Source organism: Oncorhynchus kisutch, linkage group LG20 (assembly GCF_002021735.2).
Source record: "Oncorhynchus kisutch isolate 150728-3 linkage group LG20, Okis_V2, whole genome shotgun sequence".
NCBI lineage: Eukaryota > Metazoa > Chordata > Actinopteri > Salmoniformes > Salmonidae > Oncorhynchus > Oncorhynchus kisutch.
Genome location: NC_034193.2, coordinates 15,832,934 through 15,954,738, shown reverse-complemented (window position 1 = coordinate 15,954,738; position 121,805 = coordinate 15,832,934). Strand labels below are relative to the sequence as shown.

The following is a 121,805-nucleotide window of genomic DNA, read 5'->3' as shown; positions in this document are numbered from 1 at the left end:
CCAGCAGAATTCAAACCTATTAAAGGCTCTTATATCCCCTCTAAATAAACTCTTTCACATAGCCTCCCAGTAAAAGAGGATGTCTGCAAGAGATCCAATCCTTTGATCCTTGGCCAGAGTACCCCAGTTATTTCCTGATCAACACTTTCCTGACAGATGAGGACATGCACTTTGATGGAAATATGTGCCATATATCCCTCTCTATTGTCACTAATTGGGGTGGAACCTGGGACTGGATGAATGCAAAAAAAGAAAACAACATCTGGTTTACCATTTTACATTTCACAGGGGAACTTCCTAGCCCTCAACTGGTCCTTAATGTGCAGCAAGTTGCTCTTGGATGGAGAGCATTTCCGCGTTTAGACAGTAGGGTCTTTGTGAAGATGTGAGTTTAAGAGAGTTTAACGATGTGAGCAAAATGCACACTCATGCTAAAACGGGCAGACAGTGTGACCTACAACCCTCTCGTACCCACTCACACTCACCGTAGGAGCTGTGCACTGCATTTCCACTACAGTGCATTTCTAGTCTCTCTAACCTAAAAATGGGATCACAGGTTCAAAAGAAGAGATCTGGATATACTGTAGATGAAATGTGTTTTTTGAGCCATCGCTTAAGCAGTCCATGACAGTCCCTTGTGATTTGAGGAAAAGACTGCAGACACCCGTTTTTCTATGGCAATTAGCTCACCGAAGGGGTCAGTAAATTATGCACAGCATCCATTCCTGACATGATGGGTGTTGCACAGTAGTTGAGAGTGAAAAATAAAATACTACAGTTTTCTATAAAATACTATAGTACGTACTATAGAATTCTATCAAATTCTGTAGTGAACCTTAGTATACTGTAAAAAGACTATACTTCACACTCTAGTATTCCTCAATCATGTGTGGTATTCACTATATCATTTTGTAGTACACTGTAGAATGCTATACTCCACACTGTAGTGTCCCTCAATCATGTGTAGTACTTACTACATAATTTTGTAGAATACTTTAGTAAATACTACAGTATTATCCACAAAAAGACTGTAGCAAATACTACAGAAATGTCTGCCAAAAACACTACAGTTTAATGCTACAGTATTTAATTTGCATATACCCCACCCATTCCCTTCCCCCATCCCCCAATTCCTGCCATCCATGAATGAGAAACATACATGCCAAGTATAGACAACACTGATGTTTTTTTTTTATCTTCCTAAAGATCATTGAAAGGACCAGAAGTGCTAAACTCTCTGTTTAGACTCCAGACCTACCTACTGGTTATGGACAATTTGATGTTGTTGTATTTGTCAGGTCGGTTTCCTCATGGACAAAGACACCATTTCCATATCAAAAATAATAAAACAAAAAAACTATAGTAAATACTACAGCATACTACAGTCATGTCTGCAAAAACACTACAGGGAACACTACAGTATATAGATATAGTAATACCACAGTATTTATACCATAGTAAACTATTGTATTTGTTCATGTGGAGTTGCTGGTTACCAGAGCCACAAAGTGGGTGGGGGAAATTTTGCACAGCCTTAGGCAGCATGGAGCAGCAGAGTAACCACTTCTGAATCTGCAATGGTCCAGTCTGAAACAACTACTCAGTGCTGGACCAGGGATGGGATGGTCCACGATAGGAGCTACTGGATTGAACTCTTGCTTCCTTCAGGGCAGTCTGCCCATGTGAAAAAACATCAACTACAGAGAAACCATGCTTTTCCCTTTTCCCCATCCAATTGGAGCACTCTTGAAAACAATATCCATGCATGGAACATACTGTATTTCCTGAGTTGGCGAGCTGAAGGGCCAGAGGTTCTGTACTCTATTTTGAGCAATAGAAAGTTTAGGTCAGTGGACAGCTTAACAATAAGTGTTTTATGAATGGTGCAATTTGCCATAAATGAATCAAACAAGCATTTGGAATTGAGATGTACGTGTCGCATTTTAGTTGAACTGGCATCACTCATACTAATACAGAAATGAGAGATTTGGAGTCTTGGCAGGCCCTGCTAAGGACCTGCTGACAGTGTAAAACTTTACATCTTACAAACAGCCAATCACAGCATGTGCTCCTGCCAGGTGTATAATACAGAACCAGTCAAAAGTTTGGACACACCTACTCAGGTTAAATACAAAAAAATAAAAAATGAACACTAGCGAAGACATAAAAACTATGAAATAACAGATGGAATCATGTAGTAACCAAAAAAGTGTTAAACAAATCCAAATATATTTTATATTTGAGATTCTTCAAAGTAGCCACCCTCTGCCTTTATGACAGCTTTGCACACTCTTGGCATTCTCTCAACCAGCTTCATAAAGAATGCCTTTCCAACAGTCTTGAAGGAGTTCCCACATATGCTGAGCACTTGTTGGCTGCTTTTCCTTCACTCTATGGTCCAACTCATTCCAAACCATCTTAATTGGGTTGAGATCGGGTGATTGTGGAGGCCAGGTCATCTGATGCAGCTCTCCATCACTCTCCTTCTTGGTCAAATAGCCCCTACACAGCCTGGAGGTGTGTTGAGTCATTGTCCAGTTGAAAAAAAAAATGATAGTCCCACTAAGCGCAAACCAGATGGGATGACGTGTCACGAATCCCGTTTCCTGAGTCTGATATTTGCCAGTGTTCTGTCCTGGAGTGTTTTTTTCCGGCGTCCTGGAACGCACCCTGTCTGGTTGCCGGGCAATGTAGCCAGTTGGGAGTTCTGATTACCCACACCTGTATCCCATCAGCTATCTGCACACCTGGTCCTGATCATCATCTCTCCTCTTCATAAGCCCGGACCTGACAACCATTCCCTGCCGGATCGTTAGCCATGAACAGTATGTTGTGCCATAGTATCAGCCTCAAGTTGGATAGAATTTGTTTTGTTGTTTTGTACGTCTTGCTTGCCTTAAACTTACCTCCGTTTGTTCTGTCTTCAGTTACTCACCCGGATCATTTACCCCATTCCCGCCTGGTCGTCGGAGGATTCCGCTTCCCCATTGGATCCACCTATTTACTCCCATCAACTCACCCCCGCTGCCCGCTACGCCACCTGGATATATCTACCCATTCACATTCACTTGTAAATAAATACTCACCTTCTTCCAACTCTCCTTGTCCTGGTCTGCTTCTGGGTTCAATTTTGAAGAAACGTGACAGAACGATCCGGCCAAGGATGAACCCAGCGGACCTGGACTCCGTTTGCCATGCCATTACCCAGCAGGAGAAGATGTTGGGACAACACAACACGGCGCTACACGAGATAGCAGGTTCAATCCGGAACTTATCGGATCGATTTAACGAGTATCCAGGATCAGCTCAGGTTGCCGGCGGATCATCCACCACCTGTTTCACCCATATCACCTGCCGATTCGGGAGCAGGTTCCTTCCGTGAGCCCAAGGTTCCGACACCGGAGAAGTACGAGGGAGATCTGGGAGGATGCCGTTCATTTCTTTTACAGTGTGGGTTAGTTTTTGATCTGCAGCCCTACTCTTACGCCACAGATAAGGCTAGGATAGCTTTTGTTATTGAGCTGCTGCGTGGTAGAGCTCTGGAATGGGCTTCAGCTGTTTGGGAACGACGAGACACATGCATTTTGTCATACCAGGGTTTCACGGCAGAGATGAGAAAGCTTTTTGACCATCCAGTCCGAGGTAAGGACGCAGCTAAACGTTTGTTCTCTCTTTGCCAAGGAGCTCGCAGTGTGGCAGACTTTGTGATAGAATTCAGGACATTGGCTGTGGAGAGTGGTTGGAATGAGGAATCACTACAAGCGTTTTTTTACCAGGGGTTGTCGGAGCAACTCAAGGACGAGCTGATCTCTTATCCAGAGCCTAGTGACCTAGACAGCTTGGTCACTTTATCTATTCGGGTAGATAATAGAGTCCGAGAGAGAAGGAGGCAGAAGCAGTGGGGCCCATCCAATCAATCAGCAACTCGGTTACCATTCGGTTCAGGAAGTGAACCAGAACGTATTGATCGTTATTCCCCACACGGGATTAGTGGAGGGGTCTTGCCACCAGATCCTGAACCAATGCAAGTGGGGAGACACAGGCTAACTAAGGAGGAGCGCCAACGTAGACGTGAGACCAACAGCTGTTTCTACTGTGGTAGCTCAGGACATTACATCTCCGCTTGTCCACAGCGCTCGTTAAACTGCCCGGCTCGCTAGTTTTGGGAGGAATTTTAGCGAGCCAGTTTCAACCTCTCAAGAATCCTGTCAGACCCCGTTTTCCTGCGACCCTTATGAATAAGGATCAGAGCTTAGAGATGAACGCTTTTATCGATTCAGGTGCCGATGGCAGCTTTATTGATGCCGACTTGGTGGAACAGCTGGGGCTTTCCAAGGAGCAATTGCCGGAAGCCATTGAAGCAACCACTCTGAACGGCAGTAGTCTGGCACGGATCACTATGAGGACTGAACCGGTTAAGATGTTGTTGTCGGGGAATCATTCAGAATTTATCTCCTTCTTCATTCTGTCCTCGCCCCATGTTCCTCTGGTTCTTGGTTACCCCTGGCTGAAGGAACACAATCCCTCGTTTGATTGGGTGACGGGGAAGATAACTAGTTGGAGCATTGATTGTCATGCTAACTGTCTTAGGACTGCCTGTTCTCCTGCCGTTTCCAGTCAGGTCAGTGCCTCTGCTCCTCCTGATTTGTCCCTGGTTCCAGAAACATATCACGAGTTGGGTGAAGTATTCAGTAAACAGAAGGCTCAGTCCCTTCCTCCCCACCGACCTTATGACTGTGCGATTAATCTGTTTCCTGGAGCCGCCTTTCCCAAGGGACGGTTATACAGTATCTCTCGACCTGAACGTGAGGCCTTGGAGACCTACATCAAGGAGTCTCTAGCTGCAAGTCTCATTCGGCCTTCGTCATCACCTCTGGGAGCAGGATTTTTTTTTTGTGAGCAAGAAGGACGGCTCTCTTCGACCGTGTATTGATTATCGGGGTTTGAATGATATTACGGTCAAGAACAAGTATCCCCTGCCCTTGATGACCTCGGCTTTCGATTCTTTACAGGGTGCTACGGTTTTTACGAAGCTTGATTTACGTAATGCTTATCATTTGGTTCGGATCAAGGAGGGGGACGAGTGGTTGACTGGGTTCAATACTCCGATGGGACATTTCGAGTACCAGGTGATGCCGTTTGGACTGACCAACGCTCCTGCTGTGTTCCAAAGTATGGTGAATGACGTTCTGAGAGATATGATTGGTATTTTTGTGTTCGTTTACCTGGATGATATCCTCATCTTCTCGAAGGAGCTTTCTAGCCACGTTCAGCATGTCAAGCAGGTCCTGCAGCGGTTATTGGAGAACCGTCTGTTCGTGAAGGCTGAGAAGTGCGATTTTTCACGCCCACACGACGTCCTTCCTCGGATACATCATCTCCAGGGGAGAGATCAAGATGGACCAAGAGAAGGTTCGGGCGGTTCGGGATTGGGTCCAGCCCGGTACGAGATTGCAGCTCCAGAGATTCCTGGGGTTTGCAAATTTTTATCGGAGGTTTATCCGTGATTACAGCCGGGTGGCCGCCCCTTTAACTGTACTGACGTCTTGCACCAGAAAGTTCTGTTGGTCTCCTGAGGCAGACCGAGCATTTCGAGATTTGAAGAGCCGATTCACCAACGCCCCGATTCTCTCTCAACCTGACACTTCCCGTCAGTTCGTTGTGGAGGTGGATGCGTCTGATGTGGGGGTGGGCGCCATCCTGTCCCAGCGTAGCTCCACTGACGGTAAACTCCATCCCTGCGCCTTCTACTCTTGTCGTCTTTCTCCAGCTGAAAGAAACTACGATGTGGGTAACCGGGAGCTTCTCGCTGTGAAGCTCGCCTTGGAGGAGTGGCGTCACTGGTTGGAGGGAGCGGAGCAACCGTTTGTGGTCTGGACTGACCACAAGAATCTGGCTTACGTGCAATCGGCTAAACGTCTCAACTCCCGTCAGGCCCGGTGGGCTTTGTTTTTTGGACGCTTCAATTTTTCCCTGACGTTCCGACCTGGGTCGAAGAACGGGAAGGCGGACGCCCTGTCCCGGATGTTCTCCAAGACGGAGGAGAGTGGGGCCAAGACTGAGACGATTCTTCCCCAGAATGTTGTCGTGGGAGCCGTTACATGGAGGATTGAGGAGGAGGTGATGGCGGCTCTTCGGACACAGCCCGGGCCCGATAACGGTCCACCCGGCCGGTTGTTCGTGCCTGAGTCGGTTCGTTCTGCTGTCCTTCAGTGGTCCCACGCCAGCAAGATAGCTTGTCACCCTGGTGTTGCTCGGACTATGGCGTTACTGCACAGACGATTTTGGTGGCCTGCCATGGGAGAAGATACCCGGAGGTTTGTTGCCGCAGAAGAAGAGTACCAATCGGGCCAGCTCTGGGCTTCTTCACCCCTTACCTATTCCCCGGCGACCTTGGTCGCATCTGGCCCTGGATTTTGTCACGGGGTTGCCCTCTTCTGTTGGTAACACGGTTATTCTGACCATTGTGGATAGATTCAGCAAGTTTGCCCACTTTGTTCCCCTCTCCAAGCTGCCTTCTGCCACTGAGACGTCCGAGATCCTGGTTAGGGAGGTGTTCAGGGTCCACGGGTTGCCCTGTGACATTGTTTCTGACCGTGGTCCTCAGTTTACCTCTGCTGTCTGGAAGTCCTTCTGTTTGGCCATTGGAGCTACAGTCAGTCTCACTTCTGGGTTTCACCCCCAATCTAATGGTCAGGCGGAGAGAGCCAACCAGAAGATGGAGTCCACGCTGCGCTGTCTTGTTTCCTCTGATCCCACCTCTTGGTCCTCTCAATTACCCTGGGTCGAGTATGCTCATAATACTCTCCCTTCATCTGCCACTGGGATGTCTCCCTTCCAGTGCCTGTACGGTTACCAACCTCCCTTGTTTCCTTCTCAGGAGCGGGATCTCTCGGTTCCTTCTGTCCAGATCCACATTCGTCGTTGCCACCGCACCTGGCATCGGGCCAGGAAGGCCCTCCTTAAGGTTTCTGACCGGTATCAGATCCAGGCGAATCGTCGCCGTATTCCTGCCCCCGCTTATACCATTGGAGATAAGGTTTGGTTGGCTACACGGGATCTTCCTCTACGGACTGAGTCGAGGAAACTGTCACCGAAGTTCATTGGTCTGTTTGTAGTGGAGAAGATCATTAATCCTGTTGTGGTCCGACTCAAGTTGCCTGCTACACTAAGAGTACATCCCACCTTTCATGTCTCCTGCCTCAAGCCGGTTCTCCTCAGTCCTCTGTTGCCCCCTCGTCCTCGTCCTCCTCGGATGATCGGAGGTGGTCCTGTCTACACGGTGCGCCGCATCATGGACTCCAGACGGCGGGGTCGAGGGTTCCAGTATTTAGTGGATTGGGAAGGATATGGTCCTGAGGAGTTGGATTCCTCGGCGTCAGATCCTTGACGATGACCTGCTTCGTGACTTTTACCGCCTCCACCCTGGCGCTCCGGGTAGTCCGCCCGGTGGCGTTCGTCGGAGGGGGGTTACTGTCACGAATCCCGTTTCCTGAGTCTGATATTTGCCAGTGTTCTGTCCTGGAGTGTTTTTTCCGGCGTCCTGGAACGCACCCTGTCTGGTTGCCGGGCAATGTAGCCAGTTGGGAGTTCTGATTACCCGCACCTGTATCCCATCAGCTATCTGCACACCTGGTCCTGATCATCATCTCTCCTCTTCATAAGCCCGGACCTGACAACCATTCCCTGCCGGATCGTTAGCCATGAACAGTATGTTGTGCCATAGTATCAGCCTCAAGTTGGATAGAATTTGTTTTGTTGTTTTGTACGTCTTGCTTGCCTTAAACTTACCTCCGTTTGTTCTGTCTTCAGTTACTCACCCGGATCATTTACCCCATTCCCGCCTGGTCGTCGGAGGATTCCGCTTCCCCATTGGATCCACCTATTTACTCCCATCAACTCACCACCGCTGCCCGCTACGCCACCTGGATATATCTACCCATTCACATTCACTTGTAAATAAATACTCACCTTCTTCCAACTCTCCTTGTCCTGGTCTGCTTCTGGGTTCAATTTTGAAGAAACGTGACATGACGTTTCACTGCAGAATGCTGTGGTAGCCATGCTGGTTAAGTGTGCCTTGAATTCTAAATAAATCACTGGCAGAGTCAATAGCAAAGCACCCCCACACCTCCTCTGCCATGTTTTACGGTGGGAACCACACATGCAGAGATCATCTGTTCACCTACTCTGCGTCTCATTAAGACACAGCGGTTAGAAGCAAAAATCTCAAATTTGGACTCATCGGACCAAAGGGCAGATTTCCACGGGTCTAACGTCCATTGCTCATGTTTCTTGGCCCAAGCAAGTCTCTTATTATTATTGGTGTCCTTTAGTAGTGGTTTCTTTGCAGCAATTTGACCATGAAGGCCTGATTCACGCAGTCTCCTCTGAACAGTTGATGTTGAGATGTGTCTGTTACTTGAACTCTGTGAAGCATTTATTTAGGCTGCAATTTCTTAGGTGCAGTTAACTCTAATGAACTTATCCTCTGCAGCAGAGGTAACTCTGGGTCTTCCTTTCCTGTGCGGTCCTCATGAGAGCCAGTTTCATCATAGCACTTGATGGTTTTTGCGTCTGCATTTGAAGAAACTTTCAAAGTTATTGAAATTGTCCGGATTGACTGACCTTCATGTCTTAAAGTAATGATGGACTGTCATTTATTTTTGTTTATTTGAGCTGTTCTTGCCACAATATAGACTTAGTATTTTAGCAAATAGGGCTATCGTCTGTATTCCACCCCTACCTTGTCACAATGCATTAAGGAAAGAAATTCCACAAATTAACTTTTAACAAGGCACACCTGTTAATTGAAATGCATTCCAGGTGATTACCTCATGAGGTTGGTTGAGAGAATGCCAAGAGTGTGCAAAGCTGTCATCAAGGCAAAGGGTGGATACTTTGAAGAATCACAAATATCAAATATATTTTGATTTGTTTCACACTTTTTTGGTTACTACATGATCCCATGTGTTATTTTATAGTTTTGATGTCTTCACTAGTATTCTACAATGTAGAAAATAGTAAAAAATAAAGAAAAGTCCTTGAATGAGTAGGTGTGTCCAAACCTTTGACTGGTACTGTAAATACAAACCATGTTTATCATTCACTAGAGTTCGCCAATAAACCTCTGCTTTCCTGGGCAACTCTACCTGTGTGTTTTCTCAGCTGTACATGACCCTACAGTACCTCCACTGTTCAGAATGTTGGCCACTGACAGTCAGCATTTTTCAGACACAGAGAGACTCATCACTCTGCTTCCTGGTTGAGTAGAGACCTGAACCACAAGGAGCAACAGTTATAAAGCCTCCAGACAACCTACTGGCCAACAACTTCCTTCAAAGAGCTCTCTTCCAGGGCAGGGTTTGCAACACCCCTTGTGGTTAGGATACATTACAGCTGGCACAGATTGCATCCCATGTGGCACCCTATTCCCTTTATGGTGCACTACTTTTGACCAGGACCCATAGGACCCAGGTCAAACTATATATGGAATAGGGTGCTATTTGCGACACAACCTCATACTGCCAAGTGATGTGAAAGTGCATGAATCATATGACTATAATTGTGTCCCTTGTACCTCGACAGACCATTATCTGTCTCAGTGGAAGAAGCAAGTGTCCAAGACTACTATTTTACCGGATTTGGTCAACGGGCAGAGCATTTAGCATGGTTTGGGTTAAAACAGGCTGCGTGCCTAACAGATCATCTCTGAAGTGGCTTTCTTCTTTGCTATCAAGGCTACCCCACGAAGACAAGTCCTCCTGGATACTTTTAATCAGACAGGAAGTATGATGTTTACATGTGATAACGAGCACCATGGTGACTGTCTGGCAGGGAATCAGACTGCAGCGAAGGCCAGGGCAAAGGTCACAAAGATGGGCAAGCTGAGGCCCCTCACTTTAAACACCTGCACACAGAGGGAAGAGGTACAGCAGTTCAGATAGTAGACCCCTCTAAATACAACAGAAATGCAATGCCCTGTTAGCTAGTATCCAAGTCAAACCTTGTGAAGTTTCTTTGCTACATTTTCCCCCCAGAAATAGCAATTTACTTGTATCCAATGAATGTGAAAAATCACAACATTGGAATTCTCATATCATTAAAGTACTAGACCCTATCTCCTGTCCTGGAATCACACAGCCACCGATTCCCTCCTCCCTGTTCCTGCATCAATCCGTCCTCAACCTTCCATACCTGGCTCTTGCAGGTGCGCTTGGTCAGGCCAAACTCCTGGTTGATGGGACCACTGTTGAACTCCTGCCACTGGCCGTGCACATGGGCCTGCACGTTGATCTGATAGGACAAGGCCCGCTCTGTCATCATACTGAAAGGATGCCTCTCACACGCCCGCACAGACATGGCAGGGTCCCAGTGTCTCAGTCTCTGCAGTGGATACACAGGTACACAGCCATTCACCCGTCAGTCTCTGCAGTGTTTTCTGGTGTAATGTATCTGCTGGTTATTACTTATAACCCTGCCAGAAGAGGCTGGTGGGATGAGCTATAGGAGGATGGGATCATTGTAATGGCTGGAATGGAATTAATGGAAAGGAGTCAAATGTGGTTTCCATTCCTTTTAATTTAATCCATTCCAGTCTTTACAATGAGCCCATCCTCCTATAGCTCCTCCCACCAGCCTCCTCTGAACCGTGCCATAGGCACTCAAGAGCAAATGTCCCGATTTGAGATGCAGCGTTGATGCACCCTGACCTGCAGAGAGAAGCCATGTGAATCCAGCTCTCCCATGCTGGCTGCTTTAAGCAGGAAGTAGAAGCCATACAGTCCAATGGTTCGTGTGCAGTATTGAGGCTCCTGTAGGATGACACCAGGACAATATCGCCAATGACTAACACAACTGATTCCTTTTCAACTTGCACCATTTTGCAGTTACAGAGTTAAGTGAGATGGCTTACCCTCTCAATGACCATGCCGAAGCGCACTGCTTGTTGGGAGAAATCTGTTACTTGCATGTCTCCTCCACTGTGGAGCTGGGATGGGGGTGAACGAGGGAGAAAAAGGGCTACGTCCAGGAGCAGATTGTCAAACAGTATGTTTGACCAATGATCCTCTTATATTCTTAGGTGTGCATGTCTACATGAACTCACAGTGTAGTAGTGCTTGGAGAAGATGAGGAGCAGCCAGGACTGAGGAAAGACATGGATCTGCTGCATCTCCTCTAGATGGGCTCCTGGAGGGGGTCAAAGGTTAGGGTTCGCCATCAAGCAAACACTCACTCACCAAAATATCACTCACATTTACCCTTTCACTCTAAAAACAAATGAATTCCTAACAATTCAAAAGTAACTACGTGAAAACAGTTAATACCTAAACATAATCATAACCCACCAATGATAATCTATTGCAACTCGTCTGAGATGCATTTAATTTTAACGAATTACAATCAGTTCCTCAAGTCAATAAAAACGGAAAAGACATCTGCAGTTTCAGAATGAATCAGAATCCATCTAAGCAAAGGATGAAAACGTGTTATTTGCCTGGGAACATGCCCACTTGGCCCAGGGTGTGTACTGTGTATGATTTGATCAGTTCTGCTTATCAGAATCACACTGGTTAGAGTCACGTTGCGTGGTTCTTTAATATCAAACAGTTTTTTAAACTGGCTGCTCTCCTATGGACCGCTGGTCTTCTGGCAACAGGCAGCAACACATTTTATGTGTCTCCAGCTGCATGATGGTTCGGACACGGGTGCCAGAGTGATGTAGTCACATACCGAGGCCACGGCCAACAGGTCTGGCTTTAGTTTAGAGTCCTTCCCCTTACACCATTGCAACATAGTAATGATGAACACATTGTACTATGAAAGGCCTTGTGTACATGAACTAATGCACAAACTTAACAAATAAATGTAACAATAGCAAAACAGACTTGATGTTTTCTAGGTTTTAGTGTTATGTCATCGAGCTTTGAAAGGTCGATGGATGGCAGGGTAGCATAGTGGTTAGAGTGTTGGACTAGTAACCGGGAAGGTTGCAAGTTCAAACCCCCGAGCTGACAAGGTACAAATCTTTCATTCTGCCCCTGAACAAGGCAGTTGACATGTTCCTAGGCCGTCATTGAAAATAAGAATTTGTTCTTAACTGACTTGCCTAGTTAAATAAAGGTAAAAAAAAAAAAAAAAAATTGCCGTTGTCACTCACGCTGAGTGATGCCATGTAAGCGAAGGGCCCGGAAGAGAACGGTGAACCTCTGTCCCACAGGCTGTTCCAAGAAGACGCCAGCCCTTGGCCAACTGGAGTAAGAGAGTGAGAGAGCGTGAGAGAGATAAATAACGAGAGATAAGCTTGTGGGGCAGTGTAGTTATATGTCTACCAGAGTCAATGTTCAAACAAACAGGCCTAACATGTTACTCACGGACAGTAGTCTACGAATTCCCTCCACTTGAACGACATACAATTTAACTTACGCCTGATGACTATGTGATCAGTACCTGGAGAAGAAGGTCATAATGAACCTATGAGAGGGAAGGATCTGAGCTGCAGGGTTGAACTGTAGGAATACCCAGTATAGCACTGTCTTCAGGAGCTGGTACTCACAGGCAGCAAAGACCCTGGAGAAGGCGATTAAAAACCAACATTGTGAGTTATGACTAGAATAGGGTGTTGTTTAAGTTGGACCTTACTCTAGCAGCTACCTGGGGGAACTTAGGGTCTTGTGGAGGAGTTCAAAGGGTAAGTCTCTCAGGTAGATGAAACATGTCAACTCAGTCACCAGGTAAAGCTCCAACCATCGCTCACACGCTCTCTGAAGACTGGTCTCCTTAAACTGAACCACACGGAAAAATAGGCAAACACACACACACACACAAAAACATATACCATCATGCATAACGTCACATAGACAACATAGACAAACGTGGATGGACATATTCAGACAGCAGTGCATTTATGTGTTTGAGGTGATTTGGCTCCCCCTAGTGTATATTTTTGAGCACTAACTTTTAGTACTACTTCACACACCTGTAGCTAGTGCAGCTTACCTTGCAGGACACGCGATGAAAGATACACACAGTGGAGGAGCTGATCTTATTTATCATCTCTGTTAGGCACCTGTCAATCACAGACATATTGTCTGTCACCTCATAATAAACTTCTGCTTTATTTACGATACACCCACATGAAAACATACTATAGTGTATACTATGGTAGCAATAATGTAGTGTTTTTGTGGACTTTACTGTAGTGTTTACAGTTATATGGTCTTTACTTGGCTTGTAGGTTTCTCACTTACGGGTGGCACAAATTGGGATATGAGGGAAGGGAATGGGTATATGCCAGTTAAATACTGTAGTATTTACTATAGTGGACTATAATATTTTTGCTGAAATTTCAGTGTTTTTTGTGGATAATACTGTAGTATTTACAATAGTATTCTACAGTATACAATAAAATTCAATAGTAAGTACTGAACAAGGGATACTACAGTGTGTAGTATAGTACTCTACAGTATACTACAGTTTACTACAGAATTCTATAGTAAGTAGTATAGTATTCTATTGTAAACTGTAGTGTTTTTTTTATGTGGGCACCCAGGGTGACCGGGTGCGACTCTTGTAAGGGTGTTGGTGATTTCAAGCTTACAGTACATTCAGGACAAGCTGAGGAAATAAGGTCAATGTCGACATGGATTCATCTCATTCAAACCCATCCCCACCCAGTTTCATGGACATGAATCAACCACTTCAACTGGGCCAAATTAGGTCCCACAAGAGATGGGCGTGTATTCTGGAGGCATCATAGTATCACAAGTTATCCAATGTGACATACATGTATACAAGCAGGGAAAAGTTCATTCCTGTTCCTCCTTGACCTTGTTTTTGTTGAAAAGAGGATGAACCCGTTTTGGCTGAGTGATGGCCCGTTGTTGAAGCGCCACAGCATTGTTTTACAACACAATGATCCTCCCAACGGTGTTGCTGGACAGTGTTGCGTAGCGACGTTCAAACATGGAACTTAGTGACCCACAGGGGTGCACGTACTTGTTCTAACCCAGCACTAGCATGTCAGATTCAACTACTCATCAAGCACTTGATTAGTTCAATCAGGTGTGTTAGTGTTACAAATATGCACTCCTATGGGTTCCCCAGGACTAGTAGTGTGGTGTGGTAGTCTGGCTCACCTCTGGAAAAGGTGTGGCAGACCCAGCAGGGCGGCGGTAGAGAGCACCCCCTCTCCCCAGTGTTCAGGACATGCCTCTGGGTTATAGAGGGTCCTGAGGGCAAAGGAGAGGGCTGGGGGAAACCACAGGGTTAACAGTCTGACCATTAATTTCATTCATCAGCCGTGAGTATACTGTATGAGCGATATGGGTACATTAACTGTCATTGAACCAAATGTACTGTTTGTCAATGGGAATTAGGATTTACTTATTGGTCCCCGAGGGGGAAATTTGTCTTGTATGTATGTCATGGGTGTATGATTCTTGTAGCTACCCTCTTTGGTGACGGTGGCTTCTTTCACAGAGAGTTGGAGGACCAGGGGGCCTGCGGGTTTTTTCCCATTCTGTTTGTCTCTGCTGGAGTTGCTGCTGCCAGGTCGGCTGTATGCCTTGTCTTTCCCATTCTTACCACTTCCTGGTCCATGCAAGAAGAGGCACATGCTACAACTACTGTACTTCTGAAGTAATCAGATTACATACAGTTGAAGTCGGAAGTTTACATACATCTTAGCCAAATACATTTAAACTCAGTTTTTCACAATTCCTGAAATGTAATCATTGTAAAAAGTCTTAGGTCAGTTAGGATCACCACTTTATTTTAAGAATGTGAAATATCAGAATAATAGTAGAGAGAATGATTTATTTCAGCTTCTATTTCTTTAATCAAATTCCGAGTGGGTCAAAATGTTTCAATTAGTATTTGGTAGCATTGCCTTTCAATTGTTTAACTTGGGTCAAACGTTTCGTGTAGCCTTCCACAAGCTTCCCACAATAAGTTAGGTGAATTTTGGCCCATTCCTCCTGACAGAGCTGGTGTAACTGAGTCAGGTTTGTATGCCTCCTTGCTCGGACACGCTTTTTCAGTTCTGCCCACAAATTTTCTATAGGATTGAGGTCTTGAGATGTTACTTTAATATATCCACATAATTTTCCTGCCTCATGATGCCATCTATATTGTGAAGTGCACCAGTCCCTCCTGCAGCTAAGCACCCCAAAAACATGATGCTGCTCCCGTGCTTCACAGTTGGGATGGTGTTCTTCAGCTTGCAAGCCTCCCCCTTTTTCCTCCAAACATAACGATGTTCATTATTCCTGAGAAGTATAACGGCTGCATGATCCCATGGTGTTTATACTTGCGTACTATTGTTTGTACAGATTAACATGGTACCTTTGTGTGTTTAGAAATTGCTCCCAAGGATGAACCAGACTTGTGGAGGTCTACAATTTTTTGCTGAGGTCTTGGCTGATTTCTTTTGATTTTCCCATCATGTCAAGCAAAGAGGCACTGAGTTTGAAGGTACGCCTTGAAATACATCCACAGGTACACCTCCAATTGACTCAAATTATGTCTATTAGCCTATCAGAAGCTTCTAAAGCCATAACATCGTTTTCTGGAATTTCCCAACCTTTTTTCAAAAGGCATGGTCAAGTTAGTGTAAACTTCTGACCCACTGGAATTGTGATACAGTGAGTTATAAGTGAAATAATCTGTCTGTAAACAATTGTTGGAAAAGTTACTTGTGTCATGCACAAAGTAGATGTCCTAACTGACATGAAATAACTATAGTTTGTTAACAAGAAATTTGTGGAGTGGTTGTAAAACAAGTTTTAATGACTCCAACCCAAGTGTACGTAAACTTCTGACTTCAACTGTAGATATTTACACAACTGTACACAAAGACACACTTAAAGATACACCTAAGATGCAAATATAGCAATGATAAGGCAGTGAAAAAAGAAAAACATCAAGAAAACATCAACTACACAACACTACACAACACAATTTATTGGTTTTATTTACTGAATGAGAAAAATGAGACCTATATGCTGGGGGAGAACACAATAATCTAATCACATACTGTATGTCTTTGCGGAAGGGACTAATGGAAACCATCTGTCTGAATTCTGGATTGTCTCTATAAAACATTATATAGAGGTGTTAGTTCCTCACAAATTTCCTAAAAATGGCGTCAGAGGACAAGCATTTGGCACTAACTTTTGTGAATAGGGCCAACCCAGCTAGCACATTTTGTTCTGAGAACCATATGTTTCTTAGAGCTTGGTGAGAGCGTGGTTGTCCTATGGTTATTTTGCATACAACCTTCCCACAACGTTCTAGGAATGGTGCAGGTTAGTTGCTTGGCTTTGGAACATTGTCAGCACATTTAAGGAACTTGACAAAAAATATGTTATTTTCTTGGTATTTCATTACTTAACAGACCGTTTACTAAACGTTCAAACATGGTGACATTTCATTTCAATTTTGGTAATGTTCTAGGAACGTTTGCCAACTGATTTGACATTGAGAATGTTCTCAAATAGTCCAGAGAACGTTAAAAAACAATGTTTCTAACATTTCCTACAAGTTTCCTCACAAGATCTAAGGGCCCAGGGCTGGGTTTCTACTAAGGTAACATATGGAATTGTTTTAAGAAGGTCATACCAACGATCATTTAGCTATTTGATTTGGGATTTATTGACCCCTGTAAGTATCAAAAATATATATATTTTTAAAAGTATTTGATAATCTCTTAAAAACCAATGGGAAGAGGACTTAGGTGAGCAACTTTCAGATGAAATTTGGCAGAATATGCTTCAGAGAATACAATTCAATTCTTCATCTATTTGTCTACCAGAGATTTTTTTTAATGATTAATTGGCTGCATTGGTCAAAGGCAAAATGATCCAAGATTAGATCAGAAATAGATCCCACGTGTGACCGACGTAAGCAGGCTCCTGCTACTTTATTGCACATGTTTTGGACAAAAGTGACGGATTTCTGGATATCCATTTTTTAGACGTTTTCTAATTCAGTGGAGAGGACTATAAACAATCTGCTTTTTTTTTCATTACTCGGAGTGGCACCACAGGAGGCCCCTCTAAACAGTTCTGTGGGCAACATACTGACATGTACTAACTACTCTTCTAGCTAGACTTCTTATACTATTTAAGTGAAAAGATAGGTTTCCTACTACTTTTAACCATTGGATAAAGGAAGTTATGCAACATCTCAAACTAGAGAAAATGCACTACTCCGTTAGGAGATCTGCAATTACATTTGATAATGTCTGGCAACCTTTCCTATCCTTTGTAGAAGACATGGACCCAGTTAGACATGGACGACATAAACCAACCCAAGTTAGAATTTGTATCACTATTTTTACTCTTCTTTAATTTTTGTTTGATTATATTTTAGTTTTTTATGTTATTTGATTATATTATAAAAATTATATTTAAATTCTTTAAGTCTGGTATTGGGGTGGGGCTCTGTTGGAGAATGGGGGGGGGGGGGGTTAGGGGGGGTTTGATCTGGTAGGGGATCTGTGTGTGTTCTGTTGGAGCAAGGGGGGTTAGGGTGGGTTTGATTTGGTAGGGGATCTGATCATAAAAAATGCCAAATAAAAATACCTTTGAGAAAAAGAAAAAAAAACACGAACTACTTATTGCTATTAGCCCAAAGAAATGCATTGAATAACATATTCATGAATATTACTTGATTTTCGTGTTGCACGGAAACCGACTCTAAGTGTTAAAGTCATGTTCTCAAATTGTTCTGAGAACTATAAGAAAACTTTCCATAAAAACCACAAGAAAACGTTAGTAACGTTCAGAGAACGTTCTAACACCATGCCCACAACGGGCGGGTGCGTGCGATCACATGCGCCATCGTGCACAAATTGATTTTGTCCCCCCACACCAAAAGCGATCACGACACGCAGATTGAAATATCAAAACAAACTCTGAACAAATTATATTAATTTGGGGACAGGTCGAAAAGCAATAAACATTTATGGCAATTTAGCTAGCTAGCTTGCAGTTGCTAGCTAATTTGTTCTATTTAGCTAGCTTGCTGTTGCTAGTCAATTTGTCCTAGGATATAAACATTGAGTTGTTATTTTACCTGAAATGCACAAGGTCCTCTACTCCGACAATTAATCCACACATAAAACGGTCAACTGAATAGTTTCTAGTCATCTCTCCTCCTTCCAGGCTTTTTCTTCTTTGGACTTTATACGGCGAATGGCATCTAACTTTCATAATGAGGTGATTTACCACAACTGACCAACCGACCTCAGTTCATCTTTCAGTTACCCATGTGGGTATAACCAATGAGGAGATGGCACGTGGGTAGATGCTTCTATAAACCAATGAGAAGATGGGAGAGGGACTTGCACCGCGTTCAGCGTCACAAATAGAACTGACTTCTATTTTAGTGCTTGGCAACACAGGCGCGCGCGAGCAGTGTGGGTGCAATGATTGAATAACATGTATGTGTACATTTATTCTGTAACGCACGCGACGCGGGCGGTGTGGTCAGAATCTAAGAATGTTATTTAAAAACATATACATTATGTTCTCAGCATCAACAAAACACTATCCTCTTTCTTTGTTTAGTGTGTTCAGCTCCATTTGGTGACACAGTGGACTCCATGGATAGAGGACAGTAGATTATAGGTTTGAATCTCACGGATGCCGTGTCACAATAAAAAAAATACACGTGTTTGTGTAATTAATGCCTAAAGAAAATGATTTCTACGTGTCATATCTGTACTTGGAGTTCAAAAAAGTTACCCCAAAATAAGCTAGCAGTGTTATTAAAAGTCTTATTCAAACATTCCACAAAAGTTTTAAGGAAGTTAAAACTACAAATAACCTATAAATTCCATTCTCAAAACATTAATAAAACCTCCCAGGAAAACTTTCAAAGGAACCAGAGTAAAATGTTCTCAGAACCTCCCTGCAACTTAAAATAAACATTCACAGAACAGACAACATTTTCACTTCAGTTCTCAGAAAGTTTTTTAAAAAACGGTCAGTTTTTCCGGTGAGGACACTTATGGATTCGTTCCTAGATCCAATGGGAAACGGAAAATGTACGTTTCCACAACTTCCAAGGAGCCAAATGTGCTAGCTGGGAAGTCCGTCTCCCACAACACATAAGACCAGAGAGAGGATGCAGAGACATTAGGGTTGTAATACTCTTATCTCCAGCACACAGCACAGATAACGCTAAAAAGTATAGCAAAGTCAGTAAGAGATGCAGAGATACTGTAATCAGATCAGAACTCTGGCCTCTGGGAGACACATTTAAGAAGCGCACCTGCTCTGTCCTGAAGGCTCCTTGCCCTCTGCTGTCTGGTTGACATGTAGAGGTTGCTTAGGGTGCCTGACTTGGTGAGATTAGGGCAGTGCAGCTCCCACTGGCTTCCCAGGCACTCCAGCACCACGTCTGACAACAAACAGACAACACACTGAGCCAGGCAAGTTTTTGCTTTTGTTGTTGTTGTTGACGTTACGTATGCTGACAGCTCCCACTGCTACGGTATCATGACCTTTCATGGCACATTTTTTAACTGGGGGTCGTCAACCTTTCAGTGACACAGCACCCTCCAAGCATTTTGTTACTTTACTTTAAAAATGGTACATTACATATTTCACCTTATTAAAAAGAGCAAGAGGGGAGAAAATAAATGGAAACAGCATTCATGGAGAGAGAGAGAAAGAGAGAGAGAGAAAGAGGGAGAGAGAGAAAGAGAGAGATGGAAAGAGAGAGAGACAGAGAAAGAGGGAGAGACGGAGAGAGAGAGACAGAGAAAGAGGGAGAGACGGAGAGAGAGAGACAGAGCTGCATTTTTTTTTTTATGTTTTAAATTGAGTGTCATTTCCCCCAATTTGAACCCCTTATTCAAGGTTTCAAAGAGCTCTCTGGTGAGAATAGGCTACCCGTCCAGTTGGGGGAGAACGCAGAGAGCTGTGGGTTGGTAGCGCACTACATTGCTGCCTGCCATGAGATGAGGGACAGTGTCTGACAGACCAACCAACCTGCACATGTCCTCTACGCTTATTGTTATTGTTCAATGTCTGGTTATTTTGACCCTTGACTATTGTTGTTACTGTTGTACCGTTGACAATATTGATTATTATTATTTTAATTATGTTAATATTGTAAATCTCCAAAGTAAGCTTTGACAATTAGTACATTGTTACATCATGCCAATAAAGCATATTTAATTGAAAATTGAGAGAGAGAGAGAGAGAGAGAGAGAGAGAGAGAGAGAGAGAGAGAGAGAGAATGAGAGAGAATGAGAGAATGAGAGTGAGAGACACAAAGAGAGAGAGAAACAGATGGACAGGCGTGAAGAAAAACCTGGTTGGTTGTAATGGACAACACTGCGGGACAGGAGGTAGAACAGGTCCTCTGGTGTAGCCTTGCTGGGATGACCTGGAACACTACATAACAAATACACACAAAAACACATCATCCTAAGCACACAAATCAAAAACTCAAATGGTAAACACCTAACTCATGGAAAATCATCTAACTCTTGTCAGCAACTTGAAAAGGCGAACTAACACAAGGTGAGCCCTTCAGAACGCAACCATTTTGTCCCAATCAGAAGTCACCCCTCCCGTCCAGCCCAAACGCTCCCAGCGTGACAATCTCACCAACTCTACAGGTGGGTCTGCCCCCTTTATGGTGGCCATTGTGCTCCACACAAAAGCAGACCAAATGAAAGATAATCATATTCCAATGTGGCATGCAGCCTGCTCCACACTGGTTGCATGCGGCTGGCAGCAGGCCCCAAATGTCCGATCAACTGTCCTCCCTCTGTCTCTCCTTCTCTATGGTTGTCAGTGTTTGCCCTTGCGGGCCTGGCAGCGTACCAGCGTCTGGGGCTTCTGGGCAGGCTGGTGCTCGCTGGGAGGGTAAGCCGTGGCAGGGGGGGCTCATCGTGAGTGCAGGGCTGTGGAGATTCAGCTGGAAAACAAACAGACGGGAGAGGGGTGAGGAGAGGGGTGATACACAAGGGGGGTTTGGACTCAACAGTAGACACATATGACTCTGTGACAGTAACAATGGCAGACTTTCACGTTAAGTTTGGAGGTGCAATGATGGATTGGCATTGAAATTGTTGTGATACTGTAAACGCCCCCCCCCCCCCCCCCCCCCCCCCCCAAATGATCCGTGTTGAATAAAAACCTCTCGTGTTCAACTTTACTCTGCATTTTGCATCCCAATGTAACCTTTACAAAGTATTCATAATAGTTTAGTTTATCAGCGATTGTTTTCCCCTGTGACTCTCCTCTGCTCTCACAGATGCACACAGCGTATCTGGAAGATGTCAAAGGCCTAATTGTCTCTGGGATGGCACTGCCAGTCTAGTTGGAAACCGGCTGCTGTCAGATCTCTCCAGGTGCCAATCTCCCCGTAACTTTGCCAGTTTCTCAACACCAGGTTGGCGTGGTTGGCATCAATCGGGTCTAGCACCCCTCCTGGTAGGCAGGGCTCTTGGTTGGGTCACACTGACATTGGCACTGTGGACACAGCATGCCACATACAGATTTCGGCTGGCTTAGAGCTCTGTGGTAACATTGGAGGAGTACCTCTTGAAGAACCAAGGCCCTCTGCCAACCTCAACTAATCTTAACACTGTTAATACTGTACCCTTCAAGACCTTTATCTTAGGATAATAAACTTCTGTCAAACTGTAGCACATAGGTCGCACACACACACACACACCTGTCCTTATGGTCCTGAGTGATGTGTTGAGGGCCACTCTCATGGTTCTCTCAGCTTGTGCTTGCCCCAGCAGATCACTGCCAAGGGGGTGGCGCAGCTGCCAGCGGTTGGTGTGGCCTGCTTGTGTCCTTTGACGGCCATGTGAGGAGGCAGACAGCTGGACACAAATAGTAACCAGTCAAAATAACAAGATAAGATAGAAAATATAACCATATGGTTAAGATAGAAATGTTTGGTACACATTCATGCTCATCTGATCCCTATAGTCCCTTCATGCACCAGCTCATGCAGCTCTCAGGTAAAGACTGATTACTATAAATCATTGGTTGCCTGTCAGGATTAGGACATTTACGATGTATCTCTAACCTACTCAATTTGACACAGCAATAATCGTGGTTCTGTTCTAGTCCTTCAACTACCCTGCTAGAAGTAAAATAAAAATGTCGAACTATCAGTACTGGGGAGTATAACTCCACATGTCTCTCTCACCATTCTCTCTAGGGACAAATGGCCTCGGAATGCCTTGACCGGAGCCTTCAACACTGATCTATGCACATCAAGATCGGGAATGTGCATTTAGCAAAGTGTCGTTAATAACGGTTAATCACAGAGTTAGGTATTTCTATGTCTTCTGACTTACACGGGCGCAAAGCCAGACGTCACACCCCTATGAAATAGAGGGTTTCCGAAGATTTTTCCAATAGAGTTGCCCGAGCTGCATCCACCTCCATTCATAGGCAATATATGTGTCATCGTCGCCACACGGGATCCCCTCTCACACCAAAGACAGAAAAGGGACCCTTTGCAAAAAACTGTCAAAATCTTTCATTCGAAATAGAATCAAGATGTTCTACAAGTGACAGGTGATTATTACGCACACACGGTCCGATTCCTTGACCATTGAAATTGATCTGCACTGCCACATTATCATAGGGACCACGTCTAGGCTAATATCCGTTACCCAGAAGTAAAATTATCGCGAAAATGGTCACTTCGCCGTTAAGTGAATCTGTACAGGAGATATTACGTCTATTCCTATACGTTAGGCCCCACATTAAAAAGCATTTCCCAGTAGATGTCAATGAATTAATTTGACTCTCAATTGAAAGTCACAATCTATGTGCCCAAAAACCCCAGTCAGTCCAGAAATTAATTGAGTGAGACATATTATGTCCAAGTCAATCACCGCTGTGTATCAATTAATTTGAAAATAACATAATTACCAACTAGCGGGATCTTCGTCAAGTCAAACAGAATAGAAGTGCACAAATACCCAAATTCACATTTCAAACCAAATTACATTTAACGTTACATGCATGATACACCCAGTGGGTGTGGATACAATACAACTCCACACATCAGATGTAGGCAATAATCTCATATGTAGGCTACATGTAGCCAGCCTCTTAGCTCCAGGTCTCCCACATCGAAGAGGCTACGGAATCACAGAATATCTTTACTGTATGACTCCCTGATCAAATAAAGGTTAACCAACATCTACTGTTATAAATCGGTCCGGGTGAAGGTTGCCGAGTGCTGATTAAAGTAAATTCCACGATGTACTTCACATCAACGGAAGCACATAGTGGAGTTCAGTTTAGTCAGCAAGGTGCATGGGACTCTACAACAGCAAATATTGTAAGTACAGTAAACATGTATTTCATGTACGAAGTACTGTAAGTACATCGTTAGAGTTGAGTTTAGTCAGCGCCTTCCATGGGGAACCTACAACAGTAAATATTTACGTTGAAAACGTACCCGCCCACATGACCACCAACCAGACATTCAAAAAATTACATTGACTTTTTGACTACATTTTTTTTTCTGATGAATGATGCTCCTATGAGGTATCTGGTGAGCGTGTTCTGATCGGAGGCATCATTTCATGCAACTGGTCCATCAAACTGTGCCTTCAAACTTTTGCTTATTTGATGGCGACCGAGACTTTTCTAGGACAGGTGAAGACATTTTCAACACGCCTACAGAATGGAAGGGGAGACCAGGGTTGGTTGTCACACGTTTTACTCTCATGTGTATTTCTCAGCACCAGTGTATATCTTACAGGACTCGTTTCAATATTAGGAGAAAGACCAAGGTATTGGGTTGAAATGGGGACCCTTTTTATCCTCTTGTCTTATCCCAACATAGAGTTATAAACCATCAAACACACTCTGTCCACCTGTGACAATCGGCCCCATTGTGGGGTTGGTTATCACAATGTTTGCCCCCCCCCCCCCTCCCCTTCCCCTCGGACATCGTTGCATGCACGATAGAAGAGCACATTGTGTTTCTACTATGCTGCTGGATGCTCCTCAGCTCGGCAACAAAAACAATAACAATGGTGGCGGGCGGCCAGTGGCACGGTTTCCTACTGCGGATTCCATCTTTATCAAAGAAAATACCAATCCCCTATGGGAAAAATTAATGATGGGAAAACGATTGGAACCATTTCCCTGTTTGACAACTAGGTTTTATGGGTATTGCTGTGGAAAATTCGATCCAAAGATTAAGACAGAGACAATTTAATGATATAATAGAAACATCCTTAATACAAGCAGCAGCAGGGGAGATCCACCTCTGATTTCACAGGGAAGAACTCCAAGAATAAAGGGATATATGTCCCTTATATAGTGGGAGGTAATAATACAATCACACTTTCAATAGAAGCAACCGTTCCGGAACACAATGGCCTTGTGTTAGGTGGCAGACATACCAGGAGTCTATGAAAGGCATAAGATCACAGTCCAACACAGAACATATTCCTTGAGAAGTTACAACAGCTCACCCCAAATTCTGCCTCCACAATTCCCACTTTGATGCCATGGAAACCGTAGGCATCATCATACATGACATACAGTATCTGAGCTGTCCGACAGAATTGAAAACCTTCTGGTTGATGGGAAATTGGCATTTTACACAGAAAGGGTGGTCTGAATGAAACTCCGAAAAGGTAATTTAATAATAACAATCCAGGGAAAAGGGAGGTTCGTAGGGATCGGGGTCATTTCGATGGCAGTAGGCACTATCATCTCCAATAGGGCAATTTGGATTCCCAATAAAGGGTGAATCAGTGGCGAGATCCGTCAGGTCATTCAAGTTGACTTCGGTGGTCATGACCATCTGGTTGGGAAGAGATTCTGCTGTTTCACACAATCTCCTCACCAAGGTCACCAGGCATGAGAACAGGCAGAGTGATAGCATAAGGACTCCAACCAGGCCTAGGAGACCTTGCAACACGAGAGTTCCAATGTGCCCCAGTCTAGTTCTCACCCATGCAAACAGATCCCAACCCCACTCAATATCTCACTTGTTTACAGTAGCTACCACCTGTCTGATAGTTGCCACAGACTTAGCAACCCCAATGGAGGAATCTGGGATGTAAATACAACACTCTGTCCCCACCACCGCACAAGCCTCCCCCTTATCCATTTGGAGAATATCCAAAGCCAATCTATTTTGTAAGACCATGGTATGTGTGGCAACAAGTTCAGCAGTTAATGCTTTCAATTCAGTGGCAATAACATTACCTAATCTTTCTACTTCATTGGCTAGTTCTCAAATGGAATCAAGCACAGTTGTCATGCCATAATTTGAAGTAATGCAGAGAAAACCTGTTTTGTGGGGCCAGCTACAAGGGTTCTCCTTCTACAAATGAGAAAAGGGTGATTTTGGGGACTGGGGTAGCACGCACAGCAAGAACAACATAGGCATCATAGCAGGATCCTGACCAATTCATAGGCAGATAATAGTATACTTTCCCCCAACTGGAGACCGGTTCCATTTGCTATATAACACAAATAACCTGGGGGAGATTAGGCCAGGGTGATGGGTTGCTTGCGCAGAGAGGTGGGACTATTAAAATCAAATATTCTCATATTAAACACCCTATCCTCCACCCAATCAAGCGCTCTGTTTGTAAGGTCAGCTGCTTTGGTCCACATCAATATTTCATAAGCACCTAGGGGTATCGCTAGTAAAGGCATAGTCTCAGCACTGTCTGGTAACAATCCACAACCCCAACAATCTGATCCATTCTGTAGTGCAGAGATATTACTAGCTAATTGTAAGAAAGTGTTTGACCCGGGGAAAACCCCATAACGTTCATGTCCTCTTTTTCTTCTCTTCTGGTCGGCGCGGTCATCGGGTCAAGGTTCAGGTCAGCGGGGTAGTCTACTTCTGGCCTTCCCCCTGTGGAAGCCGGGCCTCGTTGGAGCAGAGAGGATGGGGAGAGGCTACTAGCTCGGAATCTGCTACCATCCAGAAGATGGTCGCAACCACAATGGCTGCAAATCCCATGGTAAGCAGAGTTTCCCTACTTCCCTACTTCACCTTCCAACAGGACAATGACCCTAAGCACACAGCCAAGACAAGGCACGAGTGGCTTTGGGACAAGTCTCTGAATGTCTTATAGTGGCCCAGCCAGAGCATGGACTTGAACCAGCAACGCTCCCCATCCAACCTGACAGAGCTTGAAATTATCTGCAGAGAAGAATGGGAGAAACTCCCCAAATACAGGTATGCCAAGCTTGTAGCGTCATACCCAAGAAGACTCAAGGCTGTAATCGCTGACAAAGGTGCTTCAACAAAGTACTGAGTAAATGGTCTGAATACTTATGTAAATGTGATATGATTTTTTTATTTTTTTATAAATTAGCAAACATTTCTAAAAACCTATTTTTGGTTTGTTATTATGGGGTACTGTATTGATGAGAGAGAAAAAAAACGTAATACATTTTATAATAAGGCTGTAACGTAACAAAATGTGGAAAAAGTCACAGTCCAACACAGAACATATCCCTTGAGTAGTTACAACAGCTCACGTATGACTCATACTGTGATACTCTAATAATTGTATAACTATCCCAAGATATACCACAGCCTGTCCTTTCCATTTGGAGAAAATTATGCTTGGTGGGCAGAACAAGCAAGGAGGTGGGCAGAGCCAAGCACGAGCTAGCAAGATCGTATTGGTGCGTTCTAGCATGAATTTGCATATTTCCGTTAGGGAACACCTACTATGTGAAGTGCTCATGTGCAATTACCCAATTCGCCCTTGCACTCCTTCTAAACAAAAACCTTTTTAGATACTTTGGCAAATGGTCAAGTCTGCAAAATGTCATCCACTCTGTTCATAACAGATTATTGTTTTGGGCACAGAAAACTGTATTGAGATCAAATAATTAATTGATGAGAAAATATGCTGAATATCTGCCCAGTTCCGTCTCACTCCATACTCTCCCACTGCAGGTCGTATTTGGTGGTGAGTGGAATTCCAACCGGATGCTTCAGCTTTATACATCGTGTGAAATAATTTTCTCCTTGTTCTATCTGTGCTATTACCACAGAGTTTCTAAACCCAGAGGTGCAACATCGTCAGACTTCCAGGAACGCTTGCGAAATAGACCAAGCAGACCAGGCGTGGGTTTGGGGTTTAAGAAGTCAATGAGAGAAGTGAAAAATGATTCTTTAGTTGTTAATTTTCTCTAAATATAAGGCACAACCTAGATTTGAGCCATGTCTTAAGTAGTTGAACATGTTTTTACTCCAACCTCGTGAAAATATCAAACTGACACATTTTCATTTTCGTCAAAAACAACTTTACTCGATATCGAAGGTGTGCCTTTGATTTGAAGGCCTGCACATGTGCAGTTTGTTGCGAGACAACCATTAAACCCGATGACGTGTTTCTGCGCATGAGCTCAGCTAGTTAGCATCACCATGACATCACCTACAAGCATGATCTGGGATTTCTATTGGAGAAGCATTTTCTGCCTTCATACTGTACTGTCATTGGTATTTCCTCTAGGTGTGAACACAGTCAGCCCAGCTGGTAATATACTTGTGTCCCCTGGCAACAGATTCCTACATAAAGCATCCTCCATTCAGGCTGCAAAGGGAAATTGATTCCCTAGGGAAAACAAGAAGAAGATGGTTGTCAGGAGTAGTGCAGTATTATCATAAGGAGATGTATACTTGGAAAACGGAGGAGGAATGGAGGGAAAAGGAGAGGGAGAGGAGGTCTAAGAGAGAGACTGAGCTTGAAGAGGGTGAGCTTGAGTCGGGTAAAAATGGTGGGAAAAATGGAGATGGTTTGTTTAAGAAGAATGGTAGAAAGGGTAAGAAGAGGGAGCGGAAGACAGGAGGAGAAATGAAAGTGTGTAAGGGGTGCATAACTGGTGGCAGGGAAGTCAAATGCAGGAGAGCAGAACTTGGTGAATAGCTGGAGCAGTTTAATATATAAAACTAACGGCATACAAAACAACAAACACATGGGTGCAAAACCCATAGCGCACCAGTAACACATAGCACGAGTACTTACAAATAAACAATTCCCGACAAGGACATCGGGGGAAACAGAGGGGAAATATACAACATGTAATTAGGGAATTGAAACCAGGTGTGTGTGAAAACAAGACAAAACAAATGGAACATGAAAAATGGATCGGAGATGGCTAGAAGACCGGTGATCGACCTCCGAACATCGCCCGAACAAGGAGAGGAACCGACTTCGGCAGAAGTCGTGACAGTACCCCCTCTTGACGCGAGGCTCCAGCAGCACGCCGACACCGGTCTCGGTAACGACCCGGAGGGCGAGGTGCAGGGTGATCCGGAAGGAGACGCTGGAAATCCTGCAGCATAGAAGGGTTCAACACGTCCTCCTCCGGAACCCAGCATCTCTGTTCCGGACCGTACCCCTCCCAGTCCACGAGGTACCGAAGGCCCCTCGCCCGATGTCTCGAATCCAGGATGGATCGAACGGAGTACGTCGGGGCCCCCTCAATGTCCAGAGGGGGCGGAGGAACCTCTCGCACCTCAGATTCCTGGAGTGGGCCAGCCACCACCGGCCTGAGGAGAGACACATGGAACCAGGGGTTAATGCGGTAATCAAGGGGAAGCTGTAACCTATAACATACCTCGTTCACTCTCCTCGGGAATTTAAATGGCCCCACAAACCGTGGACCCAGCTTCCGGCAGGGCAGGCGGAGGGGCAGGTTTCGGGTCGAGAGCCAGACCCGGTCCCCCAGTGCGAACATCGGGGCCTTACTGCGGTGGGCAGATGGGCAAGGGTGGCATCCCATGTTTCCTCCACGCGCCGGAACCAGTCATCCATCGCAGGAGCCTCCGTCTGACTCTGATGCCAAGGAGCCAGAACCGGCTGATACCCCAATATACACAGGAAAGGAGAGAGGTTAGTGGAGGAGTGGCGGAGTGAGTTCTGGGCCATCTCTGACCGGGGCACGAACACTGCCCACTCCCCTGGCCGGTCCTGGCAGTAAAACCTCAGAAACCTACCCACATCCTGGTTAACTCTCTCCACCTGCCCGTTACTCTCAGGGTGAAAACCTGAGGTAAGGCTGACCGAGACCCCCAGATGTTCCATGAACGCCCTCCAGACCCTCGATGTGAACTGGGGAGCCCGATCAGACACTATATCCTCAGGAACCCCATAGTGCCAGAAGACGTGAGTAAACAGGGCCTCCGCAGTCTGTAGGGCCGTAGGGAGACCGGGCAAAGGGAGGAGACGACAGGACTTAGATAAACGATCCACAACGACCAGGATCGTGGTGTTACCCTGTGAAGGTGGAAGATCGGTTATGAAATCCACCGACAGGTGTGAACACTGCCGTTGTGGAATGGGTAAGGGTTGTAACTTACCTCTGGGAAGGTGCCCAGGAGCCTTACACTGGGTGCACACCGAGCAGAAGGAAACATAAACCCTCACATCCTGAGCCAAAGTGGGCCACCAGTACTTCCCACTAAGACAGCGCACCGTCCGACCGATCCCAGGATGACCAGAGGAGGGTGACATGTGGGCCCAATAGATCAGCCGGTCACGTACAGCAGACGGAACGTACAGATGCCCAGCTGGACACTGAGGGGGAGCGGGCTCTGCACGTGACGCCCGCTCAATGTCTGTGTCCAGCTCCCACACTACCGGCGCCACCAAGCAAGAGGCAGGGAGTATGGGAGTAGGATCCACGGGCCGCTCCTCTGTCATACTGCCGGGACAGTGTTTCTGCCTTAACGTTCTGGGAACCTGGTCTGTACGAAAGGGTAAAAACAAAACAGGTGAAAACATGGCCCACCTTGCCTGGCGAGGGTTCAGTCTCCTTGCTGCCCGGATGTACTCCAGATTGATGTGGTCAGTCCAGATGAGAAAAGGGTGTTTAGCCCCCTCTAGCCAATGTCTCCATGTCTTCAAGGCCTTGACGACAGCCAACAGCTCCCGGTCCCCCACATCATAGTTTTGCTTTGCCGGGCTGAGCTTCTTCAAGAAGAAGGCACAGGGGTGGAGATTCGGTGGCGTACCCGAGCGCTGAGAGAGCACCGCTCCTATCCCAGCCTCGGACACGTCTACCTATACTATGAACGCCAAAGAGGGATCAGGATGGGCCAGCACGGGTGCCGATGTAAACAGAGCCCTTAGTTGCCCAAAAGCCCTACCCGCCTCAACTGACCACTGCAGACGTACAGTACCCCCCTTCAGCAGTGAGGTAATGGGAGCAGCCACCTGACCAAAACACCAGATACATCTCCGGTAGTAATTGGCAAACCCTAAAAATCGCTGCACCTCCTTTACCGTGGTGGGAGTCGGCCAATTACGCACGGCTAAAATGTGTTCACTGTCCATCTCCACCCCTGATGTGGAAATGCGATACCCTAGGAAGGAGATGGACTGCTGAAAGAACAGGCATTTCTCAGCCTTGACGTACAGGTCATGCTCCAACAGTCATCCAAGTACCCTGCGCACCAAAGACACATGTACGGCGCGTGTAGCGGAGTATATCAGAATGTCATCAATATACACCACTACACCCTGCAGGTATCTGAAAATCTCATCTACAAAGGATTGGAAGTCTGATAGAGCATTCATCAACCCGTACGGCATGACGAGGTACTCATAATGCCCTGAGGTGGTACTAAACGTTGTCTCTCACTCGTCTCCCTCCCAGATACGCACCAGGTGGTATGCGCTCCTGAGATCCAGTTCTGTGAAGAAGCACGCCCCGCGCATTGACTCAATCGCCATGGTAGCGGGTAACTGTACCTCACTGTGATTTGATTGAGACCTCGATAATCAATGCACGGGCGCAGACCTCCATCCTTATTCACAAAAAAGAAACTTGAGGAGACAGGTGAAGTGGAGGACCAAATGTACCCCTGACGCAGGGATTCGGAGACATATGTCTCCAGAGCCACCGTCTCCTCCTGTGACAGAGGATACACGTAAACACTGCACTTCTCAGGAGTCACCAGGAGATTTATCGCACAAACCCCCCATCGATGGGGGGGTAATTGAGTCGCCTTCTTTTTACAGAAGGCAAGAGCCAAATCGGCATAGTCGGGGGTGATCGCACAGTGTAGACCTGGTCTAGCACCAACGGAAACCCCTACACACCTCCCAGAGCACTCTTGCGACCACCCTGCAAGAGCCCTATGTTGCCATGAAATGGTGGGGTCATGACGTGCCAACCAGGGAAGACCCAGTACCACGGGAAACGCAGGAGAGTCAATGAGAAAGAGACTGATTCTCTCCTCGTGACTCCCCTGCGTCACTATGGCCAGGGAGATAGTGGCTTCCCTGATTAGCCCGGTCCCCAATGGTCGACTATCCAGAGCGTGTACGGGGAACTGTCTAACCACAGGAATAATGGGGATCGCTAAACTAAGAGCGAGCGCTCTTAGAAAGGTCAACAGTCCACTAGCACAGGGAGTGTGAGTCAACATTGTACATAGCACTACCAAGCAAGTGGCACCATGGCGGACGTAAAGGTAATGGCGGACTGAACGATGTTACAGTGCCTTGCGAAAGTATTCGGCCCCCTTGAACTTTGCGACCTTTTGCCACATTTCAGGCTTCAAACATAAAGATATCAAACTGTATTTTTCTGTGAAGAATCAACAACAAGTGGGACACAATCATGAAGTGGAACGACATTTATTGGATATTTCAAACTTTTTTAACAAATCAAAAACTGAAAAATTGGGCGTGCAAAATTATTCAGCCCCTTTACTTTCAGTGCAGCAAACTCTCACCAGAAGTTCAGTGAGGATCTTTGAATGATCCAATGTTGACCTAAATGACTAATGATGATAAATACAATCCACCTGTGTGTAATCAAGTCTCCGTATAAATGCACCTGCACTGTGATAGTCTCAGAGGTCCGTTAAAAGCGCAGAGAGCATCATGAAGAATAAGGAACACACCAGGCAGGTCCGAGATACTGTTGTGAAGAAGTTTAAAGCCGGATTTGGATACAAAAAGATTTCCCAAGCTTTAAACATCCCAAGGAGCACTGTGCAAGCGATAATATTGAAATGGAAGGAGTGTCAGACCACTGCAAATCTACCAAGACCTGGCCGTCCCTCTAAACTTTCAGCTCATACAAGGAGAAGACTGATCAGAGATGCAGCCAAGAGGCCCATGATCACTCTGGATGAACTGCAGAGACCTACAGCTGAGGTGGGAGACTCTGTCCATAGGACAACAATCAGTCGTATATTGCACAAATCTCGCCTTTATGGAAGAGTGTCAAGAAGAAAGCCATTTCTTAAAGATATCCATAAAAAGTGTTGTTTAAAGTTTGCCACAAGCCACCTGGGAGACACACCAAACATGTGGAAGAAGGTGCTCTGGTCAGATGAAACCAAAATTGAACTTTTTGGCAACAATGCAAAACGTTATGTTTGGCGTAAAAGCAACACAGCTCATCACCCTGAACACACCATCCCCACTGTCAAACATGGTAGTGGCAGCATCATGGTTTGGGCCTGCTTTTCTTCAGCAGGGACAAGGAAGATGGTTAGAATTGATGGGAAGATGGATGGAGCCAAATACAGGACCATTCTGGAAGAAAACCTGATGGAGTCTGCAAAAGACCTGAGACTGGGACGGAGATTTGTCTTCCAACAAGACAACGATCCAAAACATAAAGCAAAATCTACAATGGAATGGTTCAAAAATAAACATATCCAGGTGTTAGAATGGCCAAGTCAAAGTCCAGACCTGAATCCAATCGAGAATCTGTGGAAAGAACTGAAAACTGCTGTTCACAAATGCTCTCCATCCAACCTCACTGAGCTTGAGCTGTTTTGCAAGGAGGAATGGGAAAACATTTCGGTCTCTCGATGTGCAAAACTGATAGAGAAATACCCCAAGCGACTTACAGCTGTAATCGCAGCAAAAGGTGGCACTACAAAGTATTAACTTAAGGGGGCTGAATAATTTTGCACGCCCAATTTTTCCGTTTTTGATTTGTTAAAAAAGTTTGAAATATCCAATAAATGTCGTTCCACTTCATGATTGTGTCCCACTTGTTGTTGATTCTTCACAAAAACATACAGTATTATATCTTTATGTTTGAAGCCTGAAATGTGGCAAAATGTCGCAAAGTTCAAGGGGGCCGAATACTTTCGCAAGGCACTGTATGTAGAGCACCTCAAGATAAAACGTAATATTCAATATTGGCAAGTTAGACTAAAATATTAGCACTACATAATCTGGTGGGTGATAACCTTAAATCTGGATAATAACACATAACAAATCTCAAGACTAGAGACATTTTTCGACAAATATTACGAAAACAAGCAACACCCAAACATGACGGAGAGTAAGACGGGGGAACGGATTTCAAAATGGAAACGTGACTCTTCTACAGACACAGACGATTTCATATTTTCACCACCGGGAATGGTAAAGGTCGAAACCGATCTGTTAAAATCAATAAATGACAAACTGGGTATACTTGAATTAGTTAGTAAGGATGTAAAAGAGTTTAAGGCAAGCCTCGAGATGAGTGATGAAAAAGCTGCAACATTGGAGAAGGAAACACACAAGCTGAAAGGGACAGTCAATAAGATTGAAACCGAAATGAATTAAATTAAAAAGGAGAACACCATTCTGAGGGAAGCCTTACTGGACATACAAACTAGATCAATGAGAGAGAATCTGGTACTTACAGGTATCCAGGAGAAAGAAGGAGAAAGTCCTGAATCTGTAGTTAGAGAGTTCCTCCTTACAGCGCTTCAGATCCCACGCCGAAGTTGTCGACAAAATCCATCTTGAACGTGTACACTGTGTACACTGCTTCGGACAGAGAGGCCAAAGGTATGAACGCCCAATCGCTGCCAAATTTGCTTAATTTAAAGATAAAATATTGGTTAAAAGCCTGGGTAAAAGACTTGCTAGGGCCAAAATTGTCATGAATGATCAGTTTCCGAAGGAAATTGCAGAACGGCGCAAAGTTCTGTATCCAATTTTCAAAGAAAATAGATTAAAAGCGAAACGAGTAGCTCTCGTCGTTGATAAACTATATATTGATAACCAGTTGTTCAGAGACACAAAGACTACTCCATGGTTATTTTAAAAATTACAAAGTTCTCATAGATGAGGAAAATAAACACAATTCTAGCCCGGTTATGGATTGTAACAATACAACAAAACAAATATAGCTTTTCTATATATACTGTATATTCACATATAACTAATTGAACACACAAGCACTAATTCAACATAGTGAAGATAAAAACTATGTAAACAGAAGGCACAGTATGTGTGGATGGTGTGGTGTGTGTTTATTTTGATTTGTTATGTTTGTAAGTTGAGTGAGTGAGTAATGAAATGGTTGACTATCCCAGAGCCAATGTATTGCTGTGGGCCGGGGTATGAGAGAGCTTTCAATGCTGTTCAGATGATGGATATACTTTTATAATGAATTATACGTCTTATTTATCTATTGTCCTATCATGGTGGAACAGTTTTAAAATAGATGATACATTTGATTTGTTATTGTCCTATCATAGGGAACTACATTTTAAAAATAAATTATATCTAATTATTTATTTATGATCCTATTTTAATGGTACGGTCCATAACCCTATACCCTAGACACCCACCTGAATGACCCAGATACTAAGCGGTCTGTATGCAGCCAAAATGATGGTCAGAGACCAAGAGCAGCACTGCCCCCTCAAGATTCTGAGCCTGCTTGGCAGGATTGGTCCTGCAAAGCCAAAGCCCCCTAAAGGGAGAGCATACTACACAAGGACATTCTCAAAGCTGCTAATGAGAACCTTGATGACCTTGTACCTAGCCGGTGGGGATTCTGGTGGGGTGACCCCACCCAGGCAGTGGCAGTGCTGGCAACACTAGCTGCAGTAACCCATGGGGAGGGGGGTCACACTCAGACATTCAGAGAGGGGGTATATTATTGTGACCCTAGTGGCACAGAATCAAAGTCGGACTGCATGGAGATGCTTGGGAATATGGTCAATACGGGTGACCGTATTGTGGGTGTTTCAGGGAAAGGTGTACATTTGACCTCCATCATCTAGGATGTGACAATGGTAAATAAAATCTCTCAATTTTTGCCTATTTTTTGTGCGGTCTTGCAGGCCTTCTCATGCAGCTGCAACTGCAAGTGCATTTGTAAATCAAGACCTATCTTGAGTTGGGCTCTGGGGTGGTGCAATTGTTGAGTAAGTAAGCTTATGGTTGTGTGGGGGGAAAGGGTTGAGTGTGTGTGGGTGTGTGTGTGTATCCCACAACTGTTGCGAAGGAGTAAAATATGTTAGGGACAATAGAGGATGATGCACAGCTATATATAATACAAATCGAGGTGAGGGCGATGGAAATGCATTTGGCAGTTAATCTACTTCAATTTGGTAAATGGCACTGTGTGATCCTTTCAAAGGATGGATCCCAGTCGGTTATGGGATACAGGGGGTCGAGGGTGGTCTGCTGGGCATTGGGATGACAACCCAACTCGGGATGAGGAGGGCTTTTAGCGGGTGGAATAGTAGGGACCAATTGGAGGTTTACTTAGTAGAAATGCAAAGATCATGGTACAGCTATATAGACACTCAATCATCATGTTACTTTTTAATGGTATGTTTACAAACATATATTTTGATAAAAAGAATTGAAAGTTGTGGTGAAACAAGTATAGCCAGTTACAATTGTAATGGCCTAGCAGATAATAAGAAAAGACAATCAGTATTTACCTGGCTAAAAGAGAAGGAATATAAAATCTATTGTTTACTGGAAACCCATTCAACAGTTGTAGATGAAGTTTTGTGGAAAATAACTGGGGGGACAAAATATACTTCCCATGGGCAAAGAAATTCAAAAGGTGTGATGGTTTTAATTAACAATACTTTTGATCCAAATGTGCAAATTGTCCAAACAGATCCTCAAGGTAGATGGATTATTTTAAATATGTTATTGGACAATAAACAGATGTGGCTTATTAACCTATACGGTCCGAATAATGATGATCCAAGCTTCTTTGAAAATATATATAAGAATTTATCAACTCTACAAGCAACACTAGACTCTATTATTATGGTGGGAGATTTTAATATGGTCTTAAATACCTCTATGGACCGGAAAGGAAATCACACTACAAACTATCACCCTCAGACACTTAAGGAAATCATGAATGTCATGGATATATTGGAATTAGTGGATATATGGAGACTTAAATACCCTGACCTAGTGAGATATACATGGCTAGTCGCCTTAACTACTTTCTTATATCATTCTCTCTGGCACCAAAAGTTTAAAAAGTGTTGATAGGGGACAGAATTGTGTCGGATCATCACATAATTGGCATATATATTACTCTAGAATTTCCACGTGGGCGAGGACATTGGAAATTTAATCAAAGCCTACTAGATTAAATTGTATAGAACTAGGACAGAATCATTTTTAACTGACTTTTTCAGACATAACATAGGTACAGCAGATCACCTTATTGTATGGGACACTTAAATGTGCCTTTAGAGGCAATGCAGTTCAGTACTCATCTATAAAACAAAAGAGTCCATATTAAGAAAGGAAATTGAAGGACTAACAGTACAGTTAGATAGCAATAAAAACGGTACCATAGAGGCACAGAATAAGTTAGAGGAAAAACACAAAGAAATGGAGGAACTTATTCAAGAAAGATCCAGTGTAATAGATTAGAATAATAAAGCGAACTTGATGGAATATGGGGGGAAAATTATTTTTCAATCTTCAATATAGAAATGCTACCAAAAAAAAAAGTATTAAAGCTTGTTACAAATGATGGAGTCACGCATGATTCACCAAATTATATTTTGAAAGAGGAAGTACTTTAAGAATATGTTTTAATTTCAGGCTCCTCCATCTCCACTAACTGAAACTAATTGTATGGATTTTCTTCCTAATAATAATGTAAAATTAATATCTGTACAGAAAGACTCATGTGAAGGCCAAATTACAGAGGAGGAACTGCTTGAGGCAATTGGGGCGTTTAAGGATAGGAAACCTCCAGGGCTGGATGGCATACCTGTGGAAGTATACAAAACATTTTTGATATACTCAAAGGACCATTATTGGCTTGTTTTAACCACTCCTATATAAATGGTAGATTGTCAGACACGCAACAAGAAGGTCTGATATCATTATTACTGAAACAGGACCCAAGTGGTATATATAAAGATCCAGTCCATTTAAAACAATTGGAGACCTCTTACACTTCAGTGTTGTGATGCAAAATTCCTAGCAAAATGCTTGGCACATAGAATTAAAAAATATTGTCAGATATTATTCATCCTAATCAGACAGGTTTTTTTACATGGATGATACATTGGAGATAATATAAGACAAGTACTGGAAACAATAGAACACTATGAAATATCGGGGACACCAGGCCTGGTTTTCATAGCTGATTTTGAAAAGGCTTTTGATAAAGTACGACTGGAGTTTATATATAAATGCCTAGAACATTTAAATTTTCGGGAATCTCTTATAAAATGGGTTACGGTTATGTATAGTAACCCTAGGTGTAAAATAGTAAATAATGGCTACATCTCAGAAAGCTTTAAACTATCTAGAGGAGTAAAACAAGGTTGTCCACTATCGGCATATCTATCAAATAAAATAAAATCTAATCTAATTTTATTTGTCACATACACATGGTTAGCAGATGTTAATGCGAGTGTAGCGAAATGCTTGTGCTTCTAGTTCCGACAATGCAGTAATAACGAACAAGTAATCTAACTAACAATTCCAAAAACTACTGTCTTATACACAATGTAAGGGGATAAAGAATATGTACATAAGGATATATGAATGAGTGATGGTACAGAGCAGCATAGGCAAGATACAGTAGATGATATCGAGTACAGTATATACATATGAGATGAGTATGTAAACCAAGTGGCATAGTTAAAGTGGCTAGTGATACATGTATTACATAAGGATGCAGTCGATGATATAGAGTACAGTATCTACGTATGCATATGAGATGAATAATGTAGGGTAAGTAACATTATATAAGGTAGCATTGTTTAAAGTGGCTAGTGATATATTTACATCATTTCCCATCAATTCCCATTATTAAAGTGGCTGGAGTAGAGTCAGTGTCATTGACAGTGTGTTGGCAGTAGCCACTCAATGTTAGTGGTGGCTGTTTAACAGTCTGATGGCCTTGAGATAGAAGCTGTTTTTCAGTCTCTCGGTCCCAGCTTTGATGCACCTGTACTGACCTCGCCTTCTGGATGACAGCGGGGTGAACAGGCAGTGGCTCGGGTGGTTGATGTCCTTGATGATCTTTATGGCCTTCCTGTAGCATCGGGTGGTGTAGGTGTCCTGGAGGGCAGGTAGTTTGCCCCCGGTGATGCGTTGTGCAGACCTCACTAACCTCTGGAGAGCCTTACGGTTGAGGGCGGTGCAGTTGCCATACCAGGCGGTGATACAGCCCGCCAGGATGCTCTCGATTGTGCATCTGTAGAAGTTTGTGAGTGCTTTTGGTGACAAGCCGAATTTCTTCAGCCTCCTGAGGTTGAAGAGGCGCTGCTGCGCCTTCCTCACGATGCTGTCTGTGTGAGTGGACCAATTCAGTTTGTCTGTGATGTGTATGCCGAGGAACTTAAAACTTGCTACCCTCTCCACTACTGTTCCATCGATGTGGATGGGGGGGTGTTCCCTCTGCTGTTTCCTGAAGTCCACAATCATCTCCTTAGTTTTGTTGACGTTGAGTGTGAGGTTATTTTCCTGACACCACACTCCGAGGTGTCATCGAAATGTTAGCTGCTAAGATTAGATCAAACAATAATATTCAGGGATTAGAAATCCGTGGCTTAAAAACGAAGGTGTCATTGTACGCTGATGATTCATGTTTTCTTTTAAAACTACAATTAGAGTCTCTCCACGGCCTCTTAGAGGATCTAGATACTTTTGCTATCCTCTCTGGATTAAAACCAAATTTTGATAAATGTACCATATTACGTATTGGATCACAAAAAAAAATGCACATTTTACATTACCATGTAGTTTACCAATTAAATGGTCTGATGGAGATGTGGATATACTCGGTATACAAATCCCAAAATAAAGAAATTCTCACTCCAATACATTTTTATAGAAAGTTAGCAAAAATCGATAAGATCTTGCTCCCATGGAAAGGGAAATATCTGTCTATTTGTGGAAAAATCACCCTGATTAACTCCTTAGTTATATCACAGTTGACCATTTGCTTATGGTTTTGCCTACACCTAGTGACCTGCTTTTTAAATTATATGAACAAAAAATATTCAATTTTATTTGGAACGGCAAGCCAGATAAAATTAAAAGGGCCAATTTATATAACGAATATGAATTCGGTGGGCAGAAATGATTAAACATTAAAGCATTAGACCTCTCACTAAAGGCATCAGTCATACAAAAGTTATACTTAAATCCAAACGGGTTCTCTAGTCAATTGGTACGAATGTCTCATCCTATGTTCAAGAAGGGCCTTTTCCCCTTTATTCAGATTACACCTGCTCACTTTCGGTTGTTTGAAAAGGAAATAATCTCCAAAATATCTTTATTTTTTAAACAAGCCTTAGAAAGTTGGTTGCAATTTCAGTTTAATCCACCTGAAAGGACGGAACAAATAGTACAACAAATATTGTGGTTAAATTCAAACATACTAATTGATTTTTTAAAAACGATTTATCGAATACATTTTTTAATAAATGTATAATTTTAGTGAATGATATCATAAATAGGACTGGTGGAGTTATGTCACACATGCAGCTAACACAGACATATGGACATGTCTGCTCTACCCAAAATTACAACCAATTAATTGCAGCATTACCACAAAAATGGAAGAGGCAAGTAGAAGGGGAAAAAGTAAGGAACTTTATTAAAGAACATAAATGGTTAAAGAAAAGTATGATAAATAAAAACATGTACCAATTTCATTTAAGGACCAAAAAACTGACAGCTGTGCCATATAAATTGCAAAATAGTTGGGAAGAGATTTGCGATGTACCCATTCCATGGCACATGGTTTATGAATTGATACTCACAACAACGCCGGATTCACAACTTCGAATTTTTCAATTTAAATTACTATACAAAATTCTTGCAACTAATAGAATATACAGTATATACAGTATGGGGGATACAATCTTCCCAGCTCTGCAGATTCTGCTGTGAGGAGGCAGAGTCATTAGATCATTTATTTTGGTATTGTCCATATGTAGCTTGTTTTTGGTCACAGGTCCAGGAATGGCTGAAGAATTGCAACATTTGCCTAGCACTAACGTTACAGATAGCAATACTGGGTGATTTGAAAAGTCATAATCAATCAATAATATAATCATTATTTTAGCAAAAATGTTTGTAAATTAAAAATAATCTGTAGAAGCTATGAGAATAGGAAATTTAAATAATTTTGTGAATCATCTCAGCACAGTTGAAAAATATATGGCAAATAGAAATCCGAAATGGATGATGTTGAGAGAGAGATGGGAGGGGTTGAATGGAGCTGAAGGGTGGGACTAATAACAAGATAAACAATGTAAAACATACGGGATCTGTAAAATGTCTATAGGTTCAGAACTTTTGTGAAATAGCACAGTTACAAATAGAAATCAAACTGGATGGACATCAGAAATAGAGGAAGGACTAAGAACAAACAAGAGAGAACTATTGTAAAGTAGACTGTGTCTGTAGAGTGTGTATAAGATGTATGGATTGAAGGTAAAAGCAGAAGTGTTTATTAGTTTACTCCAATTGGGGGATCGGCAGTAGGGTTTGCGAGAAATAATAATAAAGGTATACTCTTTTTTAAAAGTTTGTATGTCTATATAGGTATGTGTATGTACAGTATATACAGTGGGGAGAATAAGTATTTGATAACCTGCAAAATCAGCAGTGTTTCCTACTTACAATGCATGTAGAGATCTGTAATTTTTATCATAGGTACACTTCAACTGTGAGAGACGGAATCTAAAACAAAAATCCAGAAAATCACATTGTATGATTTTTATGAAATGAATTAGCATTTTATTGCATGACATAAGTATTTGTTACATCAGAAAAGCAGAACTTAATATTTGGTACAGAAACCTTGTTTGCAATTACAGAGATCATGTGTTTTGGGTCGTTGTCATGCTGGAAGACCCAGCCACGACCCATCTTCAATGCTCTTACTGAGGGAAGGAGGTTGTTGGCCAAGATCTCACAATACATGGCCCCATCCATCCTCCCTTCAATACGGTGCAGTCGTCCTGTCCCCTTTGCAGAAAAGCCTCCCCAAAGAATGATGTTTCCACCTCCATGCTTCACGGTTGGGATGGTGTTCTTGGGGTTGTACTCATCCTTCTTCTTTCTCCAGACACGGCGAGTGGAGTCTCATCAGACCACATGACCTTCTCCCATTCCTCCTCTGGATCATCCAGATGGTCATTGGCAAACTTCAGACGGGCCTGGACATGCGCTGGCTTGAGCAGGGGGACCTTGCGTGTGCTGCAGGATTTTAATCCATGACGGCATAGTGTGTTACTAATGGTTTTCTTTGAGACTGTGGTCCCAGCTCACTTCAGGTCATTGACCAGGTCCTGCCGTGTAGTTCTGGGCTGATCCCTCACCTTCCTCATGATCATTGATGCCCCACAAGGTAATATCTTGCATGGAGCCCCAGGCCGAGGGTGATTGACCGTCATCTTGAACTTCTTCCATTTTCTAATAATTGCGCCAACAGTTGTTGCCTTCTCACCAAGCTGCTTGCCTATTGTCCTGTAGCCCATCCCAGCCTTGTGCAGGTCTACAATTTTATCCCTGATGTCCTTACACAGCTCTCTGGTCTTGGCCATTGTGGAGAGGTTGGAGTCTATTTGATTGAGTGTGTGGACAGGTGTCTTTTATATAGGTAACGAGTTCAAACACGTGCAGTTAATACAGGTAATGAATGGAGAACAGGAGGACTTCTTAAAGAAAAACTAACAGGTCTGTGAGAGCCGGAATTCTTACTGGTTGGTAGGTGATCAAATACTTATGTCATGCAATAAAATGCAAATTAATGACTTAAAAATCATGCAATGTGATTTTCTGGAATTTTGTTTTAGATTCCGTCTCTCACAGTTGAAGTGTACCTATGCTGAAGTGTACTACATGCTTTGTAAGTAGGAAAACCTGCAAAATCGGCAGTGTATCAAATACTTGTTCTCCCCACTGTATATGTACATGTATGCGTGCGTGTATGGAAAAATATATTTCCCAAAAAATGGGGGATTGGAAATGATGCAGACAATTACATTGGAAGCAAAATGATTTCCACATATTAAGCTGATCCACCCCCTAAAAAAAAGGGGAAAAAAGAGTGAGCGCTCTGACAATAAAATTCCCAGTTGCGCCTGAATCGACGAGCGCCTTATGCTGGGAATCCGGGGAAAATAAATAAATAAATAAAAATCAGGAAAACAAACAGGTACAAACAGTTGGACAACAGAGGACTCTGGACAGGAGTGGTGCAGACTCACCTGGGGTAACGCCAGAGTGCCCTGCCTGCTGCCTCGACTCCCAGAGGGACCAACCTGGCACCGACCGGCAGTGTGCCCTCTGCAGCCACAGATGGTGCACGAACTGGAACCCCCTCCGGTCTCCCTACGCACCGCCCCTCCCAGCTCCATAGGTTCAGGAGAGGGGGTGCGAGTGGATGGAACCACCAGACCCCGATCTTAACGTCCGTAGGTAGCCAGCAGGTTGTCCAGCCGGATGGACAGGTCCACCAGCTGATCCAACGTGAGGGTGGTGTCTCTGCAGGCCATCTCCCGACGGACGTCCTCGTGCAGACTGCAATGGTAGTGGTCGATCAGGGCCCTGTCATCCATCCCGCATCTGCAGCCAGGGGTCCTATACTCCAGGGCAAACTCCTGGGCGCTCCTCGTCTCCTGCCTCAGCTGGAAGAGGCGCTCACCGCCTCTCTACCCTCGGGCGGGTGGTCGAAGACAGGTGAACTCTGTGAAGTCCTCCAACGCCACATCTCCTTCTCCCCCACACGGCTTTGGCCCACTCCAGAGCTCTCCCTGAGTGGCATGAGATGAGGGCCGTCACCCTCTCCCTTTCCAAGGGAGCCGGGTAAACGGTGCCCAGGTATAGGTCCAGCTGTAACAGGAAACCCTGGCACCGTGCTGCCGTCCCACCATACTCCCCGGGAAGGGCAAGACGTATCCCACTGGGACCGGTTGCAGGGGGAGTGAGTAGTGGAGGTTCGGGTTGCGTTGTTGAAGGCGCTGGAGGACCTCCCTGTCTCTCCCAACGGTCCAGGGTCTGGATTACTTGATCCATGATGGCGCCGAGATGGTGGATTACTTTCGCTTACTCCTGGATGCGCTCCTCGACCCCTATACCAGGGGCATCTGTTCCTGCTGACTCCATAAGTGGTCGGGAATTCTGTAAGGGGTGCGTAACTGGTGGCAGTGAAGTCAAACGCAGGAGAGCAGAACTTGGTGAACAGCATACAAAACAACAAACACATGGGTACAAAACCCGTAGCGCACAAGTACTTACAATAAACAATTCCTGACAAGGACATGGGGGAAACAGAGGGAAAATATACAACATGTAATTAGGGAATTGAAATCAGGTGTGTGTGAAAACAAGACAAAACAAATGGAACATGAAAAATGGATCGGTGATGCCTAGAAGACCGGATTACGTCAGATAACACCGCCTGAACAAGGAGAGGGACCAACTTCGGTAGAAGACGTGACAAAGTGAATGAGGGTGAAGTATCGGAAGTGGTAGGTGTGGTGAAGTTATCGGAGACTGAGGTATGCACAGAGTGTCAGGAAAAAGATGAGTCTGTGACAGTAGGAGTGAAGTTTATGGAAAAAGTGGACTCTTGCCTTTTGGCTGATCCATTTGTGGTTTCACGGTGGGTGAAAAAATAATTGGGTAATGTGGAATCGGTGAGGGTAACCAGAAGTGGTCTAGTGATAATTGTTTGTGTTTCTGTTGGTCAGAGGGAGAAGGCGCTCGAAGTAAAACAAACGGGGGCAAGAAAAGTTAATTGTTTTGCTCTCAAGAAAAGGGCACCAATGGAAGGAGTGATAACTGGGGTAGTAGTAAATGTAAAAGTTGACCAGCTGAGGGGAAAGATTCCCTGTGTATGTGGTGCTCGTCGTTTGATGTGAGGCAGACAGGGTGGCGAGAGTAGGGAAACAGAAGAGTCATTGTCTGTTCTTTTGAGTTTTGAAGAGTCTTTGCCCGACAAAGTGAAGTTTGGTTATATGTTATCCTGTACTAGCGAATGTGCTGAATACATGACAGGTGTCATGTAGGGGTCTAAGGTGTGAAAAGTGTGCAGAAGGGCATGAGACAAAGGAATGTGTAGTATTTGGGAAAGTAGTGGAATGTGTTAATTGTAGGGGTGCCCATGGAGGTGGGGATCAGAAATGTCCCGTGTGAGAGAGGCAGGTTGTGTAGTGCAGAAGTTGTCATATGCTGAGGCAGTGAGGAAAGTAGAGGACGATGGGTTAAGGGGGAAGAGTGGTGAGAGTAGTAGAGATATCCCAGTGTAGAGGGATAGGCCAAAAAGTTATATAAGTTTCAGTAAGATTGGATTTTTAGCATTTATAGCAATGGTTATCAACTGTACTGCAGGGATGGAACGAAAGTCCCAGAAAATTGAGGTTGTGGTGGAAGCTGCAGAGAGGCATTTGGGTGTGGGAGACTTGACATCAGAAGAGTTACAGGGTGTGTTAAGTGGTGATGCCCCATCCTTTCAGGATGATGGCATGAGGTAGGAATACATACATTTAATTAGTGGAGTAGTGTTCATTTGTTTTGTTAATTTCATTTTATATTCATTTTAAGTGTAGTGTTAGATGTTAGATGTCTTTTCAAGCAAAGTATAAGGGAGTTGTACTCCAGTCTTGTAGGTGGCGGTAATGCAACAAATTGGATGCTAACCTCCGTTAAACCTCATAGAAGAAGAATAAGGAAGGCTGCGAAGGCGTCGGTTTGTTAACTCGATTTAATGGCTTGTCAGTGGAAAATAAAAGTGGAAAATATGCGTACTGTCTTAATAAAACACTATTTTCCACCACCGTGCTAGGGGGGCTAATGCTACTTCCTGATGGTGGGGGGTAAACAACAGGGGGTAAACAACAGACTCATGCGGTGTGCAACATCTGTAAATTGTCAGAAAATCCCAAAATGGTGGTGGAAAATTGTGTTCTATTAAGACAGTATGCATATTTCCCCAATTTATTTTCCACCGACAAGCCATCGGATTGAAATTGTGTTAAGGAGGAAATCAGTGCCTTTGCAGCCTGAATGGAGGGCGCTTTTATGTATGAACTGGTCGCCGGGAGCGCATTAATCCCAGATGAATACCAGATGATAGTGAGGATCCATAGTGCACACTAGCAGATGCTCAGGCTAGGGGGGACCAGCTTGGTTGTCTTTAGGGTTGGTTGTCACAGTGCTAATTATTCCCAATCATAAGTGGTGCTGTGTAGAATTTCTAAGCTTTAACATTTGTGAATTATTTGAAAGAACTCATCCACCTAGTCAATTCATGTCAGCATGACAAAACGTTGAGGTAAGGGGAATTTATGTGTTTTGGAGGTGAAAGTAAAAATGGTTATCAACACATCACGCCAGGGTAAGCCTACAGAAACACAGCCCTTATTTTAAGTCTTTCATAAATCCCCTATAGGAAAAATGAACGGTGGAAAAACAATTGGAACTATTTCCCTGTTTGACTGCTAGGTTTTATGCGTATTATGACATCTCCACTGTGGGGCTGTATACCACATCAGGAAGAACGCCGCCCTCTAGGGGTCTTGGGCTATGGTCTTCCCTATTTTGAGCACATTCGTCCATATCACCTTATTCAAGATGGTCACCGCCTTTCAACGTTGCATTATGGGGATAAAAATTGTCTGACTCGCATGACGACTGCATGAACTTTACAGAAATGATGTGATCAAAGATCATCAAGTTTTGACTGCAGTCGACTCCAAGTTTCTGCAGTTGCTCTTCACCAACTTCCGCCTGCAGCCTTGCTTGCATTGTCGGAGGCTCTATTGTTAATCAGTTGTTAGGGAGTTTTTGTTTGACCCAATCGAATGTACACAAAGACATGACTGAAACAGGAACCTACGTAATTCATACAGTTAAAAGCCTATATACAAATGAATGTAATATTTGAGTCTCTCTCCCAGGAGTTGATTGTACAATGAACACACATATGATTTCAGTTCATGAGTGTGTGATATGCAGGTTAGAGACATTTTTAATTAGACATTATAAAGAACAGCTTGTAAGAACAATGGCAATATTGCCATGTTGACCAAAGCCTTGCTGTTGGAAAACGACATTAGTGTCCAACTTTCGCCTGTCGCAGATGCACCTCCCCCTACTTTCATCTACAGCCGTTTTCTTTCACCTTACCACTCAAACAATCCCAGTGCCTTTCATTTTACACTGAGCAAAAATACAAACGCAACATGTAAACGTGAGCTGAAATAAAAGATTCCAGACATTTTTAATTTGCACAAAAATATATTTTCTGTCAAATTTTGTGCACAAATGTACATTTACATCCCTGTTTGTGAGCTTTTGTCCTTTGCCAAGAGAATCCATCCACCTGACAGGTGTGACATATCAAGAAGCTGAATAAACAGCATGATCATTACATAGGTGCATCTTGTGCTGGGGCCAATAAAAGGCACTCGAAAATTAGCAGTTTTGTCACACAACACAATGCCACAGATTTATAAAGCCATTTTTACATCAGCCGATGTCACAAAGTGCTATACAGAAACCCAGCCTAAAACCCCAAACAGCAAGCAATGCAGATGTAGAAGCACACTGTCATTTCGTTCTGTGAGCTTGTGTGGCCTACCACTTCGCGGCTGAGCTGTTGTTGCTCCTAGACGTTTACACTTTACAATAACAGCACTTACAGATATCTCAACACCAGAGCTGTTGTCAGAGAATTGAATGTTAATTTCTCTACCATGTTGTATTAGAGAATTTGGCAGTATGTCCAAACCAGCCTCACAACTGCAGACCACATGTATGGCGTTGTGTGGGTGAGCAGTTTGCGGATGTCAACATTTTGAACAGAGTGCCCCATGATGGTGGTGGGGTTATGGTATGGGCAGGCATTAGCTATGGACAATGAACACAATTGCATTTTGTCGGTGGCAATTTGAATGCACAAAAATACCATGATGAGATTCTGAGGCCCATAGTGAGGCCATTTTTTTTAAGGTATCTGTGACCAACTGAGGTATATCTGTTTATTTTTTTACATTTTTTATTTCACCTTTACTTAACCAGGTAGGCTAGTTGAGAACAAGTTCTCATTTACAACTGCAACCTGGCCAAGATAAAGCATAGCAGTGTGAACAGACAGCAACACAGAGTTACACATGGAGTAAACAATAGGTCAATAACACAGATTTGTATTTATTTTTAAAGAGTCTATATACATTGTGTGCAAAAGGCATGAGGAGGTAGGCGAATAATTACAATTTAGCAGATTAACACTAAATAAATAAAAACAGTATGGGGATGAGGTAGGTAAATTGGGTGGGCTATTTACCGATGGACTATGTACAGCTGCAGCGATCTGTTAGCTGCTCAGATAGCAGATGTTTAAAGTTGGTGAGGGAGATAAAAGCCTCCAACTTCAACGATTTTCGCAATTCATTCCAGTCACAGGCAGCAGAGAACTGGAAGGAAAGGTGGCCAAAGGAGGTGTTGGCTTTAGGGATGATCAGTGAGATACACCTGCTGGAGCGCGTGCTATGGGTGGGTGTTGCCATCGTGACCAGTGAACTGAGATAAGGCGGAGCTTTACCTAGCATGGACTTGTAGATAACCTGGAGCCAGTGGGTCTGGCGACGAATATGTAGCGATGGCCAGCCGACTAAAGCATACAGGTCGCAGTGATGGGTGGTATAAGGTGCTTTAGTAAGAAAGCGGATGGCACTGTGATAAACTGCATCCAGACTGTATTCCCAGTCATGTGAAATCCATAGATTTGGGCCTAATTTATTTATTTCAATTTACTGATTTCCTCTAATGAACTTTAACTCGGTAGAATCAATGAAATTGTTGCATGTTGAGTTTGGGCCAATTTTGGCAATTGATAGGGTCTTCAACTTTTGTTTTTCTTGGCTAATTGTTCCTTTGGGATATTGGCCAGCACCTAGTCAAATGTACAATATAAAAGCAATTTTATTGATTGATTTATTATTCATTTAAGCACACAATTTGCCTTCAGTTTGCACATTTATTTACATTCCAGCAGCTTCAACCACTGAATGAGCGATATATGAACGGCTTCGACACCCCCCAAAGAGGACGCCTCTCACCAACAGTCCAATGAAATGCGAAGGTGTTTGGTCTTGTCGGCTTTTGAACCAATCACAACGAAGAATACTGCTTCGCAGCGCTAGTTCACTGTCACATCCAAATATGTAGCTTCCTGATTGGACCACAGTGTACTAGCGGCTAGGTGACAGTGGGGTTGGAAGCGAAAGGGAGGGGGAACCCGAATGCAAGCCATCGGTGTAACACAAGAGGAGACAATTGAGTTTGAGTTAGCTTCAAAAAGGGAATATATCAGACGTAAAACCAACATTATCAAAATAACTTTGTTACACAAAAAACACAGGACTTTGTGTAGTTGTTGACTGTCCTCTAGCTTTCATTACTACAGGCAATTTAGCCTTGTTTATATTGTAAAGGAGGCCCAATCTGCTGCGGGAAGCGGACGCCTTCGGAGTGTTGTTGAGTGGTTCGGTCTTTTCGCGCACCTAGTAAGTGAGGCTGTTGTATGGTTGTATTCACTTACGTTTTATGAAATATACAGGGATTTTCAAACTACTTTAAACCTTCAAATCAATGTGAAAAGTGGATGTTCGTCAATCATGTTTCGTCTGTTGATACTAACCTGATAGCTAACTAGCCAAGTAGCTATTTCGTTACTATACTTAGCTAGCTAAATTGTTTTTTTTCCTCACTTTCTAGCCACAACGATAATGTGATGACTAAATTATTATTATATTAATGAACAACGCACAGGACGTTTAACTTTTTGCAGATGGCGTTATTTAGCTAACGGTAGCTAGCCAGCGCACTATCACACGACGTTAATGGCTAAGTTGGTTAACTAGCTAACGTCGCAACTAGCTAGCTCGCCATATGGGTCTGTTTTGGTATCAAAACTAAATTAATACTACAACTCCCTAGGTCAATATCATGATATTATCGAGGCTAGTTAGATAACGTTAACTTGGCTTCTATGTACTGCTGCTAGACACCCTATATTTTCTTCAATAACGTTAGCTGATTGATTTAGCTAGCTAACTGTATAGTGGCTAAGCTAATTGTGGTGTATTGTTGCTAACGTTAGCTAGTTGTACACACATTGCGTTAGCCACATCCAGAGCAGTTGATGCTGCATTAAAGTGCTAATCGGAACGAGGAAACTGCGACTTGTTAACTGGTTGTAGTCATACACGTGCTGCGTTCAACGATTCAGAAAGTCGGACATTTCCGAGTTTTCTAGTTCCGGTTAGTATGCTAACGCGGCAGTAGTCTGTTTACTCAAGCTGATAATAAAGATCCCACTAACGCAAGGGTTCCCTAACCTTTACTGCACAACTACATATTTAAACTAAAAAATGCAGCATGCCTCACTTGGAAACATTTGATTCCCTAGTTAAAGCTGTGTGTTATTATTCACACAATTGTTGGTCCCGCAGGCTGTCTCAACACAAGGACATGAAGTGTAAGGGGTCCTTAGTTGACACAAAGGTTGTATTCTATGCCCATTTGAAGATGAATGAGACAATTGGAAGCTGGGGATGATTAGGTGGACAGATTGGGAATTTAGCCAGGACACTGGTGTTAACACCCCTACTCTTACCATAAGTGCCATGGGCACTTTAGTGACCACAGGCAGGACACCTGTTTAACGTCCCGTCTGAAAGAGGACACCCTACACAGGGCAATGTCCCCAATCACTGCCTTGGAGCACGAGGATATTTGTTTTAGACAAGAGGAAAGAGTGCTCCCTTCTAGCCCTCCATTACAGTAAAAGTACATTTCAACCACAATATTGTTATTGCGTTGATGAGAAATGGCCTATGATGACGGCAACTAATGCATTTTATATTTTGTGTCCGTCCCAGAGAATATGAAACAGATGCCACAATGACATCGAGATTTGGTAAAACCTACAGCCGTAAGGGCGGCGATGGATCATCATCATCCAAGTTTGATGAGGTCCTGTCCAACAAGAGAGCAACGCTCAGCACCAAATGGGGCGAGACGACATACAAGGCCAAGGTGAGCTCCAAGCGCCCGGGCCATTGGAGTGAGGTGGCAGAGCAGCCCAAGAGGCCCAAACTCTCAGATGAGATCTCTGAGGACCCCTTTGGCTTTGACAGCGATGATGAGTCCAAGACGGTCACCTCTCGCTTCCCACACGCCAAGGCCTCCCCAGCCAAGCCGGCATCAGCAGAGCCGCCTCAGGCAGGGAGGCCAGGCTTTTGCCTGGAGTCCAGGAGCAGCCAGCAGAGCAGCCTTGTTCCCAGTAAAGCTACCTCTAGCATGGGTAGTGACAGAAGCCAATTGAGGGTCACAGAGGACACAGCCAGGTTCTTCAACACCACCACCACAACAGGTAGGAGGAGCCTCGTGTTGCAAAGTAGGACTACTAATCCAATGTAGAATCAAATCTTGGGCCAGAAGACCTTTGCTTCCAGGGGGTGTAAGCGATAAATTGCTTGCGATGTGGCGGATCCATTTGTTAAGATCAAATGTTGTGTGCCGTGTCAGCCAACTTCGGTTATAATTATTGAAACGGTTATTTCCTGTCATTGATTTCAAGCACATTTATTTTTAAGGTAGTTATAGGACTGAGTACCAAATATTTTGATGGTCTTTAGTGATCCAATATTAGTAATCCAATATAGTAAAATATTTGTAAAGAATAAATTAGTTGTGCTAGTGAGTCTACAAAAGGAAAATGCTAAATTAAGTTAGGATGCACTTGCAATTCGTCTTGTTAATTTCGGACCATATGAAGTCATCCAGCCATTTGATTTAGACAGCAGATTGGTAGCTGACCTTAGGATTCAGACAAGTACTCATTTAAATTGAACAGCAATTTAACTCTTTACAATCATCGTTGTAAGCTTTTGACTTTGGGAAAACTTTGATAGCCCAAATCTTGGAACAGAAAAACATCTAATCTGGCAGTGTGTTTTTGGAGCAGGCTTCAACAGGCTGCCAGGAGTGAGTTTAGCTTACCCTCTGGACTGGAATAATGGGCACCAACTGTCAGCCTAGCAGGTGGCTCTTGTGGATTACACCCAAAGCACTCGCTGGGGAGAAGCAAACCCATCAAAATTTACAGTCTGCATTATGTTGATGCTCTTCTCTAATACGAAACCGGTCCACTTGACGGGTACAGCCTCGTTTTAGGAGGCCATCTCCTCTATGGCAGGTGGTTCTGATTGTATTCCGCATTGCTAAGCAGACACGCTGAATGTTATTTACTGCCAGAGGCAGCAACTTATTGCTCTAGTTACGGTCCCGTTTCAATGCAATGCTGCCTGCTGTTGTGTGCCCTTGTCCACTGCAAAAACACTATCACATCATTTGTCACTCCTCCATATGGCTGTATGCCCTCTGTGACTCTGTCATTCAAATCAGTGGCCCTGGAAGTTGTCTAGGCTTTGAGTCACTTAGAGAATGGGCTTGTTTGACACATTTCTGTAGGCATTGAAGTTGCAGGCTCAGGTATGGAACAATAGCCACAAGCATATCCTTTGTCATGCAAGTTAGCGCTAGTCACATGATGAGTAAAAGTTCTGTCAGTCTGAAAACTGAACTGAAAGTATTACTCATTGGCACATTTAGCAACAGCACTGCCACATTCCTACACAAACCCAGGATATCCTCCAAGGCCCAGTGTTCACTTGTCCACCCATAGAAACTCTCTACTTGTTTGTCTTGCGGAGAAATCAATATGAGCAGAGGGGTTAAAGGAAACTTTTCACAGCTGGGACTTGCGGTCAGACTGATGTTAATACTTATTGAACCTCGTTTAAGGATTCATCAAGCAAAGCATTCCGGCCCTTTTTTTACGTGGCTAATTATTGAAAAGCTTAGTTGGATCTAGAAAACTTTTTAACTCCGAGGTGCTCAGTCTTTCGCGACAATGGCGTGATTGTCTTTGCATTCAGAGTGTGTCCAGACAGCGATCCCTCAAGTACCAACTGCATAATAAACCAGGCCTGTTACGGCTCTGATTGAAATCTAATCAGGCATTTTCACAGTCCGATTATTTTTTTTTGTGCAAAAGATTCTAAAAATAAAACATTCCCATTAAAAAAATATTTAGAAGGGTAATTCAAAACAACCTGTTCATCAAATGTCTTGGCATGCTCAGCAAAAACCACACCACCCTGAATTAATGACAAAACCCAAGTTATTTTGAAGTAAAATGTAGATGTAGGATGTCTACTTACTATCTTTCTTGTGATAGGATATTTCTCATTGATATGCCAAGCTCAGTTAAAGGGGTACTTGGGATTTTGGCAATGCCATTTATCTACTTCCCCAGAGTCAGATTAACTCGTGGATAATTGCGCTAGGACTAAGAAGTTGCTAACTAGCGCAATTGCTAACTAGCATTAGCGCAATGGCTGGAATTAATTGTATTAACACTAGTTAGCATTGGCTCGTGAAACTACCTCTAACTTTCTTCATATTGGACACTGTGGTATCCACATTTTCATCTGAATCTGGGGAAGTAGATATATGGCCTCATTGCCAAAGTATCTCTTTTGTTAGACAGCTTTTCAATTTTGTTTGCGTGTGGTGCACATATGTAATGTCGTACGCAATTTTTGAGGACTACCTTTGCCTCGTGGGTGCTACTTTCAGAACTACTGGCTAAAAAGTATACAGAAGTGCAGGAGAATGAATCTCTTCAATTCCCTTGGTTGAAGAACTTTGAATTCTATGGACATTTTGGACTGAGGTGTCAGCTCTTGTCAGTGATGAACCGTCTATCTTCTGTGACTGATTTTGGGATTCCGAGCCTTGGAAGGATTAGTTTGGAACTTGTCAAAAATGATCCTAGGGAGGAGACTAAGGCAAGGATCATCAGCCAGATTCAGCCGCGGGCCGCCAGTTGGGGAACCTAGTCCTAAGGTATATTCTGTGCACTATTACCCTAGTCATATAGCCTAGCGAGCCTAAACATTCCTTAGGGAGGGGTATATACCAGAATCTGAATGCAAGTGGTATGTAGCAACCTATTGGAACTCAACTGCCAGTATAGTTGTTTAGCAAGCTATTATTGTCCCACCCAGTAGGTTTTAAAATGCACGTAAATAATTACAAGAGCCAGTGTAGTCCATGTCCACACTGTCATCACGTGTAGGCTAACCCAGTCTCCTGATGTTGTGGTGACTTAGACCAACAGAGTTGGAGACATTTTCTGACTCAGCATTTTTTCAGCGCCAAAAGCTTTACCGGGGTGTGCTGGTCCTCTCACAGCCCTAGCACTTAGTTAACACTCTCTCATACATGGTTGAAACCACCTTCCAATGTAATAATGGCACCCATGTCGAAGTGTGGCAGGCGTCAAGATGGCTTGAATTTATCTGCTGTATGCTACAACCGTCAGAGACATTAACTGCTTAATGCTTGAAACAGCAATATGTAACTTTTGGGCAACTTGACCAAATTCACATAAAAAAAATGTGAGTTTTCGATCGGTCATTCTCATTGGTAGCAAGTTTAAAAAGCAGTAGATCTGTTCTACAGTGCATTAGGAAAGTATTCTCATTTTGTTACAGCCGTATTCTCAAATGGATGAAATAATTTTCTTATCAATCTACACACAATAACCCATAATGATTACGCAAAAACAGGTTTTTAGACCTTTTTCTGAATGTATAAAAAAAACATACCTTATTTACATAACTATTCAGAGACTCGTAATTGAGCTCAGTTGCATCCTGTTTCCATTGATCATCCTTGATGTTTCTACAACTTGATTGAAGTTCACCTGTGGTAAATTCAATAGATTGGACATGCTTTGGAAAGGCACGCCTGGTTATATAAGGTCCCACAGTTGACAGTGCATGTCAGAGCAAAAACCAAGTCATGAGGTCGAAGGAATTGTGTGTAGAGCTCCGAGACAGGATTGTGTCAAGGCACTGATCTGAGGAGGGTACCAAAACCTTTCTGCAGCATTGAAGGTCCCCAAATACACAGTGGCCTCCATTTTTTAAATGGAAGAAGTTTTGAACCACCAAGACTTTACCTTAAGCTGGCTGCCTGGCCAAACTGAGCAATCGGTGGAGAAGGGAAGGGCCTTGGTCGGGGAGGTGACCAAGAACCCGATGGTCACTCTGACAGAGCTCCAGAGTTTCTCTGTGGAGATGCAAGGACCTTCCAGAAGGACAACCATCTGTGCAGCATTCCACCAACCAGGCCTTTATGGTAGAGTGGCCAGACAGAAGCCACTCCTTAGTAAAAGGCACATGACAGCCCTGCTTGGAGTTTGCCAAAAGGCACCCACATCCAATAAAATCACATTCTATTGGTCACATGCACATGGTTAGCAGATGTTATTGTGAGTTTAGCAAAATGCTTGTGCTTCTAGTTCCGACAGTGTAGTAATATTTAACTTCTTGCGTCGAGCAATCCCGTATCCGGGAGCGTAATCATAGCCTCAAGCTCATTACCATAACGCAACGTTAACTATTCATGAAAATCGCAAATGAAATGAAAGAAATATATTCACTCACAAGCTTAGCCTTTTGTTAACAACACTGTCATCCCAGATTTTCAAAATATGCTTTTCAACCATAGCTACACAAGCATTTGTGTAAGAGTATTGATAGCTAGCATAGCATTAAGCCTAGCATTCAGCAGGCAACGTTTTCACAAAAACAAGAAAAGCATTCAAATAAAATCATTTACCTTTGAAGAACTTCGGATGTTTTCAATGAGGAGACTCTGTTAGATAGCAAATGTTCAGTTTTTCCAAAAAGATTATTTGTGTAGGAGAAATCGCTCCGTTTTGTTCATCACGTTTGGCTAAGAAAAAAACGAAAATTCAGTCATTACAATGCCAAACTTTTTTCCAAATTAACTCCATAATATCGACAAACATGGCAAATGTTGTTTAGAATCAACCCTCAAGGTGTTTTTCACATATCTATTCGTGGCAGTTGGGTTTCTCCTCTGAAGCAAATGGAAAAATGCACGCAGCTGGAGATTACGCAATAATTTCGACGGAGGACACCAAGCGGGCACCTGGTAAATGTAGTCTCTTATGGTCAATCTTCCAATGATATGCCTACAAATACGTCACAATGCTGCAGACACCTTGGGGAAACGACAGAAAGTGTAGGCTCATTCCTGGCGCATTCACAGCCATATAAGGAGACATTGGAACACAGAGCTTTCAAAATCTGGGGCATTTCCTGTTTGAAATTTCATCTTGTTTTCGCCTGTAGCATCAGTTCTGTGGCACTCACAGATAATACGTCGAGTGTTTTCTTTCCAAAGCTGTCAATTATATGCATAGTCGAGCATCTTTTCGTGACAAAATATCTTGTTTAAATCGGGAACGTTTTTTTATCCAAAAATTAAAAGAGCGCCTCCTATATCGAAGAAGTTAACAAGTAATCTAACAATTCCACAACAACTACCTAATACACACAAATCTAAGTAAAGGGGTGGAGTAAGTATGTGTACATATATAAATTCCCAATCTGGCCCTCAAACCATCAGTCACCTAATAATCCCCAGTTTACAGTTGGCTCATTCATCCCCCTCCTCTCCCCTGTAACTATTCCCCAGGTCGTTGCTGCAAATGAGAACGTATTCTCAGTCAACTTACCTGGTAAAATAACGGATAAATAAAAATATGTAAATAAATGGATGAGCGATGACCGAGCAACATAGGCAAGATGTATTAGATGGTACAAAGTACAATATATACATATGAGTAATGTAGGATATGTAAACATTATTAAAGTGGCATTATGAAAGTGACAAGTGATCCATTTTTTAAAGTGGCCAATGATTTCAAGTCTGTATGAAGACAGCAGCCGCTCTGTGTTAGTGGCTGTGTAACAGTCAGATGGCCTTGAGATAGACGCTGTTTTTCAGTCTCCGTGTCCCAACTTTGATGCACATGTACAGACTTCTCCTTCTGGTGGGGTGAACAGATGGTGGCTTGGGTGGTTATTTTCCCTGATGATCTTTTTGGCCTTCCTGTGACATCGGGTGCTGTCGGTGTCATGGAGGGCAGGTAGTTTTCCCCAAATGATGCTTTGTGCACACCGCACCACACTCTGGAGAGCTTTGCGGTTGTGGGCGGTGCAGTTGCCGTACAAGGCGGTGATACAGATCAACAGGATGCTCTCAGTTGTGCATCTGTAGAAGTTTGTGAGGGTTTTAGGTGACAAGCCAAATTTCTTCAGCCTCCTGAGGTTGAAGAGGTGATGTTGCGCCTTCACCACACTACCTGTGTGGGTGGACCATTTCAGTTTGTCCGTGATGTGTACACCAAGGAACTTAACTTTCCACCTTCTCCTGTGCTGTCGATGTGGATAGGGGGGTGCTGCCTCTGCGGTTTCCTGAAGTCTAAGATCATCTAATTTGTTTTGTTGATGTTGAGTGAGAGGTTGTTTTCCTGACATCACACTCCGAGTGCCCTCACCTCCTCCCTGTAGTCTGTCTCGTTGTTGATAATCAAGCCCACTACTGTTGTCGTCTGCAAACATGATGATTGAGTTGGAGGCGTTCATGACCACACAGTCATGGGTGAACAGGGAGTACTTGTCGGGCCCCAGTATTGAGGATCGGCGAAGTGGAGATGTTGTTTTCTGCCTTCACCACCTGGGGGTGGCCCATCAGGAAGTCCAGGACCCAATTGCGCAGGGCGGGGTTGAGACCCAGGGCCTCAAGCTTAGTGATGAGCTTGGATGGTACTATGACGTTGATTGCTGAGCTGTTGTCAATGAACAGTATTATTAGATAGGTATTCCTCTTGTCCAGATGAGATAGGGCAGTGTGATGGTGATTGCATCATCTGTGGACCTATTGGGGCGATATGCAAATTGACGTGGGTCTAGGGTGGCAGGTAAGGTGGAGGTGATATGATCCTTAGTCTCACAAAACACTTCGTGACATAAGTGGGTGCTACGGGGCGATGGTCATTTAGTTCAGTTACCTTTGCCTTCATGGGTACAGGAACAATGGTGGCCATCTTGAAGCATGTGGGGACAGCAGACTGGGATAGCGATGCTCCCCATCCAACCTGACAGAGCTTTAGAGGATCTGACGAAAAGAATGGGTGAAATTCCCGCTTGTAGCGTCGTACCCAAGACTCGGCTGTAATCGCTGCCACATGTGCTTCAACAAATTACAGAGGGTCAACAAAGGGTCCAAAATGTGGAAAAAGTCTAGGGGTCTGAATACTTTCTGAATGCACTGTATGTGTGCTATTTTTATTCTTCTCTTATGTTTAGTTTTTGCTTCATTTACTTTCGTTTTTGTACGGCACCTTCAAACATCTGAATTATATTTATTTTTAAATAATACAAATATATATTTCACAGCGTTTTAGATGGTACAATGGTTCTAAACACTTGTTTTGTGTCACAAACTGAAATTAGTCTTATTATTAGAATTTTAGTAACCAGGAAATGCCGGAGCGATTTCGGCATATTGCACTTTTAAAATGTGGTGCTAATACACTGTGTTAATAGATTGCCTTTCCCCCCCAGCCAAGCCAAGCCAACCCTGCTGGTCCAGCGAGGGTGCTACTGTGGAAAAACACAGCTATTCATGGTACTGCAACGCCTCGGAAAGTGACAAGAAGCCTATTGCGCAGACCACCACCCTAAAGAGCGAGGCCAAGGACTCTTACGACAACTGGGACGCAGTGATGGGTCTGAGGCCCACCTCCCCCACCCCAGAGCCCCCCAGAAGCCCCCCTTCGTCAATGTGGAGTGGTGAGTGGGGCTATGGTCTCAGTCTGGCCAGGCAGGACAAGACCTCCACAGAGCCCACTCCCAGTGACGTTGTGGGCCTGGGGGACTTCGAGATCCCGATCGAGCCCTCTGAGTCCCAGGACTACTCCCAGTCTCTGCTCAGGGTCAGCACCCACTGCCGGACATACCGCCGGCCCAACAAAGGCAAGCAGGCCGGGGACTCTGACAGTACCAGTAGTACTAGCACCAGTACAGCCTTCAGTAGTGGGCCCGGATCTGGCCCTCTCGAGACCAACAATACAGAGAACAGCAGCAAGCCGGCGGGCCGTGGGCGGACGAGAGATTTCACAGTGCTTCACCCGTCCTGCTTGTCGGTGTTTAACGTCACCATTCAGGACAGGGTCATGGAGGAATACACCCCCGCTGCCGCCGTGGCTGCCCCCCTGACAGACCAGGGAGAGACTGGCCGCCTGAGGAAGAAGACCGAACCAGCACCAGCTAAACCCACCAGGTGACCTACTGCTACCTACCTACTTACCGCTAGACTGGGATAATCACTGTTGTTGTTAGATTGTGATGTTTGGGCTATTTCTGCTCCCTTTGAGTCATAACAATGAGGTATGTTTCTCTCCCCCTGTGGGAATAATCTGCACACTGCAGTATAGGCTATGCTCTCAAATGTGTGTTTGGATTTTTCTATTTTCCTGATAAACATGCATCCTTCAATATCTCGCACCTGCTCAGACATTGGATATGTGTAGGTTGTTCTAACTTCTTTCTCTGCTTCTCTCTACCAGGTTCAGACCCACACAGAGCAAGACCAAGAAAGACACCAAGTTGGACTTCTTTGGCTTTGAGGAAAACGAAGCGGGCCGTGGTGCCACCCAGGAGGAAGCCAGTGCCGACCCTGTGGCATCCGGCAGCTCCAACTACAAGATCAAGTATTTTGGCTTTGACGATATGAGCGGTAGCGACAGCGACGAAGACGAGTGCTCCCAGGCCAAAGAGAGGAGGAAGGCTAAGAGGGCTGCCGCGGCTGCAGCCACAGCTTATGCTGCCTCCGCTGCTGCCATGGAGATGAGGGTGGACAGCCCCCTGTCCACCAGCGAGGAGCTGGACAGTCGGACCAGCAGCCACTCAGGTCAGGCACAGGGCCTCAGGCGAGGCCAGTAGTAACACACACACACACACACACACTCAGACCAGCATCGGTACAGGGCAGACTCAGTCAAGGTCAATTTCAAGAACATTGATTTCTCTACACACACACTTCTAAAGCCTGGTGGACACTACACAACTTTCAAAATCCTAACGTCGCTGAGCTTCTCGCGTTAAACAACCTTCTTTACTGTAGTTGTCTTGCCAACGTAGTGGTGCGCACTAAACGATGTGGCACAGACGGATCACTGCACGATTCTTCACTTGGTTGTGAGGATTCAAGATACCAAGTTGTCTCACAAAAACAAGGATGTGCTTAGATTTAACGTAGCTACTAGCTGTGCAGTAAAGTAGCATAAGCATTCTCAGACATTCACGCTTGCCATACGGAGTTGAAATATCTAGCAAACATTTTGAATTGAATAACATTGCTTGTACATTTCAGAACTGTAAAGATTTTACCCTTTGGCTTTGGTTAAAGGCAAGTACAAACGCATACTTGTACTAGTCATCGCTCCAGCTCGAGTCTACACATTCTGGGTGATGCGAAACAATGTCATCTCACTGGCTTTTTTTGGCGAGCCCTCATTGGCTATTGCTGATCACCGTTCTCAAAACTTGTTGTTGCTCATTTCACACTACAGGAGCATTGCAGATTTTGTGCTGATAAAATCAAATGTTTGAAAATATCGGGACGTCTGGAACTGCTCGAAAACGAGATTGGTATCCCTTGCGTCTCTGAACCGCTCCCATTAAACGAGCATCCCACTTGTCTGGGACAGCTACACTGAACAAAAATATCAACGCACCAAGTGTTGGTCCCATGTTTCATGAGCTGGAATTTAAAAATCCCTGAAAGGTTCCTGTAAGCACAAAAAGCTTTCGCTCTGATTTTGTGCACAAATGTGTTTACATCCCTGTTAGTGAGCATTTCTTATTTGCCAAGATAATCCATTCACCTGACAGGTGTTGCAAAGCAAGAAGCTGATTAAACAGCATGCTCATTACACAGGTGCACCTTGTGCTGGGGACAAGACTACTAAAATGTGCAGTTTTGTCACAACACAATGCCACAGATGTCTCATGTTTTGAGGGAGTGTGCAATTGGCATGCTGACTGCAGGAATGTCCTCCAGAGCTGCTGCCAGATAATTTAATGTTTATTTATTTACCATAAGCCACCTCCAACCTTGTTTTAGATAATTTAGCAGTATGTCCAACCCACCTCACAACCGCACACCATGTTTATAGCGTTATGTGCATCAGCGGTTTGCTGATGTCAACGTGTCCCATGGTGGTGTGGTGTTACGGGCAGGCATAAGCTACAGACAATGAACACAATTGCATTTTATCAATGGCAATTTAAATGCACAAAGATGCCTTGACGAGGTCCTGAGGCCCATTGTCGTATCATTCATCTGCCGCCATCACGTTATGTTCAGCATGATAATGCACAGCCCCATGTTGCTGTACACAATTCCTGGAAGCTGAAGATGTCTCAGTTCCATTTCCTGCATACTCACCAGACATGTCACCCATTGATCATGTTTGGAATGATCTGGATTGACGTGTTCAGCGTGTTCCAGTTCCCTCTAATGTCCAGCACCTTGGCACAGCCATTGAAGAGGGAGTGGGACAACATTCCACAGGCCACAATCAACAGCCTGAATAACTCTATGTGAAGGAGATGTCGCGCTTATGAGGCAAATGGTGGTCACACCAGATAGTGTTTTTCTGATCCACTCCCCTACCTTTAAGGTATTTGTGACCAATCGATCCATATCTGTATTACCAGTTGTGAAATGCAATGATTAGGTCCTAATGAATTTATTTCAATTGACTGATTTCCGTATGAACTCTTAATTTTGTTGCGTTTTAATATTTTGTTCAGTATAAATTGTGGCCAAAATCGTGTAGTGTACACCTTGCTAAAGCTAACATATGGGTTTCTACTAAGCCAACAAGGAATTGTTACCAACGATCATTTAGTGATTTGATTTGGAATTTTAGGGCTGCTGTAAGTATACAAAATTGTCCAAATATTTTGAACCCTTGAATTTGGCTTTACTGCTATTAGCCCATAGATATGCATTGAATAACAGCTTTGTACATGGATAAACGGTCACAAAAAAAGCTAAAGGAAGTTCGTCCCGGAGTGTTTGTTTTATACCTGAGGGAAATACTTCATTTATTTATTTGTTTATTACATGTATTGACCCCTTAGTTTAGTGCCTAAAGCATCTCCATATTTACTTCCATTCATTTTTTAAAACTGATACCTGGCTACCTTTTAGACTTGTCTTCAGAGGCTTGTGGGCATCCTAGAGCAAAACAACCGACATGTTCGTGAGAGACTCACCTTTCCATAGAGGGATTAGTGTGTAGCCCAAACAGTTCGGGCGCTACAGACAGAAGTTGGCAAATCATCTGTACCGAGTGCAGTGGATTGAGACACAGCCCATGTTAAAAAAATAAAACACACGTCTAGCTTAACCTGACGGATTTTGATGCGGATTTTTTTAATGGCGCTAATTAGATTTCCGCGGGGCACCAACATCGACTCTTGAGAGTTAACCCTAATTGCTCATGTAAGTCGCTCTGGATAAGAGCATCTGCTAAATGACTAAAATGTCAATCTACTATACTCAAACGATTTAGGCTAGTAATGTCTTCGTCACAGATCTTATAATTCACGATAGGATTCTGTTTATGTAGTTCTATGGACTTGGTAATGAACTGTGATGTTCCCGTCCTATTCTAACACACCTTTTGGCATGTCCCCTGTAGATGTGATGGACTTCCCAGAGGACAATTCTGCCTCTGTGGGCCTAGAGATGCCCAGGAGACCTCAGGCAAAACAGGTGGAGAAATCCAAGGAGACCAATAGGAAGATCTTCAGTGGCCCCAAAAAGGTAAGAAGTGTTCTATGGCAACTCTCCCTGCACTCAAGTCCAGGATCGTGTTCATCAGGCCACAGCGACACATCTCAGTGAAATGTTTTCCAACGGAAAACAAAAAAGCTATTTTTTATTGGACATGGTCAGGTAGTTCTCTCCCTGTTTCAGTCTGTTTGGTGCCCAATGAACTAGACCCAGAACGTTCATCAGAGAATGAGTAGACTACACTCTGTATGCGCTGCTGAGATGCCAGGCCAAAACATCTTGTTGGATTATTTGTATGTGGATGAATGGAGCGATGAGAGCTGTCACTGAAGGTCTCTGGTCCTAGGTACTAATAGGTGTGAATCGCCCCCACCTATGGGACTCCACTCATTTAGCTGGAGTTGCATACCTAGCAATGGTCATTTATTTTATTTTTTATTCATCCAGAGAACCAGTAATGCCCGTTCTCCAATCTTGCTTAGATGGACATCATCTGTAAGTGCTCCACTATTGATCTTTAAGAGCAAGGCCATGTTTAGAATGGAATGTGAAATCATTTTATGTGTTGAGGTTGTTAAGTACAGGTTATAGGTCATACAATTGTTCATATAGTCATTATTTGTGAAGGCAACTTGCACATTTTAGGTGTATTCTCATAAATCTGTTTTTGCATTCAGGCTACTACAAACCTGTGGAGTGCCACGGTGCCTTCCAAGTCTTTGGAGGTGTTTTCTGCTCAGAGATTCCTCATACATAGCCCTGTAATGTACTCCATGCAAGTAAAATAATAAAAGCGCTGAACTCATTTGAAAAACAATAGCCCTCCAAAAGGACCTGGCTATTCATGAGTCATCAAAAGGCAGCGTTTTCTATTGCGACTGGCCCAACTGCAGGGGTAGTGAAGTGGCACTCTGGCGCATGCAGTTTACATGGACATGTCCTGAATTGCGCACGCTTCCCCATATAGTGCACTATTTTAGAGCAGGGCCCCGTTGTGCACTATGTAGGTAATAGGGTGCCATTTGGGCATAGCCTGTAACTAAAGAACCCTTACAAAAAAACGATTTGAATTGGATGCATAACAATCTATCTTCTTCTCATGCGGTTTGCTTACAAATGACAGAAGAAATGCTGCTGTTTTGCATAATAATCCAACAATTCCCTCTCATTCTGCATAACCAGTTGTGCTTGATGCATTATTTGTGTGTGTACATTTTGGGCCTCTGTATTTGTCTCTTTAAAAATGTATGCCAAACAACAACCAATGATTGTAAAGTTTAACATGCTATGCACAAGGACGATTTATAACAATTTCCACTGAATTTGAAAATAAACACATTTACTTGAAGAACAGTGCAGATGCAAAGTTTGGTAACAGAATGACGGTTTTCTCTGTTTGTGCCTTCATTCTGTTACCAAGCTTTTCATCTGCACTGTGCTTAAAGTAAATGTGTTTTTGTCGAATTTTCGGTGTGCCTTGTGCATGGAGTTGGTTTGACGTACGTTTTAAAGCGAAACATCGGCCTTTCCGCATCATTCTGTTACCGTAGAGTTGCCCGTATGCCAATCTGTTGATGTCGGCTGTCAGATATTCGAGGTTGATTTAATGGCCACCATCATTATCATGTGGTCTCTGACTAATTCATGTCAGTTCTGTATATGGGCACCTAGCACTGCTCCAGTCTGGATGAGTGGATGTGGCTGAACAGCGAGTGTGTTGTGTTTATTGAGTAGCTCTCTGTCAGGCTGGTTAGGGCTCTGTCTGCTGCCTATGGACCTTCCAAGGCTGCCCTTCCCTCCCCTCTGTTCACAGCACACTTCTAGACTCTGAGCCAGGTTGGCTCTCCTACATTAATCATGGATATGATACATCTACCGACTCTCTCATTTTGCCCACACTCTTTTCAACTCTCTTTGTCTGTCCATCTTCCTCATTCTGTCCTCTAGTTAACTTGGCTGTTTTTTTCTCCATCTCCCTGGTGGTTGTCCCCAGGCAGTGATTTGGCCCATATCTCTCCTAAAAGTCTTGCTATTATTGCTTTATAGATTTTTCTAGGATTCCTCTTCCTGTTTTCAATCTGTTATTGTGTCGGGTTCTGCTGAACCAACCTCTCTTCCTGTTTGTGTGCCTGTTGCCTAAGGAGAGGCTTATGGCTCCTGCCTTCTCTTGGATTGGCTTTGAGCTCCAATGTTTGTGCACAAGATGGATGTTGGGCATTTTTATACATGCAACAGTTGAACCCGAGCGCTTGTGTGCTCTCATTGCGCCGTGAAAATGATTTCTGCAGGCCAGGCGTCGGTAACAGGATGCATGTTGGTTGGGTGGGTGGTGCTGGCCTGATTAAAACAGCAGCATTGGATTGCAGGAAGACTCAGAACATGTTTAACCTACGTTGAGCGCTATTCTCCTCACGGGGTTTAACGTTGTGGGTGTTAATGATGGTTGGTAGTGACTCATTTCAGACGGTTAAAAGTAATTCAATTAGAATCAGGGTTCTCCCCAAATAATATATATATATTTTTTGTATTTTTAAGGCCTTTTTTGCTCTATATTGCAGGATGTGGCAGTTACGCCGTTCTCTGCATATCACCATGTTAAAATATCCTGCAGAGAACCCTAAGAATGCGCCACAGGTTATTTATAGTGTCAAGCCCAATTCTCTCCTCGGTAGAGATGCACAGGTGTTTAAAGTCCCAGCATTCCCCCACTCCTCATCATAATCATTCTCACTCTGGCTTAATGACTTCAGTGGCTCACCGACAGCATGGCGTAGAAGACTGGGCTGAATACAGTAGAGAACGAGGCAATAATCTCATCAGATACCTTGCTGGTGGTAGTGCACATTCCAAATGTTACCCTATTCCTTTATATATGAAGTACATTAGGGGCCGTGGTCACAAGTATTGCGCTATGTGTGGTGTAGGTTGTCATGTTGGATTCATACATAGTAATGCCCTCTGTCTGTTTCCACACGTTCTGTGATTGTCTTTAACAAAACGAACTGGTTTCCAGGGTTGGGTTGGCTGATGGCTGGCGGGAACATTAAGTGGATTTTTTTGTATTTTCTTTCACAGCTTTGTTTTGGTGTTTTAACGACAGCTTTTAAATCGAAGGCTCATTTGAGTTTTAACGGCATTCGCGTGTGTGTGAGAAGGTGTGGTCATGAGTCATACAAGTATGTTTGCCTGTGGTGTGTTCCACGGTACCGGAATCAGTAAGCCGGGATTCCGATTTTTCACTTCAATGTATGCCAAACAAAAACGATTGATTTCAGTTTAACAAAGCATACAACTACATGCACAAAGACTACTTTGGACAATTGACAAACTTTGTATCTGCACAGTTCTTCCTGTAAATGTTTTTGTAAAATATTCAGTGGTGGAAGTTGTTAAAAGTAGTTCTTGTTCTTTGGTTTAAATGTTTTTTGATTGGTATACATTATTTTAAGTGACAAATCGGAGTCTCAGCGTTTTTCCGTTATCATGGAATTGCCCATCTCTCATAAGACCAGAGCAGGGCTGCTGTTACTGTCTTGAGTGGTCCTGGAGCACAACAGCTGATGGCTGGTTGAATGGTTTAATTGAACCCCACCTACAGCTGTAAATGACAGCTCCTCAGTCTTCTGCTAAGTGTATGTGTTTACTTGCACTAGTCTCAGAGGGCCTTGGTCAAACATGACTTAATTTGGCAGTGTTGGGGAGGGCTCAAGTGTTCATTTCCTTGTGTCTGACCTTCTCGTGTTTGTTTGTGTGTGTGCGCGCGTGACCGATAAGTGTCCATGTTTACAGAAAATGCCTTTTGTCATGAGCTCACACTCCCATGGGGGTGGGGTGCGGGGTGGGCGTTGAATCTTCCTGCCTGTGTCCTCTTGATTAGGATCATTGTTAAGAGTAGAGTAACTAAATGAATGTCTCCGTTCATTGTTTCCTGCAGTGCTCCGTCCTCAGACAACAATGTCTGTTCTATTTCTCTTTCTTTGATTCATTATTAATATCCCAGCAACAGGCTGAGCCAATAGGCTCCCTTTAAGCAGAGAGGAGGTTTGTGTGACTGTGTGCATGCCTGTGTGTGTATGCACACAGCGCTGGCTGGTGTCTCCAGTCAGTCCTGCTGTTTGAGCAGTCCTGACTGCCTCTGGTGGTTTAATAGGCATTCATTTAGTTTCTCTCTCTCTCTATCCCTGGGGCTTCTTTGTTATAGGAACCAACAAAGGCTGATGTCTTGTATCCAATCCGCTCTCTGTATATTCTCTCTCCATCGTCTCTCTCTAAATGGGGGTGCGAGGGAAAAGTTGTCCTTGGTTCATAGAACCGGGGTTACATCAGCCACCTCCGGTAGCCGCTAGATGCGGTTATAGTGAACAGCGGTTTCTGTTTTCTTCCTACAAATATGGCTCTCTCTTGAACGGTTTATGCTACAAAATATTTTGAAAGATAAAACTCTAATGAACACGTACATACTTTCTTATCCGTATTTATTTTTTTTAAACTGCACTGTTGGTTAATGGCTCGTAAGTAAGCATTTCAATGTAAGGTCTACACCTGTTGTATTTGGCACATGTGACTAATTTTAATCTGATTTAATGCGTAATGTTTCCCTCTACAATGCCCACAAGCCGTTAGAATTGAGTGGACAAGACCAGGTGCTAAATCAGACCGGGGGAAAAATAACATAATCAATGATGTTGTTGTTTTCTACATAGAAAATCATACAACATCATTGCCTGATGATCTTCTGAACTTCCCAATACCTTTCTGATGCATTTCAGTCCCTTCAAACCATATTTCTTTCAGATGAAAATAGTGTCAGAAGTACCATCAGACTGATTTGTAATAGACTGGCATAGTCCCAATTAAAAAATTACATCACTTCTTTTGACATGGTGGGGTCACAAAGAAATGTTTATCAAAATGGGGACACGGGCCACCACCGTTTGGGAACCCCTGCTCTACTTTGACGAGTGAATTGAGGTGCTATGTTCCAAGACATTGAGATCAGAGATCACCTCGAATTAGGAGATATTGACTATACTTTGAATCAGCTTAGTTGTTTTTAAACACAGCATATTGTTGCAGTTGGGTTGCAGTGTGTGGTGATCAATGATTCTCATTTGATGTATTCTAAGTAACACTGTTCTAGCAGGGAGGGGCTGAACTGTGATGTAATGTGAAGTAACCTGATGGACTTACCTCATGTTTTTCTGTTTCACCTGTAGTCTCCCACTAAAGCTGTGTACAATGCCAGACACTGGAACAGAGAGCCAGAGGAGCTGCCCCCGCCACCTTTACTCCGTTCAACCACTGCACCCGTGAGTAACCCCCCCCCCCCTAATCACCACCCTAGTTACGGGTGTCACCCACCAACCCCTCGCCAAATACTAGACCTGGCACTCCCATCAGCCTGCCTATCCAGCTAGCTAGAGGTATGAGATTTCTGCAGTTGGTGAACACTGCACCACAAACTCTCATTTTCTGTCTCATTCTCTCTTGCTCTCTCTGTTCAAGTACCAGCAACATGGTGAACACTAATGCAATTTTCCATGCCCTCTACCTATAACTTCCATGCGACACTCCCTTTCCATCCTCACTCTCACCCTCCCTCCACCACAAACGATGCTCCAGTTGGCCTCTTCACTGTGGTTTACCACCTTAAGGCCACTCTACTTCACGTTGTGTCCCAATTGGCACCCTATTCCCTTTTTATAGTGCACTCGGGTGCTATTTTAGGATGCACTCTGCGTCTGATTCATTTTCCATATGTCATTAGATGCATGTGTGGCACCGTGCCATTTCCTGGAATTCATTATCCTTTTAAAAATGCATCACGGCTCTGAACGCTCTTTACCGATAATGTTAGGACGGCTCTGAACGCTCCTCCGTCTTACCAATGATGTTAGTACCGCTCTGAACGCTCCTCCTTATCCGTAATGTTAGCCATATATTACAGGTCCTTTTAACTCCCTCATCCCTTGCCTTCCCTCAAACTGCTAGAAGAGACTCGGAGCCTGTGTGTGGTGTGAAACTGAGTCTTTTTACTGGGCCTTATCTGGCCTTATGTAAGGGGCAGGAGGCTGTTGGCTGGTGTTCAACAGCATGAATCAGCAGTAGCGCCGTGTACTGAGCTGAGAGCAGGTGGCTGTGTGGTTCTGCTTGTCTCCCTCTGACCCACTCTCTACTTCTGCCCTTCTCACACACACACACACACACACACACACACACACACACACACACACACACACACACACACCTTCCTTATCCTCTCTTGTTTCTCTCTCTCTCTCGTTTCTTTCTCGTTCTATCTACCAGGCTAGCCAGTCAAGCGGGGGCAGCAAGGACTCTACCAACTCTCACAAAGACGATGGCCTGTTCAAGGCGCCGCCATGCCCGCCTCCCAAAGTCATTAAGTCTGTGTCGTTCCCCACTGAGCCCTACCAGGACATCGTCACTGCACTGAAATGTAGGAAAGAGCACAAGGAGGTGAGCTTCTGTTCTACCTGGCAACCCATCACTGTAGCTGTGTTTGAGTACTCATACTAACCGTACTATTTGAGGTAAATTTAGTATATAGTATGCTTATTGGTCATAGAATGGATATAGTTAGAATGCCAAAAGTTCCGTGATGTCGTATTAAATGAGCCAAAATAGGAAGTATACTAACAGTGGACACTATTTCCGTGTTTTTAGGGCCTGTAATGTAATTCTTCAGAAAACGGCGTAAAATATGCAGCTGAAGTCCAACGAGAGCCGATACAAATTCTTTGCTGTAAATAATTGACAAATAAAATAATGACTTTTCAAGTAAATTACCTTACATGTTATGTTTGCTAACAATCTGTTAGCTAGGCTATTGTTACTAGCCACATAGCATATCATTACAGCAGTATATACCGGTATTTTAGCTAGCTACCTAACGTTAGTTTGCTACTAATGCATTTAACTTGCCAGTATATTAACTATATGCTATCTAACTAACTACCCTACGTTTATTGATTATTCCAGTCATTCTTAAGTGGTATAGTTGTGTGTTCTCAATGGACATTTGGGTGCTTTCGTAAATTCGCTCTGGCTAGCTACTCCGATTTCAAAGCACTCTCGTCACTCTCGAGTGTACCAGAGCTCAGAATAACTGATGAATTTACTAATACCCAGAGCGCACTCTGGCACTCCAGATTGAATTGAAGAATGCACCCGAAGTTGTAAAATGTCTAGCTAGTAATTTGTTATGCTAACAAGAGGTTGCATAGCGACGGCATCAACTTCTGGGAGACAGGTGTAGCGCTAGTACACTCAACTGAAAGGATACCGTTTACAGTATACTAAAATGAACTAATTCATACGTAGTGTATGTATGTGTGTGTGTGTATACTCATTAAGTATGTCAGTATGGGTATTCGAACACAGGTTGTGTCTGGAACTCAGTATCTATGAAGTACAGCCTATGAGAACACAAGCGATTGTCCTGGGGCTGTATGTAGCAATCATCTTGGATTAAACATGCTGATCTATCAGTTTTGCCTTCCAGATCATAATGAATAAGTTTTATTTGGACAGGGAGACCTGATCCTTGATCACCTAATGAATATGGGACCTGGTTTACAATGTTGAAAATGTAGTTAAACAAAAACACCAATTCAACTGAAAGGATAATGATCAGACATATCTTGTTTGGTCAGGTGTAATTCATCTTATTTAGAAATAGCCTCTTGAAACGAATCAGTGAATTCTGAGGCTGTGTATCGATTACTCCATACCTCCTATAAGACAGTACTGCAGGATCCCTGAATCGCTAAACAGTGGTTAATGTAACCATCTGTAGTTATTTATCTTATTACAGCGGTGTCTTGCATGCTAAGCAGTGTGAGCCCCTCTAGGAACTGCAGTGTGGGCAGTTCCATAGGCAGGAGCAGTGTAATGGGCATCTCACATCTTTAAATTCCATCTGCAGTTTCATTTGGTGTCTTGTGTTTGTGGTCTTGGCTCCTGACCAACAAGGCAGGCGGTTGGTGGGTGCATAGCTCTGATGCTGGGAATAGCAGGACTGGGCTCTAAGCTCGATCTAGTACCTACGTTATGTGATTTGATGAACCCAACAACTCTTTGTCCCAGCTATACACGGTAGTCCAGCATGTCAAGCACTTCAACGACGTGGTGGAGTTTGGAGAGAACCAGGAGTTCACCGACGACTTCGAGTACCTGGCCACCGGCCTGAAGAGTGGCCAGCCCCTCAACACACGCTGCCTTAGGTAAGACTAGTTTCCACTAACTGCTGATACAGGGTCACGTTCTTTGGCATCTTCATTATGGTTAAGGTAATGATTCATGGCAGTAAAGAGCTTGATGATCTTGCAGAGGCAGTGACCCTCCCCTCTCTGTTCAATTCAGTAAAACAGTATTTATCTGTCCTCTCCTGCAGTGTCATTAGCCTGGCCACCAGGTGTGCCATGCCTAGCTTCAGGATGCATCTGAGGGCCAGGGGGAAGGTGGCCCAGGTCTTCAAGACACTCAACGACGCCCCACAGCACCCGGTAAGTAAAGCCCCCTGCCTCTTCAGAGATGGTGGCTGACTTGACTTGGTTTCTGTCAGATCAGTGGACACCACTTTAAAAAGTCAGGATATCAGGTTCACATATCCTTTCTCTGTCCTCCCCCCTCTAGAACCTGTCCCTGTGCACAGCTAGTTTGATGTACATACTGAGCCGAGACAGACTCAACATGGACCTGGACCGGGCCAGTCTAGACCTGATGATCCGCCTGCTGGAGCTGGATGGGGACCACTCAGTGGCCAAGGACGACCAGCTCACCACCAAGGAGATGTCAAAGGTCAAGGAGAAGATCCGCAAGCTGTGCGACACGGTGCACAACAAGCACCTGGACCTGGAGAACATCACGGTACGGGTCTCCCGTAGAGATACTCCTCCTTGGGTCATATTCATAGGCAACTACAAATGTTATGTAATGGAAATCACACTTTTTTTTGTTTCCTATTAGACAAGTTCAGGTGGTCCTTCTTTGTCTGTTCTTTTTCCATTTGGTTCCCTAATGAATACGACCCTGGTTTTTGCTTAGAAGATGGAGGCTAGCTGCAACCCTCTGTCCTCCTGTTTTTTATTTCACCTTTATTTAACTAAGCAAGTCAGTTAAGAACAAATTCTTATTTACAATGACCGCCTAGGAACAGTGGGTTAACTGCCTTGTTCAGGGGTAGAACGACAGATTTTTAACTTGTCAGCTCGGGGATTTGATCTAGCAACCCCTTTCGGTTACTGGCCCAACACTCTAACCACTAGGCTACCTGCCGCCCTGTCTCTTTTGCGTTGTTGGGGGGGAAACCCTCAGTCAGAGTTATCTGTAACCGTTAACAAAAAAACATGACTTATAATAACATTTTTATATAGATAGTACCCGTCAAATGTTTGGACACCTACTCATTCAAGGGTTTTTATTTTTACTACTTTCTACATTGTAGAATAATAGCGAAGACATCAAAACTACGAAGAAACATTTATTAAATCATGTTGTAACCAAAAAAGTGTTAAACAAATCAAAATATATTTGTAGTAGCCACCCTTTGCCTTGATGACAGCTTTGCACACTCTTGGCATTCTCTCAACCAGCTTAGTCACCTGGAATGCTTTTCAATTAACAGGTATACTTTGTTAATTTGTGGAATTTCTTTCCTTAATGCGTTTCAGCCAATCAGTTGTGTTGTGACAAAGTAGGGTTGGGCTCACTTAGAAATGTCCTTGTTTTTGAAAGGAAAGCTGATTTAAAAATATTTTATTTTTTGTCCATTAAAATGACATCAAATTGATCAGAAATACAGTGTAGACATTGTTAATATTGTAAATGACTATTGTAGCTGGAAACAAAGGATTTTTAATGGATTATTCACATAGGTGTGAAGAGCCGACTCCGGGATGCTGGCCTTCTAGGCAGAGTTGCAAAGAAAATGCCATATCTCAGACTGGTCAATAAAAGATTAAGATGGGCAAAATAACAGATACTGGACAGAGGTACTCTGCCTAGAAGGCCAGCATCCCGGAGTCGCTTCTTCAGAGTTGACTTTGAGACTGGTGTTTTGCGGGTACTGTTTAACGGAGCGGTCAGTTGAGGACTTGTGAGGTGTCTGTTTCTCGAACTAGACACTCTAATGTACTTGTCCTCTTGCTCAGTTGTGCACCTCTTTCTATTCTGGTTAGCGCCAGTATGCTCTGTTTTGTGAAGAGAGTAGTACACAGCGTTGTACGAGATCTTCAGTTTCTTGGCAATTTCTCGCATGGAATAGCCTTCATTTCTCTGAACAAGAATAGACTGACGAGTTTCAGAAGAAAGTTATTTGTTTCTGGCCATTTTGAACCTGTAATCGAACCCACAAATGCTGATGCTCCAGATATTCAACTAGTCTAAAGAAGGCCCGTTTTATTGCTTCTTTTATCAAAACAACTGTTTTCAGCTGTGGTAATTGTAAAAGGGTTTTATAATGATCAATTAGCCTTTTTAAAATGCTCAACTTCGATTAGCTAATACAATGTGTTATTTGAACATAGGACTGATAATCGGCCTCTGTACGCCTATGTAGATATTCGGTTACAAATCAACCTACAATAGTCATTATTTACAACATTAACAATGTCTACGCTGTATTTCTGATCAATTTGATGCTATTTTAATGGACCAAAAATGAGCTTTTTTCAAAAACAAGGACATTTCTAAGTGACCCCAAACTTTTGAACGGTAGTGTATTTGGTGAAAGACCAAGTCCATATTATGCCAAGAACAGCTCAAATAAGCAAAGAGAAATGTCAATCCATCATTACGTTAAGACATGAAGGTCAGTCAATCCGGAACATTTCAAGTTTCTTCAAGTGCAGTCGCAAACACCATCAATCGCTATGATGAAACATGCTCTTATGAGGACTGCTACAGGAAAGGAAGACCCAGAGTTTCTTCTGCTGCAGAGGATACGTTCATTGGAGTTACCAGCCTCAGAAATTGCAGCCCAAATAGTTCAACTAACAGACACATCTCAACATCAAGTGTTCAGAGGAGACTCAATCAGGCCGAATTGTTCAGAGGAGACTGCATAAATCAGGCCTTCATGGTTGAATTGCTCTTAAGAAACCACTACTAAAGGACACCAATAAGAAGAAGAGACTTGATTAGGCCAAGAAACACAAGCAATGGACATTGGACCGGTGGAAATCTGTCCTTTGTTCTGATGAGTCCAAATTTGAGTTTTTGGGTTCCAACCACCGTGTCTTTGAGATGCAGAGTAGGTGAACGGATGATCTCCGCATGTGGTTCTCACCGTCAAGCATGGAGGTGGTGTGATGGTATGGGGGTGCTTTGCTGGTGACACTGTCTGTGACTTATGTATATGTATAATTCCAGACCCACTTAACCAGACCCACTTAACCAGCATGCCTACCACAGCATTCTGCAGCGACACACCAGTCCCACTAAGCGCAAACCAGATTGGATGTAATTTGTTTTTCAACAGGACAATGACCCAAAGCACACCTCCAGGCTGTGTAAGGGATATTTGACCAAGATTGAGAGTGATGGAGTGCTGCATCAGATGACCTAGCCTCCACAACCACCCAAACTCAACCCAATTGAGATGAGTTGGATCGCAGAGTGAAGGAAAAGCCGCCAACAAGTGCTCAGCATATGTGGGAACTCCATCAAGACTGTTGGAAAAGTATTCCAGGTGAAGATGGTTGAGAGAATGCCAAGAGTGCAAAGCTGTCGTCAAGGCAAAGTGTGGCTACTTTGAACAATCTAAAATATATTTTGATTTGACACTTTTTTGGTTACTACATTATTCCATATGTGTTATTTCATAGTTTTGATGGCTTCACTATTATTCTACAATATAGAAAATGGTTTAAAAAAAATAACTATTGAATGAGTTGAGTAGGTGTCCAAACCTTTGACTGATACTGTATGTATACATTTTTTTTTAAATGGTGACCTATCCCCTTGTAGAAATGGATGAACAGTCGACTCTGACACTATGGCTTTGCACGGTAGAGCCAATGGAAATCATGTATTTGAATTGGGTCTGGCAAGCTGCAGAGTTTAAACAGTTTGATCTGATTAATTTGGACGTCTGATGACGTAATGACAGGGCCTTTTGATGTTTGTCTTTTTTCACTCCCATCCTCTATAAATATCCTCTCTGCTGATGTTGTAGTCGGTGTCCTACATGGCAACCTAATCCCTATCCCATAGGGCTCCGGTCAAAAGTAGGCTGCCATTTGGGATGCAGCCCCTATTCTTCAGAGAGCAGACTGACCATTCACCTCAATGCCTCCAACTTATTTTCATTCGTTTAAGCACTCTTTATATTTCTGACTGTTAGCTTCCATGTTGAATTAATCATTAGATTCTCTTATCGTTTGAGCTCAACAGTTTGCTTTAAAATATTTAATAGTGTTAGAAAGCTTATTTTTATCGACAATGTAATTAGAGACTGCAGTATTGTTTTTGTTGGATTCAAACGCCGCCTGCATGCAAACTAGCTTCTCCTGGCACCCTCCTTCACTGGAAGGAAGGAAGTCATATTTTTGTTCCTGTTTCTCCTCCTGTTATTGTCTGTCATAGTTGGCCTCTTTGAATCACAGTGCACGGTCAGTAATGTCCATTTTATACCCTGTATGTGTGATGTAAATGTGTTTTCATTACTCCCTGTGTATGTGTTTGCGCACGCAGACGGGGCATTTAGCCATGGAGACCTTATTATCGCTGACCTCCAAGCGGGCCGGGGACTGGTTTAAAGAGGAGCTAAGGCTTCTGGGAGGCCTGGACCACATAGTGGATAAAGGTGAGCTAGACCTACACCACGTTACCCTGAAACTGTGTGTTCTGTGTCTAGGCTAAACACCCCGAAGGGTTGTTCCCCTGATCATAGGAGCTGACAATTAAATTAAATTCAAAATGCATTGTTGGTATGACAAAAAATGCATTCGTATTGAATGTTATTAGTATTTTATGTGTGTTACTTTTTCATTGTGTTTGTCTGGATACAGACAGCCCTGTTGAAGCTCACTCATGACTACCTGTGGGGAAATCAAGGAGATCCCAAATGGTGGAATCACTGTGGCAGTATACTAATGTTCAATATTGCATTGAAGCTGTTGAAGCTCAATGTTAAATTCAAATCTCCCTACCATCATATCTAAGCCAATATGACACAATGTTGAATATTTGCAAATCAATTGAATTGGAGTGACGCTCTCCAATTCAGTAGAGCAGTCTGGCTGTTCCCAACAACCACACACCAGACTTTGAGCAATTTAGTATTTTCTGCGCTTGTTTAGCTCAAATTCTAGACTTTGAATTAAAACGAGAATGTAGCGTACATAAAGTTACCATTGGATTTCATTTTTTTAGATTGACTAAGTTTGTAGGTGTAACAGTTTTTATTAAATGTATAATTTATCCCTTAGGTGCTCATTTCTGTCTTTAAGAACCAACGAGGTGCTACCTTTGTTTAGCATTTCTGACAATGCTAAGGCATTTCTGACAATGCTAAGGCATTTCTGACAATGCTAAGGCATTTTCAGCCGAAACTGAGTTCGAAAACCGGACGAAAGCAGTTGGGTTACGCAGCAACAGTGCTATTAGCTAGCTAACACCAGTTGGATGAGAGGCAAGCTACAAGCAAAGGAAGCTAGCTTTATTTTGCTATGGAAGGTTTTTCACATGGCTGATGTCACCTGTTTAAACTGTTGGCCTTGACACTTGCATGTAATCAAAGCACGAACACAAATAAGAGCAGCCAAGGATATTCGCTATATTGCCAGTAAGGTAGCCAACTAACATTAGCCAGGAACGTTAGCTAGCTAGAAACCAACAAGGCTCTAACGTGTGCTGTATTTTGACATTCTTCCACAAAGCCCAGCTAGCTAAAGTATGTAAAGTTCATAGTCAACACCAAACTTTGGGAAACTGCCACGCTGCTAATGTATAAAACACGCAATGGGTGTTGTTCATCTTACGTTAGCTAACGTTACTCCATACACTGGTCAATTTCGCTTGCTTAGCCATGTAGCTAGCTAATGTTATACAGCCCTTACCTAATGCATTGATTCAGTACACTCCCTCTGTCAATGCAATTTTCTTAATGTCATTGTAATCCATGTGTTGCGCTGACTATCAGTGTCAAGTTACTTTTCAATGTGTTCTCTAAAACCTGAAGTTGCCATCTAAGTGGAAAGTATCCTTGGGGTGGGAGTGCACCCAGGTCACCGAGATCTGAAGGTCCTGGGTTTGCCTCTCGGAGGAGACATTTTGACCATTCACTTTAGTGTATAGTTTTGACACCCTGCTCCCAGCCCCAGCACACACGGTCTGTGCTTATTTTCACTTATTCCATTGCTCTTAAAAGAGCTTTGTTGAGTGGCTATAGACGGGGAGTGTGGTGTGTACGAGTGCGCACGTCTTGCTTCTACGGAGAAGAGAACGGTGGAGACTTGAGAGACCAATGGTTTGAGACTGTTTATCATACGCAACCTGCCTACACATTGTTTGAAGTACAATAGACTAACATAGCTACTGTAGTGGGTCAAAGCTGTGTGCTGGGAAACCTTGGTAGAGCATGGGTGGAGTAGACATTGTGGTGCTCATGTGAATTTCCTTCATTTTCCGGCATCAGAGCAATGCATGACTGAACATCGAATGAAATGGCCACCAAACAAACCCACAGCTTGGACACTTAGTCACGATCACCCTAATTGGCAGCACCTAAAGTGCTTATCAACCAGGCTCAACGTCTGGACATGGTTGCTGCTGCCACCAGGGGGAATGGAGTGTGGAAGTGGTAGTAAGCTGTAGTCTGCCATCTACCTAACCTATTCCATAACACAATGAAACAATGTTCTTAAAAGGAGTTGTAGCTGGGTTGACATTTTGGCTCAGCGATACCAGAATGGATGGGGATAAGAGATCAATGGAACACAGACTGTTGGGGGATAGAACACGGACGCAGTGATTGGTGCCTATTCAAAACAAAGCTGGTCAAATTAGGTGGATATTAATCAAATCTGTCACTACAGTGCTTTGCAAAAGTATTCACCCCCCTTGGCGTTTTTCCTATTTATTGACTAACAATCTGTAATTTAAATAGATTTTTATTTGGATTTCATGTAATGGACATACACAAAATAGTCAATTGGCGAAGTGAAATGAAAAAGTAACTTGTTTTAAAATTTAAATTTAAAAACGGAAAAGTGGTGCATGCATATATGTATTCACCCCTTTGCTATGAAGCCCCTAAATTAGATCTGGTGCAACCAATTACCTTCAGAAGTCACATAATTAGTTAAATAAAGTCCACCTGTGTGCAATCTGTCACATGATCTCAGTATATATACACCTGTTCTGAAAAGCCCCAGGGTCTGCAACACCACTACGCAAGTGGTACCACCAAGCAAGCGGCACCATGAAGACCAAGGAGCTCTCCAAACAGGTCATGGACAAAGTTGTGGAGAAGTACAGTGCCTTGCGAAAGTATTCGGCCCCCTTGAACTTTGCGACCTTTTGCCACATTTCAGGCTTCAAACATAAAGATATAAAACTGTATTTTTTTGTGAAGAATCAACAACAAGTGGGACACAATCATGAAGTGGAACGACATTTATTGGATATTTCAAACTTTTTTAACAAATCAAAAACTGAAGAAAAATAAATATTCAGCCCCCTTAAGTTAATACTTTGTAGCGCCACCTTTTGCTGCGATTACAGCTATAAGTCACTTGGGGTATGTCTCTGTCAGTTTTGCACATCGAGAGACTGACATTTTTTCCCATTCCTCCTTGCAAAACAGGTCGAGCTCAGTGAGGTTGGATGGAGAGCATTTGTGAACAGCAGTTTTCAGTTCTTTCCACAGATTCTCGATTGGATTCAGGTCTGGACTTTGACTTGGCCATTCTAACACCTGGATATGTTTATTTTTGAACCATTCCATTGTAGATTTTGCTTTATGTTTTGGATCATTGTCTTGTTTGGAAGACAAATCTCCGTCCCAGTCTCAGGTCTTTTGCAGACTCCATCAGGTTTTCTTCCAGAATCGTCCTGTATTTGGCTCCATCCATCTTCCCATCAATTTTAACCATCTTCCCTGTCCCTGCTGAAGAATAGCAGGCCCAAACCATGATGCTGCCACCACCATGTTTGACAGTGGGGATGGTGTGTTCAGGGTGATGAGCTGTGTTGCTTTTACGCCAAACATAACGTTTTGCATTGTTGCCAAAAAGTTCAATTTTGGTTTCATCTGACCAGAGCACCTTCTTCCACATGTTTGGTGTGTCTCCCAGGTGGCTTGTGGCAAACCTTAAACAACACTTTTTATGGATATCTTTAAGAAATTGCTTTCTTCTTGCCACTCTTCCATAAAGGCCAGATTTGTGCAATATACGACTGATTGTTGTCCTATGGACAGAGTCTCCCACCTCAGCTGTAGATCTCTGCAGTTCATCTAGAGTGATCATGGGCCTCTTGGCTGCATCTCTGATCAGTCTTCTCCTTGTATTAGCTGAAAGTTTAGAGGGACGGCCAGGTCTTGGTATATTTGCAGTGGTCTGATACTCCTTCCATTTCAATATTATCGCTTGCACAGTGCTCCTTGGGATGTTTAAAGCTTGGGAAATCTTTTTGTATCCAAATCCAGCTTTAAACTTCTTCACAACAGTATCTCGGACCTGCCTGGTGTGTTCCTTGTTCTTCATGATGCTCTCTGCGCTTTTAACGGACCTCTGAGACTATCACAGTGCAGGTGCATTTATACGGAGACTTGATTACACACAGGTGCATTGTATTTATCATCATTAGTCATTTAGGTCAACATTGGATCATTCAAAGATCCTCACTGAACTTCTGGAGAGAGTTTGCTGCACTGAAAGTAAAGTGGCTGAATAATTTTGCACGCCCAATTTTTCAGTTTTTGATTTGTTAAAAACGTTTGAAATATCCAATAAATGTCGTTCCACTTCATGATTGTGTCCCACTTGTTTTTGATTCTTCACAAAAAAATACAGTTTTATATCTTTATGTGGCAAATGTGGCAAAAGGTCGCAAAGTTCAAGGGGGCCGAATACTTTCGCAAGGCACTGTACATATCAGGGTTGGGTTATAAAAATAAATATCTGAATCTTTGAATGTCCCACGGAGCACCATTAAATACGTTATAAAAAAATGGAAAGAATATGGCACCACAACAAACCTGCCAAGAGGGCCGCCCACAAAAACTAATTTACCGGGCAAGGAGGGCATTATTCAGAGAGGCAACAGACCAAAGATAACACTGAAGGAGCTGCAAAGCTCCACAGCGGAGATTGGAGTAGCTGTCCATAAGACTACTTTGAGCTGTACACTCCAGAGTGTCCAGAAAAAAAGCCATTGCTTAAAGGAAGAAAATAAGCAAACACATTTGGTGTTCGACAAAAAGCATGTTGGAGACTCCCCAAACACATGGAAAAGGTACTCTGGTCAGATGAGACTAAAATTGAGCTTTGTGGCCATCATGGAAAACGCTATGTCTGGCGCAAACCCAACACCTCATCACCCCAAGAATAGCATCCCCACAGTGAAGCATGGTCGTGTAAGCATCATGCGGTGGGGATGTTTTTAATTGGTTGGGACTGGGAAACTGGTCAGAATTTAAGCAATGATGGATGGCGCTTTATACATGGAATTTCTTGAGGTAAACCTGATTCATTCTTCCAGAGAATTGAGACTGGGACGAACGTTCACCTTCCAGCAGGCCAATGCCCTAAGCATACCTCTCAAGCATCACTCAAGTGGTTTAAGGGTCAACATTGAAATGTCTTGGAATGGCCTAGTCAAAGCCCAGACCTCAATCCAATTGAGAATCTGTGGTATGACTTAAATATTGCTGTAACCAGCGGAACCCATCCAACTTGAAGGGGCTGGCGCAGTTTTGCCATGAAGAATGGTCAAAAGTCCCAGTGGCTCGATGTGCCAAGCTTAGAGACATACCCCAAGAGATTTTCAGCTGCAAAAGGTGGCTCTACAGTATTGACTTTGTGGGTGTGAGTAGCTATGCACGCTCAAGTTCTGTTTTGGTGTCTTATTTCTTGTTTGTTTCACAATAAAAAAATGTTTAGTCTTCAAAGTAGTAGGCATGTTGTGTAACTCAAATGATACAAACCCCAAAAAATCTATTTTAATTCCAGGTTGTAAAGGCAACAAAATCTGAAAAATGGCAAAGGGGTGAATACATTCGCACGCCACTGTATTTGTGTTAGAGGCCCACAGTCTGGTTAAAATCCAATTTGGCTGTTTTCACTCCATAATATTTCTAAGTTGTAATTTTCAGATTTAGCATTTTTAGCTAAATGCCAACTCCTCTTCGGATAAGTTGGTGGCATAGCTATGATATAGACATCGGCAGTGGTGGAAAAAGTACCCAATTGTCATACTTAAAGTAAAGATACCTTTTATTAGAAAATGACTATTACTAGCGTGAAATGATTTGGGTTTAAATATTCTTAAGTATCAAATAAAATTGTAAATCATTGAAAATTTCTTACATTAAGCTATTTTCTTTTTTTGGATAGCCAGGGGCGCACTCCAAAAACTTAAACCAAAGCATGTGTGTTTAGTGTGTCTGCCAGATTAGAGGCAGAAGGGATGACCAGGGATGTTCTCTTGATAAATGCGTGGATTGAACCATTTTCCTGTCCTGCTAAGCATTCATAATGTAACATACTTTTTGGTGTCAGGGAAAATGTATGGAGTAAAAGGTATATTATTTTCTTTAGGAATTCGGTGAAGTAAAAGTTGTCAAATATAAAGTACAGGTACCCCAAAAAACAACTTAAGTAGTATTTTTTTTACTTAAGTACTTTACACCACTGGAAATCGTTGGTGGTATTTGAAGTCATTCTTAGGTGTAATGCAGTTGATTGGTGGTGATGACATGAACGTATTGGGGTTGACATTAGAGCTCTGCTCCCCGAGCCCAACGGACCCCGACATTATACAGCAGGTTAGGGCCGGGTAGGGTCTGTTTAAGTTGCTCTGGTTAAGTCATGTCTCATTAAGATCAGAACATGATGCAAGAAGTGCTTCAACCTTGTGAAATATAGAGGGAGATTATTTCTCCGAAAATGTTCCTTGAGTTTTGTCAGAGTTTTGAGTGACAATTCGTTAACTGCTCTCTTATGTGTCTCTTCATTGAGCAGAGCAGCCCAAGCGGAGCTGTTGCTATGGAGACTGAGCCATCCATACCAGCATTATAGTCAGATTTTTACCCCAACGTATTGTGAAATACACATATAAACAATGGAGTCGGGAGTTGCCAGGGACTTCACAATATATTATTACCATACTTCGATGCCGATATGTATTGAGATTCACACGATTCTATATGTGTTGCGATTCGATACTGCGATTTGATGTTCCAAACATATTGCTCACTATTTATGCTGCAGAGATGAGAGGGCAGGAGAAATTTCATTTTGTTCAGTCATGGAAATAAAAGTGCTGAAAACATGTTGGCTCACTATTTAAAAAGATGGAGAACAAGCTATAGGATGATAAATACCGGTGCAGGCACAACCGACTAGCACTGGGTAACGCTACCTAGCAATTTGTTTTTTACATTGAGTTACAGTATTGCTATGATATCGTCCAAAATAATATTGTTATTGTTATGTTTTTTTTTTTAATCACTAATAAAGAATAGCCTAAATGTAGACAAATTTTGATGGCAGGCAATGAGATGTTGGATCTATTCTCCAAGGGCGGACGTGGCCATGACGTGGCGTTTCCATTGTTTTGGTCGAACTCTTACCTGATTTAGGTGGTTGTGGTTGAACCGACTTTCCTTGTTTCTGCAGTAAAAGAATGTGTGGAGAACCTGCGCCACGAGGATGATGAGGAGAAGCTGATGGCGTCACTGTGGGGAGCTGAGAGGTGTCTACGGGTGTTGGAGAGCGTGAGTACACATACTAATGTCTTGGACAACACTTCTGGCCACCAGAAGGTTGGATTCCTAATCGGGGCCCCGTTCATAGCGCTTCATAGATCTTATTTAATGTCATTTATAAAGTATCCATGGAAAATATTGATCTTAGTAACAGCTGTTCATGCCTCCTAAGCCTACCGTTGTGCTCGGTTTCAATCTCAGCCCGAGTACAAAGTGAAGGTTTAGATTGCAGGTCTGCTGAGGCTAGATTAGTGTGTGTGTGTGTGTGTGTGTGTGTGTGTGTGCAAACCTGGCACTAAGCCTGCGCTTATTGATCAACTCAGTCAGTGAATCCAGTGGGAGTCTTCTAGAAGGGGCTCTGTGTGCAGTAATGCGTTCACTTGATTTGAGATAAAGTGTTGTATTTCCTCTAACTCTGTTGTTGCTCTGTGCAGGTAACTGTTCACAACCCAGAGAACCAGGGCTACCTGATCGCTTATAAGGACTCCCAGCTTATCTGCTCTTCAGCCAAGTAAGTGGTCTGTATGGATGCACGCACACACACATTGTGTGTTGTGCATTAAGCTCCAGACTGTGTATTGCATTTATCACCTGTATCGCCAGACAGCATCTCATTGAGGTTGAGGGGTCATCCTGTTCCCTACATAGGGGCCCTGGTCATGAGGGGCGGCAGGGTAGCATAGTGGTTAGAGCGTTGGACTAGTAACCGGAAGGTTGCAAGTTTAAACCCCCGAGCTGACAAGGTACAAATCTGTCGTTCTGCCCCTGAACAAGGCAGTTAACCCACTGTTCCTAGGCCGTCATTGAAAATAAGAATTTGTTCTTAACTGACTTGCCTAGTTAAATAAAGGTAAAATAAAAAATAAATAAATGATGTTGAGGGGTCATCCTGTTCCCTACATAGGGGCCCTGGTCAAAAGTTGTGCGCTTTATAACAATACGGTGCCATTTTGGATGCATGCCATATAGTGGGCCACTAACACCCACACCACAGTCTTCTTTGGCTACAGAAATGCACCGGACTCCTCACCGACACTACATTGTGTTACAAGAGTAATTAATGTACAAAAGTGTCTGTATGCAGCTGTATTGGGAAATGTCCGTTTTCATTATGCTGTGTGTTGGGTTGACATTGTCAATCACGGCATTCCCCCCTCGTCCTGCTCCTATGCCGGTCTGTAAAGCTAACTCCGCCCCGTATCCGTTTGCCTTGCCTACCATCTCCCTTTCAATATCCCCCCTTTCCACTCGTATGGTTCAGCCACCCCCCAATCGTTCCAGTGCCCCAACCCCTCCACCCCTCGTCCCACCACAGCCACTGTTCTCCGTCTTTATAACTGAATTAGCCCTGTCCCAGGCAGGGTTCGTTGCCTGCAGCCAGGGCCTTGGTCGCTCTGCTCAGGTTGCTAACCCCTGCGTCACCCCTGGTGAAATATCCTTGCACCCCCAGCCAGGAGGCCTCTCCGACTGGGTCAACAAAGAGCCGCTCTGACATCGCACACAGCAGCTTCATTAGCTCCATTCAGCCGGCCGCGCTAATTCGATTACGGGGGGAGAAATCGGAGGGGTCGAGCCACACAGCAGTACACAGCAGCGCAGAGGCCCTCATTAATAGCCCCCCCAAAATAATATATTAACTCTGCCTCTGCTCTTCTCTCTGCCTTAACGGATGATCCCCCATTATTTCAAATCTCATTATTGTTTTTATTTAGCATGAAGCTGTTTTGCTGCTGGTTAGCCATGCTGCAGTCATGCACGTCTGTTGCTAACCTTTTGTTATGGTTAAATTCACCCTTCGTTCTCTCCCGCTTCGCACTGCCTTTTTTAAATGTATTGTCGGGGATGCTGTCTTCCTAATGGTGTAGGCGTATGTCTAAAGTGGAGTCCGAAATTGGCACCCTTAATAAAGATGAGCAATAATGACTGTATTTAAAATAAATATATACCCCCAAATATACTGAGCTATATTGTATGCTCCCAAAAATTGGGAAGTATATTATTTAAGACTAATACAATTGCTCAGATTTTAAGTTCTCAAACATTCTTTGTATTTGATGCCATATTCCTAGCATGCATTTCATACATCAATCTTGTGACTCTACAAACTTGTTGGATGCATTTGCAGTAAAAAAAAAAATATACATTTTGTGCTCTGTCAAAATGAATGGTAAATCATGTATTGTTATTTTGTAGTCACTTTTATTGTAAATAAGAATGGAATGTTTCTAAACTCTTCTACATTTAATGTGAATGCTACCATTACGGATAATCCTGAATGAATCGTGAAGAATTATGCATGAGGAAATTAAAGGGTCAAAGATGATACCACCAAGACATGCTAACACTCCCGTTATTGGTAATGGTGAGAGGTTAGCGTTTCTGGCGGGTAATGGTCTTTGACCCTCTTAACTTGCTCACTCATCATTATTCACCAATCGTTCAGGATTATCTGTAATCATGGTAGCAGCCACATGAATGTAGAATTTAGAAACATTCTATTCGTATTTACAATAAGGTACTCAAAATTGACAAATTTACCATTTCTATTTGGCACCAAATAATCTGAAACAAAACCAAAACTAACTGCAAATGCATCCAACAAGTTTGTGGAGTCACAAGCTGGTTGCTAGGAAAATGACATCAAATACAAAACATTTGACTAGTTGATGAGAATCTGTAGGGGTGTCTAATTTTGACCCAATACCTAATTTTTTTTTTTTTTTAATTAACTTCTCTCAAATCTCTATCTAGGCAATTGTATTAGTATACAACATCATTTCCTCCTTTTTTGCATGTAATATAGCTCAGTATTTGAATTGTGTATTTTACACAGTCATTATGGCTCATCGTAATCAAGGGAGTCTATCATTTCGGACCCCACTGTATATGTAAAGAGACACAATGTAAACGTGTGTTACTGCATTCAAATAAATTCATACCAGTTATTCATTGGTTTACAAGCACTAGCTTTTCCCGCGTTGTCTGAATAATACAAAAACCCAAGAATTGTTGCCCTGCAGAAATCTTTGAAGCTTATTTGCCAGACACACACTGCCGTTGTGATAGTGTTTAATTCAGTATCAAGTCCCTCCAGAGCTGTCTTCCAGACCCTTTCAATCCTCCCATCAAATATTAAGGCTATCTCCCAGCACAACATCAGAAGGCTAAAAGTTCAATGCTGAAATATGAGAATCTTCAAATTTGAGTGGACGTAAGGGGCCGTAAATGGAAGTGCGCTATATAGCTGACTACCTCTGGTTCAATACTGTTGTGCTTCCTTGGTCCTTGGTACATAAACTAATGAATAATCCATTTTCCCTGTGTGGGGGTATTGACAGGGCTCTGTGGCACTGTGAGGAGATGATCCAGCGCTATAGCCGGGAGATGGGAGTGAACAGCGCCTTGTGTTTGGCGGGCACCGCCCTGCCCTACGCCAGCCACAGCAATGTGGGCAAAGCCGTGGAGGACTGCATGAGGGCCATCATCGGCGTGTTGCTAAACCTCACCCACGACAATGGTGAGGCATGCGCACACACACACTTGAATATAGAGAGACACACACTCCATGGCTCACAAAGTATCATCTGGACACAGAATGAGCAGACGGTGCCAATGCCACTGTGGTGGTCGTATATGATAATGGTTATTGAGGACATAAGCATACCTACATACCTATCTTGGGCACTGGGCAGCACTCACCTCTCATTCACAGAAGTGCGTTAATGCTTTTTTAATTTGACCCCTAAAGAAATTTGGCTTCCAAAATGTGTTATGCACATAACTGTTGATGAGTCCCCATAGTGACTGTGTTCTACCCCGTGTGTGTAGAATGGGGAAGCACGAAGACAGGCGAGCAGGAGGACATGATGATGACATCGTTGAACTGTGTGCTCCGGGTCCCACAGTACCTTCCTCAGGAGAGGAGGTTCGACATTCGAGTACTGGTGAGGGGGGTGTAGTGTGGGTTTGTAGGGGTTTGTATAGTTCGTTTTGCGTGCGGGGGGGGGGGGGGTGTTTGTATAGGTGTATAGTTCGGTGTGGGGTTAGGTAGGTAGGTGTTTGGGGGTGTTTGTGTATTTCTTCAGTTTGACGTGTGATGATTCTCCAGGGGCTGGGCCTGCTGATCAACCTGGTGGAGTACAGTGCCAGGAACCGCTACTGCCTGGTGGAGATGGCGATGGATGGAGGAGCTCCCTTCAACTCTGTCCTGGTGGCTGACAAAGAGGAGCTCAAGACAGAAGGATCGCTCACTGCCATCGCTGCCCTGGTGCAGGTGGGTTAGAGAACTGAAGGGTGTGTGTGTTTGTGGGCTCATAGGTCGTATTGAGATCTCATACACTTCAATGAGCAATAATGCAATCTCATAGGCATAGATATAGAATAATATATTTTTAGTGGAGTTATATATTCAGTACCAGTCAAAAGTTTGGACACCTACTCATTCAAGGGTTTTTCTTTATTTGTACTGTTTTCTACATTGTAGAATAATAGTGAAGACATGACAACTATGAAATAACACATTTGGAATTATGTAGTAACCAAAAATGTGTTAAACAAGTAAAAATATATTTTATATTTGAGATTCTTCAAAGTAGCCACCCTTGGCCTTGATGTAGCCACCCAAGTAGCCACCCTTGGCTTGATGTGCATTCTAGAGTGTGCATTATTTCCCTATAACACATGGTTTATTTGCACGGTAGAATTCAATGGCTATGCTCTGTTTGAGCTGCTTTTGAAAAGCAAAAGTCAAATTGAAAACATTGTTGAATTAGATTTTCATAATAGCTAGTGCTGGTTTTGGTTGTCTAGGCAACTACTGTCGCTATCTAGTAAACTTGCTAGCTACTTCAGTGGATGTTGAACACGTCTACCTGCAAAATAAACACATTAACAGCAGTAAATGTGTTAAATTATAGCCATGGTATAAAAGGGATAATCAGCTTGGGGCTCTGCGTTGTCTGGAAAATAATGCATCTCTGTGGGAGGTCAGTTCCACTCCACTAGCTCGTCGTGGAACACACCTTCCACGCCGTTCATTATTTTCCAGAGAACGCAGAGCCCCTCGTTGATTATCCCTTACATAGACTATTTGCTTTGACCCCCTTGTTATCTTTCTTGCAATGGCTCTATGCACACTCACTGAACTCTACCCACGCTCAGATACTACACTGACACCAACACACACAGCCTGGTCTAGAGGAGATCTGCATGGAGAAATGGGCCAAAATACCAGCAACAGTGTGTGAAAACCTTATGAAGGCTTACAGAAAACGTTTGACCTCTGTCATTGCCAACAAAGGGTATATAACATAGTATTGAGATTAAGTATTTGGTCAAAAACAAAAGTTTTTTCCCACCATAATTTGCAAATAAATTCATTAAAAATCCTACAATGGGATTTTTCTCATTTTGTCTGTCATAGTTGAAGTTTACCTATGATGAAAATTACAGGCTTCTCATCTTTTTAAGTGGGAGAACTTGCACAATTGGTGGCTGACTAAATACTTTTTTGCCCCACCGTATATTTTAACTCTGCATTGTTGGGAAAGTGCTCGTAAGTAAGTATTTTGTGGTGAAGTCTACACCTGTTGTATTTGGTGCATGTGACAAATAACATTTGATTGGATTTTTTTTTATGGGTGGGTTGATTACTGATTTACATGTACGTGCAACCTTTTCTGACCCGATTTGTGTTTGTGCCCTCAGCTCTTCCTCCAGCGGGAGCAAGCGGCCATAGCGGCCGAGGCGGAGACGGATGACTTCATCAATGATGTGCCCAAGCCCAAGCTGGACCAGAGCGGCGAGTGGCAGGAGTCTGGTGGCGAGATCCAATGGGTGGCCTCAGAGAACAACAACGCCAATGCCGTCAGCGAGAAAGAGAAGGCCAAGAAAGAGGAAGAGAACGAGGAGATAGACCTTACCAAAGGTAATGACCTACTTGGTTAAATAAACGCAAAATAAATCTATAAAATATAACTGAGTGTAATGTAATAGATGCATAATGGCATCTAGGTAACTCTGAAAAGAGATTCAGAGGAACCCATGTTTGGATTATAGGTTAGGAGCTGTATTAGTTATTCTATGAATATTTTGGTGACTGACACTTTCTCCCTTCTCCCTCCATCCCTTCCTGCTACAGCTCTTCAGCATGCTGGGAAGCACATGGAGGACAGCATAGTGGCCTCCTACACAGCACTGCTACTGGGCTGTCTCTGTCAGGGGAGTCCGGTAAGGACACTCTCCTTGCACTCCTGACACTCACACTGCCAGCTCTGAGTGGCATGGCTGCTCTACATAATCAAATAAACTGCTATTTAAATTGGGGTTCAAATCGGGAACACACTTTACAGAAATTAATTTAAATGATAAAAACACAAGCAATAGGCGAGATGAATAAAGATACATAACGAATGTCGATAATAACAGTGAAATCATTGATCCGTTCTCGACACAACTGTCTAACCCTGAACCGATGCAGCAACTTCATGTTGAAGCAATGAGACAAGGTCACATCACATCACATAATGGGTTGTATAGACCTAGTTTGGCCTTGTTCATTAAACATGCGGACTTTAGGCTACAGTTTACAGTGCATTCGGGAAGTATTCAGACCCCTTCCCCTTTTGCACATTTTAAGTTTAGAGCCGTATTCTAAAATGGATAAAATGATTTGTTTTCCTCATCAATCTACACACAATACCCCATAATGACATTGAATACAGGTTTGTATAAATTTTTATACATTTATAAAAAAAATCAAAACAAAACTTAATTACATAAGTATTCAGACCCTTTGCTATGAGTGAGCATCCTGTTTCCGGTGAGCATCCTTCTGATGTTTCTACAACTTGATTGGAGTCCACCAGTGATAAATTCTATTGATTGGACATGATTTGGAAAGACACACCTGTCTATATATGTCATGTCAGAGCAAAAACCAAGCCATGAGGTTGAAGGAATTGTCCGTAGAGCTCCCAGACAGGATTGTGTCGAGGCACAGATCTGGGGAAGGGTACCAAGACATGTCTGCAGCATTGAAGGTCCCCAAGAACATAGTGGTCTCTATCATTCTTAAATGGAAGAAGTTTGGAACCACAAAGACTATTCTTAGAGCTGGCCACCCGGCTAAACTGAGCAATCGGGGGAGAAGGGCCTTGGTCAGGGAGGTGACCAAGATCCCGGTGGTCACTCTGACAGAGCTCCAGAGTTCCTTTGTGGAGATGGGAGAACCTTCCAGAAGGACAACCATCTCTGCAGCACTCCACCAACCAGGCCTTTATGGTAGAGTGACCAGATGGAAGCCACTCCTCAGTAAAAAGCACATGACAGCCCGCTTGGAGTTTTCCAAAAGGCACCTGAAGGACTCAGACCATAAGAAACAAGATTCTCTGGTCTAAAGAAACCAAGATTGAACTCTTTGGCCTGAATGCCAAGAGTCATGTCTGGAGGAAACCTGTCACCATCCCTAAAGTGAAGCATGGTGGTGGCGGCATCATGCTGTGGGGATATTTTTTAGTGGCAGGGACTGGGAGACTTGTCAGGATTGAGGGAAAGATGAACGGAGCAAAGTACAGATATCCTTGATGAAAACCTGCTTGAGACTGCTCAGGACCTCAGACTAAGGCGAAGGTTCACCTTCCAACAGGACAACGACCCTGAGCACACAGCTAAGACAACGCAGGAGTGGCTTCAGGACGAGTCTCAAGGTCCTAGTGTGTCCTGGACTTGAACCCTATTGAACATCTCTGGAGAGACCTGAAAATGGCTGTGCAGCGATGCTCCCCATCCAACCTGACAGAGCCTGAGAGGATTTGCAGAGAAGAATGGGACCAACTCCCCAAATACAGGTGTGCCAAGCTTGTAGCGTCATACCCAAGAAGACTTGCTACAGTGCTATAATCGCTGCCAAAGGTGCTTAAACAAAGTACTGAGTAAAGGGTCTTCTAATACATTAGCAAAAATTTCTAAAACCGGTTTTTGTTTTGTCATTATGGGGTATTGTGTAGGTTAAGGGTGGAAATAATCCATTTTAGAATAATGCTGTAATGTCACGAAATGTGGAAAAGAAAAAGTCATTTTGGCCATTTATCTCATTGTGTACAGCATAGCTAGTGCCGATGTCACCCCATTATGCATGTTAAACTAGACTGTCGTTTCCTCATGTAACTAACGTTCACTTCAAATACCCACATCACCATTTAGACAAGTTGACTCGTCTGCGATGGCTCGTTTCGAACGTCTGCAATAAACATCCGTCATCTGTGTCATTTTAAAGCCTCTCTCAGGGACCATCAATGGTTTCCTTCAAAATTGCCATCTTAAAAGTTTCACGGCCCGACTGTGGAAAATAAAAGCTGTGATAATGTTATTCTGGCTTTAATGGCTATTTCTCTTTTGAAGATGTTATTAGCGATCCAATGATGCCTTGAGAGCTCAGTACATCTGCAGTAATGGACTCTCTCTCGCTGAGTCTCCCATAGGGCAGTTAGGTTGTGATTGATGTGCCATGGACGTTATCCCTCTCTGATAAACCTGTACCAGTCCCAGGCTGTAGCTTTTATCTGGACAGGGCTCTGTGTTCTATCTTGTAGAGGTCACGCCTCAGACTTTAAACAAGACTTTTGTCTTAAAATAAAATGGCTGTGGCCTGGCTGGTCTAGCGGTCCATGGCACTGCCTGTAGAATACATACTGCTGCCAGAATGGGTCCAAACCCAGCTCATTGTTCTTTCAGCGCTCTCCAACTTTTACTCGCTACCTCTGTCATCTGTAATAAAACAAAAACATACATCAAACAAAATAACTAGTTGGGTACACTAGAAGGACTGGATAAGTTCCAATAACTGAATTCCTAAGTTTTAGCCTAAACTAACTGAATACGGCTTTTAATGGAGGAACCGCATCAGAGAGATGGATGGCTGAGTGGACCGGCCATTCTCTGACCACAGAACATCGGCCATCATTTTCTTTTCTCGCCGATTCTACATGTTGTATCACCACTGTTCGTTGACACTCAGCATGTAATCCACTGCGCACGACTATCCTTGGTTATGGTGACTATGGTTCTGGTGCGTCTTCCCTCGAAGAGATGATTTGGACATGGAGATTAGTTTATCACTAGAATTACTGTTCGCTGACATTCTATATCTGCCTGTTGTGACTGAATATCATCAGAGATTGGACATGAGTAGAACTAACAAAGGTTTCAATGCTGATTCATAGTCTTATCTTTCAGATGAATGTGACTACTGTGAGGGAAAGCCTGCCCAAAGGAGATTTCTCAATAATGACAGAAATGCTCAAGAAGTTCCTCAATTTCATGAATCTTACAGTAAGTTCTCTCACATAAAAAAAATGTCAGTTTTTATAACTTTTTTAAACTCCTTTTTCTCCCCAATTTCGTGATATCCAATTTGTAGTTAGTCTTGTCCCATTGCTGCAACTCCCCTACAAACTCGGGAGATGCGAAGATCGAGAGCCATGCGTCCTCCGAAACACGACCCTGCCAAGCCACACTGCTTCTTGACACACTGCTAGTTTCACCCGGAAGCCAGCCGCACCAATGTGTCGGAGGAAACGCCATCCAGCTGGCGACCGAAGTCGACTTGCAGGTGCCCGGCTTGCCACAAGGAGCCGCTAGAGTGCGATGGGACAAGGAAATCTCGGCCAGCCAAATCCTCCCCTAACCCGGACGTAACGGGTCTGTAGTGGTGCCTCAAGCACTGCGATGCAGTGCCTTAAACCACTGTGCCACTCGGGAGGCAAAATGTCTGTTTTTAAATGTCTTTATTGTGGCTTCTTCATTGTGTCATTGAACTTGTACAGGCTCATGAGTAGTATCCCTCTCTGGTTCATATAGCCTTATGTTTAAATAGGGATGTTGTGTGGAGAGTGCTTCAGTGTGTGGTAACTGACTTCTGCTCTCTCCCCCTCACTCACCCACTTACCCTCTCTCTTTCACCCTCTTGCCCCCCTCTCTACATAGTGTGATGTGGGCACCGCAGGGCAGAAGTCCATCTCTCGGGTCATTGACTATCTAGAGCACTGTTAGAGAGGCCTGGCTCTGCAGAAAGGGCCCACACTGGGGACTTACTGCTCGCCTCACACAGAGACCAGGACAGTTGGGTGGACCCTACCCCAGAGACCACCCACACAGCCTGCTAATAACGACCACCCATCATCATCATTGTCATCCCCACGTTCACTATACAAACTGTGATGGTCTCCCCTCACACACGTGAGGCCTGAAGCACTGTTTCAGCATTCCACCTCTCCTATTATTATGACGTCTGCTTGGAATAACCAGAGAAGTAAATAAATAAAAACTCCCGTTAAATTCTTGACTTTGTTCTCAACGTTGGGTTTTTATGTTCCCTCGTGAAAATATAATTTATGATTGACTCATTGATATTCATTCAATATGATTTTTTTTCTTTAATTGATTTCCCCACTTGTGCTATTCAGGTTGTACATTTATATAAAAACTCCTTGTATTCCAAATCAATATTTCCCCTCCTTGTTTCAGCTATCTGCCTGGACATGTTTTTGTGGAAGGGCCAGACTGTGACATAATTTCCTCCTTTGTTTTGGGTTTTGTTTTCTGTCTGCTGTAAAAGATGGCTCTTTCCCTGCCTTCTTCCTCTGTTAACTTTCAATTGTCATCGAAGTGCCTGAATTCCCCCCTCTGAATCCATAGAAAGAGTTGGGCAGTGACCCACAGAACTGGAATAGGAGCCAGAGCTCTCAGCCTTCTTTGAAATGCTGAAAGCCTCCAGAGCCCCATTGACCCGCTGCACTGATGCCATTGTATTGCTTTCACGACTGTTCTGCTTTTTTGTGTTCTAAAAACCTCTTTGTAGTTGAGTGGGGCGGTGTCGAACCCACCAGGCACAGACGTTAACAGATATCTGTTACATTTGGTTGAGTTATCAACTAATGTGAAATCAAAAAGATTTCACTAGGTCATTAGATTTAGGTTCAAAGTTGGGTGAACAATAGATTAAATACGTTAATGAGTTTTTGCAAATCCAATCAGTTTTCCACGTTGATTCATCATCATCACATAAATTTTGTTGTTGTTGAAATGATGTGGCAACGACATTTATTCAACCAGTGTTTTGTCCAGTTCGAATAGATTTGAGTTCTCTTTCAAAGTGCACAAAGAGGTGAGGGTGAGACAGAATTGTTAGTTTGGTCAGTCCCTCACCTCTCGGTCTGTCCAAGTCAATATTATCAGAGATTCTAGCTCTTCAAGGACAGACCTGAAATGGTCCCCATCTGTAGTGTTCACTAACGTACGAGAACTACATAATTTAGCTTATTCTTACCCCCATCATTATTAGTTATGGCCAACAGGAAAGTATGGATTTTTGTGCCTTTGAATTTGGACGGGAGAGCCTCTGTTAGTCTGAATGACCACAGTGCTTCACCTACCAATTGAAGGCTGTAGAACACTTCACAAATTGTTGGTTTCCAATCTCGCCAGCAACACTTCTGTCTTTGAATAAATAAAAAACCAGTCCCCTTTTCTCTGCAATGTTTCAATTGCTTTATTGAGGTTTTCTCAGTTAATTTCAACATAATAAATCAACGGGACTGGAAGCCTACCATATTTGTTGCATTTCAAACTTTTTAAATTAAGCACTAGAACTGATAAGATAACTATTCATGAACCGAGCCTCTAGTGGTTGCTGTACCCATACTCCATCTAAGTTTCATAACCGGTGCTCTCAGTTTTGTTAATTTCAGGCTAGATTAGTACTGCTATTGGCTTTAGAACAGTGTCAGCTACTGCATTGGTCATATGCTGTTTCCCATAGATTTCTCCCATAAAACTAATATCATTTTATCCTACCTTGGATGTTGTGGTTGTTGAGGCTAAGATTTACATTTTCTAAAATTGCATTTATTCTCATTTGGTGTGTATTTCAGTGTCGTTTTGTTTCTCATGGCTGTGCTAAGACACACACCCTCATCAGTACTTTCTAAGCTATTTCAACACTTCTAAAGTTTACAAGAGCTTTATTCACAAATCTGGAAATGAATGGAATAATGTAAATACATTTGTAAATATTGCCTATTGGAAATTAGAAACTGTAGACTACTTTTCTGAATCCAATCCTATTTTTATTTTATACAGCATTTCTCAGTTATTTGAAAGTCAGATTAAAAAGGTATACAAAGCCAAATGCAGGAACATGATCTTTGTACCAATTTCAAGAATGTCTTTGGTTACCTGTATATAATTTTAACTAGAATAAAAATTGCTACTTTCAGTATACCGTGTCTGATATTTTTTGTATTTTTGTACACTTCTGTACGTTTGTATCATGTTTTGGAATAATCTATTGCCCGTTTTTACAGAGCATAAACTACCCCTATAACTTTCAGACATGCGAAAGAAGCCGAAGCCTTTAGATAAAGCTCATATTGATGCGTAAATATGTTTTTACTTCAGCCAGATCATCTACATAAGGTTTCAAACAATCAACATGTTTTGTATGAAGAAAAAAAATACATTAGTAAACACAAACAAATACAGTTATTTTGTGCCACTAGTTCTCTCCCACAGGTTCATAAACCCTCGCAACTCTGTCTTCTGTTCTTCGAAAGGCGCGCGCATCACGTTTCCACTGTCTCTACATATATTGTATGTACCTGGCCCAGGTAGCTTTACAGTTGCGTCTTCTGTGGAGTTCATTGTTGGCCTTCCCGTTGGGGCCGTGTCCACCTTCGCCGTGCTCTCAAGTTCAGTGGTGCTGAATTCCGCTACGGAGGGCCTGTCCTGCAACAAGTCGCTGAGCGTCGATATGTATATCTGCGCCATCTGAAGAGTCTCTGATTTGGACAGCTTCTTGTCGCTCTCCAGGTTAGGGATAACGCTCCTGAGCCGGTCGAAGGCAACATTGAGGCCGAGCATCCTCCTCCTCTCCCGGGCGTTTGCAGCCATGCGCCGCCGCCTTTGCGCTATGACGATGGTGCTCTTGTCCTGTTCGATGTATCCGAGCCCTGGCAACCTGAGTTCCCCAATAGCGCACGTGTCACATTCGCTCCTGCGCTCTACTCTCTCCTCTATCCAACTGGTCTGCACAAGAGCTCCATGTGGCAGGTCTGCAGGATGCACTTTCAAATCCGCAACAGTGTCTGCGTTTCTGGAGATGTATGGCGCAAATAGACTTTTGCGGCGTTGCATTGTCCTGACTAGGGTATAGATTCAACAGTGCAGACGTAACTGAACTTCTAGACCCGTGGCTTAAAAAAAGTTTCTGGTGCGGGGGGAGAATTTATTGACAAACGCCAGAGCTTGTGAGGATGCTATGGGCGTGGCAAGGGTCGTGTGCGCGTAATGAATAGAGTTAGATCCCTTTGATAATGTCAGCAGGAAGTCTTATTAACCAAGTTCATCAAAAGTGGATTAGGTCCATCTGAGTGATCGCTGTGAGCATGGGGCTTGGCCTGGCTCTGGGCAGAAGAGCGATCAGGCCACTTTTTTAGAGCTCGTTGTCTAGTAGTTTTATTAAGATTTATCCTACATGCTAATATCTTCTCCCCCCCCCCCCCCCCCCCCCCCCCACACACACAAATGCCAAAAACAACGTTTTCATAATTGCAACCATGGGAAAATATAGATTTTATGAAATAGTAGACTTTTAGGAGAAATCATAGGCCTTAATTTACATAGTCACAAATTGATTTGTAGGCTGGATCATTTAATTCAAGGGTGTAGCCTTATGCTCACAAAAGAGAGAGAGGAAAACCTTGGGTCACATGTATTTGTACTTATTTATGTAAAAAAGCTAAATGAACAGTAGGATAACGGACAGGCAGGCCACAAACGCAATGTGTATAATCTCATCCGATGTTGCGCTGTCCACTAAAGCGATGTGGGCCCTATTTTCTCTGCGCACATCAGCACTGCGGTAACCCACGCCTTCCTTACTCTGGCAACTGCCTCTTCAAAAATCTGTAAATGAATAATACACACATATTGTAGAGTGGTCTCAGAGTTGGATAGTTGGCGAGCTCCAGCAACACGTGGTAGGAGGTCCTGACAGTTGTTGGCACACTCCTCATATTAAATTTAATGAAGCGTCTCATTGAACGGAGGAGGCAGGCCTGCGATCAAACCCCGCCGGACGAGTAGATTAGAGCCCCCCCCCCCCCATGACGAGGGTAAATTGGAGTGTATACATGCCTGTCAGAGCAAGACAAGAAGAAATGAGACCAAATTTCACTGACGGGATTAACGATGGAGGGTAAAAGGGTAAAAGCTTCTTCTTTTCAGTGTTTGCCATCACCAACAAAAGACGCAAACCGAACGCACGAGCCAAGTGTTGGAGAGAGGCACACACTTGTCAGAAGTCATTAAATTCGGCTGCGCATCGAGTAAAGTAATGAAACCAGCGCATTCTAATGAAAAGGGATTTACCTGGAAATTATGATCAAACTATTCGAGTTATTCCTAATATGCGGATTTTAATAGGGCTAAAACAATTTACTTGATGAAATTAGTAGGCCTATCTGATTTAAGACGGAAAATAATTGCGGCATGTTTATTTGATTAATCATGGTAGATTGCTAATAAACCATTGCTTTTAGCGAAGAAGTAAAACATCACTATATCGGTTATTTTCACAAATTAGCCTAATCTTAAACCTAATTAGCATTTTACTGGGAGAAGAAAAAGAGGGCATTCATCTAGGCCTATTGGAAATACACTTAGTTCATAACAGCAGAGGAAACAGAACTCATGGTCATCATCAGTGATGTAAAGTACTTAAGTAAAAAATACTTTCAAGTACTACTTAAGGACTTTTTTTGGGTATCTGTACTTTACTATTTTTATTCCATGACAACTTACTTTACTACATTCCCAAAGAAAATAATGTACATTTTTCATACATTTCCCCTGACACCTTAAAGTACCCCTTACATTTTGAATGCTTAGAAGGACAGGAAAATTGTCAAATTCAAGCACATGTAAAGAGTACATCCCTGCCTCGTATCTGGCGGACTCACTAAACACAAATGCTTTGTTTGTAAATTATGTCTGACTGTTGGAGTGTGCCCCTGGTTATCCATACATTTAAAAAACAAGAAATGGTGCCGTCTGGTTTGCTTAATATAAGTAATTTGAAATTATTTATACTTTTACTTTTGATACTTAAGTACATTTGATCAATTCCATTTCCATTTGATACTTAAGTATATTTAAAACCAAATACTTTAAAACTTTTACTTCAAGTAGTATTTTACTGGGTAACTCACTTTTACTAATTTTCTATTAACGTATCTATACTTTTACTCAAGTATGACAATTGGGTACTTCTTCCACCACTGGTCATTATATAGTATATTCCTAAAATATTGTCTAGCCAGGCTATTGCTTGATAATTTTGTATAAAATAGTGTAAAAATATTGTAAACTACATTCCGTCTATAATCCGGCGCCGAGTTGATTTCTAACCTTGCACCTGTTTGAGGCTACCGTGCTGGCTGCGGTAGCAAGCCCTCGCCATCATCTAGGGTCTCGTCTCTTTCACATTAGCAACAACCCTTCTAGACGTCACCTATCATTTTAGCAAACCTTAACCCTTGTCCTAACCTTAACCTAATTATTCTAACCTGCTACGTTAATTCTCTAACCTACTGCGTAAATTATCCAAACATGCTAGGAAAAGTCACTTGTGACATAAGCAGCATCCCATCTAGTCAAAACCATCATCTAGGCACAGACAGATGTGCACCACCATAAAAGGCTCTGCGTGGTCAATCCGACGTCTGCATTGGCCGTGCGGCATTTACGGTGATATGGCCTCTGCAGCGGTCAGGGCAATCACTCATACTTGCGTTTAGTTGTGCAGAGCTGTTGTCAAGGAAGTGAATTTGTGTTTATACAGGACCTCCCGCCCCCACCTACCGTCAACCAGTCATGTCAATACAAGCTATATGGAGCCCTCCACATTGTTACACAATTTAAGAGAAGCACAGTGATGGTACTGAGCTCAATTGAGCCTTCGCGTGCCTCCAGAGGCTACACAATATTCCGTCACACTATCCGTACCGCGCCTATACCACATTTTTGGATCAAGCATAAATTGGCTCTTATCCATAAAGCTCAATCACCCTGGTAAATATTGACATAAAGAAAAACCCTTGAATGAGTAGGTGTGTCCAAACTTTGCATTTTTATTTTATTTATTAAATCGACAACAATACAATAAAAAATTGTTTTACCTTCCTAAAAACGTTATCAAATTAGTCTACAGTCACTGAGGGAGAGATGGTGCATAGGCTATGTGGGTACCAATAATGTCTGGCTATCATAAAACGTTTACCTTTCCAATCCTTCTAATTTTATCCTAATCATGGACTGTGGACATTCTGTCTCATTTTCAAATTACATGGAAATTAAAGGAGTTAATTAACATGATTTTTCCACTTAGTGCATAACCACTTTAGGGTGCTATTTGAATTGCTTTACAGTTTCTCACTTCTGTCACTTGTAACTATTTGATTAACTTTTCCATAAGAACATACAATTGCTGTGTGTTACGTTGTAAGTGGTTCTCCTTTCTATTGAATTTAAGGTTAGGGCTAGGAGATAGTTTGTTTGAATGTTATTTTTTTGTGTGGGACTTTTTACCTCTTTTTCTCCTCAATTGGTAGTTACAGTTTTGTCCCATCGCTGCAACCCCTGTACGGACTCGGGAGAAGCGAAGGTCGAGAGCAATGCGTCCTCCAAAACACGACCCTGCCAAGATGCACTGCTACTTGGCACACTGCTCGCTTAACCTGGAAGCCAGCTGCACCAATGTGTCAGCGGAAACACAGTACAGCTGGTGATCGAAGTCAGCTTGCATGTGCCCAGCTGCCACAAGGAGTCGCTAGAGCGCAATGGGACAAGGACATCCCAGCCGGCCAAAACCTCCCCTAACCTGGACGATGCTGGGCCAATTGTGCGTAGCCTCATGGGTATCCCGATTGCGAACCCGGATCTGTAGTAATGCGTCTAGGACTGCTATGCAGTGCTTTAGACCACTGCGCCACTCGGGAGGCCCTCGTTTAAATGTTACTGATAGTCTGTAAAGGTTCTACAGATGGACTATCCAAATAAAGTGTTACCAAAATCACTATTAACATCTTGTTCCACTACTGCGTGTACTACTAGACTAGTGAACATGTTATTTCCTCAAGTTTCTAACTGTAGTTATACATTCAATACAGCCTTGTACACCCTTGCCTGCATTTAGCTAATCTATGGTTTAATCATTAGTCCAACAGCTGTAAACAAGAGTTTCTATTGGACATATTCAGATATGGTTCTCCCCCTTTCGTTCTGTTTGCTTCCGTTTAAGAAATGTTTTTCAACAGAATCGGCAGAATGAATATACCTCTGATCACACGCAAACACACTTTCATAGCAGCCACATACAAACACCTCTGATCACTTTGGTCATTGTATAATTCCTTCTCGCATCTACACGCTCTCCTCCTCTCACCATTTCCCTTCTCTTGTGGAAAACACATCAGCTGTCTGGGACCAGGTGAAAAAACCTTTCCAAGTCAAACCTTCATATCAGAACTGCTAACCACTACACACAGCCTACACCGTTGTCACCATATTAGCTAACGTCATAGTCAACATACAGTAGCTAATAGAACTAACGTGTTAGTAAACCTGCTATAATCATGCAGTACATTGTACAGTCAGCAAGCAGTTTAGCACTCACACTTGACTTGAAAGAGTTCCAATGTTGGGTAGCCATAGCCAGCTAGCTAACATAGCATCCCTCTCTGTTTGAGCCATGTGTTTCAGTAACATCATTTTTTAAATGTTTCACTATCCCCCCCCCCCCCCCCTAAATTCACTGAGGAGGATGGTCCTTTCCTTCCTCCTCTGAGGAGCCTCCACAGATCTTCAGATCCTCTTTTTTTGTTGCAGCCACATTTCTCCACCACGTAAACATTTAGAAAATAAAGACAAGCACAAGAGAAAATCCATTAAAAGCCATTATCAATCTTCTACTAACAGAGGTGACATAAGACAACACAGAAAAAACATTTGATAAACAATGTTAATCTTTCCAACAATGGCCTCCAGTTTTCAGTCTTAAGTCGAGGGAGTCCTTGGCAACAGGTCAAAAGAGGTAAGTAGGATGGGTAAGTATACCATTATGAACATCCTACAAGCACATATAACTGTTAGCTAACATTACCAAAACAGAAGCTTTATAGCTACATTTCAATGGGGATAGTAAACAGCTAAGCATCAAAGTAGTTATAAAACATAAAGGAAAGTTAAACAGATAATGCCAGTATAAGGGCTATGAAAGACGGGATGACAAAGGATGTAAGATGTTACAACATAGTAGCTAGCTAACAACAACCAACTACTTCCTGTTTTTTATTGTTCTGCGGTTGCGTAAAGACGGTGTAGTTTGGCTGTAGTGTTCCCAGCAAACAGGAAAACCTTGTGTTTCGGCATGACGTTATCCCACTGATGTTCTGGGAATGTTCTAAGAACGTTGCGTGATGGCCCCAAGGGAACGTTCTCTGGGGGACCTTTGTGTCGTTCCCTGTATTCGCAGGATGTCACTGAGGACTGTGTCAGGACCTTTTTTAGGACGTTCTCAGGACTTTCATTCTACTACTCCTTAGGACGTTGCGTGATGGTCCCAAGGGAACATTCTCTGGGGGACCTTTGTGTAGTTCCCTGTAAGTAATCAGGACATCACTGAGGACCATGTCAGGACATTTTTAGGATGTTCTCAGGACTTTTTATAGGTCCCGGTTTGTCCCGTGGATGTACTTGGAACGTTTTGTCATGGTCCCCTGAACATTGTTAGGATATTGTGTCATTGTCCCCTTTTGTCTTGTTCACGGTTGTCCTGGGGATGTCCCCGAGGGCGTTTTGTAGGACGTATGCCCCCTGAACTTTCTTGGGACACTGTGTTATGGTCCCCTGGATGTGTTTGTCACGCAAACCATTATAAGTAATGAAATGGTATGTTCAGCTAAATGAAATGATTACACTCGACATGATCACTTTGTGGGGAGGGGGGGGGGGGGGTGTTCTTTGCAACCATCAGGTGGTGTCCCCGGGACAAACCAGTAACTAGACAAAATTCTCCAGGGGACCATGACACAACATCCCACAAAAGCCCCCAAAATAGTGGTAATAGGTTAGCCTCTTAACAAGTGAATGTGTAATGTCAAGTAATCAGTGCTCTGTCTGTGTGGAGTCTATGGTACACTATAATTAAGCAATAAGGCCAGAGGTGTGTGGTATATGGCCAATATACCATGGCTAAGGATTGTTCATATGCACAACGCAACGCAGAGTACCTGGATACAGCCCTTAGCCGTGGTATATTGGCCATATACCACAAACCCCAAGGTGCCTTATTGCTATTATAAATTGATTACCAACATAATAAAAAAAATATTATTTGTCATACCTGTGGTATATGGTCTGATATACCACGGCTGTCAGTCAATCAGCATTCAGGGCTCGAACCACCCAGTTTATATTAGTGTTTAAATATTGGCTACAGAGTTCATGTGTTTTATAACTGCACCTGCACAGTCAGTAGGTTCAATCTAATGTGCAATCTTCCTTTTTTACCAATCCATGTCACTGCATCCCTCCATCCAGTATATTTGAACATACAGTATCTGACTCTGTTTTGGCAAAGCCCATCCATTGAACTAACTAAATCAAAGTTAAATTACGCTAAATTGTGTGCAGAGGCCAGGACTTACACTTTGAAACAGCTTCTAAGAAACAGTTTGGCTGGCCATGGCCAAGTCCTCCGCGCTGGGAAATGAGATGTGTTTTTATCCATCTTCACCGCAGTGAATGAAGCCCAATCAGACTGGTACAGATGGGAGGCGATCCAAGCAAATGCAATTTGTATGGAAGCCTTTTATTACATCTAACAGTTCCCTCTCTCTGAATTTTGTCAATATTTCTTTCTATCATTACCGTGTTCAATATAGCAGGCCAGAAGGGTTTGGGTGACTAGAATATATAGACCAGTGGTATTCAACTCTGACCCTACGAGGTCCAGAGCCTGTTGGTTTTCTGTTCTACCTGATAATTAATTGCACCCACCTGGTGTCCCAGGTCTAAATCAGTCGCTGGTTAGAGGGGAACGCAAAAAAAAACAGTGGAACTAGCTTTGATGTCCAGAGTTGAATTTTAGGGCATTAGGCTAAGCAGAGGACACACATGCACAGCATTCCCTCCTGTGGAGGCTGGTGAGGAGAGGACAGCTCATAATGATGTCTGGAATTTAGTCAATGGACTTGTGGTTTATATGTGGTTGATACCATTTCAGTGACTCCAGTCCAGCGATTACTATGAGTCGTCTTTCCCTCAGCGGCCTCCACTGATTCCCTCCTGTTGCTATCTGTGAGCTTGATGTGTGAAACACGCCTCTAACAAATATCAACTACTGAGCTATCAGTGTGCCAAAGAAATAGGGATTGAATGGGATGACTCTCATGAATATTCTAAAAGATGGATTAGCCACAAATGGGACCCTATTCTCTATATGGTTCACTGCTTTTAACCAGTTCCAATGGCCCTGGTCAAACGTAGTGCACTAAATAGGGAATGGAGTGCCAATTGGACGCATCCAATGGCTTGGATACAGGGTTTCAAATCAGAATACTGGACATTTTTCTCAGTATTGCTGTTAAAATTCCAAGATCTGGTAGGCCTACATGAAAACATTTTTATTTATGCCCTTTTCGAAAGGGCATAATTATTTTAACAGTAGAGGTGAGGATGAGAATACTCTGAAGGTAGAAAAGCACCTCGGTTCTCTCTCAGAACATCATGAACCTCAACTGTTATGACAACCTTTGGGGAAAGAGAGAACAATTCAGAGAGAGAGAGAGAGAGAAATCAAAATGACATTGCCAGTTGAAGGTCTTACTTACACAGTAGAGACTTCACAAATCAAATATTTGTTTTTTGTCAGGTACAGATATTTAGCAGATTTTATCGCAGGTGCAGTGAAATGCTTATGTTACATTTATCAAATACCTTTTATTGATACTAAAATAGGTTTTCTTTGAAAACCAAATGAAGAAGATTAAGAGACATTTCACGTTTTGAAAACCAGACTTTGATATTTTTATGCACAAAGAAGTCAAGGTTAGTTTGAAAACACATTTCTATTTGTAGTTTATAGAAGAGATCTGTATTTAAAATAAAAAATAACATTATGTATTATAAATGGGGAACACTGCATACTGAGAGCCAGCGGTTGCCAGATTGGAGGGTTTATTTATTAGCCTGTGGGCATAAGACACACTGGTGGTGTGAAGCCAATTAAATTGGGGATCAATGTTTTCTCTTTCCACCAGAGCTCTGCTTCTTTCTCTCTGCTGCATGCACTGGTTTCTCTCTCTCTCTCTTCCCACCTCTCTCTCTTCCTTTCCCTTCTCTCTTTCCACCTAACTATTTACTTTGACTTTCTCTCTCTCTGCCTCTCTTCCTCTCTGCCTACTCCTGAGAAACGTATAGGATTACTGTATTGTATCTACTTTAGGCTGCATCAAGGAGTCGTTAATTTGCAAAAGCAATTTTCAAGTCTGTACATCATCCACTGGGATCAAATTTCTGCTTGCTTTCAAACGATTATTATGGCAGTGACCATGTATTATTAACAATGTGGATTAATGGTATTATGAAGCAATTGATACCTAACGGCGCCTAACAGCCTAAGTGCCTTCAGAAAGTATTCATATCACTTGACTTATTCCATATTCTGTTATGTTACAGCCTGAATTCAAAATGGATTACGTTTATATATATTTTTTCTCACCCATCTACACACAATACCCCATAATGACAAACTGAAAAGATGTTTTTAGAAATATTTGAACATTTATTGAAAATGAAATACAGAAATATCTCATTTAAATAAGGATTTCCACCCTTGAGTCAATACTTTGCAGAAGCACCTTTGGCGGCGATGAGTCATCTTGGGTATGTCTGCATCAGTTTTGCACATCTGGTTTTGGAAATCTTCTCAAATATTTTCTTGCAGGTTTTCTCAGCAATCTTCAAGTCCTTTTACAGATTTTCAATGGGATTGAAGTCTGGGCTTTGGCTGGGCAACTCAAGCACTTTCACATTCTTGTTATGAAGCCATTCCAGCATTGCTTTGGCTGTATGCTTGGGGTCATTGTACTGTTGGAACGTAAATCTTCGCCCCCCAGCCTAAGGTTGTTTGCACTCTGAAGCAGGTTCTCATCAAGGATTCACCTGTGTTTGGCTCCATTCATTGTTCTCTCTATCCTTACCAGTCTTCCAGTCACTGCCACTGAAAAGCATTCCCATAGCCTGATGCTGCCACCACCATGCTTCACGGTAGGGATGGTGTTAGATGGGTGCCTGGTTTCTCCAGACCATAGCGTTTTGCATTCAGGCCAAATTCACATTTGTTTGATGTCAGAGTCTTTCACGTGCCTTTTTGCAAACTTCAGGCATGCTGTGATGTGCCTTTTTCTCAGGAGTGGCTTCCGTCTGGCCACTCAAGCTCAACTTGGTGAAGTGCTGTAGAAACTTTACTGCTGGCAGGTTCTCCCATCTCAGCGAAGGAATTCTGTAGTTCTGTCAGAGTTGCCATTGGGTTCTTAGTCACCTCCCTGACCAAGGTCCTTCTAGCATTGTTGCTCAGTTTGGTCGGACGGTCAACTCTAGTCAGAGTTTCCCAATCATGGAGACCACTGTGCTCTTGGAAACTTTCAACACTCTAGAAATAGGTTTATACCCTTCCTCAGATATACGCCTCATCACAATTATGTCTCGGAGATTTACGGACGGTTCCTTGGACTTCATGGTATAGTTTCTGCTCTGACCTGCAATGTCAACCTTTGGACCTTATATAGACAGGTGTGTTTCTTTCTAAAACATTTCCAAATCATTGAATTGGCCACAGATGGACTTCAATCAAGATGTACCAACATTTCAAGGATGATCAAAGGAAATTGGATGCACCTGAGCTCAATTTGGGGTTTTGAGGGTTTGAGGGTCATAGCAAATGGGTGTGAATGCTCATGTAAATGATATATTTCAGTATTTCATTTTCAATATATTAGCTTTTTTTTTAAGAAACATGTTTTCACTTTTTCATTACAGGGTAATGTGTGTAAGAGGGTGAGAAAAAAGCAACAACAAATGGTGGAATAAGTCAAGGGGTATAAATACTTTCTGAAGGCTCTGTATGTGTATGTATTTGTAGCCTTATTTATGCTGCATTCAAGTGGGAAGGTGGTATTTACCACACACGACTGGGAAAAATAGTCTTGAACAGCCCTATAACTGGTAATTACTAGTGGGAAACTTGTCTATCATCTCTGAGCTCTGACTTCTCCCACATGCAGACGTCTGACGGACCCTACTAAGGAAATGACCTCATTGACAGTGTTTTTGGCAGTTACATTTATTTTTACCAAAAAAAAGCATGTTTTTTAAAACACTATAATTTGTTTACAAGAATGACAGCTGTACCTTTAGTTTTTGGTTTACGCAGCTGGTTGGCTGTTAGCGTTTCTCAATGAGTTCAAAGTACGTGAATGCATCCAGCTGTTATTTACGACTTCACCGCTTTTAATTACCACCTTCCCACTTGGTTATGAACACAGCATTATGTCTGTTTATGCGTATCCAGACGGTGTGAATATGGCTTTCTGCTTGTTCTTTTTCTGAGTGAAGAAGATGCAGCCTTCTTAGGAAACCTGTTAGGTAGCTCAGTCAGTGAGTTAGCACAAAATGGATAGAAAAACAATATCTTGGAATCACAGGAGGTTGGTGGTACCTTAATTGGGGAGGACGGGCTCGTGGTAATGGAGCTGGAGCGGAATAGGTGGAAAGGTATCAACTACATCAAACATGCCTCCACCGCTTGGAATATATTCTTATTGTCACACTTCAGTATTCACGTGTTGGGTTTAAGCCTGGCACTGGAGTATAAGAATCACATTACTTTCACCAACTAGTGTGCTGGGTACTGGGCTGAGCTGAATCTCGTGAAATTGGTCAACGCTATTCCTGGAAATGTATAAGTAATGTGCTGGCGTCCCCAGTAAGGTTTGTGAATTTGTCTTGTGCAGATAAATGTTGAAAAATTAATGAAGAGTCATTTTGTCTCTCTCTCTTTCTCTCTCTTTTCTCTCTCCATATGTTTTTTCTCTCTCTCTCTCTCTCTCTCTCTCTCTCTCGCTCTCTCTCCAATATTTAATCACAGAATCATACACAGACAGTCTCCTCTCACTCATCCACCCTCAGACACATTCTCTCTCTCTCTCTCTCTCTCTCTCTTTCCCAGTCCCATTTCCCCTAACCTTAACCCTGATATGCTCTGCTCACCAACAAATCTAACATCCGTGTGAGTGAAGAGGGGCGGGGACACCCCCGCTCTTTGGTGCCCATGGACTGTGGTGCACGGTGTGGGTCTGTGTCCCGCAGTGCTGGCCCACGATGTTAACAACACATCAGGATAGCCAGTCTTTTCCCATCAAAGAGCACATAGAGGATGACTAATCCTAGAGATTACATTAACTGCCCACCTCTCTCCTCTTCATAGCATGTGTTCTGTACAAATGCTAATGTGTAAAATCACAATCCCACTCTTCTTTTGAGTGTGAGGTGTGGGGCTGGAGTTGTGTTTTAGTTTGTGTGTGTGTGTTTATGTGTGTTTATGTGTCATTAAATCCATTATGGGGAAAGATGCCCACAGCCTGGTGCGGATCCTCTGATGCATCTCTGAATGCCCCGGCGCTTCTGTTTATCTCACCCCTTTTCCCTCCCTCCCTCCCTCTCACTCTCTCTCTCTCTCTCTCTCTCTCTCTCTCTCTCTCTCTCTCTCTCTCTCTCTCTCTAGCTATGCCCCCTGTCCCTTTATACTCTCTCTCTCTCTCTCTCTCTCTCTCTCTCTCTCTCTCTCTCTCTCTCTTCTCCTCTCTCTCTCTCTAACTATGCCCCCTGTCCCTTTATACTCTCTCTCTCTCTCTCTCTCTCTCTCTTCTCCTCTCTCTCTCTCTAACTATGCCCCCTGTCCCTTTATACTCTCTCTCTCTCTTCTCCTCTCTCTCTAGCTATGCCCCCTGTCCGTTTATACTCTCTCTCTCTCTCTCTTCTCCTCTCTCTCTAGCTATGCCCCCTGTCCCTTTATACTCTCTCTCTCTCTCTCTCTCTCTCTCTTCTCCTCTCTCTCTAGCTATGCCCCCTGTCCCTTTATACGCTCTCTCCCTCTCTCTCTCTCTCTTCTCCTCTCTCTCTAGCTATGCCCCCTGTCCGTTTATACTCTCTCTCTCTTCTCCTCTCTCTCTAGCTATGCCCCCTGTCCCTTTATACTCTCTCTCTCTCTCTCTCTCTCTCTCTTCTCCTCTCTCTCTAGCTATGCCCCCTGTCCCTTTATACGCTCTCTCTCTCTCTCTCTCTCTCTCTCTCTCTCTCTCTCTCTCTCTCTCTCTCTTCTCCTCTCTCTCTAGCTATGCCCCCTGTCCCTTTATACGCTCTCTCTCTCTCTCTCTCTCTCTCTCTCTCTCTCTCTCTCACTCACTCACTCACTCACTCACTCACTCACTCACTCACTCACTCACTCACTCACTCACTCACTCACTCACTCCCCACCCCTTCAGACAGGCAGTAGGAAAACTACTGACATTAGCAGGGAGCCTAGACCTCCAGACAAGCAGAACCACTACTGACATTAGCCATATTATTACAATTAGCAAGGCAGGCTCGCCATTTAGACAGGCAGGAGAGCAGAGGAAAGCAGGTCATAGTCAGAACAACTTAATATATATTCAACATCTGCAGGAGTAAATGCGAACCCTTCAGAGAATGTGCAGAGACGTTGATTTCCATGGCAGCTAATAGGACTAGCACGAAGTAGGAGTGAAGCGCACAGAACATGATTTTCCCTCCAATTCACCCACAGACATTTCCTTGAATTATGCATTTTCATGTTTTTCATGTGCAATTCAGTGTTGGAAGGCCATACTGTACAGTAGATTCCATTTTGTAATTCATTTCAAACTTCTAGTTTCAAATCGTATATATGGACTTCAGACTTGGAGTAGAATCAACACCTACCTGGTTACCAAATTCTGCTTTCAGAATCCCCTCCTATTTAGAGGATTCCTCCAGCAATGTAATGGAAATTAATTGGAAAAGCTGTGAAATCTTCATCTTGGTTTGACATGGAAGAACAACACACTGTTCCACCCCACATGTCATCAGCGTCACATCTCTAGCATATTCACACAGGAGGACAATTCATTTCAGAGCAAAACCCAGGCCCTCTGCATCTTCCCCAACCACGAACTATTTCCAAAATGAGGCCGGACCCCAAGGACCCCTATTTGCATCCCCCTGTATAATTGACTCAGAGAAATGTTTTGAGGAGTGTTACCCTCATACCCTCGAGCACTGTGTGTCTGTAACAGAGATGGGCCATATTTAGGGTGCCAGACAGATGTGCACCTCCACTACATGGTGTGGATGGATCGATGGATAGATGGATACTACACCACGTCGATGGATGATTTGTAGTAAGGGTAGATAGATAGGCCATATTCTGAATATCTACAGTGTGCTGTGTTGTTTAGGCCAGATTGATGAGCTATTCAGAATGACTAGATGGCTTGTGCTTTGGGGAGATGTATGGTATTTACATACATAGCGTTGAATAGATGGATGCACCATACTAAGTTATGGTTGGGTGGTGGAACAGATATAGTGGAAGAACTCTACTGAAGGGATGTAGATGGTAGAAACAGAGAGTACATTTTCCTGCTGGTTAATTCCTCTATCTATATGCAGTGAGCTGTTGCATAAAATATCACATAGTTTGACAGCATTTTTTTGGGGAAAGGTTTTATAACGTGACCCTTTCATCTGTGTCTCACTGCATTTCCAGAATGAACGTGTAGCACCTCTTCTGATCTGTTAATTATGGATAAAGCCAGGATGGATGGGAGAGAGTTCAGAGCTGGTGTCTCATATATGTCAGATCCTATTATCAACCTTGTCTGGTGTGAGAGGAGGTCTCGACCACTCCTATCAGGGAGACAGGGTACACTGACTGTCAAACAGCAGGAAGCATGCTCTCAAGGCTGCTGGTTTGAATCCCCGTCCCTACTAGGTGAAAAATCTGTTGATGTGCCCTCGAGCTAGGCACTTAACCCTAGTCACTCCGGACTAGAGCGTCTGCCAAATGACGAAAAACAAACAAAACTGTCCCGTCTGGCCTCATTCTCTGGTTTTCTTGTTGATCTCACCGACTATTCTCCAATTAACTTATGGCTCATTTGACGTGCATCTCCATCTTTCTCTCTCTCATAAAACATGTTTTCAAATGTGTTCATCACTGTTTGCTGTTCAGGGTGTCGACCAAAAATGTTCAGACATTGGAGAAAACCAATATTATTGTCTGGAAAGTCAACCATTCAGTCAGTCAGATTTCCAAAGCTTTCCTGTTTATCTGTGAATCTTTTGCCATAGAAAATGTGTCAAATAGTAGCATTTTTATACCAGCCCCAGACTAGCATTTTATTCCAACCTCTGAACAGTGTTGGGGAGTAGACTACATGTAGTTAGTAACTGGTCATTTAAATACATTTTGCAGGAGCTTGGTGGTAATTGAACTAAATTACAATATTGGTAGTGTTTTCAGTAGTTAATTACTTTTGTTTACCATGCAGTGGTGTAGCTAACTACTGGAACTACACACTACTTTTTTTGCTAAAATAAAATATGGGTGAAGTGGGTAAGAATTTCATTCATTTTCGGCATCAGACCTGCCTAATTCTCACTTGAAACATAGCATCTGTGTTATTAGGCTAGAATGTACAGTCTGTTAACATCTGATTCCATAGTGATCTGTCTTGCAATTTGTAGTCTATGACATTTGAGATTTAGATATGATAATTTAGAGGTAGTGAACTACTTTTTCAAAGTAACTTTAGTTAACTAAACTGCATTTTTCTTAAGGGCAGCTCTAGTGTAGCTTAACTTCTTCCAGTGTGAAGTAATTGGTAGCTTGGTAAACTACATTTTCAGAGTAGCTTCCCCAACTCTGCCTCTGAATGACCTAAAGCTGACATTACTGGAAGATTTTAAAGGATTGCTCTACAGCATTTTTGTTAGTATTTAGTCTCTCACTATATATAGGACAAGGGATTTTCCTTCAGTGGGAACTGCCTTTGCTGAAGAAGTTACAGTGCTTCCCATCAGTGGGGTGACGCAGGACTGGGCTGCACCAGAGATATACGGTCTAATTTAGAGCCACGCTCCACCTTACACTCCCTCTCTCTCTCTCGCTCATCCAGTATTAACAGGGCTTCTTTGTGTTTTAATCACCCTCTCCATCATCCTTGGGCCTGGTCCTGGACTCCCTGGACTTCCCAGTGGGTGGCCACCAGGCATAGCCCCAGCGTGTCCCCGGACCACGAGCTGTGATGGCACGTGTTGTATGGAGTGGTGTACACCCAGGCCAGACAGACTCCATTTTGTGGATCTTTGAGATGATTTCATCAATTTGCCATTGGATGGTGCTGTGTCCCTGGGAAACTGCATACAATCACGTAAACGTTGGGAGAGGCTGGCCCCACCACGGAGAGGGGGATAGGAGCCTTTCAAACCGAGCCTGCATCCCAAACCACACCTTATTCCCTAAGTAGTGCACAACTATTAAAAAGGGCCTGTAGGCCATTTTGAAAAAGTCTGTTTTTTCCAAAATGCCATGCCCAAATCCCACCATCATTCAAGATAGACTCATAAGCAATTTACTGACAATATGTTAATCAGATAGTGTTCCTCTTCAACATTAATTGTCATTGTCTTAATGTTCCTTATACATCTGTGATGTGAAGACATTAGAAATGCTCTGCCCAAACCGTCACTGCATTTCAGGTTCTAGTCACCCTATGATGTGTGCGTACTGGTTTCCCTCAAGGAAGATATTCAGTAGGAGGCATTGGTGTGGACCCAAGAATACATACCACTATCCTGTTGTGAACATTCAATACTTTTCAACAACAACAGACCTCTCTCTTTGGTCTGCGCACCGATTGTCCACCCTTCTCCCACATTGTGCCCTTGCACTCTTTCTCGCATGGATGTAACAAATATGGAAACCAATGCTTACATCAATACTATTAAATTCATGAAAAGGGGTATACGAGTGCACCCTCTTGCCATTCTCTCAGTCTGGAAACCTATGGGTATGGACCAGTTGTTCCCGAATTGCTCTTTGGGGCCAGTAGTGGGCACTATATCCCCTCGACAAACGCACACAGAGAGTAAGTAGTGCTCCACTGTTCCAGCACTGTTGGCAGGAATTCTTAGCCGCAGAAGGAGGAGTCCTCTCTGTTGGAAGTGATGTTGGTTCCTCACTCACAAATTCATTGTTTGATCTATGTCTGATAATACTTAAATACATCCTCATAAACATTTACTTCCTGTACATTGGGCTCCCGAGTGGGCAGCGGTCTAAGGCACTGCATCACAGTGCATAAGGTGTCACTACAGGCCCTGGTTTGAATTCAGGCTGTATCACATCCGGCTGTGATTGGGAGTCCCATAGGGCGGCGCACAGGTTTGGCCAGGGTAGGCCGTATTTGTAATAACAATTTGTTCTTAACTGACTTGCCTAGTTAAATAAAGGTAAAATAAAAATCCTCAATCAGGCCAGGATGATGGAGAGATAGATTACAGCACTATAATATTCCATGTGAAAATGATCGACTACACCTCATGGTGATCCTCTCACGACAAAATGCTTGTCTGTGAAGATGTTTTTGCAGGATTTATTTTTAATTTCTGCATTCAGAACTAACATGTCTTGAGTTGGTGAGGTTTAAAGTAGTTTTAGGTCCAGGTTTGTGTTTTGCTTCGGTTGTGTGTGTGTTGTTTCAGGTGTGTGTATATGTTGTTTCAGGTGTGTGTGTGTATATGTTGTTTCAGGTGTGTGTGTGTATATGTTGTTTCAGGTGTGTGTGTGTATATGTTGTTTCAGGTGTGTGTGTGTATATGTTGTTTCAGGTGTGTGTGTGTATATGTTGTTTCAGGTGTGTGTGTGTATATGTTGTTTCAGGTGTGTGTGTGTATGTGTTGTTTCAGGTGTGTGTGTGTATGTGTTGTTTCAGGTGTGTGTGTGTATGTGTTGTTTCAGGTGTGTGTGTGTATATGTTGTTTCAGGTGTGTGTGTGTGTATGTGTTGTTTCAGCTGTGTGTGTGTATATGTTGTTTCAGGTGTGTGTGTGTATGTGTTGTTTCAGGTGTGTGTGTGTATGTGTTGTTTCAGGTGTGTGTGTGTATATGTTGTTTCAGGTGTGTGTGTGTGTATATGTTCTTTCAGGTGTGTGTATATGTTGTTTCAGGTGTGTGTGTGTATATGTTGTTTCAGGTGTGTGTGTGTGTATATGTTGTTTCAGGTATGTGTGTGTGTATATGTTGTTTTGGTTGTGTGTGTTGTTTCGGTTGTGTGTGTGTGTGTTGTTTCAGGTGTGTGTGTGTGTTGTTTCAGGTGTGTGTGTATGTTGTTACGGTTGTGTGTGTGTGTGTGTGTGTGTGTGTGTTGTTTCAGGTGTGTGTGTGTGTTGTTTCAGGTGTGTGTGTGTGTGTTGTTTCAGGTGTGTGTTGTTTCAGGTGTGTGTGTGTTTGTTGTTTCAGGTGTGTGTATGTTGTTTTGCGAGTGTGTGTGCATGCATGTGTAGTTGTTTGAAGTGTTGCTGTTAAGGTGTGTGAGTGTGTGGAGGCTCTGTCACACGTCAGACCCATAATTCCTTTCACCTCCATACTGCCACTAACGTGGGATGGATACTGTGTGTGTGTCAAAGGAATGGTAGAGCACAGGGGGAGGAGATGAGCTGTCCTCACAGGAGAGAGCAATATTCATATCTCTCTCCATCCATTCATACAGGGATGCTATCATTATTAGCATTACACTTGGGGCAGGCAGGCTATTTGAAAGGCAGTGCACTCCGAATATTTGACAAGCGAGCGAGCATTCAATGGCACAGGCTCTGTGATGATGATGTTCCACTCAGTATTCAACAGCTCTGCTACTGGATTGTACCACTGTGATTCCTCTTCCATCCAGACCCATTTTCTTTCAGCCTGAGCCTGAGCCTCTTTACCATTTCAATATATGTTTAACATTTACCTTCTAACAATATGATCATCTAAAATGCGTATAAGTATCTATCTATGCGGTTTTGACAAAGTGCACATGTTCATTGCCATGCATAGTTATCCACTGGTTTTGGTGTCCCCGACCTTAATTGTTTGCTACCAAATTGATTGCTTAGGTTAAGCCAGGTGTGGTGAGATAAATAATTAGCACTCAGCTCACCTGTGTTTTCAATCTCCCTGAGTAGCTCTAATCAGGTTCTTTTAATGCAGCTGTTTATGGCTGCATTTAAACAGCCACCCTAAGAACCCAAAACTGATTTTATTTTTATATACAATCTTTTCTCCGCACAAACAGGAGCAATAACGGCCTAGTTCACACATGTCTTGCAGCAGCCCCTTCAGCCCCCTCAGCCCCCTCAGCCCCCTCAGCACCATCAGCACCCTCAGCCCCCTCAGCACCATCAGCCCCCTCAGCACCCTCAGCCCCTTCAGCACCCTCAGCACCCTCAGCCCCCTCAGCCCCCTCAGCCCCCTCAGCACCCTCAGCACCCTCAGCCCCCTCAGCACCCTCAGCACCCTCAGCACCCTCAGCCCCCTCAGCCCCTTCATCACCCTCAGCACCCTCAGCCCCCTCAGCCCCCTCAGCCCCCTCAGCCCCTTCAGCCCCCTCAGCCCCCTCAGCACCCTCAGCCCCCTCAGCACCCTCAGCCCCCTCAGCCCCCTCAGCCCCTTCAGCACCCTCAGCACCCTCAGCCCCCTCAGCCCCTTCAGCCCCCTCAGCCCCCTCAGCCCCTTCAGCACCCTCAGCACCCTCAGCCCCCTCAGCCCCCTCAGCCCCCTCAGCCCCTTCAGCACCCTCAGCCCCCTCAGCCCCCTCAGCCCCTTCAGCACCCTCAGCACCCTCAGCACCCTCAGCACCCTCAGACCCCTCAGACCCCTCAGCCCCCTCAGCCCCCTCAGCACCCCTGCTTCCCGCTGCTATGCATTTGACCCACATCAGATTTTAACATTCACACTGACATAGCCTCTGAAGTAGCACACATATGCAATGCTCATTTCCTGTCACTCTTCCTTTAGATTTTGGGGGGTTGTCATGGTAACGGCATGTGGGGGGGAAAACAATATGAAAAAAACGCACTTCAGAGCAACACCAAAGAGTGTCCAGACAGAGGTCACATATGGAGGATGGGGTTTGTATGAGGATTCAGATCCACATATAGAGGTGGCATACATCGGGAGTCAAAAGATCACATTCCATGTGTTTTTATTTTATTGTTGCCGTTTACACATTGGAGATAAGATCATATAGGCATCAGATATACTCCATAGTAGTTTGTTTGTTGCATCCTTGGTGTTCACTGTCCTGGGTGACTCCCTTTAGTCCTGCTAAGTTGTAGCTTGCAGATTGTAACGGGCTAATGTATATATTTTTTTGGGGGGGGCTCTCTGGAGGTTGTGGGCCCCAGGGCACGTGCTCTGCATGCCTGTTCGGTATTCCAGCCCTGGTTTTGCTCCATGAAGTAATCCAACCATGTGTACGTTGCCATTTTATCTATTTCAAATGTTCTCTCATTGATTGAGATAGGTGAGTGTCATCATGACATGCGGCCCTTCGGGGTGGACAACTACCTGTCTCAATCAATGAGAGAAGATTTGAAAGAGCCAAGATGGCGGAGCACGCATTGTCGGATTACTAGATGGATCAAAACGTTTCTTTTAATTTAATAACGGAGCATTTTGTAAATTCAAATGAAGCCCCTGCAACTAGACATGGGCATTTAAAAGACATTGGTTGTCTTGCAAGTCGGGCATGGAAGTATAGACAAGTTAAGGTATGCTAAATCCTCTGTGCTACACTTGTTAATAACACCTATCAAACAGCTGGAACAGAGTAAAGGTCTGATTAGGCAACATTTTAAATTGCTAAGTAAGGGGGAGAGTTAGGCTCTGTTCAGAGCTGGAAAACGGGTAATCCCTAATTATGCTGTTTAGCATTTAGGCCTAGTCTTAGCTGCAGTAGGAACTTGTAATGAGAAATGATTTGCTAACTTATTTTCCTGTGTTTGAGTCTACAGTTATCTGTTGTAACTAAGTCATGATCTTCTACCTTTTGACCTGTTTGACTGCCAGTATGAAATGTCTGCCAGTGTCGACTCTTATAGTTCAAGTTTGACGCCAGACTGAGCCGAGGAAACACTGATAATGTCTCTGTGAAACTGTGTGATTCTTACCAGTTGATGTTGTGACTTCCTTGAATGTTGCTTCTATGGACAAATGTTTGAGACAAGCCATGTATCCTGAAATTCTTCATCTGCAATAAATACGGGTACAGTTTTTCTACAACCATGGGCGTTCCTCATTCCCAACTATCACCTCCCTTCGCTACTCTGGGTTCACTATTCTACACTAAGCCAGCCCTGCAAGGTGCTACCAGCTTGGTTAGCTGCTCTGTTAATTAATCATGCTAATTCTGAAGCTAATTGACTCATTAGACCTGGATCCACATGGACCAGAGATTGGCTTTCCAGAGTCTTGGCATACTGCCTCCCTGACAGCTTTTTCTGCCTGCCTATTTGGGAAACCTGGGCTCACAGTGGGAGTCTGCCCAGAAGTCTCCGTAATTATCTACTGCAGTGTTCCCGGTTGGTCATGTGGTGGGTGGCAAGAGGTGGGCAGAGTGGAGGGAGCCTGTTTGGGCAGAGTGGCAGGGGTGGCAGGCTTTGGAATATGATTCAGTGGAGCGGGGAGAGCGAGAGAGAGCGAGAGAGAGCGAGAGAGAGAATCGTGAGGACAGGGAGGGTGTGGAGAGAGAAGAGAAAATGAGAGAGGGAGAGCTCAGCTGTGTGGTCTACGTGCAGCTACGATTGAGCGGGAGAGCTCAGCTGTGTGGTCTAAGTGCAGCTACGATAGAGAGGGAGAGCTCAGCTGTGTGGTCTACATGCAGCTACGATCGAGAGGGAGAGCTCAGCTGTGTGGTCTACGTGCAGCTGCGATCGAGATGGAGAGCTCAGCTGTGTGGTCTATGTGCAGCTACGATCGAGAGGGAGAGCTCAGCTGTGTGGTCTATGTGCAGCTACGATCGAGAGGGAGAGCTCCTGTGTGTGGTCTACGTGCAGCTATGATAGAGAGGGAGAGCTCCTGTGTGTGGTCTATGTGCAGCTATGATAGAGAGGGAGAGCTCCTGTGTGTGGTCTACGTGCAGCTATGATAGAGAGGGAGAGCTCCTGTGTGTGGTCTACGTGCAGCTATGATAGCGACAATTGCCAACTGGCTGACCTTTTCAATTGAGGTCCAATCATCGTGATTAAATGCTGCACCTCCACCTCGTCTCTGCATGTACTGTATACTGTATCTACAGTGTGTGTGTGTGTGTGTGTGTGTGTGCATTCATTCATGCAGCAATGATGCTTGTTTACCTTACTGGACAGCGTATTCTCTACATTAAGGCAGGTCGTGTCCGCAGCAGCTCATGTGTGAAATTCCATTAATGTTGGTGGTGGATGCACTAGAAACTCCAGCCTTTACCAGTGTTTGTATACACAGACCTAACTCTGTAGCCTGGGTTCTAATGAATTCTGAGTATGGGGTTGTGGGGTCCCCTCAGGGGACTGGGATATGCTAGCCTAGCCTCTAGGCTCAGTCTCTGCCCTTCTGAACACCAAGCTGTGATGTAGACATTGATAGCATGGCAAATCAGCCCAGATAAGTATGTCTGCTAAATTATGTAATACCCTAACTCGTTAGGAGCAAAGCACTCCTCTGAGTGGTGTGTGTGTGTGTGTGTGTGTGTGTGTGTGTGTGTGTGTGTGTGTGTGTGTGTGTGTGTGTGTGTGTGTGTGTGTGTGTGTGCGTGCGTGCGTGCGTGCGTGCGTGAGCGTGCGTGCGTGTGAGTGTGTGCGTGTAGCAGACATGAGTCGGTCATGGTCTGCGTGAAACCTCCAAAACCAGTGTCTGCCCTCAGCCCAAGGGACAATTTCCTCTTGGTCTAGCGGTCTAAGACGTTGGTTGCTCCTTTGGGAGACCCCAGTTCATTACACGTGTGTGCATGCGTGTGAAGCAGAGCACGAGGGAAAGACAAAATGTGAGAGGAGAGAACATGGGTATTCTTATGAATATTGTATGTGAAGAGCAAATCTGTCTACATACAATATGTGTACATGTCTCCAACTGTCAGGAGTCCTATTGCCTCAAGTCTCAGCTGAAGCCGGTGTGTGTGTGTGTGTGTGTGTGTGTGTGTGTGTGTGTGTGTGTGTGTGTGTGTGTGTGTGTGTGTGTGTGTGTGTGTGTGTGTGTGTGTGTATGTGTGTGTGTTGGAGCACCTCAGATGGCAGTGTGAGAATGGCGCTAATGAAAAGAGATTGGCTTTCTCGGGGTGACGTGACAGACAGGAGGGGCCAACATAACAGCAGCAAGGATTCACATTGGCCCTAAACAGCGCTGACTGGAGCTCCTGCAGCCTTGAAGGCTAACATGGTCTCCTGTCTTTTATTCATCCGTTTTCTACCCCCCCCCCCCCCTTTGGGCAGTTGATACCAGAAGCTATCTGCCGGCCCTGCTGCCTTAAGTCTTGTCTGTTGACAGACAGAACTCCCAAAGCTCCATCCATCCGTTCTACACTATTCAAACTACAAGAAAGTAGATGTTAATCCATAGAATAACATATAAAACGGCAATATAATTCTTGTCGAATTGGGAAAGAGGGAAAGCACACATACAGCTGCGTCAGAAAGTATTCACATCCCTTGGCTTTTTTCCACATTTTGTTGTGTTACAGCCTGAATTTAAAATAGATTAAATTGAGATTGTTTCACCGGCCTACACACCATACCCCATAATTTATGTTTTTAGAAATTCTTACAAATGAATAAAACATTTAAATGTTAAATGTCTTGAGCCAATAAGTATTCAACATATTTGTTATGGCAAGCTTAAATAAATTCAGCATTAAACATTTGCTTAACAAGTCACATAAATTGAATGTGTGCAATAATAGTGTTTAACATGATTTGGAATGACTACCTCATCTCTGTTCCCCAGACATACAATTATCTGTTAGGTTCCTCAGTCGAGCAGTGAATTTCAAACACAGAGTCGACCACAAAGACGAGGGAGGTTTTCCAATGCCTCGCAAATAGGGGCACCTACTGGTAGATACATTAACATACATTGAATATCCCTTTGAGCACGGTGAGGTTATTAATTATACTTTAGATGGTGTATCAATACACCCAGTCAATACAAAGATCCTTCCTATCTCAGTTGCCGGAGAGGAAGGAAACCGCTCAGGGATTTCACCTTGAGGCCCATGGTGACTTTAAAACAGTTACAGAGTTTAATGGCTGTGACAGGAGAAAACTGAGGATGGATCAACAACATTGTAGTTACTCCTCAATACTAACCCAAATGACAGTTCCCCCTGTTCTGCTGCTCATTCCGTTCACAAGTTCCAGAGGTCTACGTCACCGGCTTTTTAGGCGACACTGGATCATTACCACCAACCCCGGACTCATTACGCACACCGTGTTCCCATTCCCACTGATTAGTATGTGTATATATGTGCCCTCTGTTCCTCATTGTCCTTGTTAGTTATTGTTACCATGTCCATTGGTCCTGTGAGTACCTGTGCTGTTGTATTGGCTTCCATGCTACATGTTATTGTGCACTTGTTTTATTGGCCACCGCGTTCTGCAGTGGACTGAGGGAGGAGGTACAGTTGGAGTTAGCCTGCCATGATGACTACCTGTCACTCGACCAGCTCATCAGCATGGCGATTCGTTTGGACAACCTCCTGCGCTCCAGCCGAAGACCTGCAGAGAATCCGGAGCCCATGGCTACACCTGCTCCGTGGCCAGAGGATGGAGGTGGGCTCTGCACGTTTGCCCGAGGCAGAGCGTAGGAAAAGGAGGAATCTGGGCACCTGCTCATATTGTGGAGAAAGGGGTAATTTCTCTCCGACCTGCCCTCTATCCACTAACAGGCGAGGAGGTGACAAGCCAGGGAATTCCCCTGCTCCAACCCAGGTAGGATGCAATATCTCCCCTCCTTTTCTGTCAACTCAACCAGTGTGTTTTCCCATAAAATTCCCTGAAACCCCTAGCCCCTCACTCCCGTTAGCTCTGATTGTTTCCGGAGCTGCCGGGAATTTCCAGAGCTGCCACTGCATTACGCATTCCTTTGGTTCCCCTACAGTCACCCATTTTGGTTTGAGCCCTGGATAATCGTCCAATAGAGACATGGCTCGTATATCACATCACTGTTCCCGTTTTTCTGCTAACCCATGACACTTATTTAGAATAGATCACCTTTTTGATAGATAGTCACCCCCACGCACCCCATTGTTTTAGGTCTCCCCTGGTTGAGTTGGCATAACCTTGTTATTTCCTAGTCCGAGGGGAGACTGCTGGGTTGGTCGCAGGACTGTCAGAGGAGGTGTCTCGCGTGTCTGTCAACACCACTACGGTGGAAAGTCCAGACCACGCCTCTCAAGTGGAGTTACCGGAGGAACACCAGGATCTGCACCGGGTTTTCTCTAAGACCCAGGCTACACGCCTGCCTCCTCATCGCCCCTGGGACTGTGCCATTGACCTGCTGTCTGACACAGCCCTCCCGAGAGGACACGTCTATCCCCACTCCTATGCGGAGACAGAGGCCATGGAGACCTACGTACAAGAAAGCCTCCAGCAGGGTTTTATCCGCCCCTCTACGTCACCAGCCTTCTCAAGCTTATTTTTTGTTAGAAGAAAGATGAGGGACTGCGCCCCTGCATTGATTATCGAACTCTGAATACAGCCACTGTTAAGTTCAGCTATCCTTTACCCCTCATCCCAACCATCATCAAACAAATGCATGGGGCACAGTACTTCATGAAACTGGACATGAGGAGCACCTACAATCTGGTTGTCATGTATTGTCATATTATGTCTTGTTCCTGTTCTTTCTCTTCACTCCGTTTCCCTCTGCTGGACGTATTAGGTTACCTTCTCTTCCTCTCCTTCCCCCAGCTGTTCCTCAACTTCTCTAACTACCTCGTTCACCCTTTTCCCACCTGTTCCCTTTTTCCCTCTGATTAGGTCTCTATTTCTCTCTCTGTTCCTGCTTCTTTCTTTGTCAGATTCTCGTTTGAGTTTCTCATGCCAGAACCAAACTATCGTCTCGTTTGCTTCACCCTTGTCCCATCCTGTCGGAATCTGCCTGTTCTTCTGATGCTACATGTGATCAGGTACCTCTGTCCGCTACGACCCGCGCCTACCCAGAGAGACCAGCAGTCTGTCGCCGCAACCCAGCTATTCTCCTCTGCTGCTAAGAAGGGGACTCTTTTGTAAATATCAGAAGGACTTTCTGTTTCATTTATCGCCCTCTCTGAGGGTTGTCTATTTTTGCCATTTTCTACATCTGAAGAGGATCTATGTCTTCCCTGTGTTTTTACATTAAAGGACTCTGTTTTTGCTAAACCGCTTTTGGGTCCTCACTCAAGTGCACAACAGAAGAATCTGACCAAGAATGGACCCAGCGATTTCAGATCCTTTCCACTCAGCCGTCGAGATCCAGGGAGCGATGCTAGGCAGACACGAGCAGGAATTGTCTGTTGCTCGACATGCCGTTGAGACCCTGACCGCCCAAGTCTCCGACCTCACAAGACAGGTTCACCATCTCCGCCTCGATCCAGCGGCCACTTCCATGGCTTCCGAATCTCCGGAGCCCAGAATCAAAAACCCGCCGTGTTACTCTGGGGAGGCCACTGACTGCCGCTCGTTCCTCACCCAGTGTGATATTGTGTTTTCTCTCCAGCCCAACACTTACTCCAGGAGCACAGCTCGTATCGCCTACGTCATATCTCTCCTTACTGGACGGGCTCGTGAGTGGGGCACGGCTATCTGGGAGGCGAGGGCTGAGTGTACTAACCAGTATCAGGACTTTAAGGAGGAGATGATACAGGTTTTTGATCGTTCTGTTTTTGGGGAGGAGGCTTCCAGGGTCCTGTCTTCAAGGTAATCGATCCATAACAGATTACTCTATTGAGTTTCGCACTCTTGCTGCCTCCAGTGACTGGAACGAGCCGGCTTTGCTCGCTCGTTTTCTGGAGGGTCTCCGCGCGGAGGTAAAGGATGAGATTCTCTCCCGGGAGGTTCACTCCAGCGTGGATTCCTTGATTGAACTCGCTATTCGCATAGAGCGACGGGTTGATCTTCATCACCGAGCTCGGGGAAAGGAGCTTGCGTTCTCCGTTGCCCCCCTCTCCGCATCACTACCATCTTCCTCCGCCGGCTCGGGTGCTGAGCCTATGCAGCTGGGGGGTATCCGCATCTCGACTAAGGAGAGGGAACGGAGAATCACCAACCGTCTCTGTCTCTATTGCGGTTCCGCTGGTCATTTTGTCACTTCATGTCCAGTAAAAGCCAGAGCTCATCAGTAAGAGGAGGGCTACTGGTGAGCGCTACTACTCTGGTCTCTCCAAGATCCTGCACTACCTTGTCGGCCCATCTACGCTGGACCGGTTCGTCAGCTTCCTGCAGCGCCTTGATAGACTCTGGGGCGGAGGGCTGTTTTATGGATGAGACATGGGCTCGGGAACATGACATTCCTCTCAGACAGTTAAAGGAGCCCACGGCCTTGGTCGCTCTGGATGGGAGTTCTCTCCCCAGGATT

General features: G+C 43.7%; 4 protein-coding genes across 4 annotated transcripts; 1 reads left to right on the top strand and 3 right to left on the bottom strand.

The window, feature by feature from the left end:
- Positions 1–9,759: 9,759 nt before the first annotated feature.
- Positions 9,760–13,065, bottom strand: btbd16 (BTB (POZ) domain containing 16). Its single transcript, XM_031799770.1, has 9 exons — positions 13,000–13,065; positions 12,655–12,785; positions 12,451–12,570; positions 12,161–12,252; positions 11,108–11,190; positions 10,916–10,990; positions 10,713–10,814; positions 10,198–10,386; positions 9,760–9,910 (listed from the first exon to the last, which is right to left on the bottom strand). The coding sequence occupies exons 1-9, from the start codon at positions 13,054–13,056 to the stop codon at positions 9,842–9,844; spliced, it is 918 nt and encodes a 305-aa protein (XP_031655630.1). The 5' UTR covers positions 13,057–13,065; the 3' UTR covers positions 9,760–9,841.
- A 1,069-nt stretch (positions 13,066–14,134) lies between these two features.
- Positions 14,135–33,962, bottom strand: LOC116355555 (BTB/POZ domain-containing protein 16-like). Its single transcript, XM_031800005.1, has 7 exons — positions 33,661–33,962; positions 21,700–21,856; positions 20,844–20,937; positions 20,326–20,408; positions 19,279–19,407; positions 14,452–14,592; positions 14,135–14,250 (listed from the first exon to the last, which is right to left on the bottom strand). Exons 2-7 carry the CDS (start codon positions 21,740–21,742, stop codon positions 14,135–14,137), a joined length of 606 nt encoding a protein of 201 aa, XP_031655865.1. The 5' UTR covers positions 21,743–21,856; positions 33,661–33,962.
- Positions 33,963–48,484: 14,522 nt separating this feature from the next.
- On the top strand, positions 48,485–94,272 carry LOC109865375 (wings apart-like protein homolog). The gene is made up of 20 exons (XM_020453502.2): positions 48,485–48,786; positions 50,164–50,657; positions 57,799–58,516; positions 58,803–59,146; positions 61,950–62,074; positions 67,261–67,353; positions 68,351–68,521; positions 70,151–70,287; positions 70,458–70,569; positions 70,700–70,933; positions 74,759–74,870; positions 81,910–82,007; positions 82,433–82,509; positions 85,337–85,515; positions 85,827–85,942; positions 86,107–86,271; positions 87,705–87,924; positions 88,138–88,226; positions 91,233–91,328; positions 91,983–94,272. The coding sequence occupies exons 2-20, from the start codon at positions 50,186–50,188 to the stop codon at positions 92,046–92,048; spliced, it is 3,624 nt and encodes a 1,207-aa protein (XP_020309091.1). The 5' UTR covers positions 48,485–48,786; positions 50,164–50,185; the 3' UTR covers positions 92,049–94,272.
- Positions 94,127–95,245, bottom strand: LOC109865125 (uncharacterized). The gene has a single exon (XM_020453239.2). The coding sequence runs from the start codon at positions 95,187–95,189 to the stop codon at positions 94,539–94,541; it is 651 nt and encodes a 216-aa protein (XP_020308828.1). The 5' UTR covers positions 95,190–95,245; the 3' UTR covers positions 94,127–94,538.
- Between the last annotated feature and the right edge of the window lie 26,560 nt (positions 95,246–121,805).

Coding starts and splice junctions, on each gene's coding strand:
- LOC109865375 (XM_020453502.2), top strand. CDS start 50,186: ATGACATCGAGATTTGGTAAAACCTACAGCCGTAAGGGCGGCGATGGA. Junction 67,354..68,350: donor TCCGTTCAACCACTGCACCC/GTGAGTAACCCC, acceptor TCTATCTACCAG/GCTAGCCAGTCAAGCGGGGG. Junction 68,522..70,150: donor GTAGGAAAGAGCACAAGGAG/GTGAGCTTCTGT, acceptor TCTTTGTCCCAG/CTATACACGGTAGTCCAGCA.
- btbd16 (XM_031799770.1), bottom strand. CDS start 13,056: ATGATAAATAAGATCAGCTCCTCCACTGTGTGTATCTTTCATCGCGTG. Junction 10,991..11,107: donor TCTCCAAGCACTACTACACT/GTGAGTTCATGT, acceptor CCCCCATCCCAG/CTCCACAGTGGAGGAGACAT. Junction 10,815..10,915: donor TCGGCATGGTCATTGAGAGG/GTAAGCCATCTC, acceptor GTCATCCTACAG/GAGCCTCAATACTGCACACG.
- LOC116355555 (XM_031800005.1), bottom strand. CDS start 21,742: ATGAGAGTGGCCCTCAACACATCACTCAGGACCATAAGGACAG. Junction 19,408..20,325: donor TGTCCATTACAACCAACCAG/GTTTTTCTTCAC, acceptor GTTTGTTGTCAG/ACGTGGTGCTGGAGTGCCTG. Junction 14,593..19,278: donor GAGCCTTCAGGACAGAGCAG/GTGCGCTTCTTA, acceptor TGCATGGACCAG/GAAGTGGTAAGAATGGGAAA.
- LOC109865125 (XM_020453239.2), bottom strand. CDS start 95,189: ATGCAACGCCGCAAAAGTCTATTTGCGCCATACATCTCCAGAAACGCA.